The sequence below is a fragment of the Lactuca sativa genome, chromosome 2 (assembly GCF_002870075.4).
Source record: "Lactuca sativa cultivar Salinas chromosome 2, Lsat_Salinas_v11, whole genome shotgun sequence".
NCBI classification, from domain to species: domain Eukaryota; kingdom Viridiplantae; phylum Streptophyta; class Magnoliopsida; order Asterales; family Asteraceae; genus Lactuca; species Lactuca sativa.
Window position 1 is genome coordinate 234,233,561 of NC_056624.2, and position 144,179 is coordinate 234,377,739.

Below are 144,179 nucleotides of genomic sequence, written 5' to 3' on the forward strand. Positions count from 1 at the left end.
CTCTCTCTCTCTCTCTCTTTCGCTCTCTCTCTCTCTATATATATATATATATATATATATATATATATATATATATGTAATATTTAAAGGGCTTAGGACTAATAGTTCGTTTTATTTCCTTTTTCTTGTTTGGATGTAGGCTTAGGTAGAGTTATTTATCCGAATGTTGTTTCAATTTTTATTATATATATATATATATATATATATATATATATATATATATATATATATATATATATATATATATATATATATATATGAATATAAAAGTTATTTCAATCAGATTCATATTCCCTTTGTAACATGTCGAGCAAATGGGATACTTTCATGAATATTACATATCATACAGAACACACATATAAATTATAATATGTATAATTTATGGAACTCTCATCCTATTTTCACTAATCAGTTATACAAAGTTTAACGGTATACTCTCGTACAAATACTTTACATTCAAGTATATTAGAGAAAGATCATACTATCAGTTCATTTATTTCTAAATGACTTTTCATCATTTATTATATATGTATTCATAAATATGGTTTTTGTGAGACAATGTTTAGTTGCTTATTCATTTAGGCAATACTATTAAAGTTCTGATATTATAACTAGAATCTTCCGATAGAGAGCGAGACAAATGTGTATAGATCTATACAAGATTGACAATCCCGCACTCAGACTGTTCCCTACAGTTAGGTTGGTATGCCTATGAGTGACAAATGTCATTAACAGTTCCGGTGTCTACAAAGCGTCATGGCAGGCCGTCTAGTCATAACATGGTTATAATAATTCACAAAAAGATATGAAAAAGTACGATTAGTGTATAATTAATTAAATGAAAGAGTACGAATACAAAGTACTGGTTTTACAATAATAAGATTTACAATATTACATTACAATTTACAATTACCGCTGGTGGAGCCAATCACACTCACTTTTACAGAGTTTTAAAAGAGTACAATTATAGAACTTGGAAAACATAAACAATACAGAAAACATTCTTTTTATAGTTTTACTAAATTCAAACTATGTTACACTATTGTATAGTACAACAACACTTATATAGAACGGTTTTATGGTATTAAAACTATTTTTTAGTTATATTAGAAAATATTGGATTTTTTGGAATAATATACATGATTACTATTTCAAGAAATGATATGGGCATATTTAGTTATAAAATCCATGCATTATCTTAATACTTTATGTTGTTTTTGTCTCATTTAATGAACAAAAGGTGCTTAATTAGCTTAAATATTTCATTTTCAGCAACAAATACATGCTCGAAAGGAAAATGAAGCGGAATTGGCGATTGGACGCATGGATCTTGGATTTTGAAGAAAGAAGGATGTTGCTGGGCAGCTTGACCCCTCGTCAGTGTTTTAGCCATATCTCATGAACCGTAACTCCGATTGACGAGATTCAAAATGTTCTAAAAAGTAGACACAATTTCGGAAGACTTTCGTGTTTTGAGAAAATGCTGATTCGAAACATACTCGGCGAGTAGGGTGGATTACTCGGCGAGTTGTATCAAACTTTCGCGATTTTGGACGCGCTAACTTGCCGTACACGGGTTTTAAGTGATGTACTCGGCGAGTAGGTCACTAGACTCGCCGATTAGCCTCTGTTTTGTGAAAATCTATATAAAGGGACTTTTAGATCGATACCCTAATATAGAGGTGAACCCTTGTGTAAGTCCCTAATCTGCCCGTGTATCAGTCAAATCCGTTTGATGGTGCGGAATCCCAATCAAACGGATGATGTTAGGTAAAAATAGAAGAGAAGAAGAAGAAGAATATGATGAATCTATGTATTTTATGATATGAATTATAATCCGGATACAAAAGATTCACACACGATTTCTCTCTCTGGCCGTAAACTATCTAGGGTTCATCAAATCATCAATGTCTACTCCTCACCCTAACACCTCTATTTATACTAGGGGAACATGGGCCGGAAACAAATGGGCCGTAAATGGGTTTACGGCCGTAAACTCAGCCGTAAACAAGGCCATAAATTCATAAAATATTACACAAAAATATAATTGCCCAGAAAAGTAAAGTATAAACCATATTTTGACCCAACAATCTCCCCCTTGGTTTATAGCTTTCTTTTCTTAATTGACCCAACAAGCTCCCCCTAAAAGTAGCTGGCTCTTCTTGTTAATCTTCAATGGGAGCTTGGCTTCAGCTTTAACCTTCGATTTCTTCACAGCATCAGGATGAACATATGAATCTTCAATAATTGACTTCATCTTGAGCGGTTGGGTTTTTCTTCAGAATTTGGCATTGAACGCACATTGGGTGAGGAGGCTTGACGTACTGATTCTTGAAAAATAGCGCTTTCAGCTTGAGAATCTTCAGAGAGAACATCAGAGAGAACAAATCTTCTAGATCACTTCAGCAGGTTCATAGATAGCAGCAGACTGATTGAGGAGGCTTCAATGCAATCCGTCACATAATCTTCAATTGCAGTTTCACCTTGCTTCTGGGGTTGAAGGATTGAATGTTGAAAGAATGATCTTCATTTCTTGCTCCTTCGAATGAGAATTCTTCGATGCTCATGGACGAAGCTTTTGCTCAGAAATCTTCAACACAAACTCTATGAGTCTTATCTATACCTGAACAACAAATTAAAACAGAAAACAAAACAAAACTAAAAGAAAACTTAGCACACAAATTAAAACAGAAACAACAATATTTTTGGATTTTTTTATTTTTCTGAACAAGAAATAAAACAAAAATAACACTATTTTTGGATTTTTAATTTTTTCTGATATTTTTTTTATTATTTTTAGTTTTTAATTCTCCCCTAATATTTAAATTAGAAGAAACTATAATAAATTTAACACAAAATAAAAATGATATATAACTTTAAGAAAGATTTGGGATCAAAGTTTTTAGACAGCCTTTATCCACTTGTCGGTACCTTTCATATTCACATCTTTTTCTGGTCGATCGTCGATATTGTGGTCCACTTAAACACGAAAAATTGTGACAGATTTAGGACATACTATTTGTTACAAGACAAGGTGAACTTAAGTTCCTAGTATTTATATCTGATCCTAATTTCTTAGATACTATATCTTAAGGTCCATTCATCTGACGACGACCAGGGATATTGTTGTCCACCTAAATTGAGCAGCGAGATCTACAGACAATCTTTGAGTGTTCAATTTTAATTGTACTGGAACATGTTTCCCGCTTCCTGATATGCCCCAGCCATCAAGAACTTCTAGAGTACTCCTTATACCGGGTGAGCAGAAAACCATTCAGAGAGAGAAGAGATACAGAATTCTATTGCTAACTACTTCATAGGGGTTGAGAAGAAGAAGGTTGCATATGCTGTGTACCAGGTTGGATTAAAAGTCGCGCAAAGGAGACAGCATATGGCTAACAGATGAGAAGTATTTCACACATACATTTTACACACACACACACACACACACACACACATATATATATATATATATATATATATATATATATATATATATCCTGCAGAGAAATAGAGTTGCATATGTTGTGTACCAGGTCGGATTAGAGGTCACGCAAAGGAGACAACATATGACTAATAGAAAGAAAGAAAGAAAATGATATTCTACAGACCTAATTTATCGGAATTTACCAGTCGCCCCATCCAACCGGAATTAAGGACAGAATCCGCACATCGAGGAAAAGTTAAACCACGGTTCCAAGTACGGGTTCAATTAATGTGACGAGTAGATTCCCATATATATCTCCCTGCTCAACCTATCCGAGCGTCGTATTGTCAGGTTGAACGTATCTAACTAGGTCAAGATTTGTCAAGTCTATAAATTTCATAAGTTCAAATCTCCCTAGTCAAGTCCATTTAAAATTTTTCGTGCCTACCGACGCATCAAGTCAGAGCATAGACCCTTCAACTTCGGGTACGTTACGCAGACTCAGGTTGCCTGTTATCACTAGATAATATCACTTCCCAAAACATCTCCCTCAAACAGATTTCATAACCAATATACTTTTTTATTTTCTGATTTTTTGATGTTTTTGGAATTTTGAAAATTTTCTAATTTTTGTTTTGTTTTTATTTCTCCCCCTAAATTTGTGCATAGGAGAGAAACGAAAGTAAATGCGCAAATTTAAACTATCCTAAAACAAAAATTAGTCTTTGAAGCGAATCAGGTTAAGAAAAACTTAGGAGTATAGAGAAGAAAACGCAAACCGTAATTCACCGATTGAATCTGCATCCAGAAGGTCTGAGAACAACACGCATAATCTCAGAACAGATCCGAAAATTCTTCATATCATTAAGCACTAACCCCATGTGATCCCTTCTTTTCTTCCTTTCCCGCAAAAGACACATTCTCCCAAACAGTGTTTTGAGTGTTGTACAGTTGAGAGATGCCTCCTATCATGTGCCTGGAACAGCTACTACCAACAAACCGAAGTCTGATGATATGCCTCCATAGCTGTTCCGAAACAGAGTGGGATCAGTTGGTCTTTGGAACCCAATCCATTTTGAAACTGGGTCAACCTTTTTCATCAACGCAAGGTACCTTCTCCCATGACATATCCTGCTTATCACAAACAGAAGATGTAGAAACATTAGAGTCATTAGTTGATTTGGGAGATTGAGCCTTTGGAACTCATTTGTAGTTGGGTTTAACCCATTTCTTTTTCGATCCGATGGGTGGCTTGGTACTTGATTTGGAACTTGAAGCCGACTGTCGAGATGACTTTGACCTAACCGGTCTTGGCTTCACAGGAGCATGTCTTGAACTAGACTTCTGGGTCGACGTTTCCTTCTTTCCCTTGGCATTCGGATTCTTGGCCTTTGGAGTTTGATTCTTGTCCTTCTGCGCGTTCCAGTCATCATGGTCTGAACGTGACTTTGAGGGGTTTCCTTTGGAGTATCTCCCTCTTGGCACGTTCTGCCATCCTTGCGCATAGTAAGGAACGTATGCGCGGTTTGGACAATTTCGAGCAATGTGTCCAGGTGTTCCACAGTGAAAACAAGCCTTTTTCTTCACTGTGAAGTTATCTTTTCCTGCCCCTGGTGGCGTATCCTTGCCATGTCTCTTGCTTTTCCCATATGTACACTTACAACAGGCAATTTGTTGCGCTGGAATTGGAGGCCTATATTTCTCAACGGCAGGTTGAGCAGAAGCAGCAGATTTAGAGTTCAAGGGGTTGTTGGTTTGTTCAGAAGAACTCTCCTTGTTCTCATCCTCTGCTACTTTACCTGCACATGTAACAGAAACATCAATATTTTCAACATTAATAACTCCTCCTGACACAAATCCAGCTGGTTTTCCGTATTTAAGATGTGCCTCCCTGTCAATTTCTTCTTGTTTCATAGGGATGGATGTTTAGTTATGATTGTAAGGAGGAGGTACACTATCATACCCTAGACCCTTGTGTTGATTCCTTTTAAACTGCATGCTTTGGTCTATCATATTTGCAACCACCTCACTTGAGAAATCATATTTTCTAACATCAAGTTTGGCAGTTTCAAACTTTCCTTTCAAAGATTCAACTTTAGCCACTAGCTCAGCATTTTGTTTGACTACATAATCATAGTTTTCACATTTGTTACTGTAGTCTTCCTGAAGTTTCCTAAAGTCCTTGGTTTTAGCTTCTAATTCAGCCTTCAGGGGTTTCTGTCCTTTCCTGAGTTGATATCCTTCATATCTCAGGTCATCAACTTCTCTTTTAAATACATCAATTTGTTCTCGAAGAAATTCAATCGTGGCTTCACAAGCTGGAGAACATGTAACTTCAGTGGCCGGAATACTTTCAGAACGCATTGTTTCTCTACACTTCAAAACATCAAGTTCTTGAATTACATCAGCAAGACTAATATGATTGAGATCTTTTGTCTTCTTGATGATAGCCACGTTCATATCCCACGATTTTGGAAGTGAATTTAGCAACTTTTTGTTTATCTCGGACTTAGTCAAGAAGATCCCGGCTATATTCATCTCAGTAGTGAGTGTAGTAAACCGCTGCAACTGAGTTTCGAGCGTTTCTCCAGGGACATAATCGAAAAAGTTGAAATTTTGTCTTAACATATCCTGACGACTTTCTTTCATGTTTTCAGATTCCCTCGTAGACCTTAAAATCAATTAATTAAAAAAAACAACTAGAAGCAAACGTCAAATTTAAAATGCCTTATTATTATTATTATTATTATTATTATTATATAAAAATTGACCTTAAAAGTCAAATTTTAAAAAATTAAACTTGAAAAGTCAAACCGAAAAGCTAAATTTGAAATTTTAAAAGTTAAACGAAAAAGTCAAGGTTTAAAGTCAAAGGTCAAACTTGGAAGTCAAAATCAAAATTTTAAGTAAAAAGTCAAAAATTAAAACTTAAAATTTTTGGTTGAAAGAGATATTTAAAAATGAAAGAAATTGATTTTTGGGGTTAAAATTGTTAAATTTTGAAATTAGTGTGCGACAGGAAGCGTTTAAGTTCAAAAATTCGAAGGGAAATCACAAATGGCTTGGTAGTTCAACTGGTAAGCCGCGTGTTTGATTATTCAAGGGACCCGGGTTCGAATCCCGGCATCCCCAAGTCGCGTCCCCTATTTTTTCTGTGAAGTGCTGATGCAAGCAGGTGAGCCGAGCCGATCTGAGCCGCAGACAAGCTGACCGCAAACCCTGAGCCGCAAGCTCGGAAACCCTAGCCGCAAACACCAATGCCGCCGCCGGCCGTAAACAGTTTAAGATTATGTGAAAATTCGACTTTGAAGCTCCAAAACTCGATCAAGAACCCCTTTTTATGAAAAACACAAAGAACAAACCCCCCTTATTTTTGCGAGATCTATCCAAAAACGCAAAAATATTTCGAAAGTAAGATCAAATAATGCCCCAAACAGAGTTTACGGCCCAAGAACTCGATGTTTACGGCCGTAAGCTTGGACCGTAAACACAGAATATTCAGATTCCAAACGAAATGTAAAACCTTTTGACTGATACAACTTGGCTTTGATACCAATTGTAAGTCCCTAATCTGCCCGTGTATCAGTCAAATCCGTTTGATGGTGCGGAATCCCAATCAAACGGATGATGTTAGGTAAAAATAGAAGAGAAGAAGAAGAATATGATGAATCTATGTATGTATTGATATGAATTATAATCCGGAACAAAAGATTCACACACGATTTCTCTCTCTGGCCGTAAACTATCTAGGGTTCATCAAATCATCAATGTCTACTCCTCACCCTAACACCTCTATTTATACTAGGGGAACATGGGCCGGAAACAAATGGGCCGTAAATGGGTTTACGGCCGTAAACTCAGCCGTAAACAAGGCCATAAATTCATAAAATATTACACAAAAATATAATTGCCCAGAAAAGTAAAGTATAAACCATATTTTGACCCAACACCTTGGAGGCCAATTGTCGACTAAAGGTGCTGTTGGAGTGTGGGAAGCAAGGGAATCAACCCTACATTCAATTTTAAGGAGAATCAAGGCAAATTCAAGTTTACTCTTTACCTAATCTCTTGTTTGAACTATGTTTTTACCAATTGATTTCGTTTTTGTGCTTGTTTCTGCTGTAATCATGAGCTAAAAACTCATAACTTCTGTTTAGGTAGATGAATTTGTGAACATGGATTGATTATTTGATTAGGATTAATTTTAATTGGTGATTATGTTTTATTAAGCTTGTTAAAGAACCTTATGTGTTAACAATAACTATTCTTCTGTTAATAAATTAGTAATTAAGTTGTATGAACATCTCTTAGTTATTAATTTCATATGATTTATTGTGACCACATAGTTGTATGTCTAGGAATAACGAATGTGAAACTAGAATTAACTTGAAGATAGGTAAGTTAATGTGTGAGCTTGTGTGATACACCATCAACAAGAGGTTAATTGAATCACCAATTTGATTAGCTAATTACAAGTCTTTCTAAACCCGAATCAACAAACTAGGAAATTCATTAATTTAGACAACTGGCCATTGCTTGAATTAATCTGTTTTCTAAGGATTAGCTATAGCGAATGTGAATCTAATCAAGAAACAAACAACAAACTTCTAAACATAAATAGTTATGCACTCACGAACTTAAATGTTGATACTCTCTTTTCAAAACACATGTATTCTCAGTGAACCAGTAGATAGGTACATCCCTAGGATTTTAGAGAAGAGAGAGCAGTATAGAGTCATGTCTTCTATCTGTTGTTTTATAACTTTTGATGTCATATATATAATGACTAAATACATATGTAAATCTTATACTTTATTAATGCAATGGTTGTTGTACTTTGATTACTATGATGCATGTGTTGTGATACTTAACATGAAGTCATCCACCCCTGGACGTTTCCGCCGCTTCGGTTTGGGGGTGTGATAGATTGGTATCAGAGCATTGTTTATAGTGAACTCAGTATATCAATTCATAAAACATATATAACTATAAATACATTGGGGCTAAAGAACTCAGACTACATGTAACATCCCAAATATCTCTTGTTCAGAAAACATAGTGTGATGCGTTGTGATCAAGCCGGCTCCTTTCATCTGAAAACGAGTACCTGAAACCAAAAATGTAAACCGTAAACACGAAGCTTATTGAGTTACCCCATCATACCATAAACCAAACAAATCACATACTGCCGGGCATATCAGGGTGCCTGACCCACCCTGTCAGGCATATTTCGGTGCCCGACCTACCCTGCTGAGCATACCGGGGTGCTCAACCTAGGCATATATGGGTGCCCGACCTACCCTCCGGTGTATCTCAACCGGTTACGGAGACTATTTCAGCCCTACCACAACCACATAATAACATAACATAAGATAACATAACATAGACATACTGTCTACCATAGCTGGGTACTATACTACCCCTTTGGCCTTATCGGCCGGTAACCGGGGACTATTCCCCCTACTACCACTATCACATAATGTCATATCATGCTAGCACATAAAACATAACAGGTAGTAACAAACCTAGATTATTATCACAAAGACAATCATCTATCAAACAACTCCTACTAGTGGGCCGACATTGTGGCCTTAGACCCACTTTTATTGGAAGGTAACTCACCTCAATGTCGTGTAGTGACTCCGCTGTCCTCGGTACGAAAGTCGATTCTTCTCGACTCCTTAATCCCTACACAACATCCTTTCTACATTACCATTTCATACTCATAACCCTTACAAGGATCAATAATTCCAAGTCAAAGTCAAAGTCAAAACCCTGATTAAAGTCAACTTTGATTTACTATACTCGCCGAGTTGGTTCACCAACTCGTCGAGTCTGCACGTCCAAAAAATGTTACACCCTCGACCCTACTCGTCGAGTCTAGCAAGAGCTCTATGAGTTTACCTTCAATAAATCATCGAAACCTTCTTCACCGGACTCTCCGAGTTTATCCTTGAACTTGTCGAGTTCATCCTCATCCGTATGAAGGTGGTTAGTCTATGTGTTAAGTATTTTAGTGTTGCGTCTTGGGCCTTTTGGTTTTGTAATCGGGTTGGGCTTGTCCATCCGTATTTACCTAGAATAGTTTCCTTTTATATAGATAAGTTGTTAGGGTTTTAATATAAATATATGCATGCATGTATGCGTATAAGAGAGAATAGTCGATTACGTTGATTCTTGTAACCCTATAATACCTGTACATATTGAAGTTCTTTATTGAGCTCTTCTGGGGTATCTTTGCATTAATCATTCGACATATTCAGTGCAATACTTGTGTTCTTCATTACGTTCTTATTTATATTTTGCTTAGAATCATACGATCCTGATAGAACTTTGTTCTAACAATTGGTATCAGAGCAGGAGATTGTGTGATCAATACACTTTACTTTTGTATTCACAAATCTTTAGGGTTTCCGCTTTTATCGAAGCCGTCGTCTTCTTAACGACGACTACTCAGTTTTTGATAAAACCCTAATCTCAAGTTTACAGGTAAGATTTTAGCAGCTCACCATGTCTCACGACGATACGCATACAAACCCAATTAACATCTCAAACAACATCGGATCTACAACTAGAGTTCCCATACTCTACACTCAAGACTACGAAGTATGGGCTCATCACTTTGAAGATTACGTGGTTGGATCTGAAGATAATGGCTATCTCATCTGGGAAGATATCATTCTTGGACCGTTTGTGCATTCAGAAACAAACACGATCGTCAAGACACAGAAGGATTACAACAAGTTGGTGACAGATGTTCAGAAGATGCCACAAGATGAGAAGGACAAGATCCTGTGTAATGTTAAAGCCATGCGAATGATAAGATTCGCCTTACAATCTGACACTTTTCGGCTTGTAGGCTCATGCACAACTGCTAAGGAGATCTGGGATAGGTTGAAGGAACTTTACTCAACTGATGAAGATCTGGAACACTCCATTCAAACACTGTTGCTGTCAGAATTTGGAGTTTTTGAACAGAAACCTGAAGACAAGCTCATTCAGACCTTTGATCGGTTCAATCATCTCTTAAGTAAGATGATCAAGCATGGAATTGAGAGGAAGCTGATCAAGCAGAAAGTTACATTCATGAACGGGCTCAGACCAGAATGGATGGCTGTGGTTTCCACTGTGAAGGCGCATGAACAGTTCAAATCCTACTCACTGGCGAAACTAGTTGGGATACTAAAGTCACATGAAAGTGTTGTAACTAAGGAGGTGAAAGTGGTCTCTGGCATGGGATCGCTGGCTCTTGTCTCTAAAGGAAAAAGTGCTGTTGAGGAAGAAGAAGAGTCAGACATGTCAGAATGTGATCTTACAAGTGAGGAGTATGCTTTAATGATAACAAATCCAAAGAAATTCGCAAGAAGAAAATTTCCCACCAATAAGAAACGAAATTGGCAGGGAAGTTATAGTTCTGAGAAAACAAAAGATGAACCGAAAGTCTCTTCTCAAAAGGTGGAAGAGAAAAGGAAAACAAGCTTGCAGGAGACTCTGGATACGACTGCAACTATTGTCACGGCAAGAACCACTTTTCCAAAGATTGCATGTTAAGAAAGATGGCTGAGAAGAGAGAGGGTGAAGATGATGAAGCGTATTACATGCGTAAACTAGAAGAAGTCAAGGATAGAATGTACCTTTTTGATCAATCGATCGCAGTCGTTGATCTTCTCACTCACCGGCTTGGCTGCAAAACACTTGTTTTTTGTCAGGTTCGGTTCTGTGTCTGCACTTTCGGTTAATGGACCATTAGTGACGATAAAGCATTTTCCACCAGAACCTTCATTCTTTGCCACAAGCTCCTTTCCATGAGTGGGTCTTCTAACATCTTCGTCTTCAGAGTCTGTTGACTAGACTTCTACACCACCGAACTCATCTTCCCCTGCATTTTCTTGTACAATTAGTGCATTCATCGAGCAGACACAGAACCGAACCTGACATAAAACAAGTGTTTTTCAGCCAAGCCGGTGAGTGAGAAGATCAACGACTGCGATCGATTGATCAAAAAGGTACATTCTATCCTTGAATCTCTTAAAATTCCCAAAACTGAATATCTAGAAGAATTAAATGAACTAAACTCTAAATTTTCCAACCTAAGTAGTAGCCTCATGCAAACCCGCTTAGCAAACTCTAACCTAACTGACCAACTCGGCAGGGTGTCTTCAAAAAGTGAGGAGAGGAGGATCTGGATTGAGCAGAAGGAAGCAGAGTTAGTTAGGGCTAAGGATGAGAGTATTTATTTGCAAAGAGACAATTTAAAATTGTTAAAACAAAGAAATGTTTTCTGTTTAATTGCTAAGCGTCTTTATACTAATATTGCTCAGTTACATCTAAATTGTGAAATTGGAAAGAAAATACATAAAATGATTCTGCCCTTCCTTGAATTTAAGGAAGATGATGTTATAGCAGAGTGTGAATCAGAAGTATCCTCTAAAGAAACATCCATGTCGTATAGGCTAGGTTTAGATAAGATAGAAACTTTCATCGATTCTAAGGAACATAAAAGTATGTTAAAAGATATCTTAGATGAAAATGACAGGATAAAGATTAAAACCGAAACTATACGAACATTCAATGAGTCAAATGCCAAAATTGTTAAAGATAATAAAATAAAGTTAGATAATTCATCTGAATTTGATGCGGAGAGTGAAATGAGTGAAATCTCAGTAGAGGACGTTGTTGATTGTTCTAAGTTTGTGAAAAATGAAACCCAGAGCGAAAAACCTCTTATTTCAGAGAATTCGGTTGAGTTTGCTCGTCTGTCAAAGGAACAGAAACCGAAACTCAAAGAAAAAGCCTTGGTCTATCAAAAGGTACAGACCGTGCCAAATCAGGTTTATGCTGTGACTGGAGTCACTCAAAGACAAACAACAGAATTAAGGATAATAGTTGACGAGGATAACGCTGAGGGATGTGAAGACTATTTTTGGTCTGCTCCCATTGATAATGCAGATGAAACCGTGGGATTGTCTGAGAAAACCACATGGAGAGTCAACAGACGATACATACCAGAACCCATCAATAAACCCTCCAGTTTCGATATTCCCAGCACAAGCGGAACTAAAGATGTTCTTTAAGAACCGTTAGTTGAACCTGATGTTCCAATCGAGAGGAAAGAACCGAAAGGTCCACTCAAGAGACAGGAAGCACCGGAAGTTCAAACTAAGGAAAGTACCGAAACCAAAATGGAAGATAAGACAACTGCAACCCAGAAGGAGAAACCACAGGCCAGCTTCAATGTTCACAAATCTCAGAAGGAGCTAGCTGAACAGAAAAGACTCAGAAATCAAAGATATGCCTCGAATCTGAATGAACGGAAAAGGCATTGGAATTCTCAAAATCCTAACTATGAGCCTTCTAGGAAAGAATCCATGGATAAAGGAAAGGAAAAGTCAAAGGAAAATTTCAGTCCAAATTCCTATTATTCCAAATCCCAAAACCGAAAGTCAAGTCTCGGTTCTCAACCCAAGTTCGGTTCTCAACCCAAGTTCGGTTCTCAACCCAAGTTTGGTTCTCAACCCAGTTTCGGTCATCAACCCAGTTTCGGTCCTCGACCCAAGATCGGTCCTAAACCCAGATTCGGTCCTAAAACTAGTTTCGGTCCCAATTCTAGAGATGGATCCTCCAGATCCCAAGATGAAACAAATTCCTTAAAGGACATCAAAGGAAAAGGAAAGCTGTTATCAGACTCTGAGAATGAAAATAAGAGATCCTCCACTAAACCTAGGAATCCAACGAAAAACACTAAACCATCTAAAGAAACACCAAAAGATACATTAAGATTTAAAGAAGATAAAACAAAAATCAAGGTGTTTACCATCAAAAGAAAAGATCAAACGACTCTTGTTAAACGAACTTATTTAGTTGATGCTTCTATTGTTATTCCTTTCTCTGTGAAAAACTCACCAGGACCCAAGAAACTTTGGGTTCCTAAATCTGCTTAAATTTGCAGGTAATCAGTGACGAGCAGTTTGACGACGAATGGTATATAGACAGTGGCTGCTCGCGTCACATGACAGGGAGAAAGGAGGCATTAAGGGAATTTTGGTCTCTAAAGGATGGTGGATCGGTGAAGTTTGGAAACAATTCCTATGGAACAATCAAAAGATATGGGATGATAACTAATGGAGACTTCTCCATCAGAAAGGTGGCTTATGTAGAGGGATTGCAGCACAACCTCATCAATGTATCACAATTAGTTATGGGCACAGGCTTGAAGGTATGATTTGATGATGAAGGATCTGAGATAATAGAAAAACAAACCAAGAAAGTTCTGCTGAAATTTGCACGAAAAGGAGAAATGTATCCTCTGAATCTTAATCCTATTCGGGGGACATCAGCTATCTGTCTGCTATCAAAGGCAAACACTGATGAAAGTTGGCTTTGGCATCGACGTGTATCTCACCTGAACTTCAAAGATATCAACAAATTAGTGATTGGTGATCACGTTCGAGGTCTTCCTCTACTCAAGTTTGATAAGGAGCATTTGTGTGCAGCATGTGAGATGGGTAAGCGGAGCAGAAAAAGCCACCCTACACGCATTAATACTAAGATAGTGGAAGCACTTGAACTGTTACATATCGACTTGTGTGGACCTTCTGCTATAGAGAGTATCGGTGTAAGTAAGTATATTCTGGTTATTATAGATGAATTTTCACGCTTCACGTGGGTTTTCTTTCTTAAACAGAAATCAGATGCAACTCCCAAGCTGAAGATGTTCATCAAGCAAGTGGAAGTTCAATTAAAGAAGACAGTGAGAAACATCAGAAGTGACAATGGGCTCTAATTCAAAAACAAGGATTTTGAAGACTTCCTGGCTGATAAGGGGATAACACACAATTTTTCGGCCCCTTATACACCACAGCAAAACGGGATTGTTGAAAGACGAAACCGATCATTGTGTGAAGCAGCAAGAACCATGCTCAGTTATGCCTCTCTACCTCTATACTTTTAGGCTGATGCCATTGCTGCTGCCTGTTATACTCAGAATCGGTCCTTGCTCAACAAGAGATTCTGGATAACTCCTTATGAGATCTTAAACAATCAGAAACCAAACGTCAAGTTTTTCCACATTTTTGGTTCCAGGTGCTTTATCTTTAATTCTAAAGAAAACCGAAATAAGTTTGATGTTAAATCCGATGAGGGGATCTTTCTGGGTTACTCTCTGTCATCAAAAGCATACCGGGTGTTGAACAAGCGTTCTAAAAGAATAGAAGAAACTTATTATGTCACCTTTGACGACAATTACATGAAGAAAGTTCAAAGAACAGAAGATGCTTTAGGAGACATCTTTCCGGAATCTGGACAGGTCTCTGTTCCAATATCCAACCTGTTTGATGAATACATTTGGTTATTTGATGAACCAGAAAAGGCAATACATTCGGAGGCAACAACAGCAGACAACAAAGTAGATAATCTGAAGAAAGTCATAGAAGAAGCTGCCAAATCAATGGAAAACGAAACACCTACTCCTAAACCATCACCTAGTACTTCAAACACCGATTCAACGTTCCAGGGGGAGAACTCTACCACTTTCAAACCATCTGAAGTTCCTGTTGAGGGGGAGAATCCCAATTCCGCCCCAATATCTACTAGTTCAACTGATACTCAAACAACTGAACCGAAATCAACAGGTGATAGTCCAATCGAGGGGGAGATACCCACTGCCGATTCTGCTGAAAACAAAGCCTTCACTTCGCCAGTCGAGGGGGAGAAGGAGAAAACAAGTGACAGTTCTACTGACGAAGGTGAAAGGGATCAGTCAGATGTTGAAGTTGAAGTTGAAGCAGAACTAAATCCAGAATATGATCCAATCTATCCTCCGCTAGCAAAATGGACAAAAGACCATCCCAAAGAGCAAATTATTGGTGAATCCTCTGAAAGTGTTCTTACTAGATCTCAAATGAAGGCGAAACAAACAACATTATTCTCTAAAGTGGAATTTTGTATGTTTAACTCGTTTATCTCCAAAATAGAGCCGAAAACCGTAAATGCTGCACTTGATCATTCTGATTGGGTTCAAGAAATGCAGGATGAGCTCAATGAATTCAAACGAAACAGAGTTTGGAGATTGATTCCTACACCGAAAGATGCCTCTGTTGTCGGCTTGAAATGGGTGTTTAGGAATATGCTGGACAAAGAAGGGAATGTCATTCGTAACAAAGCTTGGTTGGTTGTAAAAGGCTATTGTCAAGAAGAATGGATTGATTATGAAGAAACTTTTGCTCCTGTGGCAAGGTTAGAGTCTGTTCGAATTTTTCTAGCATATGCCGCTCACAAGAACTTCGAAGTCTTCCAAATGGATGTCAAATGTGCATTCTTGGATGGAGAATTAGAAGAAACTGTCTATGTTGAGCAACCACCTGGTTTTGTGAATGAAAAGTGCCCGGATCATTGCTATGTGCTGGATAAAGCTGTTTATGGGCTAAAGCAAGCACGAAGAGCCTGGTATGAAACGCTTAGTCGCTTTCTAAAAATGTCAAAGTTTAAACAAGGTTCGGTTGACCCAACCTTCTTTCGAAAGAAGGAAGGCGAACATTTGATGATTGTTCAGATTTATGTCGATGATATCATCTTCGGTTCCACGAATCCAAGCTTAATCGCTGAATTCAGAAAGTTGATGGAGACTAAATTTGAAATGAGCACAATGGGTCCTATTAACTTTTTCCTCGGTTTGAATATTAGACAGGGACCAGAAGGTATCTTTATAAACCAGGAAGCATACACCAAAAATCTGCTAACTAAATTTGGAATGAAGGGTGATTCAAAAGTAAAGGTTCCTATGGCATTCAACACCAAGCTAACTCCATCCCTGGAGAAACCGGCTATGGACATAACTCTTTATCGACAAATAATAGGATCCCTTATGTATCTAATAGCTAGTAGACCAGATATCATGTTTTCTGTTTGTTATTGTGCCAGGTTTCAAGCTAATCCAAGAGAACCCCACATGCTTGCTGTGAAGAATATTTTTCGATATCTGAAAAAGACTTCATCTCTCGGTCTCTGGTATCCTACAAGATCTGGATTCTTTATACAAACCTTTTTAGATGCTGATCTTGGAGGATGTGAACTGGACAGGAAAAGCACTACCGGAGGATGTCAATTCCTTGACGGAAAACTTGTCAGTTGGCAATCAAAGAAACAAACCTGTGTTTCTTTATCCACAGCAGAAGCAGAATACATTGCTGCCGCATCATTTACCTCAGGTTGTTTGGATTCAAAGTCAGTTAAGAGATTATGGGCTGAGTATGAAAAAGATCCCTGTCTATTGTGACTCTGAAAGTGCAATCAGGATTTGTCATAATCCAGTGCAACATTCGAAAACCAAGCACATTGCACTCAGGTATCATTTCATCAAGGATCATGTAGAAGACGGGAACGTAGAAGTACATTTTGTTCGTTCTGCTGATCAACTGGCAGACATCTTTACTAAAGCCTTACCAGAAACAACCTTCAATAAAATCTTACAAGGTTTGGGTATGATGGAAGGAGAGTCGGTACCGAATCCTCAAATCTCTCTTTAAAATTAAGACAACCGAAATAGATAGACCGCTCGGTCTATCTCTGCTCTAGATTTTTGGGGAACCGACATGGACAAACCGCTCTGTCTATTTCGGCTCCGTAATTCTCCGGAATAGAGGAAAATTGCATGATCGATCTATTTTGCTTCTCTCATTAATAAGATAAGGTTTCAGTTGTATATTTTGTAAGTCTTTCTGTTTTTATTCTTTTTCAAAAAAATTTCAAAAATCCAAAAATAAGATAAGGTTTCGGTTGTATATTTTGTAAGTCTTTGTTTTGTTTGGTGTCTGTCATTAATAGGTAAACACAAGTATAATCGTCGATGAAGAGATTTAAAACCTTTAATCTATGAAGATCGATTAGATATTGAACAAGTATATAAATATAAAACAGTAAGAACGCAATAATAAGAACAAGACAAGATAGAATCAAACGAGTCGAATGATTAAACAGAATCCTCAGAAGAGCTTGATTAAGAACATCAACTGTAGAGGATTAGAAGGTTACAAGAACGATTAAATAAACCTGCAATCTATCGTTAAGCTCTAGAGTAATCGCTAAAATCTTTTCAATCGTTAACCTAATATGCATGCAAGCATATACTTATATATTAAACACAACAGGCTCACGGTTTGGACAGGCCCAAACCGGAATACAAAATTAAATAAACTATCGAGCCAAAAGACGCTACATCAAAATAAACTTCAGCCCAACAATCTCCCCCTTTGCGTCAATTTGGAGCGAGACCTTCACTTGTTACTTGGGCCAGCAGCTGAAGCAGGTACCTTCTTCTTCACGGTGTTAAACAGACATTTGGTGATGGAGAGAATGGTCTGTCTAAACCGGATGTACCACTGGATCATATCGTTGAAGTACTTGATGTCATCAGCCGAATTCACTTTACACCGTTTGATGATCGATAATACATGCTCCAAACAAGCTGTGGTGTAAAGGTGTTTGTCAGCTAAAGCGAAGAGACATTTCTGTCCTTCCGCTCTAGTGAACATAACCGAGTTTTGTCTCGGATCAATCTTGCCCATTTGCATTTGGTTGAGATCACTGGCCGATCCCACAGGAGCAATCTTCGGTTTCTTCTTGAAGACTGTGGCGACCTCCTGATCCATTAGGGCAACCTCCATGATGTAGCATGCTAACATCCTTTTGACATGGTCTATAATAGGACCATATTCGGCTTCATCAGTCAAAAGGATATTGTACAGGACAATCCAATCATGAGGATTTAGATTCGGTAGATCCGCCAGAGAGATAAGATGAGCAGTTCTAGCAGATCCCCGAATCAGCTTGAACCGAACGTTTGTGAATCTCCCTTCGGCGTAAGGCTTCAGCACCCGAACATTTACAATCTTCTGGGCGCTCCAAGTAAGGTATTGAGGACGAGCAGCCGCCAGATAGAAGTCAATGAGCTCCCTGTCAAGCTCAGCGTTCGGATGAGGGACTTCAAAGATGTTAGAGAAGGCGTGGAAGATAAACGCCTTTCGAATCAGCGGCATGTCAAACTGCGAGTCGACAGTATTGTTGCAGTCGAATGATATAACCGGCTCGAGCCATAGTATGCTGGGAGTTTCTATGGCCTCTTTGATCATTCTCTCCCGAGTCCATGCAGGGAAGAGAGTCTTCCTACTCTCAAGGAGATCGTGGGCTTCCTTTTGCCTACGTTCGACTTCTTCAGCCTCTCGCGCCACGTGACTGGCATCATCATCAGCATTGCGACTGTTCTTACGTTTTAACAAGTCAACAATGGTCTCCTTGTCTTCATCTTCATCTTCTTCCTCAGCCAAGTTTTTGCCTTTGTTCTTCACACCCGAACCCGAAGCTTGACCAGTCGCAGGTGGTTCGGTAGTGTGAGTAGCTTTGGAGGAAGGAGGAGGTTTCGATCCGTTCTTCTCATCTCCCCCTTGTTTCGGAATGGACACGAAACTAGGAAGGCCTTCGATTTTGCTTAGAAGGTCCATGGCCGGAGAGAGCTTTTCAGCGAGGGTTCGCCTCACCGAATGGTTTAGAATCGGATCATGTGCTTCCAGGATGTTGGATAGGGCAGCGTGTACATCCGAAACACATGTATTGATCACCTCCCTTTCGGATCGAAGAGCTTCCAGTTGTTGTTGTGAGTTGGAAAGTTGCGTGCTCTTGACCTTGAGGGCGGTGGTTTTACTCGCCAGAGTGTCCATCAAAGAATTCTCGGCTGCGAGATCCTCCTGTAACTTAGCGAGGCGCGCATCGATGGAGGCACGAAGTACCGAGTTGTCGTCGCTTATGTTTTGGCGAAGGGTAGCGATCGAAGTCAACTCCGTGGAGACGAACTTGGCCAATTGCTGAACAATCGGTTCCAAAGTTGTCTTAGTGGCGTCGGCGCTTTCCTGCAAAGACTTCAACAGGACAGAAGCGTCGGAGAATAGTTTATCAACTTTTTTGGTCGCTGCCTCACAGGCTCTGGTGGAGGCATCAATCGCAGCAGTTGCTGAGGCCACCGAATCATGTTGAGCCCTGGAGAAGGCGTCAACAATTTTCTGAAAGGCAGCTTCAGAGAGAGAGGACTGCTGGTTGGAAGAGGAGGCGAGAAGTAGGTCAACCTTCTCATTGAGCTCTTTTAGATGCTTCTTTGTCACTGGAGCATCATCCTCCTCATCACTCTGAACTTGAAACGGACTATAGTAGACCGAATCGAAGTTCATGTGTTCACCACCAAGGTAAGGGTTTTCGCCATCAGAGGCATTTTCTGGAGATGGAGGGGGTGATGAAGCTAGGGGTGTAGTGGGTTTGGTAGGTTCAGGTTGAGTGGGTGTGGGGTTAAATTTGGGTGGTGGTTGTGTATGGGTAGGTTCGGTTGTATGGGTTTCGGTTTGTGGTGGTTCGGTTACAGGGGTGAAAATGGGTGGTGGTATAGGGAAAGAGGTTGGGGGAATAGTGGGGTTTATGGTCGGAATGGAAGTAGGAATGGTTGGAGGAGGGGAAGGAACTGGGGAATTATGAAGTTCCATTTCTGGGGTAGGGGACCGAGGTGGTGTGTTGCCTCGTTGAGGAGATTCGTCTCCTTGAGAGCCTTCAGAATCTGAACTCCCTCCCTTAGAATCGCTTGAAGAAGAGGGAATAACAAGCTTGCGCTTCGGTTGTGTCTTCCTCCTCTTCGGCTGTGGGGACTGTGCAGCCTTTGTTTGTTTCCTCTTTTTGGGAGAAGGACCCTTAGGAGCTTTGGTCGCTTGCTTCCCTTTTTCAGCCTTTTTGCCCCTGTTCGTCGGTTTGTCAGCATCATGGATAGACCTGAGCATATCCGATGTCAGTTCCCTAGGACCAGTTGGCCTAAACTCCTTGATCATCCGAATCGATCTGCTGTCAGAGGGCACGTCTGCATACATTGTCTCCGGGATGGAGCCAATGAAGGAAAATTTCGATGCATCTGAGACAATGATCTTCTTGGTATGAAACGTACCAACAGAAGACATCGATGCACTGTCAGCAGTGGGAATGTCAAACTTGTCCATCGCCCATTTTGTAATCAATATCCAGAACCGGGCCAACGACACCTCAGAGTGTCGGGATGATGAAGAGAGGCTCTGGATGAGCTGTTGCCATAGGACCAACCCATAGTCCAGGTTAATCCCGTTGTAGACCGCATACATGATCGACATGAAGAGGCGACTAGCACCGTCGGATCCTGAGCTCCGTTCCGACAGGCCCTTAAAAAGAACTGTAAATAAGCCGTTACACTGTGGCGGCAGGCAGGACTTTTTGAATTTCGCGACGGAGGTGAGAACCTCCGTGTACCCCATGTTGTAAAACATGTTATACAGAAACCCAACCGGAATCATCTCCGGGTTTATTCTCGATGGGTCAACAGCAAACCCAAGCATGGTGCAAAAACGTTGGCGAGAAACTGAAGTTTTGTGTTCTGCAATCTCGAAGAACACCCGGTCGACTGCCTTGTCGTAATAAGCAGTCGCGTAAACCTGCGATAGGGCCACCATTGGCACAGATTCGATCCTTGAGAGAGCTGGTGCCAGTTGAGAGTACTTCAAGCATTCAATGATTGGCGACATGTAGGAGTCATACGCCAGTGGATTAAGGTCAATCACCAGAGATTGCTGTGGACGGATGGGGAGGATTTGTGAAGTAGCATGGACGGAAGAAGATTCAGCCATTGTTGAAGGTTTGGAGAAGATGATGAACAAGAGAGCTGTCTGGGAGTATTTGTTCTTTGAAAATTTCGGAGGCAGTAAAAAGGTTAATGGGATTGTAGACGGGCTTTTATAGTAAGGGATTGAAGAGAGAAAGATCGTTTCATATCTTCTATGGAAATACGAAAAGGTTTCCTCAGTGACAGATGGATGACAGTTGAGGCGTGCGATGATCACGTAGGAGAGAGAGTGTCAGATTCCTAGGATCACGCCGCCCAACAAGCGCCGTTTCAGAGAGAAAACCGTTCCAATTCCTCACGCGCCTTTAATTGCCAAAATGATGACGCTTGGATGTCGCACACGCGTCCACAATGTCAGTAAAAGTAGGGCCGTTTCAAGCATTCACACGCGCCCCCTTTTTACCGTCGTTTGAATTTCAATCCCTTTAACTCCCGCCGAGTCAGCATACTTCCTTCTTATCCTTTTAAACGGCATCTTTTGAATTGAATATCCACGTGGATTGTTTTTGACCACAGCTTCATAATTAACCACCAAGTAATAATACAGCCTGTAATAATTAGTAACTGGATTTTGGAAAATCAAAGATTTTCGTGCAAAGAGTGTAAAAGAAAAAGAAATAAAGCAACTCTTTTAAGGATTTTCTGTGATGTCAATAATGACACGAAACTGATGATCCCGGGCACGAATCTCTTCCTTTAAGGTCAAGAGAGACCGTAAAGTGTTAATGTGGATTCCCGTTGAATTACGATCAAACACTTATTAATAAATGTTGAAAGGCTTCTTTTAATTAGGCTAAATATGGGTGGCTTTCGCTTTGATTCAGCTATTCTAATCTTGAAATAAGAAAGAAAGTGAACAAAGTACTTGTGAGACCGGTGTAGTCTGTTGAACAAGTAGGTAGGAATTTTTATTTTTAAAGTGGCTTGGATAAATATAAAATCTCAAAAAAAAAGTAAAAAATGGATCCCAAGGGAAGAAATGTTATGGGGTTTAACAATTTCATAGGAATCACGCAAAAGAGAATTGAGATTTCATGAGGGTACATTCGTTAATTCTTTGGTGAAAGCTTGAGCAAATTAATTGTTCACCGTCAATTCTTTGGTGTTGAATTTTGAGTTTCACTCAGCTCGTAGTGAGACGAAACTAAGATCATAAACACAGATGTTGTGTAACCATAAACCTCTGTGGTAATTTCTGAGAGTCTCAAGGGTTACGATGATGAAACGAATATAATGGAGAAATGTAATGGAGATGGTCTAAGAAAACATAGTACCTCTGCTGCGAAAATAAGGACCAAGAAGGAAACTCTTAACTCATGTGAGAAGAGAGTGAGGTAGCTCACGATTAGAATAAATGTGTTAGCCTTATTGGGAAGACAAGGTTTGTGTATACCAGGTCATGAAGGCTATTATTCAAAATCTTATGTGGCTTGGGACACATACAGCAGCATGCTTCTAGGGACACTTAAGTAATTCATCAATTATATCCCCATAAACAAACAAACACACAAGAAAAAGTAAAAGAGAAAAAATATTTTTGGTGTTTTTGAGATTTATAAAAAAAATTAAAAAAACTTTGGAAAAAATATGAGAAACCGAACCCGAACGTTCGGTTGGTTTCGGTTGGGAAAAAGTTGAAAAACCGAACCCGAGCGTTCGGTTGGTCTCGGTTCCAGAAAATTTTGAAAAACCGAACCCGAGCGTTCGGTTGATTTCGGTTCAGGAAAATTTGGAAAAACCGAACCCGAACCTTCGGTTGGTTTCGGTTCAACAAAATTTTGGAAAACCGAACCCGAACCTTCGGTAGGTTTCGGTTTTGGAAAATTTTAAGAAACCAAGGAGTTTAGACATGTAATTGGAAAATACTTTTATCACAAAGAAAAGTAATTTTGTACAAGAAATATACAACAGAGAAGAACTACCTTTGAAGTGATGAGCGAGTCATATGGTTTAACCGAACCCGAACGTTCGGTTGGTTTCGCTTCTTACGATTGAGGTGAAGAGGTAGTGTGAGGTAATGACTCTGATTCCATCATACCTAGCCCTTGCAATATTTTGTTGAAAGATGCTTCAGGAAGAGCTTTGGTAAAGACGTCAGCCAGTTGATCAGTGGTTCTTACGAAGTGAACTTCGACATTTCCATCTTCCACGTGATCTTTGATGAAGTGATACCTCAGTGCTATGTGTTTGGTTTTAGAGTGTTGCACTGGGTTATGACAGATCCTAATTGCACTTTCGGAGTCACAATATAGTGGGATCTTCTTCATATTGAGTCCATAGTCTCGAAGTTGACTCTGGATCCAAATCACTTGTGATGTGCCGGATGCAGCGGCAATGTATTCCGCTTCAGCAGTAGACAACGACACACACGTTTGTTTCTTGGATTGCCAGCTGACCAACTTCCCGTCAAGGAATTGACAGCCACCAGTTGTGCTTTTTCTGTCGAGTCCACATCCTCCAAGGTCAGCATCAGAATAGGCTTGAACGAAGAAGCCTGAGTTGGATGGATACCATAGACCTAAGGAGGTGGTTCGCTTGAGATAGCGTAAGATGTTCTTCACTGCTAGCATGTGAGGTTCGCGAGGGTTTGCCTGAAATCGAGCACAATAACACACAGAAAACATGATATCAGGCCTGTTAGCAGTAAGATACATTAGTGAGCCTATCATTTGACGATAGAGCGTGATATCGACAGCCGGTGTGTCTAGAGATGAGGTAAGCTTGGTGCCGAATGCCATTGGGACTTTGACTTTGGAGTCTCCCATCATGCCAAACTTTGCTAGGAGAGTCTTCGTGTAAGCTTCCTGATTGATAAAGATGCCTTCGAGTCCCTGTCTTATATTTAAACCAAGGAAAAAGTTAATAGGACCCATTGAGCTCATTTCAAACTTAGTCTCCATCAACTTTCTGAATTCAGTTGTTAAGCTAGGATTCGTGGAGCCAAAGATGATGTCATCGACATAAATTTGAACTATCATAAGGTGGTTACCTTCCTTTTTGTGAAAGAAGGTTGGGTCAACCGAACCTTGTTTGAATTTAGACATCTTTAAAAATTTAGTTAGCGTTTCATACCAGGCTCTCGGAGCTTGTTTGAGTCCGTACACAGCTTTATCCAGAATATAGCAATGGTTTGGATACTTTTCGTTCACGAACCCAGGAGGTTGCTCCACATACACAGTTTCTTCAAGTTCTCCATTGAGAAATGCACACTTGACGTCCATTTGGAAAACTGCAAAGTTTTTGTGAGCAGCATAAGCCAGAAATATTCTAACAGATTCTAGCCTAGCTACTGGAGCGAACGTCTCTTCATAATCTATCCCTTCCTCCTGACAGTATCCCTTTACAACCAGACGAGCCTTGTTCCTGATTACATTACCTTCCTTGTCCATTTTGTTCCTGAAGACCCATTTGAGACCAACAACCGAAGCATCTGGTGGAGTTGGAATGAGGCGCCAGACTTTGTTCCTTTCAAATTCGTTCAGTTCGTCTTGCATTGCTTGAACCCAATCAGAGTGATCGAGGGCAGTGTTAACTGTGTTTGGTTCAACTTTTGATACGAATGAGTTAAACATACAAAACTCAACCTTTGAAAATAAGGATGTCTGTTTGGCCTTCAGTTGTGATCGGGTCAGAACCTTTTCAGATACATCACCAACTACTTGAGAGATAGGATGATCTCTGGTCCATTTTGTAAGAGGAGGGTAATTTGGATCAAAGGTTGGATCTAGTTCACCATTCATCATTTCTTCTGGCTCAGATTGGCTATCGTAATTAAGCGTCATATCATCATGCTCCCCCTCAATGGATGAGCTTTGAGTAACTTGAGGTTCAGGGGTTTCTTGTGGTGCTGGACTTTCAGGCGTTGAAGCACCTTCGGTTGAAGTTGTAGAACATGGCTCCCCTTGGACTTGTGAGCTTGGCTCCCCCTCGACTGAAGCATTGTTGGATGGAGGGTCATTAGCAGTTGATTCCCCTTCATTCATTCTCCTGGCAGCTTCGTCGACAATTTGCTTCATGTGGTCGACCTTGTTGTCTGCTGCACCTGCTTCTGAGAGAGAAGCTTTTTTTGGTTCGTCAAAGAGCCCCATAAATTTATCGTATAAGTTAGCGATCGAGACTGTGACTTGTCCAGTTTGAGGAAAGATTTCCCCTGCGATGTCTTCTTTGGCTTGTAGCTTTTTGACATAGCCATCGTCAAAGGTCACGTAGTATGTCTCTTCAATTTTTCTCGAACGCTTGTTTAGGACTCTGTATGCCTTGGATGTGAGGGAGTATCCCAGAAAAATTCCCTCGTCGGCTTTGACGTCGAACTTGTTGCGGTGTTCTTTAGAATTAAAGATGAAACACCTTGAGCCGAACACGTGGAAAAATTTCACATTAGGCTTTCTGTTATTGAGAATCTCGTATGGAGTGAGCGTGAATCGCTTGTTGAGATAAGACCTGTTCTGTGTAAAACAAGCAGCAGAAATAGCATCAGCCCAAAAATAAAGAGGTAAGGAAGCGAAACTTAGCATAGTTCGGGCAGCTTCACACAGAGATCGGTTTTGTCTTTCGACAATTCCGTTCTGCTGTGGTGTGTAAGGAGCTGAGAAGTTGTGACTAATTCCCTTTTCTGCAAGAAACTCTTCAAACTCCATGTTCTTGAATTCAAGACCATTGTCGCTTCTGATGTTGCAAACAACCTTCTTGAGCTGTACTTCAATCTGCTTGATGAACAGTTTCAGCTTTTGAGTCGCTTCTGATTTGAGCTTTAGAAAGAACACCCATGTAAATCTTGAAAAGTCATCAATAATAACAAGAATGTACTTGCTACCACCGATGCTTTCGATAGATGAAGGACCACACAAATCGATATGAAGTAATTCGAGTGGTTCAACAACTTTTGTGTTGATTATAGATGGGTGACTTTGACGACTCTGCTTGCCCATTTCGCATGCAGCACACAGATGATCTCTGTCAAACTTGAGCAATGGAAGACCCCTAACATGACCTCCAGTGACAAGTCGGTTAATATCTTTAAAGTTGAGATGAGAGAGTCTTCGGTGCCACAACCAACTTTCGTCAGATTGAGCTTTTGATAACAGGCATATAGCTGGGTTTCCTTTGATGGGTTTAAGGTTCAGAGGAAACATTTCACCCTTTCGCTCTGACTTGAGAATCACCTTCTTTGTCTTTTTCTCAATAATTTCAGAACCTTCATCATCGAATGAGACTTTTAGACCTGTACCTCCAACAAGCTGAGATACACTGATGAGGTTGTGTTGGAGCCCTTCCACATAGGCAACCTTCCTTATAGTAAAGTCACCATTTGTTATCATCCCGTATCCCTTTATGGTGCCGAAAGAATTATTTCCAAACTTGACGTTGCCACCATTTTCAAGTGATCTGTGTTCCCTGAGCTCCTCTTTCCTCCCTGTCATGTGACGTGAGCAGCCACTATCGATGTACCATTCTTCGTCGAACTGCTCGTTACTTATAACCTGCAAAAATTAAGCAGATTTAGGAACCCAAAGTTTCTTGGGTCCACGTGAGCTTTTCATGGGAACAGGAACAGTAAGAGAGATGTCAACTAGATATGTTCGTTTTATGAGAGTTGTTTTATCTTTCTTTTTAATGGTAAACACTTTTATCTTAATAGGATTGGATGTGTTCGGTTTGGACTCTGGTTTAGATTCATTGACCTTCTGTTTGCCCTTTTGTTCAGCGGATAGATGAGATTTTTGAGAATGAACAGAATTAGCTTTAGAGCAAGATGGAGATGAATTGGTGGAAGTAGAAGAATTAGAAGAAGTAGAAGAAGTTGGTTTAGTAGAAGAATTGGAAGTAGTAGAAGAAGTGGGTTTAGTTGGAGAGGACTTCTTGGCTGCAGACTCTAGGTGATCTTTTAGCTTTTGATCATTGGAAGGACAAACCTTAGAGTTTTGATCTCTTTTAACTTCAGAACCGAACCTTTGCTTTCGGTTGGAATCGTCTTGTGAACCGAACCTTGGCTTTCGGTTGAAGTCTTTCTCAGAACCGAACGTTTGCTTTTGGTTGGTGTTTTCTTGTGAACCGAACCTTGGCTTTCGGTTATTGTGACTCTCAGGCTTTCCAACAGGATTGTTTTCATACTTCAGATTCTTATCTTGATGTGAGAAGTATGCATTCTGGGATTGCCAGAATTGTCTCCTTTCAGAGAGATTCATCCTGTATCTTTGGTTCCTTTCTCTCTTCTTATTCCTCATCTGCTTTGGTTGATGATGAACATTAACTTTCATTTTCAGTTTCTCCTTGGCTGGTTCCTTTTGAACTGAAGGAGTTTTACTTTGAGCCGAGGGAGTAGAGGGAGCGTCTTCTTTTGTCGAACTTTCATCCTCCTGGGGAATGTCTTTCGTACCACTGGTGCTAGGCTCATTGAAATTATCCGGCTTATTCAAGGGTTCAGGTATGTATCTTCCTTTACTCATCCAGGAGGTTCTTTCAGATAAGCCAACAGTTTCGTTTGCATTATCTATTGGAGCTTCCCAGAAGTACTCATCACAGCCATCAGCATTGTTTTCGTTTACAATAGCTGTGAGTTCAGCTGTTTGATGTTCGGTTACTCCAGTCACTTTATATACTTGATTCGGAGTGGTCCTGACCTTCTGATACACAACTGCTTTTTCTGCTAAGATCGGGGACTTTTGTTGGGACAATCGAGCGAACTCCACAGAATTTTCAGAAATAAGATTTTTGTGGTTTTCAGGTTCGCTTTTAACAAATTCTGAGCAGTCAACCGTGTCCTCTACAGAAATTTCACTCATGTTGTCGTCCTCGTTAAGCTCAGATGCATTTTCAACATCAATTTTGTTTTCTGAGCTTACGTTGGCGTTTAAAGAGTCAAATTTTTGTATGGTTTCGGTTCTTAGTTTAAGTCTATCATTTTCATCCAAATGATTTTTGAGCATGTCCTTGTGGTCCTTGGATTTAATGAAGGACTCAATTTTGTCCAGTCCATACATGTAGGTCGGATTGACATCATCAGACGATATCACACTCTCACAATTATAGGCTTCGGCATCGATTTCATCCTCCTTAAACTCAAGGAAGGGTAAAATCATGCGATGGATCTTTTGGCCTATTTCACAGTCCAGGTGAAGCTGAGTAATATTAGAATATAGACGTTTTGCAATTAAACAAAAAACATTCCGCTATTTTAACAATTTTAAGTTATCTCTTTGCAAATAAATGTTTTCGTCTTTAACTTTAACTAATTCAGACTCCTTCAACTCGATCCACATTCTCCGCTCCTCACTCTTCGACGCCACCCTGCTTAATTGATCAGTTAGGTTAGAATTGGTGACACGAGTTTGAGTTAAGCTACTATCTAGATGAGAAATTCTTGTATTAACGTTTTTTAGTTCTTTCTCATATGAGGATGGTGGTACTTTAGATGAAATAAAAACCGATTGTACCTTCTTTATCAGTTCGTCGAGCTCATTGAACTGCTGGCTGAGTGGTTTGGCCGCAAAGCACATGTCCTCCTGCACCTTCGGTCCATCGCTTCCACCATCGGTGTTGTATCCCCTCATTTGAGATACGTCAGACACCATGAAGCATCTTCCTCCACTGCTCTCCTCCTTTGCCACATAAGCCTTTCCATGGGTACGCTTCCTTACTTCATCGTCTTCTGAGTCGGTAGACCAAACTTCAGTGCTACCGAACTCGTCATCAGCAACCGAACCCTGCACAATAAGAGCATTAATAGAAGGGTTAGCGGTAGACTTCTTCTTTCTCAACTCATCCAGCCTCTTCTGCAACACAGCTTCCTCATCCTTTCCATCATCCTTTTCAGCCATCTTCTTAAGCACACAGTCTTTAGCATAGTGGTTTTTCCCACCACAGTAGTAACAGCTTACTCCGGAATCGCCATCCACCATCGGTTCCTTCTTGGGCTCCTCAACCTTCGGTTCATTGTTCACCTTTTCTGAGCTGTAACTCCCCTGCCAGTTTCGGTTTTTATTGCTGGGGAATCTCTTCTTTATGAACCTCTTGGGATTGGACACCATCATGGCGTAATCCTCAGTCGTGAGGTCATACTCCTCCAAGTTGAGGTCTTCATCCTCCATCACTGCTTTACTTTTTGATAGGAGGGCCAACGAACCAAGGCTAGAAACGACATTCTTCTCTTGCACCACAATCTTCTCTTGGGACTTTAGAATACCCACCAGTTTCACCAAGGAGTATGATTTAAACCGCTCATGGGCTTTGACTGTAGAAACCACTGCTCTCCATTCAGACCTTAGTCCATTTAAGAAAGTAACCTTTTGCTCGATAAGCTTCCTTTCAATATCGTGTTTGATCATCTTGCTGAGAAGATGATTGAAGCGATCGAACGTCTGAGTCACCGTTTCTTCGGCTCCTTGCCTGAATTCTCCAAACTCAGATAAGAGCAAGGTTTGGATAGAATGTTCAAGATCTTCGTCTGTAGAATACAGTTCGCGAAGTCTATCCCAAACTTCCTTTGCCGTCGTGCATGAGCTGACCAACCTAAAGGTGTCGGATTGAAGGGCGAATCTGATCAACCTTAACGCCTTGATATTGCATTGGAATTTGTCCTTCTCGTCTTGTGCAATATCCTTAACATCCTTCAGCAGATCATTGTACTCCTTTTGTTTCTTAATAATCCTGGAAGTTGCAGAATGAGAAAACGGTCCATTAATGATGGCTTCCCATATGAGGTATCCATTATCCTCAGATCCTATCACGTAGTCTTCGAAGTGATGCGCCCATACTTCATAGTCATGGGTGTATAAGATTGGAATCTTTTTTGTCGAACCAATACTGTTGGAAATATTAATTGGATTTGATTGCGTCTCGTCCATTATGATCGAAAAAACCTGTTCAAAGATCAGACTTGTAATAAAGCAGATTAGGGCAAAACAATAAATATCAAGATACGTCAATAATGAGATGACGGCTCAATAAATATCGATAGTTGCGGAAAAACCCTAATGGAAATCTTTTTCACAGAAAAGATGTGTATCGATTACACAGCCTCCTGCTCTGATACCAATTGAAGAGATTTAAAACCTTTAATCTATGAAGATCGATTAGATATTGAACAAGTATATAAATATAAAACAGTAAGAACGCAATAATAAGAACAAGACAAGATAGAATCAAACGAGTCGAATGATTAAACAGAATCCTCAGAAGAGCTCGATTAAGAACATCAACTATAGAGGATTAGAAGGTTACAAGAACGATTAAATAAACCTGCAATCTATCGTTAAGCTCTAGAGTAATCGCTAAAATCTTTTCAATCGTTAACCTAATATGCATGCAAGCATATACTTATATATTAAACACAAAAGGCTCACGGTTTGGACAGGCCCAAACCGGAATACAAAATTAAATAAACTATCGAGCCCAAAAGACGCTACATCAAAATAAACTTCAGCCCAACAGTCGATAGATCTAAAGCAGGTATGTTTCAACTTTCATACAACCTAGTTAAGGGTCCCTAGAAGCATGCTGCTGTATGTTGTCTTAAGCCTCTATGATCTTGAGTAAGCCTTAATGATTCAATCGATACCCATCGTTTCTTCCAAATCAGGCTATTTTACCTCACTCGGTCTAGAGCTACCTTACTCTTCTCATATGAGTTAAGTGTTTCTCTGCTCTGTCACGCTTATCTAGCAGAAGGTACATTCGGTTCCTAAACCACCTCCTCACATTCTCCATCTACCTTCGGTTCACTAACGTAACCCTTGAGACTCTCGGTCTTTACCACTGAGGTTTATGGTTACACAACATCTGTGTTTATGATCTTGGATACGATTACCATGTTCTAAGTGAAACCCAAAATCCGACACCAAAAACGAATTGACGGTGAGTGATATATTCAAGCATTTACTGGTTACCTAAGGAAATCTCTTTTTATTTTGCGTGATCTTTTATGAAATTGTCTATAGCCAAGATATTTCTTCCCAAAGAGGTCCAGTTTATTTTTTTTTGAGATTTCTGCTTCCTATAAGTCATTAACATAATAATAAATCCCACCTACCTGTTCTATAGATCACATCGGTCTCACAGGTACCTCTACCAACAATCGGTTTTATGTTAAAACTCGATGTTCGGTTGGAGGACAACCACCCAATACCTGTGATCAAAAGAAGCCTTTCAATGTTTATTAACAAACAGTTGATCGTATTTTTCGGGAAACCACACAAGCACTTCAAGTCTCTCTTGACTTTGAAGGAAGTGATTCTTGCCCGGAATCCTCTGCTTTCTGTCTTCTAAAAAGACATCACTCATGTCAAATACACACTTGCTTTATTTCTTTATCTTTCACACTCTTATGCATGAAAATTAATATTTTCCAACATTCTTATTGCTGTTTGGTATAAGTTTTGATTATCGGTTGCGACCAAACAAGGGGATATATGGAATTTCAAACGGTATGAAGATAAGATTTTGGCGTGTAAATTTGATCCATTTCAAAACCCACGCGTGCTGACGTTTTCCTGGGATTAACCACACTGTCAAATCGCGCTTTTTCAAGCGACGCTTTAGCAACCTCATCATCACGTTTTTCTCTCTCCAGGCAAAGGTATAAATATGGGAGATCGTTTTATTTGTCATTTACCAATCTCGAATAATCTCACTCCTACACGTTCACACTGTTCATCTTCTTCTTCGTTTATCAATAGCGACTTTATCTTCTGCACATGATCAAACTGCAACATCCTCCTTGCTTGCAATCAAACCCAACCAAAACATGATTATCGAAATGAGTCCATTCCTATATGACTCATATATGCTATATGTTGTGGAATGTCTAAAGTATTCCCCCCTGTTGTTGGCCCTAACCCAGGTTGAAGCGGTTCCAATGTCGCTGCTATCTCAAGTCTACTCATCGGCGACTTATGACAAGAATAAAGATCGCATCTACTTCACCATTCACGACAAGAAATCCTCGATCTCTAAGGCGAAGTTTTGTTCCATTCTGGGGCTTGCAGTTGATTCTTCGATCATCTCGCCTGATTTCATCACTACAACACAACTATTCACGATGATGTATGAGATGGGATACACAGAGGTGCTTACAACGATTGCCAAGGTCAAGAAATTGTGTTTACCATCGCAATGGAATGGGTTGCTGACATTGCTAATCAAGGGTTTGGCGGAAAGATGTGGTGGTTCAGACACAACAAGCAAAGGTTTTCTTACCATTCTTTATGGTTTATAAAACGGGATCAACCTAGATTATGGCACTATAATCTGGTCTCAAGTAGTGCAGAGTTTAAACACAACGAACCGTCATTCAGAGATCTCTTGTGGTCGTTTCTGGACCCTAATTACAAAGAAGGCCATGGATTCTTTGGAGATACCTGTCATGAAGGATGCTCTTCTTGCCTCTATTGCCTTATTCCATACAAAGAAGATCATCATATCCGATCCACGTAAGTTTCATCACTATGGATTGATTCCGGAATCCATGTGCAAGTGTGTTTCGGCACAAAGCAATGTGATGGTCGAATACCGTAAACTCTCTCCTCTTGGTCCAAGGGTTCTGTCTGAAGAACAACAAGCCGCACTGGATGCCTTGGATCAGCCTGCTAACAGAGGCAAATGTGTAATAAAGAAAGAGAAAGAAGAAACTAAGGAGGGTAAGCCAAAATTTTCAAAGCGAAAGTTTGGTGAAGGGGATTCTTCTCAATCAAAACCGAAGAAGATAAAGAAGATGGCTAACAGACCCAAGGGGAACTTTTCTCCTGGATCTGATACGGTTGAAGATGAAGACGCAGAAGCGGAGAATCCTCAGGTTTCAACCAGAGAGCCCACACCTCGAAGATCTCCAAGCCCACCTCCATCTCCTAAAAGTACCAAAATTCCAACTCCACCAACCTCTCCAAAAACTACTAAAATTCCAACTCCTCCCCCATGTCCTAAACTCACTAAAATTTCCACTCCACCACCATCACCAAAACAGAAAGCTCCACTTTCTGCTCCCACCGATATACCACCCATTCTTACTGAACCAACTTCTCTACCCCCTTCAACCATCATTACCTCTGTTCCTGTCTCAACTATTCCTATCTCAACTCCTCTTATAACCGAATCCATCACTACCACCATTCCCAAAATCCCAGTGGAAGTCAATGTATCTGATACAAAGGCTACTACTGTGATTGATACTCCTGTTATCAACATACCACCATCCCCAACCCCATCCTCTACCTCTGGTGCTACTCTTGGTGGAGATGATGAGGATTATGACTCGTTGTATTACAGTCCTTATAGAATTTCAACAAATAATGATCCTGATGCTCCTGTCACCAGTCAACATATACAGGACATCAATGAAAAGTTGGATCGATTGCTTGCTGATAGCAAAGCTTATGGCAGTGTTGTTTTAAAAGCCTTCTTGGAGACTGCCATTAAGCAATACACCGATGCTATTGATAAATCCACAGAAGCAGTTGATAAGTCAACCACTTCTTGTTCAAAGGCCACAAAGGAGGTTACTGAGGTTGTTCACACAACTCAGATTTTCCTTGATTCTCTGAAAGCTCATATTGACACAAATGCGGCCAAATATTAAGCTTCGGTGGACTCCTTCTCTAAAACTCTTCAGGATGAAACCACACAATTTGAAGCCCTTCGTATTGATCTCAAAACAGAAACCACATCTTTTCTCCAATCTCTGGATTCTCGTTTTGATTCTCTTTCTGCAGAAAGTACGTTGAAGGAGGACCTGATAAAACACCAAGCTACAATTGATCTCCAAAAAGTTCAACTGGTCCAGGCAGAAAAAGAGATCTCTCTGTTAAAGACTCAAAGGGAAGTTTATCAAAGTTGTGCTGGTGATGTGAAAAATATCTTGACTACTCGTCTTGAAGCTCATGATCCCTTCTTGACCTTAACCATCCGGAAGCATCTCTAGTCCAAACTCCTTCCTACAATTACAATTCTCAGTGAGATGAAGGGTGTCTCGGAGAAGGTCTTTCTTCTAAAACAAGGGGGGAGAAGAGAGTGCAGATCTGAAAGACAAAACAGAACTGAAGGATAATTTAGCTTCGGTTTCTGGAAAGAAAGTTCAAGCCGATAGTGATAGTGATACTGAAGAGACTATCGTTGAAGCCCTTAAAAGAAAGAAGAGGGACAAAGAGCTTGATGAAACGATGAAGGTGGCACAAGAGGCAAATAATAAGGAAGAGGAGGATGTCTTGCAATGCAAGAAGACTCTGTTTCCAGAATGGGACAGAGATACACTCATCAATTAGGCGATTGAGTTTCCTTCTATGTATTGGTTGGAACCAATTGCTTCGTTTGAATGTGACAATTCAAAGGACTCGCAGTTCGACATGCCATTCACAAGAAAAGCATTTACCTTTCATTGTTTCGATGTCACTGCTGAGGTTCCTCATCCGAATCCGAAGGTTGACAGAGAGTTAGTAGATTTTTATTTGAAGAATGGTCAACCACAGTACTTGACTTGGAGTGCACAGAAAATTACACAAGTCAAGGTACTGAAACCGTCACCTGCTGGGAGGTTTGTGAATGTAAACTTCAAGATCAACCGTGGTACAGCAAATACGAAATACTTTATTTCTCTGGCAGATCTTCCCAACCTTAATCCACATGATTGGATTCTGCTATACAACATTCTGCTCTCAAATCAAAGGGAGTATGAGCCGATTCTAAAACATCTAAAAAGAATGTTGGCCTCCTATGTCCATGAGCTTGCCACTATGGATCAGGAGATAGCAAAGGTGATGAACAAGAAACCGTCTGTCAAGCCAACGTCTAAGCCCAGTGATGTGAATCAGATGAAGTTGGGGCAGATTGATTCAACAAATTTGACTGTCATGTTCACGAAGGGTGAGAGGCACAAGTTTTTGTTTGCGTTGGTTGACAAGCATCTATTTTCAACAGACTGTCTGGAGCATATAATCAATATCATTCATCGATGCAAGCAGAACTCAGCAGCGGATAAAAAGAACTTCACAGATATGCTTTGGTGGTACATAACGTTTAGACATCACATTCTGGCCATTATACCGAGGATATTTGAAACCGTGAAAATGGCCTCTATTGTGAAAAAGGGATGAAGTTTCTGCTCCAAAGACGCAAAGGGGGAGATTGTTAAGTATTTTAGTGTTGCGTCTTGGGCCTTTTCCTTTTGTAATCGGGTTGGGCTTGTCCATCCGTATTTATCTAGAATAGTTTCCTTTTATCTAGATAAGTTGTTAGGGTTTTAATATAAATATATGCATGCATGTATGCGTATAAGAGAGAATAGTCGATTACGTTGATTCTTGTAACCCTATAATACCTCTACAGATTGAAGTTCTTTATTGAGCTCTTCTGGGGTATCTTTGCATTAATCATTCGACATATTCAGTGCAATACTTATGTTCTTCATTACGTTCTTATTTATATTTTGCTTAGAATCATACGATCCTGATAGAACTTTGTTCTAACAATGTCTATGAATCGCTGAGTTCTCCTTGAACTCGTCAAGTCCGTCTTCGAGTGGTTGGGACATTGCCTTGAACTCGCCGATTCTGCACATATACTCGACAAGTTCCATTGTTGGGTCGTATTTTGTGTTGCGTCTATTGGGATCGTTAGCTAGTCCAATATGTATCTCCGGTATGGGCCTGTCCATCCGTGAGTTTTGTAGGGTTTAGTATAAATAGATTCTTGCATGCATCCTAGAATGAGAGGACGATTAGTAACGATTAGAGATTTATTGTTCAGCAAATTTATCGTTCTTGTTTTGTAAACCTAGAATCCTCTACAGTGGAAGTTCTTAGTCGAGCTCTGCTGAGGATCGAGTAATCAAATCATTCGACACATCTTGATTCATACTTGTGTTTTGTTTACTGTTTTTATGTTCATCGCATACCTGTTACAAAGATCTAATCGATCAAAGAGTTAATTAATAACTCATCAATTGGTATCAGAGCAGGAGGCTGTGTAATTCATACACATCTTTTCTGTGAAAGAGTTTGCGATTAGGGTTATTCCGCATTAACTAATAATTATTGAGCCGTCATTCCATTATTGTTTGCCCTAATATTAAATATTACAAGTCTGATCTTTCAAACAGGTTAAAAACGATCAAGCATGGACGAGTCACAATCTAATCCCATCAACATCTCTAATAGTATTGGATCGACGACGAAGATTCCTATCCTTTACACCCAGGATTACGAAGTCTGGGCACATCACTTTGAAGATTATGTCATCGGATCGGAAGACAATGGATACCTTATTTGGGAAGCAATCGTTTGTGGACCATTTGCTCTCTCTGGATCGTCAAAAATCATTAAAACTCAGAAGGAGTACAATGATCTATTAAAGGACGTAAAGGATGTTGCTCAAGACGAAAAGGAAAAGTTTCAATGCAACATTAAAGCATTGAGACTGATTCGATTCGCTCTGCAATCAGATACATTCAGGCTAGTGAGTTCATGTAACACTGCTAAAGAAATATGGGATAGGCTGCGAGAGCTATATTCCACAGATGAAGATTTGGAGCATTCTATTCAGACCTTGCTCTTGTCTGAGTTTGGTGAATTTAAGCAGAATTCTGATGAAACTGTTACTCAGACGTTCGATCGCTTCAATCATCTTCTTAGCAAGATGATCAAACACGATATAGAAAGGAAGCTGATTGAACAAAAAGTAACCTTTTTGAATGGCCTTAGATCCAAGTGGAGAGCGGTTGTGTCCACTATTAAAGCTCATGAGCAATTTAAATCCTATTCGTTGGCAAATCTGGTGGAGATTTTGAAATCCCAAGAAAAGATTGTTTTGCAAGAGAAAAATGTGGTCTCCAGTTTAGGGTCCTTGGCCCTCTTGTCCAAAAGCAAAAGTGTGGTAGAAGATGAAGATCTCAACTTAGAAGACTATGATCTTACTTCACAAGACTATGCAATGATGGTGTCGAATCCAAAAAGGTTCATTAAGAAAAGGTTCCCTACCAATAAGAACCGAAATTGGCAGGGAAGCTACGGTTTTGAAAAGGTTAGAGAGGAACCGAAGACAGAGGAACCAAAGAAAGAGGCGAAAGTTGAAGGAGATTTAGGTGTAAACTGCTATTATTGTGGAGGAAAGAACCACTATGCCAAAGACTGCGTTCTAAAGAAAATGGCAGAGAAGGATGAGGAAAAAGATAAAGAGGCCTTGTTGATGAAATAGCTGGAAGAGATCAAGAGAAAGAAAGATACTGCTAACCCTTCAATGAATGCTTTAATTGTGCAGGGTTCGGCAGCGGATGATGAGTTCGGTGGCGTGCAGGTCTGGTCAACCGACTCAGAGGATGATGAGGTCAGGAAGCCATCTCATGGAAAGGCATACGTTGCAAGAGGTGAAGAAAGCGGTGGGAAGTGTTTGATGGTGACAGATGTATCTCAAATGAGGGGATACAATACGGATGGTGGGAATGAAGACACCAAGGAGCGAGAGGACCTATGCTTCACAACCAAACCTCTCAGCATGCAATTCAATGAGCTAGATGAATTGATGAAGAAGGTACAATCCGTTTTTGTTTCATTTAAAGTCCCACAAAATTCGTATGAAAAAGAATTAAAAAGCTTAAATTCAAGAATCTCAAATCTAGATAGCAGTTTAACTCAAACACGGGTCACCAATTCTAACCTAACTGACCAAATAAGCAGGGTGTCTTCCAAGAGTGAGGAACGGAGGATGTGGATAGAGCTAAAGGAATCGGAGCTGATTAAATCCAAAGATGAAAACATTTATTTGCAAAGAGACAATTTAAAACTTTTGAAACAAAGAAATGTCTTTTGTTTAATTGCTAAACGTCTTTATGCTAACATCACTCAACTTCATCTGAACTGTGAAATAGGGCAGAAAATTCATCGCATGATTTTGCCCTTCCTTGAATTTAAGGAAGATGAAATCGACGCTGAAGCATATAATTGTGAAAGTGTAGTTTCGTCTGATGATGTGAATCCGACTTATATGTATGGTCTGGACAAAATCGAATCTTTTATAAAGTCCAAGGACCATAAGGACATGTTGAAAAACCTTTTGGATGAAAACGATAAAATGAAACGAAGGACCGAAACTATACAAAAGTTTGACTCATTGAATGCCAACTTGAGCTCAGAAAATAAAATTGATGTTGAAAACGCATCTGAGCTCAATGAGGATGATGATATGAGTGAAATTTCTGTAGTGGATGAAGTCGACTGTTCTGAGTTTGTCAAGAGCGAACCCGAAAACCATGAAAATATTATTTCTGAAAATTCTGTGGAGTTTGCTCGTTTGTCCCAAAATAAGTCCCCGATTCTAGAAGAAAAGGCAGTTGTGTACCAAAAGGTGAGAACAACACCAAATCAGGTGTATAAGGTCACAGGAGTAACCGAACATCAGACAGCCGAACTCACCGCCATTGTAAACGAAGATAATACAGATGGCTGTGATAAATTTTTCTGGTCTGCTCGTATAGATAATGCTGACGAAACCGTTGGTCTGTCAGAGCGAACGTCCTGGAAAACCAAAGGCAGATATGTGCTAGAGCCACTAAACAAGCCTGAAAACTTCGATGTGCCAAGTACCAGTGGTGCAAAAGAAGTTCCTGTAGAAGAAGTCACTCCTTCATGCGAAAATCATCAGTTCAAAGTGAACCGGCTGACAAAAAGCAAAAGCAAAAAGCCAACATCCACTGACAGCCGAAGCAAGTAAAGGATCAAAAGCAGCAAAGGAATCTGAGATACAAAAAGAATCTCTCAGAGCGAAAACAATTCTGGCGATCTCAAAACGCCCATTTTTCTGATTATGACAGAAGATTAGAGAAAAGTACTATCATTCCGCAAGAAAGTAATAACAACCGAAAGGACAGGTTCGGTTCTGAAAGGAATTACAACCGAAGAGAAAGGTTCGGTTCAGAGAACACCAGCTACCGAAAGCATAGGTTCGGTTCCGAGAGCAAAAGCTCCCAAGGCTCAAGGTTCGGTCTCACTAATGACCAAAAACAAAAGGGCCACCTAGAACCTCAAATCAAGAAAACTTCTCAGTCTATATTCTCCTATTCTAATTCTTCTCAACCTCCTTCTAAATCCAATTCTGTTCAAACTCAAAATCCAAAATCTTCAACAGATTTGAAAGGAAAATCGAAGGTTTCCTCAGTCAAGAATGATCAAAAGCATTCTAAGGCCCAAACGCCTGAACCTGAATCCAAACCGACTATAACAAATCCCAACAAAATTAAAGTTTTCACTATTAAAAAGAAAGATGAAACAACTTTAATAAAAAGAACATATCTTGTTGACATTTCTCTTACTATTCCTGTTCCTGTGAAAGGCTCACGTGGACCCAAGAAACTTTGGGTTCCTAAATCTGCTTGATTTTTGCAGGTTATCAGTGACGAGCAGTTCGACGAAGAATGGTATATTGATAGTGGCTGCTCACGTGATATGACAGGAAGGAAGGAAGAGCTGAGGGAATTCCGATCTCTTTCAAACGGCGGGAATGTCAAGTTCGGGAACAACTCATACGGCACGATAAAAGGTTATGGGATGATAACAAATGGAGACTTCACGATTAGAAAAGTTGCATATGTTGAAGGACTACAACATAACCTCATCAGTGTATGTCAACTTGTTGGAGGTACCGGTCTTAAAGTTTCGTTTGATGATGAGGGTTCGGAAATAATAGAGAAGAAAACAAAAAGAGTGATTCTCAAATCAGAGCGCCAAGGCGAAATGTTTCCTCTCAATCTCAAACCTATCAAAGGAAATCCAGCTATCTGTCTGTTATCCAAAGCACATTCTGACGAAAGCTGGCTGTGGCACCGAAGGCTCTCCCATCTCAATTTCAAGGATATCAACAAACTTGTCACAGGAGGTCATGTCCGGGGTCTTCCATTGCTCAAGTTTGATCGAGAACATTTGTGTGCTGCATGTGAAATGGGGAAGCAGAGTCGTCAAAGTCACCCATCCATAATAAACACTAAAGTCGTTGAACCACTTGAGTTAATTCACATTGACTTATGTGGTCCATCTTCTATCGAAAGCATTGGCGGTAGCAAGTATATTCTTGTTATTGTTGATGACTTTTCACGTTTTACATGGGTGTTCTTTCTGAAGCACAAATCTGAGGCAACTCTCAAGCTAAAGATGTTTATCAAGCAGGTTGAAGTGCAGTTGAGGAAAGTCGTTCGCAACATCAGAAGCGACAATGGGCTGGAGTTCAAGAATAGAGAATTTGAAGACTTTTTAGCAGAAAAAGGAACCAGTCACAACTTCTTAGCTCCCTACACCCCTCAACAAAACGGGATTGTCGAAAGACGAAACCGATCTTTGTGTGAGGCGGCCCGAACCATGCTAAGTTTCGCTTCTCTACCTCTATATTTCTGGGCCGATGCTATTGCTGCAGCTTGTTTTACGCAGAATAGGTCCTATCTCAATAAGTGTTTCACACTTACTCCTTATGAGATCATCAACAACAGAAAGCCAAATGTCAAATTCTTTCACGTATTCGGCTCACGATGCTTTATCTTCAATTCTAAAGAACATCGTAACAAGTTCGACGTTAAATCCGATTAAGGAATTTTTCTGGGATACTCTCTTACTTCGAAAGCATACAGGGTTTTAAACAAGCATTCGAGGAAGATTGAAGAAACGTATTATGTGAATTTCGACGACTGCTACGTCAAGAAGCCGAAGGCCATGGAAGAAACAGTTGGAGAAATTTTCTCTCAAACAGGCCAAGTCACAGCCTCGATTGCAAATTTGTTTGAGTAGTTTGTGGAGTTATTCGATGAACCAGAGAAGGCTACTCTCTCAGAAGCCAATGCAGCAGACAAAAAATTTGACCATCTGAAGCAAATCGTCGATGAAGCTGCCAAATGACTGGGTGAAGGAGAATCAGTTCCAAGTGAACCTTCTCAGCACGGTGCTTCAGTTGAGGGGGAGAATTCATCTTCTTCAAAACTGCCGAGTTCACAAGTTGAGGGGGAGAACTTTTCTCCAGCTGCACCCGCAAGATCTACTGCACCCGAAGGTACTGTAGCTCCCGAAAGCTCAATTGAACCCGAAACTCCTGTAGCACCGGAAAGTCAAGATACCCCTGAAAGCTCATCAGTCGAGGGGGAGAATGTTGATATGTTTTATGATGATGACAGTCAATCTGAATTAGAAGAGATGATAAATGTTGAATTGGATCCATCTTATGATCCAAATTACCCTCCTCTTGTCAAATGGACCAGAGATCATCCTGTTTCACAGGTTATGGGTAATGTCTCTGAAAAGATCCTGACCCGATCTCAACTGAAGGCAAAGCAAACATCTTTATTTTCAAAAGTAGAGTTCTGTATGTTTAACTCTTTCGTCTCAAAAGTTGAACCAAAGACAGTAAACACTGCTCTTGATCACTTTGATTGGGTTCAAGCTATGCAAGACGAACTTAATGAGTTCGAAAGAAATAAAGTTTGGTGCCTCGTTCCAACTCCTCAAGATGCCTTGGTTGTTGGTCTTAAATGGGTCTTTAGAAATAAAATGGACAAGGAAGACAATGTAATAAGAAACAAAGCTCGTCTGGTTGTGAAAGGATACTGCCAGGAGGAAGGAATCGATTATGAAGAAACTTTTGCTCCTGTAGCTAGGCTGGAATATGTTTGAATATTTCTTGCCTATGCTGCACACAAGAACTTTGAGGTCTACCAAATGGACGTAAAGTGCGCATTTCTAAATGGAGAACTTGAAGAAACGGTGTACGTGGAACAACCTCCGGGAGTCGTGAATGAAAAGTACCCCAATCACTGCTATATTCTGGACAAATTGGTATACCGACTGAAACAATCACCTAGAGCCTGGTATGAAACGCTAACTAAGTTTTTGAAGATGTCCAAATTCAAACAAGGTTCGGTTGACCCAACCTTCTTTCGTAAGAAGGAAGGTAACCACCTTATGATTGTTCAAATCTATGTAGATGATATTATCTTCGGCTCAACGAATCCTAGCTTAACGGCTGAATTCAGAAAGATGATGGAGACTAAATTTGAATTGAGCTCAATGGGTCCTATTAACTTTTTCCTTGGCTTAAATATTAGACAGGGACCCGAAGGCATCTTTATTAACCAAGAAGCCTACACCAAGACTCTCCTTGCCAAATTCGGCATGATGGGAGACTCAAAGGTTAAAGTTCCAATGGCGTTCGGCACCAAGCTCACTCCATCCTTGGATAAGCCAGCAGTCGATATTACGCTATATCGCCAAATGATTGGTTCTCTAATGTACCTTACTGCTAGCAGGCCTGATATAATGTTTTTTGTTTGTTACTGTGCTAGATTTCAGGCGAATATTGTGAACCTCATATGCTTGCAGTGAAGAACATTCTCCGGTATCTGAAACGAACTACCTCTCTCGGCTTATGGTATCCATCAAACTCAGGTTTCTTCGTTCAAGCCTACTCAGATGCAGACCTTGGAGGTTGTGGACTAGACAGGAAAAGCACCACTGGAGGCTGCCAATTCCTTGACGGGAAGTTGGTTAGCTGGCAATCAAAGAAACAGACTTGTGTGTCTCTGTCTACCGCTGAAGCAGAATACATCGCAGCTGCTTCCTGTATATCTCAAGTGATTTGGATCCAAAGCCAACTCCGGGACTATGGACTCAATATGAAAAAGATCCCACTATACTGCGACTCCGAGAGTGCAATTAGGATCTGTCATAACCCAGTGCAACACTCCAAGACCAAGCATATAGCACTAAGGTATCACTTCATCAAGGATCATGTGGAAGATGGGAACGTCGAAATTCATTTTGTTCGCACCACTGATCAACTGGCTGACATCTTCACCAAAGCTCTTCCTGAAGCTTCTTTCAACAAAATTCTACAAGGGCTTGGAATGATGGAATCGGAGTCAGTGCCAAAAATTACCTCTCAAGATCAAAAGTAAGAAGCGAAATAGACCGAACGTTCGGTTTCGGGTCTCATGTATACCGAAATGAACCGAACGCTCGGGTTCGGTTGTATCATCTGATCTTCGCTTATCACTCAAAGGTAGTTTCTTTGGTTGTAAGTCTTTTGTATTATTTTTCCAAATTCATTTATCTTATTGTCAAAGTTCTTTTCTTTTTCAAACTTATTTTTTTTGGCAACCGAAATAGAGCGAACGTTCGGGTTCGACTCCAAAATTTTTCTCACTCGAAATAGACCGAACGCTCGGGTTCAGTTCCAAAGTTTTCTCAACCGAAATAAACCGAACGCTCGGGTTCGGTTCCAACATTTTTTTTGTATAAATTTTTTTTATGTCTTATTTATTTCGATCAAAAATTCAAAAATATATATTTTTTTATTTTATTTTGGCTTTTATTTTTTTATTTCATTGTGGGTAACTTATTTCACTAGCTAAGTGTCCCTAGAAGCATGCTGCTGTATGTGACCAAAGCCTCATCTGATTCTGAATAAAAGCCTTACTGACTTGGTACAAACAAACCTTGTCTTCCCAATTAGGCTCTCATATTTATTCTAATCATGAGCTACCTAACTCTCTTCTCACATGAGATAAGAGTTTTCTGCTTAGTCCTTATTTTAATAGCAGAGGTACTTTGGTTTCTTTACACCACCTACATTACTTTTCTCCATCACATTCGCTTCACAAACGTAACCCTTGAGACTCTCAGACATTACCACTAAGGTTTATGGTTGCACAATTTCTGTGTTCATGATCTTAGCTTCATGTCACTACGTGCTAAGTGAAACCCACAATTCAATACCTACTATGCATTGACGGTGAACAATTAACTTGCTCTAGCTTTCACTAATGAATTGACGAGCTTATCCATGGGGGTACAACATGAAATCTCTATTTTTCTTTTTGAGTGATTCCTATGAAATTGTTAAATCCAATAACATTTCTTCCCTTGGGATCCAATTTTAATTTTTTTTTGAGATTTCGCATACATTAGTTTACCTTGCCACTTAAATTATCTCCAACCTACTTGTTCAATAGACTACATTGGTCTCACAAGTACTTCGTTCGATTTCTATCTTATATCAAGATCAGGAATTATGAATCGAAGCGAAAGCCATCCCATAAGCCTAATTACACTGTTCTTTTCAAGGGCTTATCTGAACGAAGTGTTGGATCCGATGGGGCAAGTTGTTTATTTCTCTCCATCATGTACGGGATCTACAATGGCATCAACATGGACTACGGGTCGGTCCTGTGGCAACAACTCATTCAGAGTCTCTCTTCTACTTCTCGACACTCGGAGATTTCTTATGCCCAGTTCTGGACTATTGTCACGAAATGGGTGATGGACAAGTACCATGTCCCCATTGTCGCTGATGCTCCAATGTCTTCGATTGGTACTTTCCATACCACGAAGATCATTGTGTCGGATGCTTCGAAATTGCCATTCAACGGGTCTATCCCGGAAATGATGTATGGTGATGTTCCTGCTGACAGCTGGATCATTCAAACGTACAAGGAGTTCAGACGTTCTGGTCCGAGGGATCTTACTCCAGAGATGCTGAAATCAATTCATGACGCAGACAAGCCTGCTCCTAGAGGCAAGAAGGCTGATAAGGGAAAACAGGTGGCAAAGGGAGCAAAAGGCCCATCTCCCAAGAAAAGGAAAACCACTAAGGCTGCTCAGTCTCCGCCGCAGAAGAGGAGAAAAACCCAACCGAGACGAAAGCTAATTATCGCTACATCCTAAAGCGAATCTGAGGAAGCGGGTTCTGATTCAGATGGATCTTAACGTAGCAACACTCCCCCACGTTCGCCTACCCCAGAGATACATATTTCTACTTCTCCTATCTCTTCTCCACCAGTTACAATTCCATTTTCTATTCCCCCATAACCTCCACCACTCAAATACCATCCACCTCCATCCCAGTACCACCACCAATCTTTACTGAAGCAACAACCACCACCATTGCAGATGTTAGAACCAACGTATCTGATACGGGGGTTCATACTGACGCACCAAAATCCACCTCAGCACCCGAACCCACACCAACAACCTAACATACTACCCAACCCGAAACTACTACTACTACCGAGCCTCCAGTTTCACCACCACCATCTGCTCCTGCTCATGTTTCAGAGGAAGAAGAACCACTCATTGGCGGGGAGAATATGACTTTTGATTCGGTCTATTATAGTCCGTTTCAAGTTGAAAGTGACGACGATGATGATGCTCCTGTCACAAAGAGGCATCTCAAGGAGCTACATGACAAAATCGATTCGCTCATCGCTTCGTCTTCCACATCTCAGTCCTCCATATCTGAAGCTGCAATTCAAAAAATTGTTGAGGCTTTTTCCAAAGCTCATCAAGTTTCCCTTGATTCCGCCACTGCAGCCATAGATGCCTCAACCAAAGCTTGTGAGGCAGCGACCGAAAAAGTCGATAAACTATTCACTAATGCTTCTTCCTTGTTGAAATATTTACAGGAAACCGCTGAAGCCACCTCGACAAAGCTGGAACCAATTGTCAGCCAGTTGGCTACATCAGTCACTTCTGAGCTGAAGTCATTCGCTTCACTTAGACAATCTATTTCTGATGACAACTCAGCTTTCAGAACAACCATTGAGGAACGTCTCTCCAAGCTTCAAGAAGACTTAGCTGCCGAGAACACTCTAATGGATGCTCTCGCAAGGAAGACTACCGCTCTGAAGGTCAAGAGTACTCAACTCTCCAACTGTCAACAGGAGATTGACTCTCTTCGATTTGAAAGAGAGGTGGTTAAATCGTGTGTTTCAGATGTCCACTCTGCTATCTCAAACATCCTTGAAGCACATGACCCAATCATCAATTATTCAGTACGTCGTACTCTTGCAGAGAAGCTTGCTCCCGCCCTTTCTCTTCTGAGCAAACTTGAAGGGCTCCTTGATTTCGTGTCCATTCCAAAACAAGGGGGAGAAAAAGAACAAGTGTCTCAACCACCTCCTACATCAACATCAACTCACACAACCGAACCTCCTCCAGTAGGCCAAGCCTCAGGTTCCGGTGTGAAAGACAAAGGCAAAAATATTGCTGAGGAGAGTGACGATGATGATAAAGATTCAATTACCGACCTTCTGAAGCGTCAAGGTCGAGATAAAGAGGCTGACATCAGTGCTTGTGTGGCTAGAGAGGCTGATGAAGCCGAAAGAAGACAGAAAGAAGCCCACAACCTTCTCGAGAGCAGGAAAACTCTTTTTCCTCCGTGGACTCTTGAGAGGCTGATTAAAGAAGCCATTGACACACCAAGTATCTTGTGGCTAGAACCTGTGATCTCTTTAGATTGTTCTAACACTGTCGACTCTCAGTTCGACATGCCACTGACCCGAAAGGCATTTGTTTTTCACGCCTTTGACAACATTGCTGAGTTCCCCCATCCTCATTCACAGGTTGATCGGGACTTAGTCGAATTTTATCTGAGGGAAGCTCAACCTCAATACCAAACTTGGAGCGCTCAGAAAATCATTAATGTTCGGGTCCTGAAGCCGTACAGGGAAGGCAACTTCACCAACGTTCGGTTCAGGGTACTATGGGGATCTGCCAAAGCCGAACTTGCCATCTCACTTGTAGATCTTCCCAACCTTAATCCCCATGATTGGATTATCTTGCACAACATCCTTCTAACAAACGAAGCTGAATATGGTCCGATCATCGACCACTTTAAGAGGATGCTTGTATGCTATATCATGGAAGTTGCTTCGATGGATCAGGAGATTACGAGCGTGTTCAAGAAGAAGCCTACCATATCTCCTGTTGGCTCTGCAAGTGATCTCAACATGATGCAGATGGGGAAGATTGACCCAAAGAGAAACTCTGTCATGTTTACCAGGAACGAAGGACAGAAATGTCTTTTCGCCTTGGCAGACAAACATCTCTACACCACTGCCTGTTTGGAACACGTTTTAGGGATCATCCATCGATGCAAGCAGAACACAGCGGATGATGTAAAGTACTTTGATGATATGGTTCAATGGTACATTCGGTTCAGACAGACTATCCTTTCTCTTATCACACGTCTATTCGATACAGTAAAGATGGCTCCCGCTGCTGGCCCAAGCAAGAAGAAGAAGTAGTCTTGCTCCAATTTGACGCAAAGGGGGAGATTGTTGGGTCGTATTTTGTGTTGCGTCTATTGGGCTCGTTAGCTAGTCCAATATGTATCTCCGGTATGGGCCTGTCCATCCGTGAGTTTTGTAGGGTTTAGTATAAATAGATGCTTGCATGCATCCTAGAATGAGAGGATGATTAGTAACGATTAGAGATTTATTGTTCAGCAAATTTATCGTTCTTGTTTTGTAACCCTAGAATCCTATACAGTGGAAGTTCTTAGTCGAGCTCTGCTGAGGATCGAGTAATCAAATCATTCGACACATCTTGATTCATACTTGTGTTTTGTTTACTGTTTTTACGTTCATCGCATACCTGTTACAAAGATCTAATCGATCAAAGAGTTAATTAATAACTCATCATCCATGATTTCAAGGTCTCTAATGAGTCTAGAAAGCTAAGTGTTGTTTTATCTTAGCATCTGGTCCATCAACATAATGATTTGATGGGGAAATAGGACCCGACTCGCCGAGTCCTATGAACGAATCGTCGAGTCCCTATTTTTCCAAAACTATACAATCGATTTCAATGGGTTTTAAAGCATTTAAATCATAGATCTGACCTCTTAGGGTCCATATTGTATGTAAAGTTACAAACTTTACGTTCATGCATGAGCCATTTAGCTCAAAAGGCCCTAAAATGGAGTCTTCAAGATGCATGAGGCTCTTATGGTAGTAATGTTGGCATCTTTATGCCATGAGAATCCTCCTATGTTCCAGATCTGAACTTATTCCTATATATAATGCCCCAAACCCGAAGGTGACTTAGAAATGCCCCAAAAATGACAAGATTAAGGTTGAAGCTTTTTACCTCAAATGAACAGGAAATGGAACACAACCTCTGGATCTACTAGCTTCAACTTGAACTCCCAAGCTCCTTCCTCCTTCTCAAGCTTCACAACCACCAAAAATGCACAAAAATGGCTTAAGAACACTCAAACCAGGCTAGGGTTTCGGTTTAGGGTCGTCAGGAAGTGAGAGGGATGATGGAGGATGGTTTAGGGTTTCATCTAAACAACTTCTACTCGTTGAGTTGGTCCCCCAACTGGTCAAGTAGGTCACTAAACCTCCCGGTCAAAATCGAGTCTACTCGACGAGTTGGGCCTCCAACTTGCCGATTCCCAGGGCAAAACATTAAATTACTTGAATTTAAATACGTACCAAGAACTTGGTGTTACAGATCTTCCCCACTTATTTTAGACTTCGCCCTCGAAGTCTGCTGCTGAATCTAGAAGAAGCTCTGGGTAGTGCTCCGTCATCTCGTCCTCCGGCTCCCAAGTCCATTCCGAGCGCTTGCGGTGTTGCCGCTACACCTTCACTAGCTCTACATCCTTGTTCCATAGTGCCTTAGTCTTCCTATCTAGAATGGCTATCGGTTGCTCAATGTAGTTCGTGTTTTCATCCACCTAAATATCGTCAAGAGGAACCACCGCAGAGTCATCTACTAGACACTTTCGTAGCTGGGAGACGTGGAAAGTGATGGGTTTTATACAAACAATCCTATGTGTACATGCAACCCTAGCATTGGATCTATGTTTTCACTATTAGATACACAACATTATGAACACATAATAAAACCCTAATTCTAGCATATAAGTAATCATATTAACATAAGAATAGGTTTATAATCTTACCTTGATTGTTATGTAGCAATAACAATCCCAAATCTCCTTGTATTGACTTTGGAAGGCTTAGAGTCACAAGTGTCACTCCTCTAATGGTTCACAAACACCAAGAGAAAATGGAGAAGGTATAAAGAGAGAGAGGAGAGGTATAAGAATTCGTCCCTAAGATGCCTTGGGAAGGTCTGGACGAATTATGAGCCAAAGGGGTGTTTATATATAGGTGTAGAGATAGGATTTCAGTCCTTATCCTTATCTAGTTGCTTGCCCACCAAGCAACCCATAAGATAAGCCTTGAATCCTTATCATGGTCGAATTTTAAGGCCTTATCACCTCAAATTCGTCCAACCTATCCTTAGGATAATCCTTACCCTATTTTGTAACTATCATGTAACACCCAGATTTCCAAAAATAAAATTTTCATTTAATTAATCAATTTAATATTAAAAACACTTGTTTAAAATCTTATTCACATTCAAATTACAAAACGTAGTTTCATTTTCGTTATAAAAGAAGACCAGGATCCTCCAAAACTCAACTCTTTCTTTGGTGTGTACAATCGAGCCGTTGCCATCCCGCGTTACTGTAAGAACCTGAAACAACGTAACATAAACAACGTAAGCACGAAGCTTAGTGAGTTCCCCAATATACCTTACGCACATACGCCTTCCGGCCCGGATCTTTCGATCCACATAATATCGCCTTCCGGCCCGGATCTTTCGATCCACATAACTTTGCCTTCCGGCCCGGATCTTTCGATCCACATAACATCGCCTTCCGGCCCGGATCTTTCGATCCACATAACATTGCCTTCCGGCCCGGACCTTTCGATCCACAAGATAATCGCCTTCCGGCCCGTACACATATATAACACATAATACAAATACTCTAACACATAAAGCACATATATCACATATCATACCTGACCTTTCTGTCACATAATACCTTGCCTTCCGGCCCATATATAAGCATGTATATCACACGTAGCAGCTAACTTTCCATTCATAGCATATAAACATAACACACAACATACTTGACCTTCCGGTCACACAATCAAACCCTTCCGGGTGAGGTATAGTGAGAAGACTCACCTCGCGGACACTAGAAGATAGCAACTCCTAAAATCCCTTGCACTTGATCCTCCGAGCTACAAGCTCCCTGTAACATCATATATCCCTTATTTAATACTTCTATCTTCCACGTTAACTGACCCTAAGAATCACACCAGTCAACTCTGGTCAACAGTCCAATGTCAGCTCGACTGGACTCGGCGAGTTCCCTGGCGACTCGGCGAGTCTGGTCGTCCTTCAATCCTCTGAGTTTCTCCTTCTACTCGTCGAGTATCCTCTTTGACTCGACGAGTCACTCCTGGAAGAATCGCGGGGCCACCCCGACTCCACTCGCCGAGTCTGAAGAACAACTCGGCGAGTCCCAGTGAATCTTCAAGCTACTCGCCGAGTCTGATCATCCGACTCGGCGAGTCCATGCCATGCAGTCGATCAAACTGCTTCCTGAGATACATATTTTCCCGAAATACACACTCATGGGACTTCTGGACCTCTAATCATCCTATTACTAGGGTATAAACTTTTGTATAACAACATAATAATCCATCCAATCACCAAATGGGTTTCATAAACCCTAAAATCGTGCACACATCAATATAGCAGAAATGATCCGGAATATTACCTGAATAACACCCCCTCTGTGTCTCCAAACCTCAGAACTCGATCCCCTTGATATTCCTTTGGCCAAAACTCTTCTTCTTCTTGCTTAACAAATTCTTCAAGGTTCCAAAAGCTTCTTCTCCTGCCCTAGACGTCCACAACGATTAAGGGTCCTTCTCAGTCGGCCAAAAGGCGAACAATGGAGGCATAAGATCCCTTAAATACTTCCCAAACCGAACGGCTAGGGTTTTCCACTGAACAGCGTCGACTCGCCGAGTCCATACCTGGACTCGTCGAGTCCAGTCGCGAACCCGCGACCAACTCTGCGACCCTACTCGGCGAGTCTGGCTCCAACTCGCCGAGTCTCCCCTTTAAAACACCCCAAAAATGCAATTTAGCAATACTTGAGATTTTGGGCTGTTACAATTCTCCCCCACTAGAATTAGACTTCGCCCTCGAAGTCTCACTCTGAAAATAGTTCTGGATGCTGCTCCCGCATCACACGTTTTGGCTTCCCTAAACACTTCCGATATCTTCCGAGGTCGCTACTGAACCAATACCAGAGGTACCTCCTTGTTCCTCAGAACCTTGATCTTCCAATCTCCGACGGCCTCTGGCCTCTTGACGTAACACAGGCTCGCATCCACCTAATCGTTCTCTAGTAGAACCATTGCTGACCCATCCGCTATACACCTCTTCAACTGCGACACCTACCAGTGTCATGGATCCGACCCAATTCCGTTGACAGCTCCAAACGATAGGCCCCCCTTCTTACCTTCGCACCTTCACGAAAAGACCCAACGTACCGGGGCCCCTATTTACCCCTCTTCCTAAGATCGAAGCACCCCGTCAGAAATACGAAGTCGCTGACCTGAATCACATGCTCGCAACGGCGTCTGCCTGCATAACCTTCCTGTTAATTCTAGACAACCACTAACTCTCTTTAACCTACTGAGTCTGCTTTGTCAACTAAAGTACGAACTCTGAACTGCTCATCACTCTCTGTAATCGGAAATTACCCACGATGCACCCTGCTCCAAATCTCGACGATCACTCGACCCATAAGGGTTAGGAAACCCTGATCCACCGGATCCCCGATCCAAGCCCACTTTGTCCATCCCAGACCAACTGAGAGATCCATTCTCACTCCCAGAGTAACTCTCACAAATTCTCCTCTTGCCATCATATACACATGCTGAACTAGCCCCAACACTCGTAGGTTGGAAGACCCGATACACTGATGATATCCTCGAACACCTCCCAAGATGAACCACTACATCCACCCTACACTCTGATCAGATTCACACCGAAAATTTAAAATTTTCTCTCTCCATGCATCCCTTCTGAGCCTCAACAGACATCCCAACCGGATGGGTTCCTACTCCACTGCCGCGAACACGATGCTCAGAACCATACTCGAAGTACTCTAACCATAACTCTGCTCTGCAGCTTTCACTTTCGTGAACTTTCACCCCCTTCGGAGTTACATACCCTCCTCTTTTCCTTTTCCACGGAACTCTCTTGAACATAATGCCACTCCAACCGGTGCCACGGTGCTCGCCCCAAGCGACACCACCCTTTTTGCGTAACTGCTATTCACATACTCTGGTTCTCATTGCAGGGGCTCTCAATCCCATGCACTCTCTCCACTCATCAAAATCACTGCCTCCTAAACAAGATCAACAACCCAGGGCCAGACCTTCCAATGCAATCACACTGCAACATACGTGATCCGCAAATCTCAAACTAATCCAGCAATACCAACAGAGTCTCCAGTATGACTGGACCGACTCTCATAACTCATACTAGCCACTCGAGGCTATATCTCTGTGGGTCCGTACACCCAACTCTGCGAACCCTCAGGTTCTAACTCTGGGAACCTTCCGGTTCCAGCTCTAGAAACATGCACAACATAATCCCGTGGGATTAATGCAGTACAACCAACACGTACCTCAAACGTACCAATACTCTGATCGCAAAATTCCGTTTACTTACTCAAGCTCGATCCCGACCTCCTCTCAGGCCTCCACAATCAAATGCCCTAGGTCTGTATCTCGCCCCGCATACCCAACACTCGCTTTCGTCGGCCTATACTTTGCGCTGACAAACACTGCTGAATCCCAACAGCTAAGCACCCTCACATACTCGTCGATCTCCCGGAGAATTTTACAATTCTCCCCCACTAAAGCACTGACTAACTGCCACCGATTGTCATTAACGACCCTTCAGAACCATCCTGCACAAAGAGAACATTTACCCTCTGACTGCTTCCCACAAGCATAAGCAGCCCTCAGCAAAACACCTCTCCTCCCTGATCAATCCGCTCAAAAGAATCCGATCTTTCAATTATCCACTCCACAACTGCAGATGCTACCCATCATTCAACCCAGTGCCGCATCTCCACTAACAACCCCCACCAACGATAACCAACGAAATTCTCAACAATAATCCGAAACCAAAACCCGCAATCTGCCAAAGGATGGATACCACATCGAAAACCGCACAAAGCTATCGGCACTAAAACACCAGACTATAACCATACCAACCATCAGGGAACAACGAATGCCAAAGCGAAACCTGAAGCACCAATCCATAACCATGCCAATCCCGCAAAACAACGAATACCGCATCGAAATCCACACTACCAGCACAAACAATACGCCACAATCAACGCAAGCTAATCAAGACATCAAGACAGCATCATACCCGCAGCTGCCCCCCGGCACTGCTCCGTCTCCCTCTGCCGCAAGCCGATAAGCACAACCCTGAGCCCTTGGGCTCTACTCCATCCTGTCCTCCTCCTGAACTCCTCAAGGTGGCCGGTGCTAGAGCCTGCACCGATCCTGCAAAAGCTGTGGACATTTGACCCTCAAATGTCCAACCTGCCGACACTGATAACAAATCCTGGAATCCCGAATTGGCACTGACTGCCGACAATCCCGTGCACCATGCCCCTCCTTTCCGCACTTGCGGCATGCACCATTGGGCCAACAAGCTCCGGTGCCACCTCTCTCACACTTCCCACAAGTGTGACCGCTCCGATCCCCCATTTCAACGTCTATGGTCCTGAACCGTTTCGGCGCTGACTGCGACTGCATCGGGGCCTGTCTCAGCTCACGCGACTGCAACTTAACCTCTAACTCACGCCACATGGCGGCCTTCTGCAACTCCAACAGGGTCTCGCACCTCCGCGCAGACACGAACTGTCTGATACCCCCTTGAGCTTACTCGAATATCGGGCATCTGAGCCTGCTCCGAAGCGAACTCAGGGCAAAACATCGCCCTCTCAACAAACATCCCGGTGCTCTCAGTCACCGACTCCAAATCCTGCCTCAGCTTAACGAACTTCCGAGCCAATTTCTCCTTTTCATCCCGCGGAACATAGCGAGTACTGAACATCCCTCTGAATTGATCCCATGAAACCGCAGCCCTCTGCGCCTCAGAAAATGACCTCGTGGTCCATCTCCACTAATCCTTCGCCCCGAGCCTCAACAGGTTCAGAGCACACCCCACCCTCTGATCAGTAGGGCATAAACTCGTGGAGAAACACCCCTCCATGTCTGATAACCATCTCATAGCAACAATCGAGTCCTGAACTCCATCGAATGTGGGAGGCTTCGCATAATAGAAGTCCCGATACTGAAAACCCCGACTAGTCCCTTTCTTTGCCGTTGCTACAGCCGCTGCAACCGCCGCGGCAGCCGTCTCTGCGAAAGCCGCATATCGCTCATCAAACTACTTCAATCATAGTGGTCCTGATCGACCCAAACAATTCTGGCGACTCAACCCGCAACAATGCAGCAACCTCATCACGTCGGATCTCGCGAATCCTCGCATCCCGCTCGCTCGTGCTCGTCCGATCGATAACCGGATAACAAGATAGCCACAAGCATCATCCACTACGAACCATGGTACTCATCCCATGACATCCTTCCTCAACATGCTTCGGTGTATGGTACCTGAACCATAGCACCATTCCTCAACCTGCTCCAATGTATAGCACTCGAACCACAACATCTATCTCAATCTGTTCCGATGTATGGTGCCCTGACCATAACATCACTCTGTATCCACTCCGATGTATGGTATCCGAACCATAACATCACTCCTCAATCTGTTCCTTAGGACCTTCAGAACGCCCCCTGTATCAAGTATGGGTCCTCTGCTTTCAGTAGTACGGGCCCATACTACCTGCCACATCTACCCATACTTTCCACACAGACCATTCCAGAGTTCCTAAGTAGCTGATAAACCTGCTCTTTCACCAATCTCATCGCGCGTGCTCGCTTTCCAGCGAAATCCTCTACTCTACCAGCGCACTCATCTGGCTAGGTTCACTCCCTAGTCCCTTCCGCTGTCCCCCCACTTCTTTGCTATCAGCTGCTGAAGAGTTCCCAATGATGCCAGCCCTCTACCTCCTGAGTATCGTCATACTCACTTGGTAGCTGACTCCCATCATCGATAACTCCACAAAGCACAAAGCAAGCAGCATTCGAGCATTGAAGCATACATAGGACTCCCCATCTGTGGTAGCTCCACCTTCTCGACTCACCCTCGGAAGTACCTCTGTACTCCGTAGCTTTACCCCTTGTGCGTTCTAACTAGATACTCTCACTCATCACATACACATAAAAGCATAACGCACATATAACAGCAAACCCTAGACTAAGGCATCACAAACCAGGCCACTCTAGTCCTAAGATGTGAAGTACCTAGCCTGTCTCTAGCATGCAATAATGTCTCATAAAGTGCATAATAGATATTTCATAATACAAAAGTAAAGGTATTTTGGGAAATCACCGTTTGGCTCTGGCTGATTGTACACACTGCTCTTTCTTGCTTTCTCTTTGAACTCTTATTCACTTTTAGAAAACCATTTATTTGGAAAACTTTTTCTTACTTCCTCAGTTTGAGTCCAGATTTACCCGTAGGCGCGTCCGAATCCCTCAAACCAAGGCTCTGATACCAATTTGTAACACCCAGATTTCCAAAAATAAAATTTTCATTTAATTAATCAATTTAATATTAAAAACACTTGTTTAAAATCTAATTCACATTCAAATTACAAAACGTAGTTTCATTTTCGTTATAAAAGAAGACCAGGATCCTCCAAAACTCAACTCTTTCTTCGGTGTGTACAATCGAGCCGTTGCCATCCCGCGTTACTGTAAGAACCTGAAACAACGTAACATAAACAACGTAAGCATGAAGCTTAGTGAGTTCCCCAATATACCTTACGCACATACGCCTTCCGGCCCGGATCTTTCGATCCACATAATATCGCCTTCCGGCCCGGATCTTTCGATCCACATAACTTTGCCTTCCGGCCCGGATCTTTCGATCCACATAACATCGCCTTCCGGCCCGGATCTTTCGATCCACATAACATTGCCTTCCGGCCCGGACCTTTCGATCCACAAGATAATCGCCTTCCGGCCCGTACACATATATAACACATAATACAAATACTCTAACACATAAAGCACATATATCACATATCATACCTGACCTTTCTGTCACATAATACCTTGCCTTCCGGCCCATATATAAGCATGTATATCACACGTAGCAGCTAACTTTCCATTCATAGCATATAAACATAACACACAACATACTTGACCTTCCGGTCACACAATCAAACCCTTCCGGGTGAGGTATAGTGAGAAGACTCACCTCGCGGACACTAGAAGATAGCAACTCCTAAAATCCCTTGCACTTGATCCTCCGAGCTACAAGCTCCCTGTAACATCATATATCCCTTATTTAATACTTCTATCTTCCACGTTAACTGACCCTAAGAATCACACCAGTCAACTCTGGTCAACAGTCCAATGTCAGCTCGACTGGACTCGGCGAGTTCCCTGGCGACTCGGCGAGTCTGGTCGTCCTTCAATCCTCTGAGTTTCTCCTTCTACTCGTCGAGTATCCTCTTTGACTCAACGAGTCACTCCTGGAAGAATCGCGGGGCCACCCCGACTCCACTCGCCGAGTCTGAAGAACAACTCGGCGAGTCCCAGTGAATCTTCAAGCTACTCGCCGAGTCTGATCATCCGACTCGGCGAGTCCATGCCATGCAGTCGATCAAACTGCTTCCTGAGATACATATTTTCCCGAAATACACACTCATGGGACTTCTGGACCTCTAATCATCCTATTACTAGGGTATAAACTTTTGTATAACAACATAATAATCCATCCAATCACCAAATGGGTTTCATAAACCCTAAAATCGTGCACACATCAATATAGCAGAAATGATCCGGAATATTACCTGAATAACACCCCCTCTGTGTCTCCAAACCTCAGAACTCGATCCCCTTGATATTCCTTTGGCCAAAACTCTTCTTCTTCTTGCTTAACAAATTCTTCAAGGTTCCAAAAGCTTCTTCTCCTGCCCTAGACGTCCACAACGATTAAGGGTCCTTCTCAGTCGGCCAAAAGGCGAACAATGGAGGCATAAGATCCCTTAAATACTTCCCAAACCGAACGGCTAGGGTTTTCCACTGAACAGCGTCGACTCGCCGAGTCCATACCCGGACTCGTCGAGTCCAGTCGCGAACCCGCGACCAACTCTGCGACCCTACTCGGCGAGTCTGGCTCCAACTCGCCGAGTCTCCCCTTTAAAACACCCCAAAAATGCAATTTAGCAATACTTGAGATTTTGGGCTGTTACATATCACATAATTACAATTCAGCCCCTCTAGTTTAATTAATTACATTTGATCACAAAATTAATTCTTAATTAATTATTGACCAATATTAATTAAACAAATATGATTTCTCCTTTAATATATTATTCTTATAACATATTAATAAATCATAATAACCTCTCTGTCTATTTATTTCTCCAATCAAGTTGCTTTGGTGAAGGCAACCCAAAAGGACCATGCACCATCGGGTCAAGTACATACCAAAATAGTTATGGACTTAGACACTAATCCAAAAGTCTCCCACTTGGATAAGTCTAACAACTATTCTGCGTATGACTTCAGATCCTGATCTGCAATCGTAGCTTTCCAAAGCCGCTGTCAACTTTGATCCAATCAGATACGCGTGTCCTTAGATAAGGGATCATATATTCCTCCATTCTAGATATCATATAAGATATGATTTCAAATCATTCTCTTTGTACTATATCTCGATTTCCGATTTATGACAACTGACTAATTGAACAAATCAAATTAGCCCTAGCCCGGCCGAGCATTTACGTTTGTCATCACTAAATCATCGAGGGGCCCAAAGATATCGCTTTTATCCTACTTTGAATAAAAGGAATGGATAAACTTTGATACAATGCTTGCTTGCACACACTCACCGAATCACACACAATAATATGTTTTATAACACCAAGTTACTAGTGCGTTTACATATTATCAATGTGCAACCGATTCGCAAGATACAACTCACACATCTCGGTTTCAAGAATATAAGATGTTATCGTCTCACCAATCACTCATGATACAATCCATGGAGTGATCCAAGTGAGCGTGGGTTTAATCCAATGCTCAAATCATATTCATAAGCATTCATGAATGTTGCAACAAACATTTGCTTATGTCTAATACTCTTTCAGACAATCCACACACCAATTCATGACAGTCTTCATTCATATCTACTTCCAACATATGAACGACTGTGGCCCGTTCGAATAATTCGATTATTCTTAATAAACTCAATTATTCTGGAAGTCAAAACATGCAAATGTGAAACACAAGAATAATACTAATCCCATATGGCCTCAATCCTTTGAGCATAAATAAAACACCTTTTATTTATCACCATATTGATTACTCATTATTTGTCATTTCGGTTAATCAACTTCTTACTTGAATTACAACACTTGTCCCATGCTCCTGGCATGCACACAATGTTTACCTATGGTTCTTATTTTGTGAAATAGAACACATTTCCAATCATTCTCATTTCACAACTCCAAATCATTTTTCCATAAGTTAAATAATATCAAATTCTTGCTACTTATAGAATATGCTAGATTCTAACATTCTATGCAATTATCCTTTCGTAATGTCACTGCACCAAAGTCACAAAGACTATTGCCAATGATGTTACAAAGTCCTCTATCGGACATTGTTACAAATTCAAGTTAGTTGATTGATTGAATCCTTAGTAAATTACCCAAATGAGATACTAAGGCTAGGACCCAACACAATATTCTACAACTCGGGAGAGGGATGCCGTAACCCAAATTGCAGAACATTTGAAGGTAAGTGAATGACGATTCACTAATTTCCACCATGAAAAACGAAAAAGATATTTAAGTTTTAAATCTATGAAAACTCCTAGATCCTTTGAGATTCATTGAACATTTCAATGACATGTTTAAATCTCGATATGCCCCTCTTGTTTGTGACTGGGATGCCGAGGATCACAAAGCGGGTGTGAATAACCATGCAAACTTACATGTTGCCCCCACATGTTACAATCATCTATTCGATGTGCCGGTAAACCACACACGCTCCACCGAACTATGACAAACATTGAGTCACCCTTTGCTACCTTTGCTTAGAACCATTTAGTGTGCCGGTAAACCACACATGCTCCACTAACGTCTTCGCAAGGGTACAAAGTGTAATTTCATGGAATTGCATCAATTCACTTTTGCCTAAGTAACTAAGATTGGGAATGTGTGAAAACATTTAGTTACTTTTATACTTTATTATACTTATAATGGAAGGTTTTGTCCTATCCTACCCGTTCGGCTAACGACCCTCCACTGGTCAAGAGTGCGGTGGGTAAGAGTGGATACCCATTCAATCGCCATTTTATAGGCAATTTCCTTAAACACCCTTATAGACCAGCTTCGTGAATGAGGCCTACTAACGGTAAGACTGACTTTTACTTATACATATATATAATGTTAGACTTTTAATGTTATATATAGTATAGGGTGTGTTTTACACTTTAAAATAGTAGGTGGTCAAATATAACAATTATATTTTTAATTGTAAACCAAAACTTTTATGGATTTATTAAACTTCTTTTAATTATACACCTTAATTAATTAATAAAACCATAAGGGTGTAATTTGAACTTTTTCAAAACAATACTAGGGTTTTAGAATTTAACATCCTAATTAAACTTTTAATCAACTTTTAAATTCCAAAACTTGAGGGCTAGTTTTGAAACTTTTCAAAACAATTTAGTTTTAATTTCTCTTAAATTTTTTTTTCGAATTGATGACATTTAAATTAAAAAATTTTAAATATTAAAACTCTTGATTTAATAATTATCTTGAATTAGACTATTAATTTAATTATTAAATCATAAGAGATTATCTAAATCATGAGGATAATTACCATTTATACATTTAAGATATCCTAATCCCTTAATTATCTCTCTAGATTTCGAAATTATGGTTAGGATAATGCAAAATCTATAATTACCATATATAAAAACTAGAGGATAATTACAAGATATGGGATAATCCAAATCCCTAAAATTTAGGATCTTATCTTGGGGAGGAGGCAAATTTCGAAAATCAAGGGATTAAAACAAACCCTAGATTTCGAAATTTAAGGGTTTAAGGAAAGGATTTGAAGATCTTATTCAAACTCTTGCAAATTAGGGTTTGCAAACCCTAATCTCGAAAAACCCTAGCCTCCTAGGGTTTATTGGCAATAAACCCTAATGTGTCAAGTTCATACAATTGAATAAACTAATTGAAAACAAGTTAACCAAAGGCTTTGATACCACTGATGGGTTTTATACAAACAATCCTATGTGTACATGCAACCCTAGCATTGGATCTATGTTTTCACTATTAGATACACAACATTATGAACACATAATAAAACCCTAATTCTAGCATATAAGTAATCATATTAACATAAGAATAGGTTTATAATCTTACCTTGATTGTTATGTAGCAATAACAATCCCAAATCTCCTTGTATTGACTTTGGAAGGCTTAGAGTCACAAGTGTCACTCCTCTAATGGTTCACAAACACCAAGAGAAAATGGAGAAGGTATAAAGAGAGAGAGGAGAGGTATGAGAATTCGTCCCTAAGATGCCTTGGGAAGGTCTGGACGAATTATGAGCCAAAGGGGTGTTTATATATAGGTGTAGAGATAGGATTTCAGTCCTTATCCTTATCTAGTTGCTTGCCCACCAAGCAACCCATAAGATAAGCCTTGAATCCTTATCATGGTCGAATTCTAAGGCCTTATCACCTCAAATTCGTCCAACCTATCCTTAGGATAATCCTTACCCTATTTTGTAACTATCACATAATTACAATTCAGCCCCTCTAGTTTAATTAATTACATTTGATCGCAAAATTAATTCTTAATTAATTATTGACCAATATTAATTAAAAAAATATGATTTCTCCTTTAATATATTATTCTTATAACATATTAATAAATCATAATAACCTCTCTTTCTATTTATTTCTCCAATCAAGTTGCTTTGGTGAAGGCAACCCAAAAGGACCATGCACCATCGGGTCAAGTACATACCAAAATAGTTATGGACTTAGACACTAATCCAACAGAAAGTACTATCAATCTGGCTAACCTCGGATGGCAGATCCAACCTATATGCCACCTTGCCCACCCGGGCTGCAAATTAGAAAGGGCCAATGTACCTAGGGCCCAACTTGCCCCACTTCCTTAATCGGATGACACCTTTCCAAGGTGACACCTGCAGGAGGACCATATCTCCAACCTGGAACTTCAGGTCTTAATGACGCTTATCGGCATAACTTTTCTACCGACTCTGAGTAGTCTGAAGCCTACTCCGAACCTGCTGAATCCTCTCTGTCATTTTGAGCACCACTTCGGTGCTCCCCATGACCCGCTGTCCAACCTCGCCCCAACATATCGGGGTCCAACACTTCCTCCCGTACAACATCTTGAAGGGAGGGCGGTAAATACTCGCATGATAGCTGTTGTTGTTGGAGAACTTAGCCAAAGGGAGATATGTATCCCAGCTACCACCGAAGTTTAGTACACATTCCTGCAACATATCATCCAGTGTCTGTATGGTCCGCTCGCTCAGACCATCCGTGTGAGGTGGAAGGAAGTGCTAAAATGCATACGAGTACCCAACTCGTCGTGAAATTTCTTCCAGAATCTGGAAGTTAACCGCATGTCTCTGTCAGAAATAACGGAGACTGGCACTCCGTGTCGGGCCACAACCTCCCGTATATAGACATCGGCCAGCTTCTCGGCCGATATGCTCTCCTGGATCGGTATGAAATGGGCACCCTTAGTCAACCGATCCACGATGACCCATATCGAATCCACTCCCCGAATTTCTAATAGGTGAATGAATTCCTCGCAACAAGATCACATCTACTTCGTCTGAAGTCTGTTGTCTTGAGATGGTTTGCTTCCCTGACGTACCACTCATACTAAATCATTGTCGTTGAATCCGATCCGTTATCCCTTAGTTGACTACTTAACTTCTAATTGCTCGAGGTTCCCACTATAAAACAGGATCACAGACCTAATTATCCATGCATATCACTTATACTTAGCCAAGGCTCAGCTAATCCCGCTGTGAGTGACTTGTCACTTCCCAGTCAACTAGCTAATATGTCCGTACTTGCAACCTAAAACACAAATCCTAACACTGCCCAAATGTTGAAACTGTCCGTACACTGATATGCCTGAAGCTGTATGTTGCCACCTGGTTGCTTTCCAAAATCTACCGAGACCTGCCCGGTCTCAATTCATTCTCCGATCATCTGAAATGCCGGGTCCCGACCTGATTGCAGAGTTAAAAGACCCACATGTAGTCGCTCCACGCGACTTCTGAACGAAATCCTTATCTGTCAATGGTTGCCATTAGTTATCTTACCACTATGGCTCGAACAACCTCCCGATCCATCCGGTCGGGTCCATGCATTAAATCCTAACGTCACCAAATCCAAGGATAAAAGTGATTACTACCTGACCAATTATAGCCTTATATCACAACGACCTCAAGCAGCCCCTTGCTTCCTTGATTTCATAACTGTAGTGGCGCTCCTACAGTCTTATCACTGGCTCAACCAGATCTAATCCATATGGGAAATCCTGAAATCCAATTCGTGGATTTACGTGCACACTACTACACCTGAACTGGTGGGTACTACTGTTCCTTTCGCGTTCTAAAAACACGCTCATGCCATCTACCAACCTAGTGAGCGTTACGACTACACCCGCAGTCTCACGACACTCTATCACTATCTGCCCGCTAGTGAATGCTACGGCTACCCCGGTAATCTTACAACACTTTCCATGCTAACTGACATCTAGTGAATGCACGGCTACCCCCGCAGTCTTACAACACTTGCCTAATCTGGGTCGACACACACTCGACCTAACACTCAATTGAACTTGATTCCTAAATGAAGCTCTCATCTGGTTCCCAAAACCTGATGTCTAAGAGTCTCGAAGGCTGTCTACTACTCAGGCCCCCAACGAAAGGCCACCGACTTCTTGGTCAGTTGGGTCAAAAGAACCGCAATCTCATAGGAGTCCTATATAAATCTTCGGTAATAACCTGCTAGACCCAGGAAACTCCAAATCTCAGTTGGAGACCTCGGAATCGCCCACTGCACTACTGCCTCTATCTTGGCCGGATCGACCAGATTACCCTTCTGGCTGACAAGGTGCCTAAGAGATTGCACCTCGCGCAACCAGAACTCACATTTTGAGAAATTTACAAAAGGTCTCTCCCCCACTTAGTTCGGCTAAGTCTTCACGGTACGTGAGATTTGAAGGATTGCCAATCCTTCTTACTTCCTAATAGTCCACTTCCGACAATCTGAGCTTACCAATGATAACGAGCAATTACCAGTCAAACCTTAAGATCGCCCATCCTCTGAAATCTTGAAGAGTACTCTTGAAATTTGGTCCAGTCTGACACCTCAGTCCATCTCCCATGCTGTCAACTGAAGTCCTTACTCTTCACTCTGGCATACGAATCCTCGTTCCCACTTCCAATATTGCGGAACCACTGAACTCTAACCGAACACAGGCCTTGCGAACATAAAATTCTCTTGAACATCCAATGACCAACCACTTATGAATCTAACACCCTCAACTGACACTACTATATTCACGATACCAGTCCTGTCCGAGCAACGGTAGTTCCTTGAACTCCAAGGTTCATCTATAGACAATTGTCGACCATACCTGAATGATGATAGAACCACTGAACGCTGACTTCACTGGAGAACTATCACTCTACATATTTATCTTGCATAGATCCCAATAAAGATCCAGAATGATACGATACACGCGGAACCCACTCTGCAAGATGCGTCCCTCTGTGGTTTCATCAAGTACTTTTTGACATGCAGGTTGGCATATATGGTCCTTGATAATCCAGAAACTAGCAGAAAACCGACCCGAGATCTGACTTATCCAAACTCACTCACGATTCCAAAGCGTTACGTATTCCCAACATCCATCTAGTAGTAGTAGAAGATGACATACCCGCAATATCTGGAGGAATCCTAATTACCCTTTGCTAACATGAATAACTCTGCCACACCCATAGCAGCCTACACCCTTAGAGTGAAAAACTCCCTTGTGCACTTTCTCGCACGTGCTGCATTGACTCCGGCCCTACTGGCCTTTCACTTAATGATCAGAAGTCATGGGTCTCTTCCTGGGACCCTCTACTATACGCACCTGGTACGAACCTCTCTTCCCGAGTTGCTCTAAATCAATCTCGCATCTGCAATTCTTAAAAATCATATCCTTCATGGTCTGACACCTTGTTACACTCACTGGCTTGCTTGCTAATGGCTAAGCGACAACAACTAGAACATCCCTTGTCCCTAAACCGGGTCACAAACTTCTCCCCAAAGCTTCTCAGATTCTCCAAGACTCTCACCGATTCGAGTACAAATTTTGTTCTTTCAGTAGTGCGGGCCCAATACTACCTTCCACACCTATCCGTACTTTCCTCAGCAATCCTCCTGAATCCTCCAAGTCACTTCCTCAAACTGATACACCTAGTCTCACTTAACCTCACTACTAACCCACTGAAACATATCCTAGGCTTTCCTAAGTTCCCGAACTTACCCAGTTCCCATCTGCTGAAAGATTCTCAGTAATGTCAACAAGCTACCTCATGAATATAGCCACATGCAACAGAGATCAGATAATCCTTCGAGTAAGAGACCTATCCCTAGAATGGTTGGACTCAGACAAGAGCTGCATAATAGGGTCAAGTCCATCACTCTGAGATTATCTGGCCTGTGTCCCATGTGAGTTAGCATATTCACTTAGTAGCTAACTCATTTTACGAAGAGTACCATAAAGCATAAAGCATACAACATTCATACAATGGAAAAGTATAACCATCATAATCTAATCAACCCATTCTATCCTCTAATCAGGAATCTGTTCATGCAATTCAAAGTCTCATATAATCAGGCATCACCTAAACAGGCTATCCTTTCACTAAATGATCAGTAGTAGCATGCCTGTCTATAAGCATATATAATAGGCATATAAGGCATCCTCATAGATCCTCATCCCTAATCTAGCATGCAGTTCTAATAATCATATCATAACATAACATACCATAACATGTATGGGTATCTTGGGGAAAACTTACTTGAGCTCGGCTGATTGCATGCATCACACATCTTGTTCTTTTCAAAGTTCTTTTCTCTTTTCAAACTTCTTTTTATAGAATGATTTACTTTTGAAAATTTTTCATACCAAGTCCTTACTTTGAGTCCAGACACACACAAAAGTATGTCCGAATCCCTCAAACCAAGGCTTTGATACCAACTTGTAACATCCCAAATATCTCAGGTGTAGAAAACATAGTGTGATGCACTGCGATCAAGCCGACTCCGTTCCTTTGAAAACGAGTACCTGAAACCAAAATTTTAAACCGTAAGCACGAAGCTTAATGTGTTCCCCCATCATACCACATACCGTACAAATCACATACTATCGGCCATATCTGGGTGCCCGACCTACCCTGCTGAGCATATCGAGGTGCTCAACCTTCCCCACTATCAGACATATATTGGTGCCCGACCTACCCTCCGGTGTATATCAAACAGTTACAGGGACTATTTCACCCCTACCACACCACATAATCACATAACATAACATACACATACTGTCTAGCATAGCTGGGTACTAGACTACCCCTTTGGCCTTATCGGCCGGTAACCGGGGACTATTCCCCCTACTACCACTATCACATAATGTCATATCATGCTAGCACGTAAAACATATTAGGTAGTAAAAAACCTAGATAATTATCACAAAGACAATCGTCTATCAACCAACTCCTACTAGTGGGCTAACATTATGGCCTTAGACCCACTTCTACTGGAAGGTAACTCACCTTAATGTCGTGTAGTGACTGCACTATCCTCGGTACGAAAATCGACTCTTCTCGAATCCTCAATCGCTACACAACATCCTTTCTACATTACCATTTCATATCCATAACCCTTACAAGGATCACTAAATTCCAAGTTAAAGTCAAAGTCGAAACCCTAGTCAAAGTCAACTTTGGTTGACTAGACTCGCCGAGTAGGTTCACCAACTCGTCGAGTCCCCACGTCTACAAAATGTTACAACCTCGACCCTACTCGTCGAGTCTAGAAAGTGCTCGATGAGTTCTCCTTCAACAGATCATCGAAACCTTCTTCAATGGGCTCGTCGAGTTCATCCTCATCCGTTTGAAGGTGGTTGGTCTATGATTCACTGAGTTCTCCTTGAACTCGTCGAGTCCGTCTTCAAGTGGTTGGGACGGTGCTTTGAACTCACCGAGGCCGCACATATACTCGCCGAGTTCCATGATTTCCAGGTCTCTAATGAGCCTAGAAAGTTGAGTGTTCTTTTGTCTTAGCATCTGGTCCATCAATAGAAGGATTTTATGGGGAAATACGACCCGACTCGTTGAGTCCTTATTTGTCCAAAACTATACAGTCGATTTCAGTGGGTCTCAAAGCATCTAAATCATAGATTTGACCTCCTAGGGTCCATATTATATGAAAGTTACAAACTTTACGTTCATGCATGGGCCATTTAGCTCAAAAGGCCCTAAAATGGAGTCTTCAAGATGCATGGGGCTCTTATGGTAGTAACATTGGCACCTTTATTCCATGAGAACCCTCCTATGTTCCAGATCTGAAGCTATTCCTCTATATAATGCCCCCAACCCGAAGGTGAGTTATAAATGACCCAAAAATGACAAGATTCAAGCCCTAAAGAAGATCAATCTAACAAATGGAAAGTCAAGGTTGAAGCTTTTTACCCCAAATGATCTGGAAATGGAACACAACCTCTGGATCTACTAGCTTCAACTTGAACTCCCAAGCTCCTTCCCCCGTTTCAAGCTTTACAACCACCAAAAATGCACAAAAATGGATTAAGAACACTCAAACAAGGCTAGGGTTTCGGTTTAGGGTCTTCTGGAAGTGAGAGGGACGATGGAGGATGGTTTGGGATGAGATAAGTTGTTTAAATAGGGTGAAAACCCCAAATATTAGGGTTTCATCCAAACAACTTCTACTCGTCGAGTCGGTCCCCCGACTTATCGAGTAGGTCACTAAACCTCCCGGTCAAAATTAAGTCTACTCGATGAGTTGGGCCTCCAACTCGCCGAGTCCCAGGGCAAATCATGAAATTACTTGAATTTAAATACGTATTAGGAACCGGGTGTTACACTACCTGTGTACTTTTAAAATATAGCCTGATCAACTATATTTATTTGAGATACGACCAACATGTGTTTGGGAGCGACGGTAGTGTTGCAACAAGTCTAAAACTTACCAACTCTACATATATACAGAAGAACTCTAGAACATAACATAAAAATTTAAAATACTATAGGTGTATTCTAGGCACTATAATACTAAGAACCAACTATGTGAAAAAAGGACTCTTGCAGGTAGACCTATAAGTACTAAGGGTATATATTATGGTTATATATAATTAAGGTTTTATAGACTTAGAATGTGTGGTTTAGCTTTACTTCCTTTTCCTTGTTTGGATGTGGATGTAAAGCAGGATCATTTATTCAAAGGTCTATTTGACCCAAGTTATGTATAATTTGTATGCACTTTGTGGTTATAGGGGGACCCAATATAGGTCATACCATACATAATACATAGTCTGTTAACTATAAATTTCTTATATGGAAAATTGAATTTATTTACTAAGTCTATTAGATATTTCTTACACCCTTATTCTCGCGTAGATAACACGGCTGGATTTCATCTATCGGGAGACCCGTACTTTCCCAATCAGGGAAATGGTGGTTGGATTGAACTAGAGGATGATACTATGATTCTAATAGAAGAAGACTTTGAAGAAAATTTTCCAGAAGACTCTGAATTAGAATCTGAAGTCTATAATCCACCTCAAGTTGTCGAACACCTACATCCGCGTTGGGACTTCTAAGGACCGACACCTTAGTGAGTAGTAAACTTAGATAAGTGGAGTCATGAGCTAGTTCAAGACTGTCCTTACAATGGAGACCGAAGCGTCTACAACCTTGATGAAGGAGGTTCCGCAGACAACGCCCTCCCAGCGATAGTATGTCGAGTTGCTTGTAATGACGAAGAAACAAGGGCAGGCATCCGTCGAGTTGTAGAGGTCGGTGCTACATCAACAACTAACATAGTTCGTGTTGGATTAGTGTCTAAGTCCATAACTATTTTGGTATGTACTTGACCCGATGGTGCATGGTCCTTTTGGGTTGCCTTCACCAAAGCAACTTGATAGGATGAATAATGGAGATAAAGGATTAAATATGATTTATTAATATATTATGAGAATAATATATTAAAGGAGAAATCTCATTGTTTAATTAATATTAGTTAAGAATTAATAAGAATTAAGTTTGTGACTAAAAGACATTAATTAAACTAAGGGACTAGAACTGTCAATTGTATGATAGTTGAAGATTGAGCTAATGGACTCCATATTAAAGGGGTGGACAAATTCTATGGGGAAACCCATTAGAAATCGTCCAAGGCCTTTAAGGAAGGAGTCCATGGGTTGCTTAGGGCTTAAGCATCCAAATTAGGGTTTCCTTGTTAGATAACCATAATAGCCTCACTATTTAAAGAACCCTTATGCCTCAAAAACGTGGTGAACTAATTGTCTAGGGTTTCCACACGTTTTGAGCAGCCTCCTTCTCTTCTCTTCTTCATCCTCTTGCTCTTGGTGTTTGTGAACCATTAGAGGAGTGACATTTGTGACTCTAAGCTTTCTAAGGTCAATACAAGAAGGATTTGAGATTGTTATTGCTACAGAACAATCAAGGTATGATCTAAACCCTAATTTATATCTTATATTGATTATCATATACTAGATCTAGGGTTTATAGTCTTGGATAACTTGCATGTACAATAGAGAAACTTAGATCCAAGCATTAGGGTTTGTATGAGCACATAGGATGTTCTTATGGCTAAAACCCATCAGTGGTATCAGAGACTTGATTGGTTTCTATTGTACTGATGCCTTGTATGTTTGTTCAAGTTGCAAAATTTGATTTTGTTGAGTCTGCCTGATGAACTCGGCGAGTCCCATTGTGGACTCGGCGAGTAGGCCCCTACTCGACGAGTCCATATGGGTACTCGGCGAGTTCGAGCGTCAGAAAGAGGGGATTTCGGAAGTTCTTGCTGTTTTTCTCATGGATACTTGCCTTTTCTGTTTTAGATCATTAACATCTGATTTTATACATATTTATGAGTATATCCTTGATTAAACAAAAGATAATTACCAATTGATTATATAATAACTTCCTTATATGATAAAGTTTGATTATTTGTATTAATTGGGTAACTTATTTTGCTAGAAATTGAAATTAGGTCAAATATAGATAATGAGAAAATTAATTGTTTAATTTATATTATTTGTTATTTGATCCTTGTGTTATGAAAAGTTTCAATTTCCCCCTTTAGGTTTTATAGTTTAAATTTGAACTCAAAAGTTTTGTTTTGAAATTTAAATAGTTGAAACCCTAATGTTTTGAAAAGGTTTCAAAACTTGCCCTCAACTTTTGGAATTTAAAAGTTGATTAAAAGTTTAATTTAGGAATGTTAAATTCTATAACCCTAGTGATGTTTTGAAAAGTTCATATCACACCCTTATGGTTTTATTAATTAATTAATTAATTAAGGTGTATAATTAAAAGAGGTTTAATAAATCCATAAAAGTTTTGGTTTACAAATTAATTGAATTAAAAGTATAATTGTTAAATTTGACCACCTAGTATTTTAAAAGTGTAAAATACACCCTATACTATATATAACATTAAAAGTCTAACATTATATATATGTATGAGTAAAAGTCAGTCTTACCGTTAGTAGGCCTCATTCATGAAGCTAGTCTATAAGGGGTGTTTAAGGAAATTGCCTATAAAATGGCGATTGAATAGGTATCCACTCTTACCCACCACACTCTTGACTAGTGGAGGGTCGTTAGCCAAACGGGTAGGATAGGACATAACCTTCCATTATAAGTATAATGAAGTACAAAAGTAACTAAATGTTTTTAAATTCCCAATCTTAGTTACTTAGGCAAAAGTGAATTGATGCAATTCCATGAAATTACACTTTGTGCCCTTGCGAAGACGTTAGTGGATCATGTGTGGTTAACCGGCACACTAAATGGTTCTAAGCAAAGGTAGCAAATGGTGACTCAATGTTTGTCATAGTTCGGTGGAGCGTGTGTGGTTTACCGGCACATCGAATAGGTGACTGTAACATGTGAGGGCACCATGTAAGTTTGCATGGTTATTCACACCCGCTTTGTGATCCTCGGCATCCTAGTCACAAACTAGAGGGCCATATCGAGATTTAAACATGAAGTTGAAATGTTCAATGAATCTTAAAGGATCTAGGAGTTTTCATAGATTTAAAACTTAAATTTATTTTTGTTTTTCATGGATGAAATTAGTGAATCGTCATTCACTTACCTTCAAATATTCTGCAACTAGATTACGGCGTCCCTTTTCTAGGTTGTAGCGTATTGTGTTGGGTCCTAGCCTTAATATCTCATTTGGGTGATTTATTAAGGACTCAAAAAATCAACTAACTTGAATTTATTTTTCTCCCGTTTTGTAGATGTCAAATTTCGAAAACTATGGTCTTCCCAATTCCCGTGGAACAAGCATTCTACATGAAGATGATATTCCATGATTCGATCGAGGAACAAGAAATCATGCTTCACTTCCTCCTACTCCTCAAATTATTCTCCCTAACCCACAAGATCGAAGAATTGAAAGGTTCAATGTCACTAAATCCCTATTGGAAATAAAACATGAAGATGGTAAACCCGTGTGTGCCCACGTTCTAGGAATGAAATCACACATCGATAGGTTGATAATGTTGGGTGCGTCATTCCCTGATAAGTTGGCTGTGGATTGGGTTCTGCAGTCACTTCCTGAATCATATAATGAGTTGAAAAGAAAGTATTATATGATGGATCATGACGAAAACCTCATTGACCTAATTTACATGCTCATTGTTGCTGAATTAGAAATCATTTGGCAAAGCAATGGAGCGTATTTGTTGGGAAAGTCAACCAACCATGCTTCCGAGGACGTTCTAGGAGAACCGACCTGAGTTTGCTGCCAAGAGAAAGGGCGTTGGATACAAGTCTGCCCTAAGATCCTGAAGAGTCCAGAAGATGGGAGAGTCAAAGAGTATGGCTATGCTTCAGGTAAAATCCACTATCTAACTCAATTAAGATCCTATTCGTTGATTCTTAATAAATGATGTGATAAGATTGCATTTGAATGTTTTGCAGGATCAGTGAAAAAGAGAGGAAGCTTAATGGGAAAGCAAGATGAGTCTAATCACGAAGAAATGGATCTCGATCGCATGGATTTGAAGATTAGATTTTGAGCTAAGAAAGTTATGATAGAATTGTTAGGAATATTTGACTACATAGTTTTTCAGTTGATTTTTGCATTGTAAGGACAAATGTTTTCCGCAGCTTTTATGAATAAAATAAAATTTTGATTTGACTTATTTATTTATTTATTTCCTTGCAATGAAATCGTTATGAAAAATTGATGTTTGGTTATTCCTACAACGAATGGATAAGATTCTTAATTATGTTAATAGTGGAAATGTCAAAAATTTACCAAATAGGGAGAGTTTCTCATCACCCAAGTTTCAATTGGACAGAAACTTGGAATCATGCAACTTGGTTGCACGATGAATGACAAATTTCATATTTGGAAATTAGACTAATTCGTTGACAAAGTGTCAAGTGAAGGACTAGGAGATCGAGTACACAAAGTTGTGTGTTGATCAAGCCCACCACAAGGGTAACAAAGATATTCGTCATGATTTACTAAAGGATTAGTAAATATGATTATACTTATAAGATTAAGTGTAATTCTGAATTGATTGAAAAAGGTTTAAATCAATAGCAGAACGAATAAAAGAATCAAGTAGGCAGAAAGATAAAAGTTTCCCTATTCTAAGAAGAAGGGAGAGTACCTTTTATACTTATGATATGTCTTAATGATTAAGAACCATATTTCAATTGATCCTCTAAATAAGTCTTAGTACAAGTGTATGTATAAGAAGAGGAATCAAGAATTGAAGAAATGGTTAGATCAAGAAGTCAATCATACTTCATTCCAAAACAAGTCTTAGAGTTAAGATTGTAATATTGAGTGACAAGTCTTAAAAAGGTTTATAACATTCATCAAATGTAGAATTTGGAAAAAGGCTTTCCTATTCTCGCACATTTGAAATGGGAAAGTTGTGATGTCTTGGATAAGACAAAGACCAACTAGGACCAATTTTATGAAGTGTTTTGTCTTGATAAAAGTTGCACTAACTCTTGAATATTTGTTTGTCAAGAAATGTTTATTGACAAGAGAATCTTATATGTCAAGGAGTCAGTGGGAGTCTTAATGGTCTTGAAAAGTTTCAAGAACAAATCAAGAATAAACCTTATCGATCATCACTAGCACACGAGTAGAGGTTTACAACCTATCGTGTTGACACTATATTGTTTCTGTGTCGTTCCTATTGAGTTAATTATGCATGTGATCCCTATGAGTTCTCATTTGAATACATAAAAGGCAAGGACCTTGATCAATGAAAGGTACATTGACAGGAAAGGGTGAGCTGCTTAACTACATGGAAGACATGGTGGGCAGCCGTGTTACCATAAGGCAATAAATCAAGATTGAGAAGGTTCGGTCCATATGAGTTTGAATTTGTCATAAACTTTGGTTTTAACAAATTCACATGGATAGGAACACATACACCATTAAAAATCTAAGTGTCATAAGATTCCCTCCTTCATGAAAATGACTGTGAGGAAATGCTTTCACTAAAAGAGATTTTAAGAAGATAGTGATTGTGAAATTGTATTCTCGAATTCGATTATGGTTACGGTATCCCTTTCCATGATTCGAATTGTGAGATTTGGCAATTAGTCTGAATTGTTTAGACACACATATGAGCTATCTAAGGCAAAGGTGTATAAAGAAGCCTTGATAAAAGATTATCAAAGCATTAGGTATTCGAAACATGAACTTAAGAAATTCAATAAGTATTGTTTTTCTGAAAGTTAAGATGTTTCTGAATACATGTCAAAGCTAGTGGGAGCATAAGTGTTATGTTTGTAATAATCATCGTGATAGTGGGAGCATAAATGTTATGATTGCATAAGGCAAGTATTGCAAGTTAGCAATATTAATTATAGAAAACAAGAGTCATACTTTGCAGAGTTGTAAGGGTTGAATAGTTGTTTTGCTATAATTAAGGGAGAGAATATTATGCTTCGTTTCAAATCTAAAGGCTTAGGTTGTGGAATGTTAATAAACTTAGTCAAGGATACATAGTGTGTTCTTAAATTTTGATTATGATTACGACATTCCTCTTCATAATTCAAATTATAAGAACGTAGCACATAAAATATTATGGCAGAAGATTGATAAAGTATCATATCTTTGTGTAAGACATTATGCATCGTGTCCCATACACTTTGGGTATAGGATCGATTGCAAATGTTGTAATATTTGACCATTCTAAAATTGTCCAAATGTCTAGCACATTTAGAGGGAAAAGGACAAGAATCGGTTTTGACTAAAATAATTAAACAACTATCGTAGGACAATCCAAAGTTCGCCGAGGATTGGTCGCTTGTGAGTAGTTGGAAGTATAGTATTGGATGGACCATATCAACATTATTATGAATAGATAAGATTCTATTAAGAATGAGTTTTCATGTGGAAAATATGGAAACGTTTCCATATTGGGAATTGAATATTGAGAATCAATGTCTAGATTAGAAACTTTTATGCAAGAGGATGTTCAAAGGAATGTACTTTGAGTGAGAGACATCATATCTAAGGAATTGTCTTGTAACAATAATCTTCGATAGAGGAATTTGTAATTTCATTGGCAATAGTCATTGTGACTTTAGTGCAGTGACATTACGAAAGGATCATTGCATAAAATGTTAGAATCTAACATATTCCATAAGTGGCAAGAATTTGATATTCTTTTACTTATGATAAAGGATTAGGAGTTGTGAAATGAGTATGATTGGAAATATGTTCATTTGATCTATTTCACAAAGTAAGATCCATAGGTAAACATTGTGTGCATGCTAAGAGCATGGGACAAGTGTTGTAATAATTCAAGTAAGAAATTGATTACCCGAAACGACAAATAATGAGTAATCGATATGGTGATAAATAAAAGGTGTTTTATTTATACTCAAAGGTTTGGGGCCGTATGGGATTAGTATTACTCTTGTGTTTCACTTTGCATGTTTTGACTTCCTGAATAATTTAATTGGTTGAGAACAGTCAAATTATTCGAACGGGCCACAGTCGTTCATATGTTGGAAGTAGATATGAATGAAGACTGTCATGAATTGGTGTGTGGATTGTCTAAAGGGTATTAGACATAAGCAATTGTTTGCAGCAACGTTCATGAGTGCTTATGAATAGGATTTGAGCATTGGATTAAACCCACGCTCACTTGGATCACTTCATGGATTTTATCACGAGTGATTGGTGAGACGATAAAATCTTATATTCTTGAAACCGAGATGTGTGAGTTGTATCTTGCGAGTCGGTTGCACATTGATAATATGTAAATGCACCAGTAACTTGGTGTTATAAAACATATTGTTGTGTGTGATTTGGTGAGTGAGTGCAAGCAAGCATTGAGTCAAAGTTTATCCGTTCCTTTTATCCAAAGTAGGGTGAAAGCGATATCTGTGGGCCCCTCGATGATTTAGTGATGGCACCTAAGTGCTTGGCCTAGCCGAGACTAATTTGATGTGTTCAAATTGTAGCCTGTTGTTAGTCGTCATAAATCTGAATTCGGGAAACAACACATAGACAGAGAGAATGATTTAGATCCATATCTCAGTCTATACGATATCTACAATGGAGGAATATATGATCCCTTATCTAAAGGACACGCGTATCTGATAAGATCAGAGTTGACAGCGCCTTTAGAAAGCTACGATTGCAGATCAGGATCTGAAGTCATACGCATAATAGTTATTAGACTTATCCAAGTGGGAGACTGTTGGATTAGTGTCTAAGTCCATAACTATTTTGGTATGTACTTGACCCGATGATGCATGGTCCTTTTGGGTTGTCTTCACCAAAGCAACTTGATAGGAAGAATAATGGAGAGAAAGGATTAAATATGATTTATTAATATATTATGAGAATAATATATTAAAGGAGACATCATATTTTTTATGTAACAGCCCGGAATTCCAGGTATTGTTATATTTATGATTTTGGGTGTTTTAAGAGGGGACTCGGCGAGTTGGAGCTCAGACTCGCCGAGTAGGATCGCGGATGTGGTCGCGGGTTCGCGACTAGACTCGGTGAGTCCGGATATGGACTCGGCGAGTCCGTGCTGTTTAGCGAAACCCTAACCGTCCAGGTTTGGGACATATATAAGGGGCCTTATGGCCGTCATTGTTCACCCTAGTCCTTTGAGTGAAACCCTAATTCGATTGTGAGCATCTGGAGCAAGGTACAAGACCATTATTGATCTTGGAAGTGTTATTTTGTAAGGAGGAGGAGGCTTGGTTAAGGGAACAACAGGAGGAGCCATATTCTGAGGGTTGGGGACACAGAGCAACGTTATTCAGGTAATATTTTCGAGTTGTTCCCTTCTATGTTGATGTGTATATGGATTTAGGGTTTATTGAACCCTTTTGTGGCTAGATTGAGTGTTTCCTTAGTCCCCCAAGCGATTGGAACCGTATATTGGGACCCTTGGAAGTCCAGAATGTCCCATGCCTGAGCTTTTCGGGAATCAATGGAGGTTTTGGATTGGAATCCTTATGCCTTAGGTCAAAACGTAAATTATGAGTCATGGGGTGTATTATCAGCACCAAAATGAGGACTTTACGTGATGAACCAGTCTAGGAAGGCCGGACCTAGGAATTGCCGGAGCAGATCTGACCTTAGAAAGCAGTTTGAGCGGTTGCATGGCATGGACTCGCCGAGTCCGATGAACAAACTCGGCGAGTAGCTTGAAGATTGCCTTAGAGTGGTCCTGTCCGGGTTATGGGTAGGATCGGTGAGTCAGGGCGAGTTAGAGAGGGTTAACAGGTGGTTTGAGTTGAACTAGGACTCACCGAGTTGCTCTTCAGACTCGGCGAGTTGAGTCGGGGTGGCCCCGCGATTCTTCCAGGAGGAACTCATCGAGTCAAGGGGGATACTCGACGTGTAGAAAGGGGATCTTAAAGAATTGGTGAGAACGTCTAGACTCGCCGAGTCGCCCTAGCGCTCGCCGAGTCCGGTCAAAGTTGACCGTTGACCGTTGACCAGAGTAGACATGTGTTGACTTCTTAGGGATAGTCAACATTAGAGATATAAAATGTTAACTAGGGACATATGATGTTATAGGAGGATTAGAGCTCGGAGAATCGGGCACGAGGGATTCCCAGGGTTGTGAGATATCGAGACACGCGAGGTGAGTCTTCTCACTATACTTTACCTTGAGTAGGTAACCAGAGTTATATGATAGAGTATTTGTATGCTATGTATGTTATGTGTTGCACTGCATTCTTCTATGTGATTATGCTATGCTTGTTTACAGAGTTAGAACCTGAGGGTTCACAGAGTATGGGTGCACGGACCCACAGAGTTATAGCCTCGAGTGGCTAATATGTGTTATGTGGTATTTTGGGGAACTCACTAAGCTTTATGCTTACAGTGTTGGTGTTATTTGTTTCAGGTACTAGTGGGGATCGCGGGAAGGCGCCGGCCTGATCATTGCACACACGTGGGATTTTTATATTATGTGATCTTGGGGTTTTTATATGTTATGAAATGAATTACAAACAATGATGTTTTTATGAATATTAAATGAATTTTGCCTTTATAAAATGCAAAAAATTGTTTTTAAATTCGTGGTGTTACAATTTGGTATCAGAGCCTTGGTTTGAGGGATTCGAGTACACCTTCGGGCGTATTTGAACTCAAACTGAGGATTTGAGATGTAATTTTCAAAAGATTAAAAGATTTTTGAAAAGACGCAGAGCAAGAGATGTGTGTACGATCAGCCCGCGCCCGAACGGTGATTTCCCAAAATACCCTTACATTATGTGATGTTAATATTGATATGATGTATCTGCATGCTAGAGTAGGCTAGGCATTGCTATTAGAATTAGATTGGCCTGATTTGTGATGCCTTAGCCTAGGGAGAGGTGAGCTACTATGAGATACTTGAGAGTGAGTAGGTAGCAGCGAGGGACTTATGAGAGATCTATTAGAGAGTGGTCTACGCATGATAGAGTACTTGAGACCTGGAATCCGAAGAGAAGGACTTGGAGTGTATTCTGGTGCGGTGCGGATAGTAGTATTGGGCCCATACTACTGGAAGCACCGGAGCGGGGTGCAGCCCAAGTAAGAATCTTTGGAATGCCAAGAATCAAGGAGGAAAGAGTTGACGAGTGTGAGTGTGTTCGTGGGGATTCTAAATTTATTGTATGTCGTATTTTAGCGGTAGATCATGGTGAGGACACGTTTCACGTCCGAGAGCAGTGGTACCAGTGAGGAGGATATCCGCCGGATCATCCAGGAGGAGGTAGCTGCAACCATCAGGGCAGAGATTCCGGAGATGTTTGGGTCCATAAAGACCACGCTGATTGAGACGTTCGACGAGCGTTATGCCGCTCTTACTAAGGCTGCTGCTGCAGCGGCTACCGCAACGGTGACTGCTGCAAGGCCGCAGGGTGGGGATGCGTTTCTATTTCGGGAATTCAGCAACACAAAACCACCAGAGTTCGATGGGACCCAGGATCCGGTGGCAACGATGAGGTGGATATCTGATATTGAGGGGTGCTTCTTCACTTGCTCGTCTCCTGAGCATTTGAAGGTCCGATTCGCGCTGAACCAGCTTTGCTTGGGAGCGAAGGACTGGTGGAAGTTTGTAACGGCGCATTATACGCCTGCTGAGCTTTCTGCGTTGACCTGGGAGAGATTCACCACCATGTTTCGAGATTAGTATGTTCCCCAGGTGGAGAGGGAGCGTTTAGCGCAGGAGTTTCTGACCCTCAAGCAGGGTACTGAGTCTGTTACAGCAATCACGAGGATGTTCCACGAGAGGGCGATGTTCTGCCCTGAGCACGTGCCCACTGAGCAGGCACGTATGAGCCGCTACTTGAGCATCCTGAGGCGGGATATTCGGGAGTTCGCTGCAAACTCCTCATACCGGACATTTGCCGAACTTCAGGCAAATGCCCGAAAGAGGGAGATCGAGCATGAGACTCAGGCCAGGGAGGAGGCGGAGTCTCAGGGGAGGGATCGGCGACCGGCACAGTCGCAACCGGCCGCCAAGCGGGCCAAGCCTGCTGATCCCAGACCAGGGAGCCAGAAGGGCCGCACTTGAGAAAAGTGCGGCAAGGGGCACGACGGAGTTTGCCGAGCGGGGTCTTGCTACAAATGTGGAAAGGAGGGGCACATGGCCAAGGACTGCCCCAAGGGGTTTGCAGTGTGTTTCACTGCAACCAGACTGGACACCGGAAGGCTGAGTGTCTGCAGCTGCGCGGAGCACCTCAGGGATCTGCTCCTGCCGCCATCAAAGCTACAGAGAGTCGGCCTATGAAGAACGAGGCACCGAGAGTTCGAGGGAGAGCCTTCCAGCTGACTGCGGAGGAAGTCCGCGCTGCGCCTGATGTGGTGGCTGGTACGTTTCCTTTCATGTATTTTATATTGATGTTGAAATATTATGCTTATATTAGGTTATGCGTAGGCACCTTCCTTGTGAATTCTGTGCCTGCTTTAGTGTTATTTGACTCGGGTGCGAGTCGGTCTTTTGTATCTCTGGCCTTTAGTCAGCATATCAGTGTTAGTCGTGAGGCATTGAGCCGGCCTCTGAGAGTTTCCATAGCTGATGATAGAGTGATTTGTGCCACGGGGGTTTTCCGGGGATGTGTGTTAGAGATCTTTGGGGTTGAGTTTCCGATTGACCTGATTCCTATCGCGATGGGTGATGTCTGTGTCATTGTGGGCATGGACTGGTTGAGCCGATTCAGCACAGTCATCGACTGCGAGCGTCAGCTGGTGACTATACGAGACCCTAGTGGGAGAGTTCTTTCGGTGTACGGCGAGGGTACGCGTTCGGGATCAGCCTTTTGTTCGGCCGCCAGAGCGAGGCAGTGTCTACAGCAGGGCTGTAAGGGTTTTGTGGTGTATGTGATGGATACGCGAGCGACTTCCGAGAGACCGAGTTCAGTTGAGGAGGTACCGGTGGTGCGTAAGTATCCAGATGTCTTTCCCGAGGAGCTGCCGGGAGTACCTCCTGTGAGGCAAGTGGAGTTTGGTATTGATTTGATTCCGGGAGCCGCGCCTATCGCTAAGGTGCCTTATCGTCTTGCACCTCCAGAGATGCAAGAGTTATCCTCGCAGCTTCAGGAGTTGCTGGGGAAGGGATTCATTCGGCCGAGCAGCTCGCCGTGGGGAGCACCTATTCTGTTCATCAAGAAGAAAGATGGTTCACACCGGATGTGCACTGATTACCGGGAGTTGAACAAATTGACGGTCAAGAACCGTTACCCATTACCGAGGATCGACGATTTATTTGATCAGTTGCAGGGAGCATCTTGGTTTTCCAAGATCGACTTGAGGTCGGGATATCATCAAGTGAAAGTGCGGGATGAAGACGTACAGAAGACAGCATTCAGGACGCGATATGGGCATTATGAGTTTGTGGTGATGCCTTTTGGGCTCACCAACGCCCCGGCTGTATTCATGGATCTCATGAACAGGGTATGTAGGCCGATGTTGGATAGGTCAGTGATTGTATTTATCGATGATATTTTGGTGTATTCGAGATCTAGAGAGCAGCATGAGGAACATTTGAGGGAGGTCCTTGGGGTTTTGAGATCGGAGAAGCTTTATGCAAAGTTCTCCAAGTGTGACTTCTGGTTGCAGGAGGTCCAATTCCTAGGACATGTTGTTAATCAGGAAGGGATATTGGTCGATCTGGCCAAGGTTAAGGCGGTGATGAGTTGGGAGGTGCCGAAGTCACCCTCCGAGATCAGGAGTTTCCTTGGATTGGTAGGGTATTATCAGAGATTTATTAAGGACTTCTCCAGAATTGCAGTGCCACTCACTAGATTGACCCGAAAGGGGGTTGCATTCTCATGGGGACCCGAGCAGCAGACCTCTTTTGAGACACTTCGCCAGAGATTGTGCGAAGCCCCGGTGTTAGCTCTCCCGGAAGGGATGGAGGATTTTGTAGTTTATTGTGATGCATCTATTTCGGGGTTGGGTGCAGTTCTGATGCAAAGAGGGCATGTAATAGCATATGCATCGAGGCAGCTAAAGCCTCACGAGACGAGATATCCCACGCATGATCTTGAGCTGGGGGCGGTAGTGTTCGCCCTCAAGATTTGGCGTCATTACTTGTATGGGGTTCATTGCACGATATACACGGACCATAAGAGTTTGAAGTACTTGATGGACCAGCCCAACCTAAACATGCGTCAGAGGAGGTGGTTGGATGTGGTCAAGGATTATGATTGCGAGATCCTGTACCACCCGGGCAAAGCTAATGTGGTAGCAGATGCGTTGAGCTGTAAGGGGGAGAGCACTCCATTACAAAATGTATGTTTGAGGTTGACCGTGATAGCTTCAGTACTGGATGCCATTCGTAGGGCACAGTCTGAGGCTATGCAACCGGAGATGCAGAAGAGGGAACGGGTCGTTGGTTTGGTTTCAGAGTTCGTTACTGATGTTCAAGGGTTGATGACCTTTCAGGGTCGGATTTGGGTACCGTTTGTGGGCGGTACGCGTACTACTTTGATGGAGGAGGCACATCGATCGAAATTCTCGATCCATCCCGGGGCTACAAAGATGTATTTGGATTTGAGGAGAGAATATTGGTGGCCCTGCATGAAGAGGGACGTCGCGTGGTTTGTCGAGAGGTGCTTGACCTGCCGTAGGGTTAAGGCCGAGCACCAGAGACCGCATGGCAAGTTGCAGCCATTGGAGGTTCCCGAGTGGAAGTGGGAACAGATCACTATGGATTTCATTACCAAATTGCCAAGGACTGCCAGAGGAGTTGATGCAATTTGGGTGATTGTAGACAGATTGACGAAGAGCGCCCACTTCCTTACCATTAGTGAGAGTTCTTCAGCAGAGAAATTGGCGGAGGTGTATGTGAGAGAAGTAGTATCTCGGCATGGGGTGCCGATCTCGATTGTTTCAGATCGTGATGTGCGTTTCACTTCCAGGTTCTGGAAGAAATTTCATGAGGAGTTGGGTACTAGATTGCATTTTAGTACCGCATATCATCCCCAGATAGACGGTCAGAGTGAGCGGACGATTCAGACGCTCGAGGACATGCTTCGGGCGTGTGTGTTGGATTTTGGGGGTAGCTGGGATGCGTATTTGCCCTTGGCGGAGTTTTCCTACAACAACAGCCATCATTCGAGCATCGGTATGCCGCCCTTTGAGCTGTTGTATGGTAGGAGGTGTCGGACCCCCATTTGTTGGGGAGAGGTGGGACAGAGAGTGATGGGCAGTACAGAGATCGTGCTTCAGACGACATAGCAGATTCAGCAGGTTAGACAGAGGTTATTGACCGCCCAGAGCCGACAGAAAAGTTATGCAGACAGACGCCGGTCCGAGCTTGAGTTTCAGGTCGGCGACTTCGTACTCCTGAAGGTCTCTCCTTGGAAAGGAGTGATTCGATTCAGGAAGAGGGGCAAGTTGGGGCCCCGGTATATAGGGCCTTTTCGTGTGATTGCGAGGGTAGGCCGGGTGGCCTAACGTTTAGATTTGCCAACGGAATTGAGACAGATCCACGACACTTTTCATGTGTCGCAATTGAGAAAGTGTATAGCCAATGAGTCGGCAGTGGTTCCATTAGAGGACATTCAGGTGGATGCGAGCCTGAATTATGCCGAGAGACCAGTGGGCATCAGAGATCGGAAGATCAAGGTTCTGAGGAATAAGGAGATACCTCTGGTGTTAGTTCAGTGGCAGTACCGGAAGGGATCGGAGATGACCTGGGAGCCGGAGCGTGAGATGCGGGAGCAGCATCCGGAGCTATTTTCAGAGTGAGACTTCGAGGGAGAAGTCTAGTCCTAGTGGGGGAGAGTTGTAACAGCCCGGAATTCCAGGTATTGTTATATTTATGATTTTGGGTGTTTTAAGAGGGGACTCGGCGAGTTGGAGCTCAGACTCGCCGAGTAGGATCACGGATCTGGTCGCGGTTTCGCGACTGGACTCGGCGAGTCCGGATATGGACTCAGCGAGTCCGCGCTGTTTAGCGAAACCCTAATCGTCCAGGTTTGGGACATATATAAGGGGCCTTATGGCCGTCATTGTTCACCCTAGTCCTTTGAGTGAAACCCTAATTCGATTGTGAGCATCTGGAGCAAGGTAGAAGACCATTATTGATCTTGGAAGTGTTATTTTGCAAGGAGGAGGAGGCTTGGTTAAGGGAACAACAGGAGGAGCCATATTCTGAGGGTTGGGGACACAGAGCAACGTTATTTAGGTAATATTTTCGAGTTGTTCCCTTCTATGTTGATGTGTATATGGATTTAGGGTTTATTGAACCCTTTTGTGGCTAGATTGAGTGTTTCCTTAGTCCCCTAAGCGATTGGAACCCTATATTGGGACCCTTGGAAGTCCAGAATGTCCCATGCCTGAGCTTTTCGGGAATCAATGGAGGTTTTGGATTGGAATCCTTATGCCTTAGGTCAAAATGTAAATTATGAGTCATGGGGTGTATTATGAGCACCGAAATGAGGACTTTACGTGATGAACCAGTCTAGGAAGGCCAGACCTAGGAATTGCCGGAGCAGATCTGACCTTAGAAAGCAGTTTGAGCGGTTGCATGGCATGGACTCGCCGAGTCCGATGAACAGACTCGGCGAGTAGCTTGAAGATTGCCTTAGAGTGGTCCTGTCTGGGTTATGGGTAGGATCGGTGAGTCAGGGCGAGTTAGAGAGGGTTAACAGGTGGTTTGAGTTGAACTGGGACTCGCCAAGTTGCTCTTCAGACTCGGCGAGTTGAGTCGGGGTGGCCCCGCGATTCTTCCAGGAGGAACTCGTCGAGTCAATGGGGATACTCGACGTGTAGAAAGGGGATCTTAAAGAATTGGTGAGAACGTCTAGACTCGCCGAGTCGCCCTAGCGCTCGCCGAGTCCGGTCAAAGTTGACCGTTGACCGTTGACCAGAGTGGACCTGTGTTGACTTCTTAGGGATGGTCAACATTAGAGATATAAAATGTTAACTAGGGACATATGATGTTATAGGAGGATTAGAGCTCGGAGAATCGGGCACGAGGGATTCCCAGGGTTGTGAGATATCGAGACACGCGAGGTGAGTCTTCTCACTATACTTTACCTTGAGTAGGTAACCAGAGTTATATGATAGAGTATTTGTATGCTATGTATGTTATGTGTTGCACTGCATTCTTCTATGTGATTATGCTATGCTTGTTTACAGAGTTAGAACCTGAGGGTTCACAGAGTATGGGTGCACGGACCCACAGAGTTATAGCCTCGAGTGGCTAATATGTGTTATGTGGTATTTTGGGGAACTCACTAAGCTTTATGATTACAGTGTTGGTGTAATTTGTTTCAGGTACTATTGGGGATCGCGGGAAGGCGTCGGCCTGATCAGTGCACACACGCGGGATTTTTATATTATGTGATCTTGGGGTTTTTATATGTTATGAAATGAATTACAAACAATGATGTTTTTATGAATATTAAATGAATTTTGCCTTTATAAAATGCAAAAAATTGTTTTTAAATTCGTGGTGTTACATTTTAATTAATATTAGTTAAGAATTAATAAGAATTAAGTTTGTGCCTAAAAGACATTAATTAAACTAAGGGACTAGAACTGTCAATTGTATGATAGTTGAATCTTGAGCTAATGGACTCCATATTAAAGGGGTGGACGAATTCTATGGGGAAACCCATTAGAAATCGTCCAAGGCCTTTAAGGAAGGAGTCCATGGGTTGCTTAGGGCTTAAGCATCCAAATTAGGGTTTCCTTGATAGATAACCCTAATAGCCTCACTATTTAAAGAACCCTTATGCCTCAAAAACGTGGTGAACTAATTGTCTAGGGTTTCCACACGTTTTGAGCAGCCTCCTTCTCTTCTCTTCTTCATCCTCTTGCTCTTGGTGTTTGTGAAACATTAGAGGAGTGACATTTGTGACTCTAAGCTTTCTAAAGTCAATACAAGAAGGATTTGAGATTGTTATTGCTACATAACAATCAAGGTACGATCTAAACCATAATTTATATCTTATATTGATTATCATATACTAGATCTAGGGTTTATAGTCTTGGATAACTTGCATGTACAATAGAGAAACCTAGATCCAAGCATTAGGGTTTGTATGAGCACATAGGATGTTCTTATGGCTAAAACCCATCAGTTCGCCTCCACCATTTGAACGAACACCAAGAGTTAACCAGAAATCACACTGATGCCCTGCAAAAGGAACTGACTGCAACCTGAGCTGAAGTCATAGAACATCGGGAACACCAAGTATCATTGGAAAGGTGCGTGTGTGAAACAGAACACCAGTTGGATAAATACAGGGCTGAAACTAGTAGGAAATCAAACAACCCTCCTCCCAAGTAGATCATACTCTACTCACTCTTTTGGATATATAGATTCAGTCTATATATATACACTAGTGAGGTTTTCATGTTCATAGTACAACCTTGAGATTTCATTTCTCTATAGGTCGGTATGCTGCCAAGTTTTCCATTAAGTTGGTATATTTTAGACCTATTACAAGGTCAAATTTTCCAAACTCTATGTATCTAATATACCAATGAAATTGACATGTATCTCATATCCTTTGAAAAATCACTATTCTATTCCATATAATCGCATTGCAAGCCATTTCTTGTGGTAGACTTCTATTGTAACTTCCTACCGTATACTTGTTGAACTAGTGTATTTAGTTCAAAGACATCTGATTCATAGTCTCTGTTGATGTCTTACCACATTTTCATCTTTTTAATCTTAAAGTAAAAGATGCCTCCAAGGAGAAATGCAAGGCGTATCAATGTCAATGCAGCACCAACACCATCTCCACCTCCGCCACTAACTCCACAGTTTCACGCTGCCATGTTTCAAGCAGCGGTCACTACAGCTGTGGCAGCCACCATGTCACATATCAATACAACTGGTGCCAGTGGATCTGGGAGTGGTGCTCATCCCTCCAATCATGGTGAAAGTCATGGACACCCACGTGAGTGTACTTATAAGGACTTCACTAACGGCAAACCAAGAACCTTTAATGGGAATGGGGAAGTCATGGCTCTAACCCAATGGATAGAGAAAACTGAAGCAGTCTTCAAAATCTGCTCGTGCCCTGAAGGGAGCCAGGTGAAATTTGCTGCCTGCACCTTTTCTGACCGAGCTCTCACATGGTGAAACGGCCATGTTAAGTCACTGACTCTTATACTGGATAATTTAATTATCTGGGAACATCTGAAATCGTTGATGATGCAAGAGTACTGCCCAAGGGTTGAAGTACAAAAGCTCGAGCAAGAGCTTTGGGGTCTTACCATGACAACTACATACATAGTATCTTACACCAATAGATTTAGTGATCTAGCGATCCTAGGTCCTTGAATGGTTCCTCTGGAGAGCAAAAAAATGAAAGGTATATATGGGGGCTATCACCTCAGATCCAAGGGAGTATGTTAGCTTCCAAGCCTGTTACCTTCGATAGTGCCAAACAATTGGCACATTCTCTAGTAGATCTTGGAGTCTGTCAAGGCTTCATGACTGTTACTCTAGAACAACCTAAAACAAAAAACAAAAATAGCAAGAAAAAGCCATGGAACAAAAGGAAGGTTCAATCTTCCCAAGAACCTTCCAAGAAGCAATAGATAGTGGTAGTTCATGCTGCTACCACTTCTCCTGCCGTTCCTTCTACTCCTACACCAGCAAAGCAGTATGCTGGTAAATTACCGAAGTGCAATAAGTTTTATTTCAATCACAATGGAAATTGCCGTGAGATACAATGTAGGAACTGTAACAGAAAAGGGCACACTGCCCAATTCTGTAGGTCACCTACGCCACCGATCACTCAAGTTCCCGGCGTTGGAGTAGGTCGGGCATGTTATGAATGCGGTGACACTAGACACTTCAAAAGGGATCGTCCAAAGGAGAGGAATTCCGGTGCAATAGGGAGAATACTAGCTATTGGTCACGAGGAAGTCGTGGAAGATCCTACGGGTGTCATGGGTACGTTTCTTCTCAACAATACATATGCATGAATTTTATTTGATAGTGGTGTAGAGAAAAGCTTTGTGAGCCACAAATTAGAACACCTACTTATGCAGCGAGGAAAGGTTATATCCTATGCCTCGAGACAACTTAAGATACATGAGGCCAATTACACAACACACGATCTTGAATTGGGAGTAGTCATGTTTGCTCTGAAGATATGGAGACATTACCTCTATGGCAAGAAATGCACAATATTCATGGACCGTAAAAGTCTTCAGCATATCTTCGACCAAAAAGATCTAAACATGAGACAATGACGTTGGGTGGAGCTACTAAATGATTACAAATACGAAATTCATTATCATCACGGTAAAGCCAATGTAGTAGCTGATGCCCTTAGCAGAAAAGAATACTCGTGACGTTGAGTAAAGTCGTTGACCATGATTATCCGTTCACAGCTGACCACACAGATCAAAGAGGCTCAACATGAGGCCTTAAAACCCGAGAATGTAGCAGGTGAATCTTTAAGAGGAATGGACAAAAACGTAGAAATCAAAGGTGATGGAGCCCGATATCTCATGAACTAGATCTAGACACCAAAGTTCGGTGGTTATAGAAAGGTTGTCATGAATGAAGCACACAAGACATGGTACTCCATTCACCCAGGGTCAGATAAGACGTGTCTGGACCTTAAGAAAATTTATTAGTGGCCTAACATGAAGGCTGAGATTGCTACCTTTATGGGCCAGTGTTTTACTTGTGCCAAAGTCAAGGTAGAGTAACAAAAGCCTTCAGGTATACTAAAACAACCGAAAATCCCCGAATGGAAGTGGGAGCGGATTATAATGGATTTCATAACTAAGTTACCCAATACAGTGGGTGGTCATGATACCATTTGGGTAATCGTTGATAGATTAACCAATTCCACATACTTCTTACCAATAAAGGAAACAGACAAGATGGAGAAGCTAACTAGAACATACATCAAAGAGATAGTTAGACTGCACGGTGTACCCATATCTATTATCTCTGACCAAGATAGTAGGTTCACCTCACGATTCTGACAGTAACTTCAGAAATCTCTGGGAACTAGGTTGGACATGAGTACAACCTACATCCACAAAAAGACGGACAGAGTGAGAGAATGATTTAGACGTTAGAAGACATGCTGAGAGCATGTGTGATCGACTTTGGTAAAGCATGGGATACCCACTTACCACTAGTCGTGTTCTCGTACAATAACAGTTACCATACTAGCATTATGGTTGCTCCATTCGAATCCCTCTATGGTCGCAAGTGCAGATCACCTCTGTGCTGGGCTGAAGTGGGTGACACGCAACTGGCTAGAGGTCAAGTTCTAGACAGTACTCTCACTAGTCCAAAAATCATTCGAGAAACTACTGAGACGATATTACAAATCCGAGAACGAATTAAAGCTTCCAAAGACAGACAGAAAAGCTACGCTAACAAGAGAAGAAAACCCTTGGAATTCCAGGTTGGTGACCGCGTCATGTTGAAGGTCTCAACCTAGAAGGGCATGATAAGCTTCGGAAAGCATGGAAAACTAAATCCAAGGTACATTCGACCGTTCGAGATTCTTTCTAGAATTGGTCCATTAGCTTACAAACTCAAAATACCTCAAGAACTCAGTAACATACATCCTATCTTCCACGTGTCTAACCTAAAGAAATGCTTATCCAAAGAGACTCTTATTATCCCACCCGATGAAATCGAGATAAACGAAAGCCTCAACTTCGTGGAAGAACCAATAGAAATCTTAGATAGGGAAGTCAAGAGAATAAAGCAAAGTTGTATCCTGATAGTGACAGTTTGCTAGAACGTAAATCAGGGACCTGGATTCACTTGGGAGCGGGAGGATCAAATGAAAAAAAAGTATTCACATCTCTTTCCCTAGTCTTACTTTTCCTCTATAGTCTAAATTTTTGGACGAAATTCCCTTTAGCGTGGGGATAATGTCAAACCCGTTATTTTCTATCTTGTAAAAGTCAACAAAAGTAAAACATCTCAAATTAAACTCAAACTTATTGATATGTTAATTTAATAAATTAAATTAATGTTTTTGATACATATAAACACTTAGTAAAAGTGTTGTAGAATTAAGAAGTTAAAACCCAAGGAAAATCGAGGACCCTTGCTTGGACCGAGAACCCTCAAACCTTTGTCTTCTTTCTTCTCACGGACCGAAAACCTTCGCAAGAAGAGACAACTTGCCTCGGACCGCAAACCGAAGGCATCAAACCAGTTATTGGCTGCAAACTCCTCGGACACAAACACCTTTTTGGCCGAGAACCTCAGGCCGAAAACATACGAGACTGAATCAACAGTCTTATCTCCTCGGTTTTGGCTACCTTATCTTTCTCGAGTAGAGTTCCTAACCGAGAACTCTCGCCTCGGTATGTGTTTACAGCTAAAATATCGCCTCGGTATGTATTTACAGCCAAAAACCCACCAATATATATACATGATGTCCGAAAACACTACTCATTTATACAAGATTCATCCGAAAACTTCCCTTTTCTCTCAACTTCAACTGAAAAACCCTCTCCTCTCAAAAACATGCGAAGCCTCCCCTCCCCTCTCAAGAACATACGAAATCACTTGGTTCTTCTTAGAATCTTGCAAGTATCATTCATTGATCTTGTTTTCGTTACAAAAAAACCTTCCAATCTTCAAGTGTTGGGCCGAAAACTCATAAAAACATTAGTTTTCACACGAAGAACATGAAAAACGCCACACGCTATTCTAAGGATTATTGTAAGTCTTTTTACAATAATTAAGTGTTGTTTAACACATTAAACTTCATTAGATTATCTAACTTATACTTTTATTTTATATTAATAAAAATTAGGATTTGGTTTTGTCACGAGTTCTAACCCGGAGATCTACACAATCAGTCGAGAACTCACACAAAATGTGAGTTCATATCCCTGCGTTTTTACTATTTTTCACTGTTTTAGGGGGGGGGGGGGGGGGAATACAAGTCTAACACAAGAATATTGTGTCTACACATAAATGATTTTCTAAATATTTCTAAACAATTTTAAAAGTTTTATAAACTCTTTTTAATTTATATTTTGCCAAAATCATATATATATATATATATATATATATATATATATATATATATATATATATATATATATATATATATATATATATATATATATATATATATATATATATATATATATAAGATTTAAAGGGTTTAGGACTAATAATTTGCTTTATTTTCTTTTCCTTGTTTGGATGTGGGCTTAGGGTAGAGTTATTTGTCCGAATGTCATTTCAATTTTAATTATATATATATATATATATATATATATATATATATATATATATATATATATATATATATAAGTTATTTCAATCAGATTCATATTCCCTTTGTAACATGTCGAGCAAAGGGGATACTTTCATGAATATTACATATCATACAGAACACACATATAAATTATAATAGGTATAATTTATGGAACTCTCAAACTATTTTCACTAATCAGTTATACAAAGTTTAACGATATACTCTCGTACAAATACTTTACATTCAAGTATATTAGATAAAGATCATACTATCAGTTCATTTACTTCAAAATGACTTTTCATCAGTTATTATATATGTAATCGTCAATATGGATTTTGTGAGACAATGTTCAGTTCCTTATTCATTTAGGAAATACTATTAAAGTTCTGATATTATAACCAGAATCTCCCACGGAGAGCAAGAAAAATGTGTATAGATCTATACGGGATTGACAATCCCGCACTCAGACTGTTCGCTACAGTTGGTTGGTATGTCTATGAGTGACAAATGTCGTTAACAGTTTCGGCGCTTACAAAGCATCATGGCAGGCCATCTAGTCATAACATGGTTATAATAACTCACCAAAAGATATGAACAAGTACGATAAGTGTATAATTAATTAAACCAAAGAGTAAGAATACAAAGTACTGGTTTTACAATAATACGATTTACAGTATTACATTACAATTTACAATTACCGCTAGTGGGACCAGGCACACTCACTTTTATAGGGTTTTCAAAGAGTACAGTTATAGAACTTGGAAAATATAAACAATATAGAAAACATTCTTTTTATATTTTTATTGAATTAAAACTATGTCACACTATTATATAGTACAACAACACTTATACAAAACATTTTTATGGTATTAAAACTACTTTTCAGATATTTTGAAAATATTGGATTTTCTGGAATAATATACATGATTACTATTTCAAAAAACAAACAACAAACTTCTAAACATAAATACTTATGCACTCATCAACTTAAATGTTGATATTCTCTTTTCAAAACACTTGTATTCTCAGGGAACTAGTAGACAGGTACATCCCCATGATTTTTGAGAAGACGAAGCAACATAGAGTCATGTCGTCTATCTTTTGTTATATAACTTATGATGTCATATATACAATGACTGAATACATATGTAAAACTTCTACTTTATTAATGCAATGGTTGTTGTACTTTGATTACTATGATGCATGTGTTATGATACTTAAAATGAAGTCATCCACCCCTGGACGTTTCCGCCACTCTGGTTTGGGGGTGTGACCCAACCTAAAAGTGAACCAAGTTGTCAAGTTTAGCCCTTAAAAGTGAACCAAGAAAATCGAGTACGTTGGGCGTACTAAGGAGTAGGATGCGCGTACTCAAGGGCGTGTTTTGGACGCGGACTCCACCCGGTACGCTGGGCGTACCTTGAGCTACGCTGGGCGTAGCGGGTCCAGACTCAAAACCCTAATTTAGACTTGAGCCCTATATAAGGAAGGCTATGGCCTTATCCTCAGCCACCATTTAAGATGGTGAAACCCTAAAAGAGAGCCAACCTTCGTTCTAAGACTGCATCAATTCAATTTTGCCTAAAGTAACTACGATTGGGAATATTGTAAAAATGTTTAGTTACTTTATATACATTCATTATACTTATTAATGAAGAGAGGATTGCCCTATCCTACCCGTTCGGCTAACAACCCTTCACCAATCAAGGAAGCGGTGGGTAAGAGTTGATGCCCATTAAATGGCCATTTTATAAGCCATAACCTTATACCCCCCTTATAGATTGGCTTCGTGAATGAGGTCTACTAACGGTAAGACTAGCATTTTAGTTATACATATACATATAAATATACATATATATATATATATATATATATATATATATATTAATCTTGTAATAATATAATAGTATAAGGTGTATTTTAAACATTTTTTAAAATACTAGGGTTTTAATTTCAGTTCAAAATTTTCGAAATTTATAACCTTTAAATTAAAATTTTAAATATTAAAACTCTTGATTTAATAATTATCTAAATTAAACAATTAATTTGAATTACTATATCATAAAGGATTATCTTAAATTAAACAATTAATTTTATCCTAATCCCTTAAATCCCTCTAGATTTCGAAAATCATGGGATGGGATAATTCAAAATCTTTAATTACCATATTTAACCATTAAAAGATAATTACAAGATGTGGGATTATCCAAATCCCTAAAATTTAGGATCTTATCTTGGGGAGGAGGCATATTTCGAAAATCCTAGGGTTTGCAAACCCTAGATTTCGAAATCTTGGGCAAAAAGGAAAGGGTTTGAAATCCCTTATCAAAAAATTCGAAAACTAGCGTTCAAGAAACCTAATTTCAAAATCCTTGCCTCCTAGGGTTTATTGGCCATAAACCCTAAAGTGTGAAATTCTTACAATTGTATAATTCTAATTGAAAACAATTTAATCATAAGCTCTGATACCACTGATGGGTTTTATACAAACAATCCTATGTGTGCATGCAACCCTAGATTTGGATCTATGTTTTCTCTATTAGATACACAACTTTATGAACACAAGAAGAACCCTAGCATACACCTAGGTATTTCGAAATCTATGTAGTAGAAGTGATTACATACCTCTTGTTGTTATCTTGCAATAACAACACAAATCTTCAATCTCTTAGTCTTTGAAGCAAGTACCACAAGTGTAGTACCTCTAATGGCTCACAAACACCACAAGCAATTGGAGAGGCAATAGAGAGAGAGAGGGGAGAGGCAGGAAATCGGCTCTAGGTCTTCTAGGGATCAAGTTGCCGATTTCCTAAGGCCTAAGGGGTCTTTATATAGGGTATAGATTAGGGTTTCAGTCCTTATCCTTATCTAGTTGCTTGCCCACCAAGCAACCCATAAGATAAGCCTAGAAGCCTTATCCTTGGACGAATTCTAAGGCCCTATCACCTTGAATTCGTCCACCCTATCCATGGGGCATCCATTGCCCTAATTTGCAACTATCACATAATTACAATTTAGCCCCTCTAGTTTAATTAATTACATTTGATCACAAAATTAATTCTTAATTAATTATTGACCAGTATTAATTAAACAAATATGATTTCTCCAGTCAAGTTGCTTTGGTGAAGGCAACCCAAAAGGACCATGCACAACTGGATCAAGTACTTACCAAATATGGTTACGGGCTTAGAAACTAATCCTATAGTCTCCCACTTGGATAAGTCTAGTAACCACAAATGCAAGTATAACTCGATTAGCAATCATAGCTCTCAAAGACGCTGTCGAACTCTGATCTTATCAGCAACCTGTCCTTTAAATAAGGGATCGTACAGTCCTCTGTTTTAGATATCGTGCGGACAATCTCATGGAACATAGTCATACCTATTGTCCATCAGTTTGTTTCTCGATCTCGGATTCATTTGACATAGAACTTAATTGAACACATCAATTCAGTCCCGACCGGGCCCGACACATAAGTCAAATCAAATCATTCGAGGGGCCCTAATGTCGCTTTTACCCTCTTAGGATAAAAGAAACAGATAAACTTTAACTTATATGCATTTACTACTCATTAATCAAATTATACACAACAATGCGTTTTATGACATCAATTTACTGATGCGGTTTCGCATTATCAATGTACAATCAATTAGCAAACAATAAACCATATATCTTGGTTTTAAGACTATATGACATTATCGTCTTGCGATCACTCGTGGAAAATTCCATGAAGTGATTCCAGCAAGCGCGGGTTTATTCCAATACTCAAAACTTATTCATAAGCACTCATGAACATTGTAACAAACCTTTGTTATGTCTAATACCTTTCAGACAATCTACACACCAATTCATGACAGTCTTCACTCATACCTACTTCCAACATATGAACGACTGTGGACCATTTGAATAATTCGATTATTCTTAATTAACTCAATTATTCAGGAAGTCAAAACATGCAAATCAAAATAATAGCTAAACAATCGACATAAGATAGTGACTGTACTAATAAATAATACTCCTTTATTTAATCATCAAATGTCAATTACATTTATCTATTACACGTTTCTAAACTATCTAATCCAAACTAACATCGTCCTTTAGTCCAATACTCATAGCGTGCTGCAAGTGCTTAACCCTACTCAGTCCCTTCGTAAGTGGATCTGCTGGGTTATCCTTTGACAATATCCTCTTAACTACGAGGAGTTCTTCTTCTACTCGATGCCTAATAAAGTGATATTTTCTATCGATATGTCGAGATCTACCATGATCCCTCGGTTTCTTCGTCAAGGACGCCACTCCTTCATTATCATAGAAAATTTCCATAGGCTCCTTTATGGCAGGTACAACTCCAAGGTCTCCAATGAAGTTCTTCAACCATATCGCCTCCTTTGACACCTCACTCGCTGCAATGTACTCTGATTCGCACGTTGAATCAGCTACGGTTCGTGAACGATTGAAAGCCTCTAGAGACCGGCAGAAAAGCTACGCTGACAAGCGTAGGAAACCATTGGAGTTCCAGGTGGGCGACCGAGTTCTACTGAAGGTCTCACCCTGGAAAGGCTTGATACGCTTTGGGAAGCGTGGGAAGCTCAATCCAAGATACATAGGGCCTTTCGAGATTCTTGCGAGAATCAGCCCTGTGGCTTACAAACTCAATCTACCACACGAACTCAGTAACGTACATCCTACCTTCCACGTCTCGAACTTGAAAAAGTGTCTGTCCGAAGAGACTCTTGTTATTCCACTCGACGAGATCGAGATCAACGAGAGCCTCAACTTTGTGGAGGAACCAGTAGAGATCATGGACCGAGAGGTCAAGCAAACAAAGCAGAGTCGTATCCCGATAGTGAAGGTGTGCTGGAACGCAAAGCGTGGATCGGAATTCACTTGGGAACGTGAGGATTAGATGAAACTGAAATACCCTCACCTTTTCGCTTAGTTATTTGTAACTTCTTAATTGCTTAAATTCTAATTTCGGGACGAAATTCCTTCTAACGGGGGGATGATGTGACAACCCGAAATTTCCATTATGTACAAACTATATCACTTCAATAGAAGTTATAGCAGTCACAGTTAATTTTCAGAATTTTTCGTGTAAGTTTGAGTAATTCAGAGTTTACACTTCAGCAAATATCAGGAGAGTAGGTGTACTAGGGTTTTGTGCAACACTGTTATTCCAACACTCTATTGTATTAGAGATCATTACAGGAATAAAAATATTTTCTGCCAAAAATATCTCAGGACTATAAATAGAATTCTGAACCAAATTCATTCATTATTCGCATTTCCAACTAGAGAAAAGCCATTTTATCTCTCACGGATCTTTGGGTTTTTATACCAAAACGTGAGTACCTCTTTCTAATAGTGTTAGAAAGCTTTATATGTGTTGATAACATGATTTAGAAGGCTAAATCACTAGATTTAGGAGTTTACTCCCCAAGGTGTTCTTGGGCGGTAAACTCCCGAAACGAAGCCTAGACTGTCCCCCGTGATATACAACTGCCTTGGACTTGTATAGGAGTGTGTTAGGGACATGAAATCATGCAAGAACCACCCAAGTTTGGGAGTTCACGGCCCAAGAGTTAGTTAGGCCGTAAACTCCAAATTCAAGCTCCAAATGGTGCTTTTAAGGCACCTAAAGCCTTGGACTTTTACCTAGACTTGTTCCCAATAAATAAAGGGCCTTAAACACATAAGAATCACCTTGCAAAGTGAGTTTACGGCCATGACATGGTTCATGGTCCGTAAACTCATTAAAGGGGCACCAAAGTGTGCCTATCACTCCAAGCATAAGTAGCTCCTTTGTGGGTCAAAGCTATCAATGGAGTAGCGATCGAAGAAAAGCCTTGGATAAACCTTCGGTAATATCCGACTAATCCCAAAAAGCTTCGGATCTCCGTGGGACTTTTCGGTTGTTCCCACTTCATCACAACTTCAATCTTTGCTGGATCAACCATTATCCCTTCTTAGTTGACCATGTGACCCAAGAATTGGACTTCTCGAATCCAAAAATCACATTTGGAGAACTTTGCATACAACTTCTCCTTCTTCAAAACTTCTAACACTTCTCGCAAGTGTCTGCCATGCTCCTCTTGGCTTTTCGAGTAAATCAGAATGTCATCTATCAACACTATCACAGATTTATCTAGGAACGGATTACAAACCCTGTTCATTAAATCCATGAATGTTGCTGGAGCATTGGTTAGTCCAAACAACATAACCAAAAACTCGTAGTGTCCATATCGTGTCCTGAATGCACTCTTCTCTATATCCTGCTCTCTTACTTTTAGCTGATGATATCCTGACCTTAGATTGATCTTCGAGAAATAACTCGAACCTTGCAATTGATCAAACAGGTCATCAATCCTTGGCAACGAGTATCTATTCTTTATTGTTGCTTTATTCAGCTCTCTGTAATCAATGCACAACCTCATGCTCTCGTCTTTCTTCTTTACGAATAACACCGGAGCTACCCAGGGCGATGAACTAGGTCTAATGAAACCTTTTTCCAATAACTCCTGAAGTTGCATCATCAGCTCCTTCATCTCCGTCGGTGCTAATCGATAAGGTGCTTTTGCTATTGGCGTCGTCCCTGGTAACAAGTCTATTCTAAACTCCACTTGTCTATCAGGCGGTAATTCAGGAAGATCTTCGGGAAATACTTCCGGATACTCACACACGACAGGAATGCTCTGCATCACCTTTTTCTCCTTCTTAGCATCGATCACGAATGCTAGATACAATGTACATCCTTTGACCAAACACTTTCTGGCTTTCATCAATGAAATGATTCCAGAATTTACTCTGCGTTTATCTCCATACACCATAACGACTCTTTCCCTGGCGGGTTTACCTTTACAATCTTCTTCTTGCACAATATCTCAGCGTCATTGGCGCTAAGCCAATCCATTCCAAGCACGATGTCGAAACCGTTTAGTTCAATAGGCAATAATTCCTCGTGGAACTTATTCCCATTCAAGTCAATTAAGATGTTTTTCATACGATGGCTAACAGGTACAAACTTTCCACTAGCAACTTCGACTAATAAGGCATTATCTAGTCTATCAACAAGAAAAGCTAGTTTCCTACCAAATTCATGCGAAATAAAAGAGTAGTTAGCTCCAGAATCAAATAAAATTTGGGCAGGAAATTTGTTTACGATAAAGGTACCTGAAGCAACATCAACTTCATCTTTAGCAGCTTCCAGTGTCATCTGGAATGCTCTCGCCTTCGACTTTGGCAGAATGTTGGGTCTTGCTGCCTCCTTATTTTTCGGGCAGTCCTTCGACATGTGTCTCTCCTCACCACAACCATAACAAACTTTCTTAGAGAGGGTGCACTCAGTGGCATAGTGCCCTGGCTTTCCACATTTGTAGCATGTGGCCACCACTTCACATTTCCCATGATGCTTCTTTCTTACATTTTTCGCACCACTTGGCTTCGCCTCCACCTCCCCTCGAACCAGACTTCGAGAACTTGCTTTTCTTGTTGGAACCTAAAGGTCCATCGAATTTCCAATTTTCACCAACCTCTATCCTTTCCAAACCCTTTTCCTTCTGCTGGGCCTCCATATTCTTAGCTGCTCGAACAGCTGTTTTCAGAGTAGTTGCCATCTTAACTGTCGGGCCAAAGTTGGCAGCCAGTCCATTAGCGAACCTCTCAATCTTGGAGAGTTCCGTTGGCACTAGGTACAGAAATAACTTCATTTTCTCAGTGAATGCAGTAGCATAGTCATCTATGCTCATTCTCCCCTTCTGTAAGTTTTGGAACTCATTGTTCAGATCAATCAGATCTATCTCTGAACAATACTGCACCCTTAATCGTTCCAAGAACTCCTCCCATGACATTTTCAGGGATTCTCCTTGTGGCATAGTATCTGCAAGCAACTTCCACCAACTCAAGACTCTAGTCTTCAGTTGTCTAACTGCAAAGACAGTCTTCTTTTTGTTGCTACAGTCGCAACTTTCAAATACCATCTCCATTTCGGAGATACAATCCATAATCTCAACAGGCTTCGGGCTTCCAGAAAGACTTGGCGGCTTGGCGCCCAAGAAATTCTTGTACATTCGCCCATCCTTGTTGTTTCTCCTTTCCGGATCGTTCCTTCGTTCTCCTTGAGTCCCAACTTGACTCACCATGCGACTAATGTTCCCTTCCTCCGATTGCTCGGGAATCAATTCGGGTTCCTCAATAGGTATGATAGGTTCGTCCCTATTATTATGCAACATCTGTCGCATTTCATCCCTTTGTTCGGCTAACATAACCCAAATCATGGCTTGCACCCCAGCCATTGTTATTGGTTCTGGTGCTGCTGCTACAATAGGTATTTGCTCAATCACTGGCGGTTGATTCCTGTTTTCATCCGCGTTTCCAACGCCACTCCTTGTTCTCACCATTTTTGATCTACACACCAAATAAGGTGAAATTAGATCCTCATCCATGATAGATATTCAAATCATCCTTATCACTCTGAAACGTTTACATGTTAGTTCTAATACCGTAGACGTACGCTTACAATCCTACACATATAAGGTTTCTAGATCCGGTCGGCAACAGACCATAGATCCGAACAGATAATATCATATATGTCAACATATAACATTTAGCAAATAAAAGCATTTTAGGCAGCTTCCTAAAATAAACTAGTGCTCGTGTCTATAATATATGAGACACACATCTCACAATCTCCACTTGGCATTCTAAGTTTAAGTCTAGAAATCCTACAAATTCCTAGTTCGCTTAAACTAATGCTCTGATACCAATTGTGACATCCCCAAAATCTCAGCCAGAAAAGACCAATTCTAATGCTCTGATACCAATTCTAAGTTTAAGTCTAGAAATCCTACCAATTGATTTAAAAGAGTTGCGGAATTTGTTCCCAAAAATAAATATGATAAAATAATATTTATCAAAGGATTTCATCAAGAGATGCATTTTCATTATATAATCAAAACTCGGGATGTCATGTTCCGATACAGACCATAAAGCATAAACGATAACATTACAAGTCATTCAACAAATATATACATATACAGACTTGTAAACAAAATAACTCGATGATTCATCCATATTATGCCCTTGTGCCACTTCCTGTAATACAAATAAAACTGTGCGGGTCAGGCTTGGGAGCCTGGTGAGCATATAGGGTTTTCAACCCACAATAAATAAATTATATTTAATTTCACCAACCAACAATAACCCGATTACCCATTCCCGTTATCCTCACTTTACGTCCCTAAAACAACATCTATCTCAAGGGACCTAATCTAGGATTTTCATCGGGACGGACATTACTGCTAAGGGGTTTCCTCAACAGTAGATATCCTAAAGGCAACCATGAGAGGGGATAGAGTACACCGGTGAACACATCGTTCACAACACCTACAGGTTATGAACCCGCTAGCGTTCCACGGGACTGTCTAGAAAGAGTCTATGGTCGTTATCCATACTCCGCTGAATAATAGATCAACAACAACAACATCGAGGCCTCTCATCTGTTTATCACATATCAACTATCTACCCATGTTCTACCCAACATATTAGTAGATAAAAATATATATTTTTATACATAGTTTAAAACCTGTATAGCATGTTCAATCAATACATATTCCACATAACAGATGAGGCACACCCACATAACACGTATTTCATAGAGAATAAATCAGATCTATGAGATAGAAGAAAGTGAATATACATTCACACACATAACAACAAAATTATACACATAACAAGTATTTCGTATAAAATACTTCATAACTATGCGTTAGAAGAAAGTAACTACACACTCACTTGATCAGAAGACGATCGAACAGCACTACAACTTGCAGAAGTAGTATTCTTCAGTAGATCTGGATGATCTTCACAAAAACTGGGCTTTTCACGAGCAGAGCTTCAGCTCGGGAATTGCACTTCTCGGGATCTTCGGGGCTTCGGAACTTGCTTCGCGGCTCGGTGATGAGTTTATCAAACTCTTAGATCGTTTAGATCTTATAACAGGTAAATCACGAAAGCAAAAACAGTAATGTAAAACTCAAGAATGAATATGAATGTGTTGAATGATTCAAAATAAATCAATCCTCAGCAGAGCTCGATGAAGAACTTCCCCAGTAGAGGATATTAGGGTTACAAAAAATAAGAACAATGAACGCTATTAAATTATCTCTCAAAAACTTACGTTCTAGGATGCATGAAAGGATCTATAAATATAAAACCCTACAAAATAACTCACGGATGGACAGGCCCATATCGGAGATTATATGGACTAAATATTGAGCCCAAGACGCAACACCTTCTGGACCTAACAATCTCCCCCTTTGCATCAATTGGAGCGAGACTATCACTTCTTCTTGCTGGGTCCAGCTGTTGGAACTTTCTTAGTAGTTTCAAACAAACATGGGATGAGAGCAAGGATTGTCTGTCTGAAGCGAATGTACCACTGGATCATGTCATCGAAGTACTTCTTGTCATCTGCTGAATTCTGCTTGCAACGATGAATGATTCCCATAACATGTTCCAGGCATGCAGTGGTGTAGAGATGTTTATCTGCCAAAGCGAACAGGCATTTTTGGCCTTCGTTCCTTGTAAACATGACAGAATTTCGTTTCAGGTCAATCTTTCCCATCTGCATCATATTCAAATCACTAGCTGAGCCAATAGGTGAGATAGTAGGCTTTTTCTTGAAAATGCTAGCGATCTCCTGATCCATCTTGGTAACTTCCATAATGTAGCATACAAGCATCCTTTTGAAGTGATCAATAATCGGACCATACTCTGCTTCATTTGTAAGGAGGATGTTGTGCAAAATAATCCAATCATGTGGATTCAGGTTGGGAATATCAGCAAGCGATATGGCATGTTCGGTCTTAGCAGAACCCCTCAGCACCTTGAATCGAACGTTCGTGAAGTTCCCCTCACAAAACGGCTTGAGGACCCAAACGTTGACAATCTTCTGAGCGCTCCAAGTTTGATACTGTGGTTGAGCAGACTTCAGAAAGAATTCAACGAGTTCCCTATCAACCTTTGGATGAGAATGAGGGATATCAACAACGTTATCAAAAGCATGGAAGATGAAGGCGTTTCGGGTCAGTGGCATGTCAAACTGTGAATCGACAGAGTTGTCTCGATCCAGTGAGATCACAGGTTCTAGCCACAGAATGCTAGGAGTTTCAATCGCTTCTTTCAACAGTTTCTCAAGAGTCCACGGAGGAAAAAGGGTTTTCCTACTCTCAAGAAGGTCATGAGCCTCTTTCATTTTTCTTTCAGTTGCCTCAGCCTCTCTGGCAACTCGAGCGCTCATATCAGCATCTTTATCATGGCCTTGCTTCTTTAAGAGATCTGCAATCGTCTCTTTATCATCATCACTATCTTCAGCAATTTTCTTCCCTTTGTCTTTGACACTCGAACCTGAGGCTTGACCTATTGAAGGAGGTTCGGTTGTTTTTGTTGTTGTAGAAGTGGGAGGTGGTTGAGATACATCCTCTCCCCCTTGTTTCAGAATGGACACGAACTCAAGGAGCCCTTCAATTTTGCTTAGGAGAGAAAAGGCAGGAGCAAGCTTTTCTACGAGAGTATGCCTTACTGAGTAATTCAGTATTGGATCATGTGCTTCAAGGATGTTGGAAATGGCGGCGTGGACATCAAAAACACATGAAGAAACAATCTCTCGTTCAGATCGAAGAGATTCAATTTCCTTTTGAGAATTGGAGAGCTGAAGACTCTAGACCTTAAGAGTAGTGGTCTTTCAAGCGAGAGCATCCATGATTGAGTTCTCGACAACTAGATCTTCTTGTAGCTTAGTTAGGCACTCCTCAATAGTCGCCGTAAACGACGAGTGGTCATCACTGAGAGCCTGACGAAGACTGGCGAATGATTGCTGTTCAGAGGCAACTGAGGTGGCAATTTGGTTGACAAGAGAATCAAGCCGCGCTGCGTTGGAATCAGCAGTTCCCTGTAAAGACTGCAAAATGGAAGAAGCGTCAACAAATAGTGTTTCGACTTTTTTGGTCGCAGTAGCACATGCCTTAGTTGAGGCGTCAATAGCGGCAGTGGCTGAGCTGATGGAGGCTTAATGAGCCTTAGTAAAAGCATCAATAATCCCCTGGATAGCAGCCTCGGAGATGGTAGACTGTGAGGAAGAAGAGGAGGAAGCAATGAGAGAATCAATCTTCTCGTGAAGCTCCTTGAGATGCTTCTTGGTTACAGGAGCATCATCGTCATCATCACTTTGCATCTTATACGGACTGTAATAGACCGAATCAAATGTCATGTTCTCCCCACCAAGAAAAGGTTCTTCATTATCTGCGGAGTGAGTAGGAGATGAGGGAGGAGGTGAGGGTGGAGGCTCGGTTGTGAAAGTAGGTTCGGGGGCTGATGTATGTTCGGTAGTAGGAGTGGGTTTGGGTGCTTTAGTAGGAGCCACCGTATCAGATACGTTGGTTCTTACTTCAGCGGTGGTTGTGGTAGCTTCAGTGAAAATGGGAGAGGGTACTGGGATAGAGGTAGGGGGTATTTGAGTAGTGGGGGTTATGGGGGGAATGGAAATAGAAATGGAGATTGGTGGAGAAGAGACAGGTGAAGTGGAAACGCGTACCTCTGGGGTAGGCGATCGAGGAGGAGTGTTACCACAGGGGGACTCTTCGGAGTCAGAACATTCTCCCTCAGAATCGTTGGAGGAGGAGGCAAGTATCAGCTTTCGCCTTGGTTGGGTTTTCCTCTTCTTCAGTGGAGGAGATTGAGCCGCCTTGGTAGGTTTACGTTTCTTCGGAGATGGGCCTTTCGCTCCCTTGACAACCTTCTTGTCTTTTCCCTTTTCATTTTTCTTTCCCCTCGGAGCGGGCCTATCAGCATCATGGATTGATTTAATCATATCAGGAGTGAGCTCTCTAGGACCAGAGCGACGAAACTCCTTGTTGGTTCTGATGATGCGGCTGTCGCTTGGAACGTCTCCAAACATCGACTCAGGGATTGAGTCAATGAACTGAAACTTAGAAGAAGCAGAGACAATGATCTTCGTAGTGTGGAAAGTACCTATCGAAGAGAGTGGAGAATCAGAAACAATTTGAACGTGATACTTGTCCATCATCCATTTTGTGATCATCGTCCAGAAGCGAGCGTAGGAGATCTCTGAATGGCGAGATGTAGATGCAAGACTCTGAATCAGCTGCTGCCATAAAACCGATCCATAGTTAAGGTTGATGCCGTGGTATACCCCATAAAGAATCGTTATAAACAGACGGCTCGCTCCGTATGAACCAGCACTGCGTTCTGATAATCCCTTGAACAACACTATGAAGAACCCGTTCCACTGAGGAGGCAAGCACGATTTCTTGAATTTGGTGACCGTCGTCAGAAGCTCAGTGTATCCCATGTTATAAAACATGGAAAATAACTGTCCCACCGGGATGGATTCAAGATTAACCCTAGATTCATCAGGTTGAAACCCTAAAAGCGAACAGAATCGTTGCTTGGAGATGGAGGCCTTGTGATCAAGAATGTCGAAGAAGATTCGATTGACAGAGTTATCATAGTGGGTTGTGGAGAAGATTTGTGACAAACACTCCATTGGAACAACTTCAACTTTGGTGAGAGTGGGAGCTAGCGGCGAATATTTGAGACATTCGATGATCGGAAACATAAAGGCATCGTAAACGTGTGGAGTGAGATCGATGATCAGGCTTTGTTGAGGACGAATCGGTAGAATGGGAGAAGTTGTATGAACTGAGGATGAGTCCGCCATTAAAGAGAATTTGGGAGTGATGATGAACAGTAGAAGCAATAATGCTTTTCTTGCTCTCTGAGAATTGGGTGCAGTAAAGAGGTAAATTATGGTCGAAGTTACCTTTTATACCGTGGTGAGAAGAGAGAGAAAAACCTGTTCCCAAATCTTCAAGGGAAATACGAAGAGTTTCCTTAGGTGATTGACGCGTGACATTTGGGAGCCCCAATGATTACGCAGGAGAGAGAAGAACTGTCCCGTGTCACACGCCTTCCCATCAGGCACCGTTTGAAATGTCAAAAACGGTTCCACTTCACACGCCTGTCTTTCAAGCGCCGTTTGAAATATCAAACCGATTGGATTTTTGGCTGAGTCAGCAACTTATCCCTTTAGTGTGAGCTGTCATCATAAAGTAGAATAACCACGTGTAACATTGTGAGCCACAACACTTTTATTACTTCAAATTCCATTGAGAAAAAATGCCTTGAAAGGAATGAAACCAGAATTGTGGAAAATCAAAAAAGATTTTCGTGCTTAGTGTGTAAAAGAAAAATAAATAAAGCAACACATATGTGGGAAACTGTGATGTCAGTAAAGACACGAAACAATGGATCCCGGGCACGAATCTCTTCCTTCAAGGTCAAGAGAGACCTTAAAGTGTTTGTTTGGTTTCCCGTTGAATTACGATCAGACACTTATTGAGAAGTGTTGAAAGGCATCTTTTAATCAGGCTAATTTGGGTGGCTTTTGCTTCAGTTAAGAATTCCTGATCTTGACATAAGACAGAAATCGACTGAAGTACTTGTGAGACCAATGCAGTCTGTTGAACAAGTAGGTGTGAAGAGAATTTAAGTGGCATGATGAAAATATTTGTAGGTGAAATCTCAAAAAAATTAACACTGGATTCTAGGGAAGAAATGTTATGGGATTTAAAAATTTCATAGTAATCACACAAAGAGAAAATTCAGAGATTTCATGGTATAGCCTCAAGGGTGAATTCGTCAATTCTGTAGTGAAAACTAGAGCAAATTTAATTGTTCACCGTCAATGCATAGAAGGTAGTGAATTTTGGGTTTCACTTAGCACGTAGTGGCACGAAGCTAAGATCATCAACACAGAAATTGTGTAACCATAAACCTCAGTGGTAATTTCTGAGAGTCTCAAGGGTTATGTGTATGAGATTGAAATATGATGGAGAAAAATATTTGAGATGGTGTAAGGAAACCAAAGTACCTCTGCTGATAAAATAAGGACCAAGCAGAAAACTCTTATCTCATATGAGAAGAGAGTAAGGTAGATCATGATTAGAATAAATATAAAAGCCTAATTGGGAAGACAAGGTTTGTATATACCAAGTCAACAAGGCTGTTATTCAGAATCAGGTGAGACTTTGGACACATACAGCAGCATGCTTCTAGGGACACTTAACTAATAAAAGAATTCTCCCACAAATGTACACACATAGAAATTAGCGAATGCAAACAATTTTTTTTTTTGGAGTTTTTGATTTAAAGAAAGAAAAATAATATATTTTGGAAACAAACAAACAAAAACAAAAAGAAAAATTAAATTTGGAACCGAACCCGAGCGTTCAGTCTATTTCGGTTGAGAAAAAAAATTAAATTTGAAAAATAAGAGAGATGAAATCAAGAAAAAGTATACATAAAGTTTACAACCAAAGAGACTACCTTTAAGAGATAAGTGAAGACAAGAGAATATGACCGAGCCCGAGCGCTCGGTTCATTTCGGCACACACGTGAAACGAACCCGAACGTTCGGTTCATTTCGCTTCTAACTTTTAGATTGGAGAAGTAATTTTTGGTACTAACTCTGATTCCATCATACTTAGCCCTTGTAGAATTTTATTGAAACTTGCTTCAAGAAGAGCTTTGGTGAAGATATTGGCCAGTTGATCAGTGGTTCGAACAAAGTGAATTTCGACGTTTCCATCTTCTACATGATCCTTAATAAAGTGATACCTCAGTGCTATATGCTTGGTCTTGGAGTATTGCACAGGGTTATGACAGATCCTAATTGCACTTTCTGAATCGCAATATAGTGGGATCTTTTTCATATTGAGTCCATAATCACGGAGTTGACTTTGGATCCAAATCACTTGAGATGTGCAAGAAGCGGCTGCAATGTATTCTGCTTCGGCTGTAGACAATGAAACACATGTTTGTTTCTTAGATTGCCAGCTCACCAACTTCCCGTCGAGGAATTGACAACCTCCTGTAGTGCTTTTCTTGTCTAAACCACATCCTCCAAGGTCTGCATCTGAGTAGGCTTGAACAAAGAAACCTGAGTTTGAAGGATACCATAGACCAAAGGAGGTGGTTCGTTTCAGATACCAGAGTATGTTTTTCACTGCTAGCATGTGTGGTTCACGAGGATTCACCTGAAACCTAGCACAATAACACACAGAAAACATTATATCGGGCCTGCTAGCTGTGAGGTACATCAAGGAACCAATTATCTGGCGGTATAACGTTATATCGACTGCCGGTTTTTCTAAGGATGGTGTGAGCTTGGTGCCAAACGCCATTGGAACTTTGACCTTTGAGTCTCCCATCATGCCGAATTTAGCAAGAAGAGTCTTGGTGTATGCTTCCTGGTTGATAAAGATGCCTTCGGGTCCCTGTCTAATGTTTAAACCAAGGAAAAAGTTAATCGGACCCATTGAGCTCATTTCACATTTAGTCTCCATCAGCTTTCTGAATTCAGCTGTTAAGCTAGGATTCGTTGAGCCAAAGATGATATCATCGACATAGATTTGAACTATCATAAGGTGGTTACCTTCCTTCTTTCGAAAGAAGGTTGGGTCAACCGAACCTTGTTTGAATTTAGACATCTTTAAGAACTTAGTTAGCATTTCATACCATGCCCTAGGCACTTGTTTCAGACCATAAACTGCCTTGTCTAGAATATAACAACGATTTGGGTGCTTTTCATTCACAAAACCAGGAGGTTGCTCCACGTAAACCGTTTCTTCAAGTTCTCCATTCAGAAAAGCGCATTTTACATCCATTTGGTAGACCTCGAAGTTCTTGTGTGCAGCGTAGGCAAGAAATATCCGAACAGATTCCAGCCTTGCTACTGGAGCAAAAGTTTCTTCGTAATCAATTCCTTCTTCCTGGCAGTATCCTTTCACCACTAGACGAGCTTTATTTCGAATCACATTTCCCTCCTTGTCCATTTTGTTTCTGAATACCCATTTGAGACCAACGACAGAGGCATCTTTAGGTGTTGGAATGAGGCGCCATACCTTGATTCTTTCAAACTCATTGAGTTCATCTTGCATTGCCTAAACCCAGTCAGAATGATCAAGAGCAGTATTGACTGTTTTCGGTTCAACTTTGGATACGAAAGAATTATACATGCAGAACTTTACTTTGGAAAATAGGGAGGATTGCTTTGCTTTCACTTGAGATCGGGTCAGGACCTTTTCAGATACATTACCCACTATCTGAGATACAAGATGATGTCTGGTCCATTTAATGAGGGGAGGATAGTTTGGATCATAGGATGGATTCAATTTGGCGTTCACCATTTCTTCCAATTCAAATTGACTATCATCATCATAGAATATATCGGAATTCTCCCCCTCGATAGACGATGAATCATTTGGTTTTTCAGGTGTTATAGGACTTTCGGGTGTAGCTGAGCTTTCGGGTGCTACAGGACTTTCAGGTGTAGCTAAGCTTTCGGGTGCTACATGACTTTCAGGTGTAGCTGAGCTTTCGGGTGCTACAGGACTTTCGGGTGTACCTGAGCTTTGGGGTGCTACAGGAATAGAATTCTCCCCCTGAAAGTGTGAGTTCGGTTGATTTGAAGAAAATAGATTCTCCCCCTCAACTAAAGTGCCGTGCTGAGGAGGTTCGTTTGGAACTTGTTCTCCTTCACCCATTTGTTTGGCTGCATCTTCGACAATTTGCTTCAGATGATCGGTTTTGTTGTCTGCTGCCTTGGCTTCCGAGAGAGTGGCTTTCTCAGGTTCATCAAATAACTCCACAAGCTGATCGAACAAATTAGCAATCGTGGCTGTGACTTGACCTGTTTGAGAGAAAATCTCTCCAATTTCTCCTTCAGTAGTCTTTAGCTTCTTGACATAGTTATCATCGAAAGTCACATAATATGTTTCTTCAATCTTTCTAGAACGCTTATTTAAAACCCGGTATGCTTTTGAAGTAAGAGAGTATCCCAGAAAAATTCCTTCATCTGCTTTAACGTCAAACTTGTTACGATGTTCTTTGGAGTTGAAGATGAAACATCGTGAACCGAACACATGGAAGAATTTTACGTTCGGCTTCCTGTTATTGATGATATCATAAGGAGTAAGAGAGAAACGCTTGTTGAGATAAGACCTATTATGCGTAAAGCATGCTGCAGCAATAGCATCAGCCCAGAAATATAAGGGAAGAGAAGCGAAACTTAGCATGGTTCAGGCCGCCTCACACAAGGATCGGTTTCGCCTTTCGACAATATCGTTCTGTTGAGGCGTGTAGGGGGCTGAGAAGTTGTGACTGGTTCCTTTTTCTGCCAAAAAGTCTTCAAATTCTTTGTTCTTGAATTCCAGTCCATTGTCGCTCCTAATGTTTCGAACGACTTTTCTCAGTTGCACTTCAACCTGCTTGATGAACATCTTTAGCTTAGGATTGGCTTCAGATTTGTGCTTCAGAAAGAACACCCATGTAAAACGTGAGAAATCATCAACAATAACAAGAATATACTTGCTACCGCCAATGCTTTCGATTGATGATGGACCACACAAGTCGATGTGAAGCAATTCAAGTGGTTCGACAACTTTTGTGTTTATAATAGATGGGTGACTTTGACGACTTTGTTTCCCCATTTCGCATGCAGCACACAAGTGTTCTCGATCAAACTTGATCAAGGGAAGACCTCGAACATGACCTCCGGGGACAAGCTTGTTGATGTCTTTGAAGTTGAGATGTGAGAGCCTTCGGTGCCACAACCAACTTTCGTCAGAATGAGCTTTGGACAAAAGACATATAGCTGGATTTCCTTTGATTGGATTGAGATTTAGAGGAAACATTTCGCCTTTTCGGTCTGATTTGAGGATGATCCTGTTGGATTTCTTCTCTATAATCTCTGAACCTTCGCCGTCGAATGAAACTTTAAGACCGGTACCTCCCACCAGTTGAGATACACTGATGAGATTATGCTGCAACCCTTCAACGTACGCCACCTTTCTTATTGTGAAATCTCCATTAGTTATCATTCCATAACCCTTTTAATAGTAAACACTTTGATGTCATGTAACGTGACGTGAGCAGCCACTGTCAATGTACCATAGGAGTTGTTACCGAACTTGACATTGCCACCATTTTGAAGAGATCGAAACTCCCTTAGCTCTTCCTTCCTTCATGTCATGTGACGTGAGCAGCCACTGTCAATGTACCATTCTTCGTCAAACTGCTCGTCACTTATAACCTGCAAAAATTAAGCAGATTTAGGAACCCAAAGTTTCTTGGGTTCACGTGAGCCTTTCACAGGAACAGGAATAGTAAGAGAAACATCAACAAGATATGTTCTTTTTATTAATGTTGTTTCATCTTTTCTTTTAATAGTAAACACTTTGATTTTGTTAGGGTTAGCTACAGTCATTTTGGTTTCAGGTTCTAGTGTATAGGCATTAGTCTACTTTCGGTCATCCTTGACTGAGGAAATCTTCGATTTTCCTTTCAAGTTCGTTGATGATTTTGAATTTTGTGCAGGAATAGAATTGGGTTTAGAAGAGGATTGAGAATGAGAAGAATCAGAAAGAGATAATTTAGAATGGAAGTTTTTCCTGACTTGAGGTTCGAAATGACCCTTTTGTTTATGGTCATTAGAGGGATCGAACCTGGATCTTTGGTAGCCGTTAGCTAATGAGCCGAAGTTGGATTTTTGATTGTTGTTGGTCGGACCGAATCTATCCTTTTGGTTGTTGGTGCTTTCGGGACCGAACTTATCCTTTCGGTTGCTGGTGCTTTCGGGACCGAACCTATCGTTTCGGTTGTGTTCCTCATGTGGCCCGAAAGTCTTTTTCCCTGACTTTGAATTTTTATCAGGATAAGAGAAATGAGTATTTTGAGAGCGCCAAAACTGCTTTCGCTCTGAGAGATTCTTTTTGTATCTTAGGTTTCTCTGCTGCTTTTGATTTTTCACCTGTTTTGGTTGCCTGTGGATATTAGCTTTTTGTTTCAGCTTCTTGGCAGCCGGTTCGCCCTTCATAGATGAGGTTTCGTTTATGGAGGTGACTTCTTTTACAAGAATTTCTTTAGTGCCACTTGTACTTGGTACGTCAAAGTTAGCAGGCTTATTCAGCGGCTCTGGCACATATCTTCCTTTGGTTTTCCATGATGTTCGCTCTGACAGACCAACTGTTTCGTCTGCATTGTCTATAGGAGCTGACCAGAAAAACTCATCATAGCCATCAGCATTGTCTTCATTCACCATGGCGGTGAGTTCAGCTATTTGATGTTCGGTTACTCCTGTGACTTTATATACCTGATTTGGAGTAGTTCTAACCTTCTGAAACACAACTTTTTCTCTAAGGACTGGGGACTTAGATTTGGACAAGCGAGCGAATTCTACAGAATTTTCAGAAATCAGGTTTTTGTGGTTTTCAGATTCGCTCTTGACAAATTCTGAACATTCGACTTCATCCTCTATAGAAATTTCACTCATATCATCGTCCTCATTAAGTTCAGATGCGTTTTCAACATCAATTTTGTTTTCTGAACTTAAGTTGGCACTCAATGAGTCGAGTTTTTGTATAGTTTCGGTCTTGACTTTCAGCTTATCATTTTCATCCAGAAGATCTTTAAGCATGTCCTTATGGTCTTTGGACTTTATAAAAGATTCTATTTTGTCTAGACCATACATATAAGTAGGATTCACATCATCGGAAGATACAACACTTTCAGAGTTGTATGCTTCAGCATCGATTTCATCTTCCTTAAACTCAAGGAAGGGTAAAATCATGCGATGTATCTTCTGTCCTATTTCACAATTCAGATGCAGTTGAGTAATGTTAGCATAAAGCCTTTTAGCGATTAAACAAAAAACGTTCCTTTGTTTTAACAATTTTAAATTGTTTCTTTGCAAATAAATGTTTTCATCTCTAGTCTTAATGATCTCCAACTCCTTCTGCTCAATCCACATCCTTCGCTCCTCACTCTTGGATGACACCCTACTTATTTGGTCAGTCATGTTAGAATTTGTGACCCGTGTTTGAGTTAAACAACTATATAGATTTGAGATTCTTGAATTCAAGTTATTTAATTCCTTTTCATATGATTTCTGTGGAATTTTGAATGAAATAAAAAGAGATTGTACCTTCTTGATCAGTTCATCAAGTTCACTGATCTGCACACTTAGAGGTTTTCCTGTGAAGCATAAGTCCTCTCGCTCCTTGGCGTATTCATTTCCACCATCAGTATTATATCCCCTCATGTGAGATACGTCAGTCACCATCAGACACTTTCCGTTGCTTTCACCACCTCTTGCGACATAAGCCTTTCCATGAGAAGGCTTTCTCACCTCATCATCTTCTGAGTCGGTCGACCAAACCTATACGCCACCGAACTCATCATCCTCTGCCGAACCCTGTACAATAAGAGCATTCATAAAAGGATTAGTAGCAGCTTTCTTCCTTTTAATCTCTTCTAGCTTTTTCATCAGGATTGCCTCTTCATCTTTCTCCTCATCTTTCTCTGTCATTTTCTTCAAAACACAATCTTTGGCGTAATGATTCTTTGCTCCACAGTAATAACAGCTGACACCAGAATCTGCTTCAACCTTCACCTTTTTCTTTGGTTCTTCATTCTTTGACTCCTCCCTTACTTTTTCAGAACTGTAGCTTCCCTGCCAATTTCGGTTCTTATTGGTAGGAAACTTCTTCTTGATGAACCTTTTGGGATTGGACACCATCATAGCATAATCTTCTGAAGTTAGATCATAGTCCTCCAAGTTCAGATCTTCGTCTTCTACTGCATTCTTACTTTTAGACAGGGGGCCAAGGACCCCAAGTTTGAGACCACACTCTTCTCTTGCATCACTATCTTTTCTTGGGATTTCAGAATTCCCACCAGTTTCGCCAGTGAATATGATTTGAATTGCTCGTGTGCTTTAACTATAGACACCACAGCTCTCCATTCGGATCTTAAGCCATTCAGAAAAGTAACCTTCTGTTCAATAAGCTTCCTTTCGATATCATGTTTGATCATCTTGCTGAGAAGATGATTGAAGCGATCAAACGTCTGTGTAACGGACTCATCAGGATTTTGCTTGAACTCTCCAAACTCAGACAAAAGCAAGGTCTGAATTGAGTGCTCCAAATCTTCATCTATGGAATACAGCTCTCGCAGCCGATCCCAGATTTGTTTAGCAGTACTGCATGAGCTCACCAATCTAAATGTGTCAGATTGAAGAGCGAATCGAATCAGCCTCAATGCTTTGATATTGCACTGAAATTTCTCCTTTTCGTCCTAAGCGACGTCTTTTACATCTTTTAACAAATCATTATACTCCTTTTGAGTTTTAATGATTATGGATGTTCCTGAATGAGCAAATGGTCCAGACACAATAGCTTCCTATATTAGATACCCATTATCTTCAGATCCAATGACGTAGTCTTCAAAATGATGCGCCCAAACCACGTAATCTTGAGTGTAAAGAATTGGAATCTTTGTTGTAGATCCAATACTGTTTGAGATGTTGATAGGATTGGATTGAGAATCGTCCATGCTTGATCGTTTAACCTGTTGCAAGATCAGACTTGTAATATGTAATATTAGGGCAAAACGAATAAATAATGAGATAAGTCAATTATGGAGTGACGGCTCAATAAATATCAGTTAATGCGGAATAAACCCTAATCGCTTCTTTCACAGAAGAGATGTGTATGAACTACACAGCCTCCTGCTCTGATACAAATTGATGAGTTTATCAAACTCTTAGATCGTTTAGATCTTATAACAGGTAAATCACGAAAGCAAAAACAATAATGTAAAACTCAAAAATGAATCTGAATGTGTCGAATGATTCAAAATAAATCAATCCTCAGCAGAGCTCGATGAAGAACTTCCGCTGTAGAGGATATTAGGGTTACAAAAAATAAGAACAATGAACGCTATTAAATTATCTCTCAAAAACTTACGTTCTAGGATGCATGCAAGATCTATAAATATAAAACCCTACAAAATAACTCACAGATGGACAGACCCATACCGGAGATTAAATGGACTAAATATCGAGCCCAAGACGCAACACCTTCTGGACCTAACACTCGGGAATAATATCGGGGCTTCGGGGTATAATTGGCACGCAATTTGAGGCAAAAACTAGAGAGAAGGTAAGAAATTGGCAAAAGAATTAGGCTGCCCTCGCATGCCCTTTTATAGGAGGCTGAGGCCTCGCAGTACGCTAGGCGTACTCCTTTACGCGGGGCGTACTCCTCCAAAGTCGTCACTGCATGCGTCATCGGAGCACTCGAGGGAGAGGCTTCGTCATGCTTCGATGTATGCTGGGCGTACATCGGATAAGTCTGGTGACTCCCCTTCGGATAATATCGGAATTAAAGATTAAATAATAAATATTAATTATTTAAAAACTTCGGAAATTCATATCTTCTTCATACGAACTCCATTTTTGACGTTCTTTATATCCGCGCGTAGGTGAGACTACACTCTAAAACTTTCGTTTAGACTCTGTCCGCTAATTTTGAATTTATTTTTAGAAGGCCGAGACAAGAAAACTTCGTTATAAATTCATAATTTCTTTATCCGACATCCGTTCTCACCTATCTTTTTATCGCTTCACTACCACTAACGAGATCTTCGATTCTCATTTAGATTGTTTCGGCTAAAAACCGCTCGATCTCAAATCGAGTACTCGGGCTGCATATTGCTAAGTCGAAACTTCAGAAAACCATAACTTCCTCATACGAAGTCAGATTTGGGCGTTCTATATATATTCGGAAACCTCGTTTCGGCCATTACAACTTTATGTAAAGATATCGAGTTTATTTTACACTTAAATTTTGATGCTCATTTTATTCTTAATTCATTAAATTATAATAATTAAGAAAATAAACACATAATTCACATAATTCACAAATAATACATTCTTATTATTTCAAATTGGGTTACAAAGGTTAACCTAGAATATTACATTGCTAAAGATGGCAAGCCCAGAAACACGGGCGTTACAACTGAGCTGGTGGAAGCTACTAGCTGATACAATGCCCAAGGGTTAAGCAAGCAAGATGTCTTGGGAAGATTTCCTGGTGCAACTAAAAATGTCGTAATGCTCTGAGCAGGATCTTCTGGAGACCAACAATGAGTTCCAAAACTTGAATAAGGGAAGGATGAGTGTCACCGAGTATGCTGCAAATTTTACGGAGAAGATGAAGCTTGTTCCTTACCTAGTTCCAACTGAACTCTCCAAGGTCAACAAATTTTTCAATGGATTACCAGCTGAGTTTGGTCCAATGGTTAAACAAAGTTGGAAAGTGTCATCTGTCACCAAGATTGGAGTTTATTCTTTATTTCTTACTAGTGGGTTAAATTTAGAATTGAATAATTGTTGCTACTCGTCTGATATGGGAAGAAATATTATTTCTTTTTGTGGTTTGTATGAACAAGGTTTTACTTTTTCATTTCATAATGAGATGGGTGATATTAATGCTTATTATAATGGTAAATTTTATTTTGAAGCATTACCTTGTAATGGTATATATGAAACTATGATGGTTCTTGATAACTTAGGAAATAATGTGTTACATATCGATTCGTCCAATAGTTTGGATAAATCATGCTTATGGAATTTTCGTCTTGGACATGTCAACAAGAAGCGCATAGCCCAACTCCAAAAGGATGGAGTGTTGGAGTCATTTGACTTAATGTTGGATGACACATGTGAATCTTGTTTGCTTGGAAAGATGGCCAAGTCACCCTTCACTGGTTCTTGTGCAAGGGATGAGGGTTTGTTAGTCAAAATTAAATAATATAAGTGGTACCTCTTGCAAGAACTTGAACTATTTCAAGATTGATGGATGTCACCTAATAAAAAGAAAAATATTAGAAAATGAAGATCATAAGATATAAGATAAAGACCATGATATTGAAGTTAAAGTGGATAATATAATGCTTCAGATACAACTACAAAAGAAACATAAAGGAAGATGATTTGAAATAGTCTCTTCTTGAGTTATCGAGATTGTTGTATAGAGCAAAAGGCTTTGTGTTAGGCTACATAAATATAAAAGCTCACAAATGTAAGGAGCGCGTACAACTACAAATTCACAGCAAAAGAGTTTGATAATTCATTTTAACTACCACATACCTTGAAATAACATCAAGTGCTTCTAAAGGATTTACCAAAATGCCATCAAATCTGCAGTAATAGATATATTATATAAATGTTTTCTTCAAGATAAATAAAAGTATTTGGAACATTGGAAGAGATTAGACTTACATTGATTAATCAATATGATCAGAATTTTAAGGGCATAAAAGTTAAAACGTAAACTTGCTCAATTATCTTCTATCTTCTCCCAGTGTGATTTTATTTTCCACCATCTATTGCATATATTTGAATGGAAAAAGAATTAGGAAACACTTGATGTTGTTTGAACGACCCAACAAAACACCGAAATTACACATATAGAAAAACATAAGCCAGTGGTATGAAAGATATAGAGGGATCTGAAAAAGAGATATTAAAGTTTAAAAAGGAACACCTAAAGCATATAAACAAGTCGATGGAAATTATTTCTTACAATAAAAAGCATCAAAGTACGCACCTCTGTTTAAAATCTCCATTTATAGGATGCATACTAGGCTACCACGGTTTGCTTCTTTTCATCAATGAAAACTAAACAAAAACCCAAAATCCATAAGGAGAATACCTTTTCGGGAAGATAAATCAATATTAAAGAAAAATGGAAAGTAAACATAGATGCAACACATGTTTTAACTTACAAATCAATCAAATTCTACATTCAAGAGAAGTTAACAAAGATTAAAAATTGAAGTTGATGCTTGAAAGCCAAAAGCAAAAGTCGATGAAACCAAGAGAGATGTTGCAAAAGCCCCTCTTTAGCCATCTTGAAACAGTTAAAATGAAATGGTGGTAACTCAATTTTGTATCTATTTATTATATATGAAATTGTATACACTACAAAATGTAGTAAAAGTAACTCATTATGGTTTTAGATTCCATGATTGCTGGAAAAGCTCTAACCATAGGAACAACAAGGCACTTTGTATTCAGATACTCCTCTAGTGTGAGAAAAAGTAAGGATTACTTACATGAAATCATTTTTTTTTGTTAATGTTCGACTTTAGCTTTAAGTTAGCTCTGCAAGTGATCATCTCATCCAATATCTGGATGGATGATAATCAAATTGGGAATCTGTTCTTTCCTTTTTAAATCCTTCAATCATCTAGTAGAAAACATTTAAATTCTTGATATTGATCATTGTGAAACCATGGCCAACGAAAATGGATTAAGCTTCTCCTTCACTTTCGTCTCCATTCCATGTTAATGAAATTACCTTTTCACCCATCCATGCCTTTTCTTTTGAAGATAAAAATTCATATTCCCTTGCTAGAATCTATTATGGGATTTCCATATAAACGCTCACAGATCCATGTAGAGATTGGATAATGTCTTCACTTAGGTGCCACCTGGAAGTGCGGAAGTGTATCAGGTCGAAAATAATTTCAACCTTATGATGCTGCTTCCTAATCAATTAGAACAAATCACAATTAATTTTAACTAACAATGTAAAGAAAACGCAGTGGATACATCAAGGGAGTTGTATACCAAATGACCAGGTAAAAAGGGATAACCCAATTACAAAGAAGAAAATAGAAGTTAAGAATAGGTAGTCATAATTTTGGCTATAAAAAAAGAGAATCAATCAAGTTTAGGGCTTAAGAAGAAAAGAGAAGTTAGGCATGGGTAGTCATAATTTTGGCTACAAAAAAAGAGAATCAAGCAAATTTAGGGCTTAAAATAACAGAGATACAAATGACCCCCTATTTACCATTGTTAAACACATGTAAGAAATAAATGAACAATTTTTTGAATAAAATGCCAGGAAAACAAAAGAAAATGATTGATGAGTATTGACAAATATTAAACCTCAACACTAACTGATTAGTAAAATGATGCATACAAACTGATGATGCTGAATTGTCGACTGACCGTAGAAAAGAATTTAACTACATCGAAAACAGACACCAAAAACTCAAATAGAACCGTAGATAGATCATACCTCAACAACTACAAAATCAAGTCAACCTGTGATAAATGTTTGGTTAATCTACACATTCGGCATAAGAAACCTAATTTTTTGAATCAGTTGGATCTCAGCGCGATCGAGTTAACCTACTTAAGGAGAAAAGAACATACCTTTGTACAAACCCTAAATCATAATCCCCAAAATCGTGAGGTCGTGAACAGTGACGAAAATGGAACGACAGTCAGTGGTGGCTGCAATGGCGAGCCGATTTCTTGAGCATAATACTGGTGAAGTAAACCTAATCACATCGTAGGTGATTTTCATTTTGATTTTCAAGAGGTGGGGGCTGATATAAGACGAAGATGACAGAGCATAATACCGGTGAAGTAACCCTAATCACATCGCAGGTGATTTTCATTTTCATTTTCAAGAGGCGGGGGTTGATATAAAACGAAGATGACAACTTCCTTCGTTTGAGGGAGACCAAAAAAAAAAACTGTACTCAATTATTCATGTACCCAGTTTTTTTATTATTTTAATTTTAGACACTAAAATCACGGCTTTTAAAAAAAATACATAAATTTTGGACACTTTTATCCGTCATAAATCATATTATTGTTTAATTAAATATGACAATATTTTCGTATTTGCTGTCATAAAACTATTGTGCGTCGTAGTTTGTCTTGAAACTGTTTTTTCTAGTAGTGACCAACATTGAAACAACTAGTTATTGATAATCTTCAACAACTATCAAAATTATGATTTAGATGATCACTGTCAAACGTACTAAATATTTTGTAATTTTAGGTAATTTTTTCAAGCGCGGGAAGATTATGATTAAATTAAAGAAGAAAGACAAAAGCAAAACCAAAGAAGCTTCCTTATAAAGAATGAAAGGTTGTTTTCTCACACTAAGCTTTCCATTTCAATCGTAAGGAAGAAGAAACTAAATTAAGCTTCACGAACATGCCACTTGTAGAGTTGTAGGAAATTAATTTTAGCTTATAAATAAAGATTCTTCTCCTTTATTTATTTGAGGTCTTTTCCAAGAGTTAAACTGTTATCTTATCGAAAGAATTTTTATTTTTCTCTAGATCCTCACGTAACTTGTCTCACATGCATTTTAATTAGGATCCACTCAAAAAGAGGCATACCAAAACAACTATTTCATTTGTCGTGTCGTGTGGCCCGGGTAAGCTAGCTATGCACTCTTTACGATATATGTGTGTTTACATTAAACCATGCAATATTATTTACGTACATCATGTAAACTGAAAATGCTTAATTAGCATGAACGACAGTGGCTTAATTAAAAGCGTGTTAGCTAGATAGGGATCCAATATTATTGTCAAAATCTTTCTGCATAAGTTGATCAAGGGTGTCTTCCTCTAGTGGGTAATTTTATGCTTTTGGGTTTGGGACACCTAAGCAATGTATGTTACTTATTACTAGGGACATGTTTGTCAAACAAAATTGACGTGATGAATAAAATTTAATATAAATAAAGAAAAACAAAAAGAAAGGCGATGAATGAAATTTGGACACCCCGATTCTTTTATTTTATTAAAACTCTTGTGAAAACGACATGAGAGCTTGTCTTAAACGGCCATTATTACATTTCTTTATCCTTGTGGGTTTGCATGTCAAATAAAAAGAAAAGAAATGTTTGAGAACAACGTTTTTCAACTAAATGGAAAGAGAAAAGGAGAATATGATATATATCGGGTCATGATTTTGTGAGCGGATATTATCATTTGATATATGTTTTATATATTACGGTTATAATAATAATAATAATAATAATAATAATAATAATAATAATAATAATAATAATAATAATAATAATAATAATAATAATAAATAAATAAATAAATAAATAAATAAATAAATAAATAAATAATTGATGGCCCATGGTGTGGATTGCACGACACTTGTAGGGCATCTTAAGGGTGGTGGTGGGCGTGAGGGGACATAATATGTTTTTTATATATAAAAAAGGCATAAATATTATTAATGATAACAAAGATGAAGATGAAGTATCGATCAATGAGTAAAAGATGGTTTTATCCTTTTTTTAAAAAAATTGAGTCTTGCCAACTTGACACAAGCAGAAAAAGATTGGTTCAATGTCACATTCATATTGATGGAATTTGTGGGTTTGGTTGCCTTGAATTCAAGTGAGCCAAGTAAAGGAAGAGTTGTTGCCTGTTGGCTCCTGGTTGTGATCAATGATCATGGACAATAGCTATTCAAATTTCGATTTGACAAGTACCTTATTATCAAGTTATTTCCTAATCAGTAATGGACATGGTATATTTGGTTTAGGTCGTAGTGATCTTCTTGTAATAAAATATTTTTATTAAATAGCTACAGCATGAATAATGTATTACATAATGATCTATGATAATTTAAGAAAATTTCCAAAAATAACCACAAAAACCATATACACAAGTGTCAAAAAATAACCAAAATAACAAGATTTTCAAAAAATGATTATATAGTTCGCCTGGGCTTCTGTGGACTAGCCATTGCCTCTACGAACTAGTAGAATACATAAACTCCAAAATTTGCACTTCTTATCTTCTTTCTATGAACTTAAAAAAGGTTCTTTAATTTTTTTTTCTTCCAAAAACACGCTCAAAGATTCTACAAAAAATGGCCAACCATCATAATCGATTTAGGTAATTCCACCAAGAAAAAACACCCAACACTAGTAGAAGAGTGGCCCTCTATATTTGTAATTCAACTAGCATCTGAATACCCTTCTACAAACGAAGAAAATCCTACATAAGTCAAACCATAAATCATGGCCGGTTTTCTTTAAATACTTCAACACCCGCCTTACCGCTTGCCAGTGATGAGTAGTGATGAGTACTAGGACCGCTACATAGATTTCTTACAACAAATGAAATATCAAGCATTGTGTGATTCATAACATACATTAAACACCCAAATGACCTTTAAATACACAAGTTGTGAAATAGCATCACCATTATTATGCTTAAGTTTCAACTTGGATCAAAAGGACTAGTCACATGAAAACAATTTAAACAATTAAAGTTCTTAAGTACTCTCTGAAAATAATGAGACTGTGAAATCAAGATTGCTTGATGTTCACAGTTGATTCGTATTCCTAGAATAATATCCGCCTCCCTAAATACTTCGTTGAGAATTGAGATGATAAAAATTCTTTGGTCATGTCAACTTGCGTTTGATCAGTACCAAAGATCAACATATCATCTAAATATAAGTGTTTGATAATTACTTTTCAAGACTCATCAAATTTACTATATACACACTTGGCTTATTGATTGAACTTGAAACCATGTGATAAGACAACATCATCAAACTTTTGATGCCACTGTTTTTGTGCTTGTTTCAGCCCATACATTAATTTAACCAACTTTCACACTTTATGCTCATTTCTAGGAATAACAAAACCCTTAGGTTGTCTCATATATACATCTTCTTCTAAATCACCATTCAAGAATGTTGTTTTAACATCCATTTGGTGAATTGCTAAATCATGAATTGCAACTAGGGCAATCTGTAATCTAATGGTAGATATACGAGCAACATAAGCATAAATATCAAAGCAGGCAATTTCATGTCTTTTTCTAAAGCCTTGAATAACCAATTGAGCTTTAAACTTATCAATTGATCCAGTGACTTTCATTTTCCCTTTGAAAATCCACTTTGTGAGAACACGGATACGATGCGTAGGGACAAGGTTGAAAACTCAAACCTTGAGTTAATGCTTAAGATCAATGCTTGCTTATAATTATGTGTTCCAGTCAAGTCTGGAAAGACCAGTTGAGACTGAAGAGAAAAATCAATAAAGTACTTCAAGTATTAAATGTAGAACTATGAGTATAATCAAGGTAAAGACAATAAATGAACAAGTAGCATTTTTTTATAGAGTTTGATATGAGAAAAGGTGAAAGAGAGTTAATGTGAAAAAATGCTATCTTTGGAAGAACAATCCGTCATTTTTACTTGTCATTAAACACTCCTTATATAGGAAAAGGAGGTACATCATACAAATCGAAATGCATACAAAGGACTAGATAAACAAGTTACATCTGACACTCTGATTATCCAAATTGACAAAAAGACATAGTCCTATGTAAGGTCACATCAAACTAAAGACAAGAATAACAAATGCACAGACTGACAAATGAGCTCGGAACATTTCTTCATCTTGGACTAGCTCCACTTTTGACACAAACTCCATCTCTAACCACAATCTTATCTCGTACCTCAACATACCTCAGACTCAAGAATGACTTCGGATCTTCTTGGTGTGATTGCTAGAGGTTCACTTTCAGGTTCCAACAATCTCCCCCAAGTGAACTTAGCAATCCAGTTAGCTTAGTTCGATTCGTCCTTAATGAACATATACGCCCGATACAGCCAATCTATGACTTCGATGTACCACTTCAGCTGACTTATGAACTTTGCCTTCATATGCTCTGGTGCGTCAGACTTTCAAGCATGATTGATGAACTTCCAAAGGGCCTTGGTGGGAACCAGATGCTTGTCAAGGACTCAGAAGAAGTCCTTCTTTTTTGTTTTCCTTTTAAGATGCATAAACCCTAACACTGGTTCGTCAATTCGTCCCTCAGCCAATATCTTAGCTTTTGGCAACTTGAAGTCAATCTTTGCTAGATATTTTTCGGTTTCGAACAAGTGGGCCAATTCAAAGTCGCACCGGAAAAATTCAGCGACATAATCTTTGAGGAAACTCAAATCAGAATGGTAAGCACCCATGCTTAGATCGTCAACTTGGTGGCTTCTGAAATGTGCAGCTATTGTCAGGACGTCATTGGGATTGATTGTTGGGAAATCGGCATCGGTGATGGTTTTTTTAAATTTGTTTGTTTCGAAGATGTGGTATCAGAACATTACACAGTTCAGTTCATATTTGGTTAAGATTTTCCGTGTGAACCTAGAAATCTTGGTGATCCTTTTCCAAGACCATACTTCTTTTTGGGGAAGAGCGTTCTTCGAATAAAAGGTCTTCAATCTTTCACATTCAGTTATGATGATCATTTTTGGATCATCTTCCGGGTGGAGAGGAGCGAACTTGGTGTAGAACTTGTTGTATGTAGATAGAGGCATATCAATATGGTCCGAATCTTGATTAGGAAGATCATAGTACATAAATGGTAGTATGTCTAAATCATGTATAATCCCTTCTCGGCAAAGAAGGGAAAGCCCTAGCATCGGATGAGGATCATCTTTGAGGGCTTGGATCCTGATACTTTCCTCAAGATCTTGATTTATTTCTTCCTGGGACCAACCACTCTTCTCTTTCATGGGAGTTTCGGAGTAGGGAAATTCTGAGACGGGCTTCTTTCCCTTGTCTTGCTGTTTGTTGAGGACCGAAAGAATGTGCCGCATGTTCTCATATATGGAGAAGTTTGGAGGAGAGGAAGTCAGGAGCTCTTTCGGAATATCATCAGGCTTCCAAAGAGGAGAGCCTTCATCGATAGGAGCAATCTTGGGGGAAGGAATCGCTGGCAGCATTAATGTGGTGGCTTGAAAGGTGTCAACCGTTAATTTAGTTTTAGCCTTAGCCACTTCTCGGCTTCTTTGAAGAACATCAGCTAGAGTTGATGTCCATGAGACTACCGACCATATTCGTTGCTCTTCCTCGGAAAATACTTTGTTGGGAACTTCTTCGACGCTAAAATCCCTGTGATATCATTTGTGACATACTTATCTTCTTCATCTTCATCGTCATCATCATCTATAGAACCTGAAAGAACTTGTAAAGAATCATCAGAGTTTTCATCTTGGAGTCAGAACTCTGAGACAGGTTTCCAGGGTTGACTTCTCCAGCTAGCCCCTTCTCCCCCACTTGCAACGGATGACCCGACAACTGGTGCAAGCATTGCAGACAGTTTAAGATCCGATAATTTGTCAAACACTTTTAGAAAATTCTTTTTCATCTGTAGGGTAAGAGCGTCATAAGCTTCTGATGGGATTAAACAACTTTTAATCTAAGAAGATCGATTAGATCTTGAACAAGTATATGAATATGAAACAGCATGAACGCAATAATAATAACAAAGCAGAACGCAATATTAAGAACAAAACAGCTTGAATCAATGGTGTCGAATGATTAAATAAAATCCTTAGAAGAGCTCGATTAAGAACATCAACTGTAAAGGATTAGAAGATTACAAGAAATCTATATCGTAAAACTCTGGAATCTTAAATCTGAAATCTTGAATCTTAACCTAATATGCATGCAAGCATTAACTTAAATACTATACATAAAAGGCTCTCGGTTGGACAGGCCCAAACCGGAGAATACAAGGCTAATCTAACGAGCCCAAAAGACGCAACATCAAAAACTTCAGCCCAACAATCTCCCCCTTTGCGTCAATTTGGAGCGAGACCTTCACTTCTTACTTGGGCCGGTAGCTGAAGCTGGTACCTTCTTCTTCACGGTACTAAACAGACACTTGGTTATTGAAAGGATGGTCTGTCTAAACCGGATGTACCAATTGATCATATCACTGAAGTACTTGATGTCATCAGCCGAATTGTCTTTACACCTCTTGACGATTGATAGAACGTGTTCCAAGCAGGTAGTGGTGTAAAGGTGCTTGTCAGCTAAAGCGAATAGACATTTCTGTCCTTCGGCTCTGGTGAACATCACTGAGTTTCGCCTTGGATCTATCTTGCCCATTTTCATTGTGTTTAGATCACTGGCCGATCCCACTGGTGCTACTTTCGGTTTCTTCTTGAAAACAGTGGCGACCTCCTGATCCATTTGGGCAACCTCCATGATGTAGCAAGCCAACATCCTTTTGACATGGTCTAAGATGGGACCATATTCGGCTTCGTTTGTCAGCAGGATATTGTACAAGACTATCCAGTCATGAGGATTCAGATTCGGCAGATCCGCCAGGGTGATGATGTGAGCAGTTCTTGCAGATCCACGAATAAGCTTGAACTTAACATTTGTGAATTTCCCCACGGCAAAAGGCTTCATCACCCAAACATTGACAATCTTCTGGGCGCTCCATGTAAGTTATTGAGGGCGAGCGGCCTCCAGGTAGAAGTCAATGAGCTCCCTGTCAAGCTCATCGTTCGGATGCGGGACTTCAAAAATATTGGAGAAGGCGTGGAAGACGAACGCCTTTCGAGTTAGTGGCATATCGAACTGCGAATCGATGGTGTTGTTGCAGTCGAACGATATCACCGGCTCGAGCCATAGTATGCTTGGAGTCTCTATGGCCTCTTTTATTAAACGATCCCTGGTCTAGGCAGGGAAGAGCAGCTTTCGGCTCTCAAGGAGATCGTGGGCTTCTTTTTGCTTTCGTTCGGCTTCTTCAGCCTCACACGCCACACGACTGGCATCATCTTCAGCATTGCGACTGTTTTTCCGTTTCAACATGTCGGCAATGGTCTCCTTGTCTTCATCTTCATCTTCATCTCCATCTCCTCCCTCTGCTATGTTTTTGCCCTTATTTTTCACACCCGAACCCGAGGCATGACCAGTTGGGGGTGGTTCGGTGGTGTGAGCAGCTTTGGAGGAAGGAGGTGGTTTCGATCCTTTCTTCTCATCTCCCCCTTGTTTCGGAATGGACACGAAACTCGGCAGGCCTTCAATCTTGCTTAAGAGGTCCATGGCCGGGGAGAGCTTTTCAGCGAGGGTGCGCCTCACCGAATGATTAAGGATGGGATCGTGTGCTTCCAGGATGTTGGATAGAGCGGCGTGGACATCCGAAACACACGTCTTTATGACTTCCCTCTCGGATCGAAGAGCTTTCAATTGTTCTTGAGAGTTGGAAAGCTGCGTGCTCTTGACCTTTAGGGCAGTTGTTTTACTTGCCAGAACGTCCATCAGAGAGTTTTCTGCCGCAAGATCCTCTTGAAGCTTTGCCAGACGGGCATCGATGGAGGCACGAAGTGTCGAGTTGTCGTCGCTGATATTTTGTCGGAGGGTAGCGAACGAAGTCAACTCCGTCGAGACGAACTTGGCCAATTGCTGAACAATCGGTTCCAGAGTCGTCTTTGTGGCATCGGCGCTTTCCTGCAGGGACTTCAGCAGGTCAGAAGCGTCGGAGAATAGTTTATCGACTTTTTCGGTCGCCGCCTCACAGGCTCGGGTGGAGGCGTCTATCGCAGCAGTCGCTGAGGCTACTGAATCATGTTGAGCCCTGGAGAAGGCATCAACGATTTTCTGAATGGCAGCTTCAGACAAGGATGACTGCTGGGTGGAAGAGGAGGCGAGAAGTTGATCAACCTTCTCGTTAAGCTCACGAAGATGTTTCTTTGTCACTGGAGCATCATCCTCCTCATCACTCTGAACTTGAAACGGACTATAGTAGACCGAATCAAAGTTCATGTGATCACCACCTAGGTATTGATCAACGCCATCGGAGGCGTCTTCTGGGGATTGAGGTGGTGGTGAAGCTGGGGGTGTTATTGGTTTGGTTGGTTCAGGTTGAGTGGGTGGAGGGTTAGTTTCGGGTGGTGGTGATGTATGGGTTTTGGTTTGTGGAGGTTCGGTTACAGGAGGGGTTTCGGTTACAGGTGGTGTTTCGGTTGATGTGGTGAATATAGGTGGAGGTACAGGGAATGAGGTTGGGGGTATAGTGGGGTTTATGGTGGGAATGGAAATAGGTATTGTGGGTGGAGGGGAAGGAACTGGTGATTGGTGAAGTTCCATCTCCGGGGTTGGGGACCGAGGGGGTGTGTTGCCTCGTTGTGGAGATTCGTCTCCTTGTGAGCCCTCAGAGTCCGAACTCCCACCTTCGGATTCGCTTGAAGAGGAGGGTATGAGGAGCTTTCGCTTCGGTTGGGTCTTCCACCTTTTCGGTTGTGGGGATGAAGCAGGTTTCTGTTGTTTACGCTTCTTTGGAGAAGGTCCCTTTGGAGCTTTGGACACTTGCTTCCCCTTGTCATCCTTTTTGCCCCTGGCCACCGGTTTGTCGGCATCATGAATCGATCGCAGCATGTCCGGTGTCAGTTCCCTCGGACCAGTTTGGCGAAACTCCTTGATCGTTCTGCTCAATCTGCTATCTGCTGGCACATCAGCATACATCGACTCCGGGATAGAGCCAATGAAGGAGAATTTCGATGCATCGGATACGATGATCTTCTTGGTATGAAAGGTACCAATAGAAGACATCGGTGCACCGTCAGTTGTGGGGACGTTAAACTTGTCCATGGCCCATCTTGTGATCAAGATCCAGAACCGGGCCAGCGACACCTCCGAGTGTCGGGAAGAGGAAGAAAGGCTCTGAATCAGTTGTTGCCAAAGGACAAACCCATAGTCCAGATTGATCCCATTGTACACCCCATACATAATTGACAGGAAAAGACGACTGGCCTCGTCCGATCCTGAGCTCCTCTCTGACAGTCCCTTGAAGAGAACTGTGAATAACCCATTCCACTGGGGCGGCAGGCAGGACTTCTTGAACCTGGCGACGGAGGTGAGAACTTCCGTGTAGCCCATGTTGTAGAACATGTTGTAGAGCATACCAACCGGAATCGTCTCCGGGTGAACTCGTGATGGGTCAGCAGCAAACCCAAGCATGGTGCAGAAGCGGGGACGAGAAATCGACGTCTTGTGTTCCGCCACTTCGAAAAATACCCTGTCGACGGCCTTGTCGTAGTAAGCCGTCGCGTAGACCTGAGATAAGGCCACCATTGGCACCGTTTCAATCCGTGACAGTGCAGGAGCAAGCTGGGAGTATTTGAGACACTCGATGACCGGCGACATATAAGAATCATACGCCAGTGGGTTGAGATCAATCACGAGGCATTGCTGAGGACGGATTGGAAGAATCTGAGAGGTAGCATGGACGGAAAAGGATTCAGCCATTGTTGCAGGTTGGGAGAAGAAGATTACCGGGAGAGAGTTTGTAAGTATTTTTGCTTTGGAAATTATTGGGGCAGTAAAGAGGTAAAAGGTGGTGTTGATGGTTTTTTATAGTAGGTGATAGGAGAGAGAAAAATCGTTTCAAATCTCTAATGGAAATACGAAACGGGTTTTTGGAGTGACTGATTGGTGACAGTTGGGACGTGCGATGATCACGTAGGAGAGAGAGTGTCAGATTCCTAGGATCACGCCGCCCAATAAGCGCCGGTTCAGAGAGAGGAACCGTTTCCATTTCCACACGCACCATTAATGCCAGATTGATGACGCTTCAATACTGCACACGCGTCCAAAAGTGTCAGAAAAAGCGCGGCCGCTTCAAATTCACGCGCCCTCCTTTTTACCGTCGTTTGAATTTCTATCCTTTGAACTCCCGCCGAGTCAGCAACCTTTTGTCTTATCCCCTTTTAAACGGCTGTTTCCAATTTATGATCCACGTGGCTAATTTTCGACCACAACCTCATTTGTAACCATCCAGTAAATATCCAGCTTGTAAAATAATTAGTAACGGAATTTTTTTGAAAATCTAGGATTTTCGTGCAAAGAGTGTAAAAAAAATAAAGAAATAAAGCAACTCTTTTTAGGATTATCTGTGATGTCAATAATGACATGGAACTGATGATCCCGGGCACGAATCTCGTCCTTCAAGGTCAAGAGAGACCTCAAAGTGTTAATGTGGAATCCCGTTGAATTACGATCAAACATTTATTAATAAATGTTGAAAGGCTTCTTTTAATAAGGCAAATTAAGGGTGGTTTCGCTTTGATTCATCAATTCAATTCTTGATATAAGAACGAATGTGAACAAAGTACTTGTGAGACCAGTGTAGTCTGTTGAACAAGTAGGTTTGAGTTGATTTGGTAGTGGCTTGGATTAATATGAAATCTCAGATAAAAATATAAAATTGGATCCCATGGGAAGAAATGTTATAGTGTGTAACAATTTCATTGGAATCACGCAAAAAGAAAAGAAATTGAGATTCCATGAAGGTACATTCGTCAATTCATTGGTGAAAACTTGATCAAGTTAATTGGACACCGTCAATTCGTTGGTGTTGAATTTTGGGTTTCACTCAGCTCGTAGTGGCACGAAACTAAGATCATAAACACAGATGTTGTGTAACCATAAACCTCAGTGGTAGTTTCTGAGAGTCTCAAGGGTTACAGTGATGAAGCGAATGTTATGGAGAAGTGTAATATGGATGGTGAAAGAAGACATAGTACCTCTGCTGCGAACATAAGGACCAAGCAGGAGACTCTGAACTCATGTGAGAAGAGAGTGAGGTAGCTCACGATTAGAATAAATGAGTCAGCCTTATTGGGAAGACAAGGTTTGTGTATACCAGGTCATGAAGGCTATTATTCAAAATCTTATGAGGCTTGGGACACATACAGCAGCATGCTTCTAGGGACACTTAAGTAAGTTATCAAATATAATCCCATAAACAAATGAGCACACGAAAAAATATTTTTGGAGTTTTGATATTTTAAAAAAAATAAATAATAGAAAAAAAAATAAGACTTAAAAAAAATATAAAAGATTGAAAAGAAAAGAAAAAATATGTTTAAAAAAAAACTTTGGAAAAAATGAAAAACCGAAGCCGAACGTTAGGTTGGTTTCGGATGGAAAAAGTTGGAAAACCGAACCCGAACCTTCGGTTGGTTTCGGTTCTGGAAAATTTTGAAAAACCGAACCCGAACCTTCGGTTGGTTTCGGTTCTGGAAAATTTTGAAAAACCGAACCCGAACCTTCTGGAGGTTTCGGTTTTGGAAAATTTTTAAGAAACCAAGAAGTTTAGATATGCAATATGGAAAAACCTTTGACACAAAGAAAAACAAATTTTGCACACGAAATATACAACACAGAAAAACTACCGTTGAAGTAATGAGCGAGAGAGATGGTTGAAGCGAACCCTAACGTTCGGTTGGTTTCGCTTCTTACGTTTGAGGTTGAGAGGTAGTGTGAGGTACTGACTCTGATTCCATCATTCCTAGCCCTTGCAATATTTTATTGAACGATGCTTCTGGAAGAGCTTTGGTGAAGACGTCAGCCAGTTGATCAGTGGTTCTTACGAAGTGAACTTCTACATTTCCATCTTCCACATGATCTTTGATGAAGTGATACCTCAGTGCTATGTGTTTGGTTTTAGAGTGTTGCACTGGGTTATGACAGATCCTAATTGCACTTTCAGAGTCACAATATAGAGGGATCTTCTTCATATTGAGTCCATAGTCTCGAAGTTGACTCTGGATCCAAATCACTTGTGATGTGCAGGATGCAGCGGCAATGTATTCCGCTTCAGCAGTAGACAGCGACACACATGTTTGTTTCTTGGATTGCCAGCTGACCAACTTCCCATCAAGAAATTGACAGCCACCAGTTGTGCTTTTGCGGTCGAGTCCACATCCTCCAAGGTCAGCATCAGAATAGGCTTGAACGAAGAAGCCTGAATTGGATGGATACCATAGACCTAAGGAGGCGGTTCGCTTGAGATAGCGTAGGATGTTCTTCACTGCCAGCATGTGAGGTTCGCGTGGGTTAGCCTGAAATCGAGCACAATAGCACACAGAAAACATGATATCAGGCCTGCTAGCAGTTAAATACATCAACGAGCCGATCATTTGACGATAGAGCGTGATGTCGACAGCCGGTTTATCTAGTGAAGGGGTAAGTTTGGTGCCGAATGCCATTGGGACTTTGACTTTTGAGTCTCCCATCATGCCAAACTTCGCTAGGAGAGTCTTCGTGTAAGCTTCCTGATTGATAAAGATGCCTTCGGGTCCCTGTCTTATATTTAAACCAAGGAAAAAATTAATAGGACCCATTGAGCTCATTTCAAACTTAGTCTCCATCAACTTTCTGAATTCAGCTGTTAAGCTGGGATTCGTAGAGCCAAAGATGATGTCATCGACATAAATTTGAACTATCATAAGGTGGTTACCTTCCTTTTTGCGAAAGAAGGTTGGGTCAACCGAACCTTGTTTGAATTTGGACATCTTTAAAAATCTTGTAAGCGTTTCATACCAGGCTCTCGGAGCTTGTTTAAGGACGTACACAGCTTTATCCAGAATATAGCAATGATTTGGATACTTTTCGTTCACAAACCCAGGAGGTTGCTCCACATACACAGTTTCTTCGAGTTCTCCATTTAGAAATGCGCACTTGACGTCCATTTGGAAAACCTCAAAGTTTTTGTGAGCAACATAGGCCAGAAATATTCTAACCGATTCTAGCCTAGCTACTGGAGCGAACGTCTCTTCGTAATCTATCCCTTCCTCCTGACAGTATCCCTTGACAACCAGACGAGCCTTGTTCCTTTTGACATTACCTTCCTTGTCCATTTTGTTTCGAAAAACCCATTTGAGACCAACAACTGAAGCATCCGGAGGAGTTGGAATGAGGCGCCAGACTTTGTTCCTTTCAAATTCGTTCAGTTCGTCTTGCATTGCTTGAACCCAATCAGAGTGATCGAGGGCAGTGTTCACTGTCTTCGGTTCAACTTTTGATACGAATGAGTTAAACATACAAAACTCAACCTTTGAAAATAAGGATGTCTGTTTTGCCTTCTGTTGAGATCGGGTCAGAACTTTTTCAGATACATCACCAACTACTTGAGAGATAGGATGATCTCTGGTCCATTTTGTAAGAGGAGGGTAATTCGGATCGAAGGTTGGATCTAGTTCAGCGTTGATCATCTCTTCAGGCTCAGATTGGCTATCGAAATCAAGCGTCATATCATCATGCTCCCCCTCATTTGATGAGTCTTGAGAAACATGAGGTTCAGGGGTTTCTTGCGGTGCTGGACTTTCAGGCATTGAAGCACCTTCGTTTGGAGGGGCATCTTCGGTTGGAGAGTTACCTTCGGTTGATAAAGGACCTTCGGTTGAAGTAGTAGAGCTTGGCTCCCCCTGGACTTGTGAGCGTAGCTCCCCCTCGACATGAGAACTTGGCTCCCCCTCGATTGAAGCATTGTTGGTTGGAGATTCATCAGTGGGCGAATTTCCTTCATGCATTCTTCTAGCAGCATCTTCGACAATCTGCTTCATATGATCTATTTTGTTGTCAGCTGCACCTGCTTCGGAGAGAGAAGCTTTTTCCGGTTCGTCAAAGAGTTCCAGAAAATTGTCGTACAAATTGGCGATTGAGACTGTGACTTGGCCAGTTTGAGGAAAGATTTCCCTGGCAGTGTCATCTATGGCCTGTAGCTTCTTGACATAGTTATCGTCGAAGGTCACATAGTATGTCTCTTCAATCCTCCTTGAACGTTTGTTTAGAACTCTGTATGCCTTGGAAGTGAGCGAGTAACCCAGAAAGATTCCCTCATCGGCTTTGACATCAAACTTGTTGCGGTGTTCTTTAGAGTTAAAGATGAAACACCTTGAGCCAAAAACGTGGAAAAATTTCACATTGGGCTTCCTGTTGTTTAATATCTCATATGGTGTGAGCGTGAATCGCTTGTTGAGATAGGACCTGTTTTGTGTATAACAAGCAGCAGAAATAGCGTCAGCCCAAAAATAAAGAGGTAAGGAAGCGAAACTTAACATAGTTCGGGCAGCTTCACACAGAGATCGGTTTCGTCTTTCGACAATTCCGTTCTGCTGTGGTGTGTAGGGAGCTGAGAAATTATGACTAATTCCCTTTTCTGCAAGAAAGTCTTCAAACTCCCTGTTCTTGAATTCGAGACCATTGTCGCTCCTGATGTTTCGAACGACCTTCTTGAGCTGGAGTTCAATTTGCTTGATAAACACTTTCAGCTTTTGAGTCACTTCAGATTTGAGCTTTAAAAAGAACACCCATGTAAATCGAGAGAAGTCATCAACGATAACAAGAATATACTTGCTACCACCGATGCTTTCAATAGATGAAGGACCACATAAATCGATATGAAGCAATTCAAGTGGTTCTACAACTTTCGTGTTAATTATGGATGGGTGACTTTGACGACTCTGCTTTCCCATTTCGCATGCAGCACATAAATGCTCTCTGTCAAACTTGAGCAATGGAAGACCCCTAACATGACCTCCAGTGACAAGTCGGTTGATATCTTTGAAATTGAGATGAGAGAGTCTTCTGTGCCACAACCAGCTTTCGTCGGATTGAGCTTTTGATAGCAGACATATTGCTGGGTTTCCTTTGATGGGTTTCATGTTCAGGGGAAACATTTCACCCTTTCACTATGACTTCAGAATCACTTTCTTTGTCTTTTTCTCTATTATTTCAGAACCTTCATCATCGAATGAAACTTTGAGACCTGTACCTCCAACAAGCTGAGATACACTGAAGAGGTTGTGTTGAAGTCCTTCCACATAGGCCACCTTCCTTAGGGTAAAATCACCATTCGTTATCATCCCATATCCCTTTATGGTGCCGAAAGAGTTATTTCCAAACTTAACATTGCCACCATTTGCAAGAGATCTGTATTCCCTGAGCTCCTCTTTCCTCCCTGTCATGTGACGCGAGCAGCCACTGTCGATGTACCATTCTTCGTCAAACTGCTCGTCACTAATAACCTGCAAAAATTAAGCAGATTTAGGAACCCAAAGTTTCTTGGGTCCATGTGAGGTTTTCATGGGAACAGGAATAGTAAGAGAGATGTCAACTAGATATGTTCTTTTAATTAGTGTTGTTTCATCTTTCTTTTTAATGGTGAAGACTTTTATTTTGTTAGGATTGGGTTTGTTCGCTTTGGACTCAGGTTTGGATTCATCGACTTTTTGCTTTGCCTTCTGTTCAGCTGAAGAATGAGGTTTTTGAGGGCAAGCGGGATTAGTTTTGGAACTAGATGGAGATGAATGAGTAGAAGTAGAGGGACGAGAAGAATTAGAACGAGAGAATTTGGATGGGGAGGACTTCCTGGCTGATGACTCAAGGTGACCCTTTTGCTTTTGATCATTAGAGGGGCTGACCTTCGAGTCTTGTTCTCTTTTGACTTCAGAGCCGAACCTCTGCGTTCGGTTGGAGTTGTTCTTGGAACCGAACCTTTGGTTTCGGTTGAAATCCTCTTGTGAACCGAACCTTGACTTACGGTTGGTATCTTCTTGTGAGCCGAACCTTGACTTTCGGTTGTTGTTTTCTTGCGAACCGAACCTTGGCTTTCGGTTGTTGGAACTATCAGGCTTTCTTACGGGATTGTTTTCATACTTCAGATTCTTGTCTTTGTGTGAATAGTATGCATTCTGGGAGTGCCAGAATTGTTTCCTTTCAGAAAGGTTTTTCATGTATCTTAGGTTCCTTTCTATCTTTTTATCTCTCATATGTTTAGGTTGATGATGAACGTTCGCTTTCGCTTTTGATGTCACCTTGGCTGGTTCCTTTTGAACTTCAGGAGTTTTTCTTTGAACCGAGGGAACAGAGGGAATATCTGAAGAAGATTCAGTTTGCCCTGAGGAAGTGGAAGGAGTATCTGATGAAGTTTCACTTCGAGCTGTTGGCCTTGAAGGAATGTCTTCTTTTGCTGAACTATCAACCTCTTGAGGAATGTCTTTTGTACCACTTGTACTTGGTTCACTGAAATTATCAGGCTTGTTCAAGGGTTCAGGTATGTATCTCCCTTTGTTTATCCAGGAGGTTCTTTCAGATAGGCCAACGGTTTCGTTTCCATTATCAATAGGAGCTTCCCAGAAGAACTCATCACAGCCATCAGCATTGTCTTCGTTAACAATAGCCGTGAGTTCAGCTGTTTGATGTTCGGTTACTCCAGTCACCTTGTATACCTAATTCGGAGTGGTCCTGACCTTTTGATACACAACAGCTTTTTCTACTAATTTCGAGGACTTTTGTTGGGACAATCTAGCAAATTCCACAGAATTTTCAGAAATAAGATTTTCGTGGTTTTCAGTTTCGCTTTTAACAAATTCTGAGCAGTCAACCGTATCGTCTATAGAAATTTCACTCATGTTTTCGTCCTCGTTAAGCTCAGATGCATTTTCAACGTCGATTTTGTTTTCTGAGCTTACGTTGGCGTTTAGAGAGTCAAACTTTTGTATGGTTTCGGTTCTCAGTTTAAGTCTGTCATTTTCATCCAAAAGATCTTTGAGCATGTCCTTGTGGTCTTTGGATTTAATGAAGGACTCAATTTTGTCCAGTCCAATTTTATAAGTTGGGTTGACATCATCAGACGATATCACACTCTCACAATTATAAGCTTCGGCATTGATTTCATCCTCCTTAAATTCTAGGAAGGGCAAAATCATACGATGGATCTTTTGGCCTATCTCACAGTCCAAGTGAAGTTGAGTAATATTGGAATATAAACGTTTAGCTATTAAACAAAAAACATTTCGTTGTTTTAACAATTTCAAATTGTCTCTCTGCAAATAAATGTTTTCGTCTTTGACTTTAATTAATTCCGACTCTTTTAACTCAATCCACATACGCCGCTCCTCACTCTTCGACGCCACCCTGCTTAATTGATCAGTCAGGTTAGAATTGGTGACTCGAGTTTGAGTTAAGCTACTATCTAAATGAGAAATTCTTGTATTGACGTTTTTTAGTTCTTTCTCATATGAGGATGATGGTACTTTAGATGAAATAAAAATAGATTGTACCTTCTTTATCAGTTCATCGAGCTCATTGAACTGTTGGCTGAGTGGTTTGGCCGTAAAGCACATATCCTCCTGCACCTTCGGTCCATTGCTTCCTCCATCGGTATTGTATCCCCTCATCTGAGATACGCCAGACACCATGAAGCAGTTTCCACCACTGCTTTCCTCCTTGGCCATATAAGCCTTTCCATGAGTAGGCTTCCTCACTTCTTCGTCTTCTGAGTCAGTAGACCAAACTTCAGTGCTACCGAACTCATCATCATTAACCGAACCCTGCACAATAAGAGCATTAATAGAAGGGTTAGTGGTAGACTTCTTCTTTCTCAACTCATCCAATCTCTTCTGCAGCACGGCTTCCTCATCCTTTCCGTCGTCCTTTTCAGTCATCTTTTTAAGAACACAGTCCTTAGCATAGTGGTTCTTGCCCCCACAGTAAAAACAGCTTACTCCCGAATCGCCATCTGCCTTCGGTTCCTTTTTGGACTCCTCAGCCTTCGGTTCATTGTTTGCTTTTTCAGAGCTATAACTCCCCTGCCAGTTTCGGTTTTTGTTGCTGGGGAATCTCTTCTTTATGAACCTCTTAGGATTGGATACCATCATGCCATAATCCTTAGTTGTGAGGTCATATTCTTCCAAGTTGAGCTCTTCATCCTCCATCACGGCTTTACTTTTAGATAGGAGGGCCAACGAACCAAGACTAGACACAACGTTCTTCTCTTGAACCACAATCTTCTCTTGGGACTTTAGAATACCCACCAGTTTCGCCAAAGAGTATGATTTAAACTGTTCATGGGCTTTGACTGTGGAAACTACTGCTCTCCATTCAGATCTCAGTCCGTTCAAGAAAGTAACCTTTTGTTCGATGAGCTTCCTTTCAATGTCGTGTTTGATCATCTTGCTGAGAAGATGATTGAAGCGATCAAACGTCTGGGTCACCGTTTCTTCGGCCCCTTGCCTAAATTCTCCAAACTCAGATAGAAGCAAGGTTTGGATGGAGTGTTCAAGATCTTCGTCTGTTGAATACAGTTCGCGAAGTCTATCCCACACTTCCTTTGCCGTAGTGCATGAGCTGACCAATCTGAATGTGTCGGACTGAAGGGCGAATCTGATCAACCTTAGTGCCTTAATATTGCACTGGAATTTATCTTTCTCATCTTGCGCAATATTCGTCACGTCCTTGAGCAAATTGTTGTACTCTTTTTGCGTCTTGATTATTCTGGATGTAGCAGAATGAGAAAACGGCCCATTGATGATGGCTTCCCATATGAGAAAACCATTGTCCTCCGATCCAATCACGTAATCTTCAAAATGATGTGCCCATACTTCATAGTCATGGGTGTATAAGATTGGAATCTTTGTCGTCGAACCAATGCTGTTGGAAATATTAATAGGGTTTGATTGCGTCGCGTCCATTATGATCGTAATAACCTGTTCAAAGATCAGACTTGTAATAAAGCAGATTAGGGCAAAACAATAAATACTAAGATACGTCAATTAAGATGACGGCTCAATAAATATCGATGATTGCGGAAAAACCCTAATGGAAATCTTTTTCACAGAAAAGATGTGTATCGATTACACAGCCTCGTGCTCTGATACCATTTGTAACATCCCCCTCTAGCACGTATCACAATATTGTCCACTTTGGGCCACTCGGCACGAGGACTTCCCAAGGGGTCACCCATCCTGGTACTACTCCCACCCGAGCACGCTTAACTGCAGAGTTCTTATGGGATCTGCTGCCCTCACGACTTTAAAACGCGTTGTGATAGGGAAGGTATCCACACCCCTTATAAAGAATGCTTAGTTCTCCTTCCCAGCCGATGTGGGATCAGATCTAACCCACTTTCACCCCCCATTATGGGGTTCGACGTCCCCGTTGAACACATCGACCCGTGCCCTGGCTCTGATACCAATTGATGGGATTAAACAACTTTTAATCTAAGAAGATCGATTAGATCTTGAACAAGTATATGAATATGAAACAACAAGAACGCAATAATAATAACAAAGCAGAACGCAATATTAAGAACAAAATAGCTTGAATCAATGGTGTCGAATGATTAAATAAAATCCTTAGAAGAGCTCGATTAAGAACATCAACTGTAAAGGATTAGAAGATTACAAGAAAGCTATATCGTAAAACTCTGGAATCTTAAATCTGAAATCTTGAATCTTAACCTAATATGCATGCAAGCATTAACTTAAATACTATACATAAAAGGCTCTCGGTTGGACAGGCCCAAACCGGAGAATACAAGGCTAATCTAACGAGCCCAAAAGACGCAACATCAAAAACTTCAGCCCAACAGCTTCAGCTGTAGGAGTCTGAGCTTTAAGATGATCGAAGAGTTGGCCAAGAATCGATAGGATCTCATCAAACTTGTTATTCGGAACATCCATAATGTTCCAAGATGCCGTGAGAAGCTTGATAAGAACTTGTTGTATGATCAAGTTCATCTCATCTTTCTTCCTAATCTCCTTCTCGAGTCTCTGAATTTATTTTTCATAGCAGACATGGGTCTGTTTGATAAGCTCATTCGTAGCACCGATCAATTCATCATGAACATTCAAAATTTTGGTGATGGTGTCAAGGTAATGATCGAGAGAGGCATCATATTTTTGTTCAACCTCCTCTATGGTATGTTTGAGGCGGAGTGAAATGAGTTGATTGAGTTGAGCTTCCCTTTCAGCAGTGGTAGGTCCAGACTTTGTGGCTTCGGATAAGGAATTTAAAATTGCATCTAGCTTGGAGTCTAGACTAGAAACCTTTTCATTAATCTTGGCATCTAGTCTGACCACAAAGGTTTCAACTGATTCGACCTTCTTTAGAGCATCAGATACATTGTCTTGGAGTTCTAAAAGGGCAAAGGGGTCAACATAATTACCAGATGATGATCTCGTGTACGAAGTAGAGGTCCGAGACTTGTCTTTATCATCATCATGAAAAACAGGTGGTTTAGAGGGGCCAGCTTGAGTTTAATTACCTGTATTATCTGCTTTGGGAGGAGTAGACTAAGTTTCACCTCTGAGATGCATTTGGGCTTGATCGTCGATCTTCATCTCTTCATCGACAGGTTCAGAGGAGGAGGATGAAAGCCCAAAATCATACATTGGCTTTGAAGATGATGGCTTTTATTGAAATTGTTGAGCAGAGAACAATGGATGTAACATCCCGACTCCCATGTATAATTTTAATAGCTTTATATTCAATTTATTGAAGGAAATCGACGAGTTGGAGGCCCCAACTCGTCGTGTCGAACCTAGTAAGCCCATGTGATTTATGTCTTCTACTCGACGAGTCGGGGGACCCCGACTCGACGAGTAGAGGTTATGCATGGAAACCCTAAATTTTAGGGTTTGCACCCTATTTAAAGAACTTATGGGCCATTTCTAGCCTCCCTCATCATTATTACAACATTATGAAACCCTAGATCAATTCCTAAACCCCCATTGTGTGTGTTGAGATCTTGAAACGTGTTCTTTATTGATTTTTCAAGGGAAACTTGAAGAGTGAGGAGCTTGGATCAAAAAAGAGGAAGTGGATTTGTCATCTACTTCGTTTTGGCAACCAATCTGAGGTATAAAGCTAATACCTTGACCCTCTCATGCTTAGATCTTCTTCTATGGACATTTATGGTCATTTTTGGAGTTTAATGGAGCCACTCTTGGGTTTGAGATTGTCACAAGGACATGGTCTCAGATCTGGACTCCTCTAGGCCCGAAATTCATAAATTTATCAACTTTATCTTGTATTGGCCTTTCCCATGCCCTAAACCTCATCCTAGACTTGGTTTTGGTGTTTTAAGCCTTTTAAGACCTTGCTTGCATGTAAAGTTAGCAACTTTACGTGATAACTTCACCTTAGGAAGCTAGATCTACAATCTGGAGCTTTGGGGTAGCTTAAAAACGTCTGAATGAGAAACAGACTGAAGGGACTTGACGAGTTGCATGGTCAACTCGATGAGTCAGATGAAGATTGGCCATTTTTGGTTTCTACATGGACTCGACGAGTTGGTGAGATGACTCGACGAGTTAGTTAGGGTTTTCCCGACATTATAGACACCACATGGACTCAACGAGTTGTCTAGAAACTCGGCGAGTTAACTGGGGTTTTCACGGTTTTCCAAGCTCTGAAGGAACTCGACGAGTCAGTGGGCTACACTCGACGACTTGGGTCAACATGGACTGTTGACCTTGACCGTTGACTATGACCTTGACCTAGGGTTGATCAATTTGACTTCTGGGGGTATTTTGGTAATTCAGAAATTTATGGAAGTGGATCATTGGTGGATGTAGGTGTTTGAGTTGGAGCTGAATTTGGGGGAGTTTGACATTATCATCCCGAGCTACTTGTGAGGTGAGTTGTCCTCACTATACTAATAGGGTCAAACGCACCAATACCGGCCCTTTTCGGATTTGTATCTGGGTTTATTGCATGATGATATGTTTAATGACGTGGTAGGTCAATATCCTGGTATATAGGATAATGTTATGTTAGTGACCAGTTAGGTTGGTATCCTAGTTATAGGATGTTATTATGTTAGTGATATGTTAGATCTGTATGACTACCTATACATGCTAGCTAGCATATGATATTTATGTGCACATGATTGTTTGATTTGGGGGTTGGGTTGAGGCGGACCCGCTTTGTGCTAAAGGCCAACATACCCAGGGAGGATCGGATAGATTGCAGGCCTAGTAGGGCATACTAGTCAGGCCGAAGGCCCGGCGTGCGGTCCAGATGTGTCGATGGCTCGGAGAGTGGTCCAGATAGACTGATGGCCTTGCGAAGCGATGTAGTCAGGCTGATGGCTCATTATGCATGTTATTTGTTTATATGATACAGTTATGGTTTTTATGGCGTTGGTATTTTGGGGGAACTCACTAAGCTTCGGGCTTACAATTGTTGATTTTGTTTCAGGTACTTCTGATGATCGCGGGAAGGTGAAGGTGTGATCGTGCACCTCCTTATATTTTTACGATTTGATTCTGGGATACTTTGACATGAAACCATTTTGAAAACAAATTTGTAATAATTATTGGTTTTTGAATAATTTAAAAAGTTTTAAATTGACATAATTTTTACAGGTGTTACAGTGGAAGGCATCATGGAGATGAGTCTTGGAAGGATCATCCGAGACTATGTTGTGTTGTGTTTCTCGTGAGGCGAACTCAAGATCAGTGATTTCATCCGTTGGAGCAACAAAGGGTAAGTTGCTCTGAATGGCCCTGTTTCTCATCGAAATAAGATTTGATTCAACCAGGGATCATGTAAGTTCAGGATGCCTTGAATATGCCCTGCCATCAAAATCTTCCCAAAGAGGATCATTAGCACTTGGTCTTCCAATACCCTTACCAGGTATCAGACCAGTTGTGGCTTCCGTGGTAAGAGGGACAACTCCTGCTTCAGAATGCTTAGGGTTTGAGACATGGATCTCAGACCATGCTTGTGATGAAAAAATAGGGTTTTCCAAGTTGACTCATGGGTTTGTTCTAGTGGGTACAAGGAACTATGGTCAACACCGGCGTCACCTTGTTGGGAAGGTAAGGGTGGAAGATGTGGAGACTCCCTGTGGGTGTGTGCAAGTGGTATTGAAGCTCCGAAGGGTACTTTGGAAGAGTGGCCAGGTAGGGTGACCAGATGGCCAAAGTCAGCCGGAAAGTCTTTGGTTCCTGCCTATTAAGAGGAGGAACTGACTTTGGTTCTCTTTTGGCTTTTGGCTTTGAAGGAGAGGATTTCCTCTTGGTTGACTTCTTCTTCTTACCTCTTGATGGAACAGGCTTAGCTACATCTAAGACGGGCTCAACGGTGACCAATGTAGATTGTGTAGGGTGGTACACAATCAAGTTCGCCAAATGGTGTTTAAAATGGATGGAATCAAAAGGGAGAATGGCTAGCATATGTCCAGGTAATCGCCTAATAGGTCCGAAAGAGTCTTGGTTCAGAAGTCGATAAGTTTTGATCGTTTTAAAAGTTAGAAATACCTTTTTAGGTAAAGTATCGACTGGGATAGGCTCCTTCCATTTCTTATAAAGCTCTTGAATAGTTAGAGCCCAAAACATTGGACTCGATATATCTTGTGGTTTTCTGTTGACTGAGAACTTTCGAAAGTCCTGCCATAGGACTTCCGTGATGTCCACGGCTTTTGCTTTTCCATTGAAAATATTGTAGACGACATACATCCTGTCCTTTCTTAGTGTATTAGTGTCGTTGTGGTTGCCAGAGAGGCCTCGAAGTAAAAAGTGCATCAACACAGTCCACAATCTTGGAATAGCCAATTTCTTGAACTACTTAGCCTTGAACTCCCCTGCATAACCAATTTTGTTGAGAAACGACTGAAATTCTTGCGGTGTTGGTTCCTGAACGGTGAAACCTTCAGGGTTTCTGGGCATTCCAATTGCATCCAGGAAGGTCTTTTTGTGAACAACAACGATTTGATCACCAGAGATGGTCGTTTCAAGGACGTCGTCTTTAATTTTGATTCTCTCAAATTCCGTGTGGAGAATACAAAGAGGAAGGGGTGGATCAAGGATCTTGGTTAGTGTAACTAAGATGGGGTGTCGAGAGATGAACTCGATCATGACCCGGATGGACTCATCGTAGTCCATGGGGTCCAGTGAAAAGAGTTGTGTTGTATCCCTAAGAAAGGGTTATGTGGACAAAGATGATGCAGACCCTTTGGAAGACTTCTTCTTAGGAGCGGATTTGGGAACTTAGGGAACAAATTGAGATGAATCCATTGTTGCAGGTTTTAAGATTTGAAGAACACTTTAGCAGAGAGAAAGAAATATGAGGGTTTTGGGAGCGTAACGGGTAAAAGAGGTTTTGGTGTACTTGGGTGATGGTATGTTTACGTTTTGGAGATGTGTGCAAAAAGGGTGCGGATTTCTAGGATTAAGAGATAATCATCATTAAAAAATAATAGTTTGAGTTATTTAAGAGAAAAACGTTTTGAAACAAAAAACCTTTTGAACTTCTTCTAAAAGAATTGATTTCGAAGCCATAAGATTCCGAGGTGTTTTGAAAAAGAATCTCTGACCAAGAAATATCCAAGATGAATTTGTGATATGGTATCAGAACATGAAAAAGGTTCGAGATGAGTTGATGAAGTGACCTTAAAGCCCTAAGGGTCCGATATGGGTTTATATGATGATCTCGGAGCATAAGGGTTCCAAGATGGATAAACATAAAATACTTCTAAGATTAGAATGAAAAATCTTGTACATAATATAGAGTACGAGATTGCACAGACTCAGACTGAATATTAGAGGTAAAAGATAGGAAGATCTCAGTGGTCTTTTGTTAAAAAAACTTTGAGACTCCGAGACAAGAAGGATCTGATCTCGGACATAGAATGAGATGAAATTTCAATACCATTCCGGACTTGAATACCAATGAGACTATATTGGTCATGAACTCCATATGATGAAGTGAGCTGTACAACTTAGAACTATAAGAGGTGGTTAGACAAAAAGACACGTAAAATGACCCTATTTATTCCGAGAGGCAACAATTCCTAGATGAGATAAAATTTGATTGCGGAACTATTTTACTTTCAGATGCTGCCATCAGAGAGTGAAAACCTCTTGAAAGAACTGAGGATCAGGCATCATCATACTCATTTTGTTCAAAAAACCATTGAATTTGGTTTCGTCTAATGCCTTGGTAAAGACATCAACAATTTCAACGTTAGATGGAACAAAAATAAGTTAAATGTTACCATTTAAAACGCGATCTTTAATGAAATGGTATCGTATGTCAATGTGCTTCGTCATAGAGTGATGAGTTGGATTGTGTGAAATGGGAATGACACTTTGCGAATCACAATAGATTGGAATTTGTTGAAACCGGTAACCATAGTCCAAGAGTTATGATTTCATCCAAAGAACTTAAGATGTGCAGCTAGCAGCAGCAATGTATTTTGCTTTAGCTATTGAGAGTGCAATGCAGTTATGTTTCTTAGATGACTAGTTAACCAAACAACCACCCAAAAATTGACACCCACTAGATGTGCTTTTTCTCTCCAATTGCAGACCGCCATAGTTCGAATCGGAATATGCTTGAAGGAGTAAGCTCTCATTTGTTGGGTACCAGATTCCGAGACTCTTTGTACCAGTGAGGTATCGGAATATTTTCTTAACAACCAAGATATGAGACATCTTTGGATTTACTTGAAATCTGGCACACAAGCATGTTGAAAACATGATGTCCGGACAACTTGCTGTAAGGTAGAGTAATGATCCACTCATTCCTCTGTACTTCTTTTCATCAACAGCAACACCTGAATGGTCTGGAAAGATTTTGTCACACCCCAAAACCACGAACGGCGGAAACGTTCAGGGGTGGAGGACGTCATGTACAGTACCACAACAGTGTAATATAATAAACAAGCAACAACATCATCCATTGCATTATAAGTAAAGTTTTAATACATGTTTGTTCTTTCATTGTAGTAAGACACCAAAATATACAATCAAAATAAAAGACGCGACTTGTCTGCTCCGTCTTCTCAAAACCTGGCCATCGTACCTCTATATAGTTGACCTGAGAATACAAGTTATTTGAAAGAGAGTATCAGCTTTAAAGCTGGTGAATTCATAAGTAATTAAGTGTCATTGTCTTGCTTATGAAAATCTGTTATGAAGGCCATGTAAACCTATAAATGAAAATGTTGATGTAAGTATGAAAACCCTAGAAAATCCCTTATTTTCTATCAGTTTGAGATGTAGTCTTCTACCAAGACCCGAATGTTTTGTTATGACAATGTAGTCTTCTACCAAGACCCAAATGTTTGGTAAGTAAAAAGATAGTTTTTCCTTTAATTGTTTAGTACTAAAGTACTTAGTCTAACTCATCGTTTATGTGAAAGTATCACAAAATAAAGTAAACAGGAAAATGTACTACTGTAAGTGTTGTCACTGGGTACTAGGACTAACACAACATCGCATTAAGCGAAATATGTAACCTAATGAACATCCGAAGATTGTCCAGAAAAAGTAATAATGTAAGTGTCATCGCTGGGTACTAGGAGTAACACAACATCGCAATAAGCGAAAGGTATAACCTTATGAACAATCGAAGATTGTCCGCTTGTCCTCTATAGCAGCAGCAAGTGGGTGGAGGGGTTAGCCCCGATTATTGATCTACCTAGTATAAGTAGTAACCTTAGACCTCCGTAGTTGGTCATCGACCACTGGTGCTAATCAGTGGGGTTCGGAATGGTAAGTCCCGTCGAGATATCCCATTGAACCGGGATAGGAAAGATAATTTACACAGAAGTACTAATAAATCATCCTCGTAGTTCTAAGTACAAGTATCCAGGTAAGTGAATACAGGATAATGCACCTATGTAAAAGTGTTCCTGTATGGTATTCATGTATGTGTGCTCATGTAACAGGTAAGTATATGTAAACATATTCATGTATCAGGTAAGCATCTGTGTATGTACTCATGTATCAGGTAATGTACTAGTATAGACTCATGAATGAACTGACTCTTGTGTGATTCCTTGTAATAGGAATAATGTTTGATATCTTCAAATTACCCCTATGATAATTTATTGAATGGTAATTAGTTGTTCAAGTAGGTTTATACACTCTTATTACTCAAGGGTGTGAGAAACTAAATGAAAGATGTAAACTATAACATCAATACATATATAAGAATATAAGTGTATATGCATAGTTTAGTTCAAGAATGTAAAAATGGTTTTGTAAGACATCTTATGGGTTTTGAAAAATAATTAACAATGAATTGATGTGATTTCAATAAACATTTCAAAAGTAAAACATTTGATAACAAAGTATTTTTAAGATTTAAAACCATTTCATGCATCACATTTTGTAGTATGTGAAATTTGTTAAATGACAAACACAGTTATAAAATACATATCAATGATTCAATAACATGTTTGTTTCTACTTGTATCCCCCCCCCATTTAAGCATTTAAAATCATTTAAAACATTGATTAGGAGTATGAACTCACCTGTAGTTGGTGATTGGGATGAACTGAACCGTATAGGATTTGCTAGGTGTCAAGCGAGGACTTGCACACACACTACGATCTTAAAGAACATATAATCACACATATATGCACTCAATTAGTCTCAAATTACTAATTGATAATGTTAAGACATCCTAGACATAATAAACACTTTATATAAGTGTTTTAAGCCCTAAGGATTGCATCTAAGCTATTGTGGGACAAGGCACTTGTGTTTAGGGTTCGAAAGGACCCCATATATGAGTTTACTCCTCATATACCAACACACATGGAGTTTACGGTTGTAA